Raw genomic sequence first — 144179 nt, 5'->3', positions numbered from 1 at the left:
CTCAGGTGCATTAGGGGTATATGTGCTCCAGAGTGGACATCAGTGGTTGAGTAAGTGTCTTTCTGTGTTTCTCTATAGCCGCCCACTCAGAACATGCCCATGAATCAAAGTGGCGCGACTCCTCAGCTCCCCCATGGTCACAGTATGCCCCCCGAGGGGCCGCCCGCCCCACACATGCAGAGCCAGATGAACGGACAGATACCAGGTAAATTCAGACACCAAACCTTTCCAGTGCACTCACTGTCAAACTCCCAGAAAGAAGCGTTTAATCAGCCTAAATTCAGAGAAGAACTGTGGCAACTTGTTTGGGAGTATCTTAGGACACACTACAGTACTGTGAAAAGTTTTAGACCGTTTTGAAAAATGCTATTTTACGCAAGTTTGTATGTTTTCAAAAGAAATTCCATGAATAGTTTTAGTAATAGTGTCATGAACAGTATCAATTAAATTCTATTATCCAGGCTACATTTTTGGGATTTCAACTTACGGTTTTGGTTTTCATGCAGTTTTAGAGTTCATATTATTAAGGGTGCTCAGATCAGGGTTTTCTGATCCGATTTCCAATCACTAGAAGCAATATTGTCTGATACGATCACTGATACGGATCACCGAAATAAATAAGCCAACTATTCTTGACAAAAATGTGTTTTAAGCATAAAAAAAGAGATGTGAAAGTATCATGAATGGACAAATCAATATATATATATTGGCATGCAACATCTTCCAATCCCTCTCTTAGAAGAGATCAGGATAAGCTTAGCGCTTAATAAATATAGCATTGAAATAAAAGTTAAATAATTAATAAAAATGAAAAAACAACAGTCCATCAGCAAAAAAATAATCAAATGTAAAACAACTGCAAAGTCTTCACTTTATAAATTAAATATAGATTAATCCTACTAAATCTATTAAAGAGCAGTGAGTGCTTTTCTCTGTCTTTTGTTATTTGATTAACATTAATGACACAGACGGCAGCAGGAATATTAGGCTGCTGTCACTTTAAGACCGAATGCACTAGGGCTGTCATGAGACGCTTATCTCACGAGACGAGATGAGACACGAGATTGGGTTCACGAGAGCGAGACAAGATTTTTGCACAGTATAAAAATCCTCAATGACAAAATTCATGACTGGAAAAATAGTCTGCAGGTGTATTTTGAAGTGTTTCAACTAATAATCTTGTAATGAATGTCATTTCAGTTCTACTTTGAGTATGAATTGTCAAATGCAGTGAAAACAACAGTTTACAAGCACTGTAGGTTTTGCCACAAACTCAATTGACTGGCTTTTCTCCTGTATGATTTCACTTGAGTCTCTTCAGACCTTACTGTACATTTCAGGCATGAAAACTCCTCACCTTTCGTCGAAATTCGCCGTTTTAAAACCAAAATAGGTCACCTACGTGATTTGTGCAGATCCGATGAGAAAATATTTATTGGGGGGGTCGTGGCCAGCATTTACCCACTATATCTCTATAGTTACCATAAACTTCGCAGCTTTAGAAAACCAATCATCATTCCTAATGCCGAAACCTGACAGCCAATCCTAGTCAGAGTAGGGCAGAATTGTTTTCAAAGTCTTTTACACCGCGAGTCTGACAACTGGGCACACTGCCGAACAAAGAACCGCACGTCGGAAAGCAAGGCTGAGGTAAGTTAGCTTACAATGTTAACTGTCCTGTCAGATACAGACAGCGATGTTGCCAATGTCATTATTTTTAATTTTGACATAGAAGAGGGCGGGATAATATCGCGAGCGGGCGCGGGCGCCGTGAGCGCTGAGCGAGCAGGAACGAGTAGCGAGTTGTCGTCGAAAAAGATGGATAACGCAAAAAAGCTGTCGGGTGCTAAAAATAGAAAAAGAAAGAGGGGAAAGGAGATGGCATGTCAACTGATGCGACAGCAGCTAAATAAGTGGATGGTGAAAGGCTACAGGTAGGATTTTGTTTTGTGTGACGTCCAGGCATGTAGGCTAATGCCATCGGGACTACCGGGAGATTCCCGGTGGGCCGGCGTGCTTTTTGGGCCGATACATCTCATACTTTTTTGTTTTGTTTTTTGTCTTAACGGCCCAAAAATCGTACATCGGCGGCCCATTCGTTTCATTTTGCTTAATTGGCGGCGCTGGGTTATTGTGTAATTAGTGTGTAATGCATTGGTCAAAAAAAAAAGTCAGCGTTAGTGTTTTTTCTGACACCCCATGAAACACATAGCCTAGATCAGCGGCCCATTGGTTATTTTCTTGCTTGACACTGGGCTAGCCCAATCACACTTCTAATGTGAAGTATAGAAATATTCTCTTTCAAGTATAGAAATTAGTACAAAACTAATTATGAAAGTTTCCTTTATTTTTCAGTGCATTTGTTTTACAATATGGCTATTACTATCATGGGATTAATATTATAACTATTATTATGTAGTAGTAATGTAGACAGACACTGTAACTAAAAGAGTTTTGAATTTTTCTTTGTTTAATTTGCACCAGATTGATGAATTTAACATTAAAAAGCACAACATTTTCTTACGGGGGAGCATGCCCCCGAACCCCCCTAGAGGGAACAGAGGTCCACTCACCACAGTGATCCAAAAATCCTGTGAGAAACATATATATATATATATATATATATATATATATATATATATATATATATATATATATATATATATATATATATATATATATATTAAAAAAAAGTTGATTGGATTGGATTTTTTTGATGCCGCATCCTTCTCACCTTTTTTACCCCTGACCTGTTTTCATGCCTGACATTTACTGTACAAGCTTCCAGAGCTTCTGGTTGAGGCTGTGTGTGACTTCATGATTAAACTAATTTCCACAAATTGAACATGGCAATAAAAACAGTGTAAATAACTAAATTAAATGTTTTCTCTTAGTCTTATTAAGTGCAAACAATAAAATTTAAATGCAACCATAATCAAAGTTCTATAATCAAATACTATAGCGCGCAGACTCTTTATAATTGTTGTGAAATTGCTGTTTTATTTTGCAGTTATAGTGTTAAGGTGGCGAGTTCGGAAAAAGGCTGTGTAGAGAGAAATGAGCGAGTGAGTTGGACTGGTGCGTTTGTGTACAGTTGTTCTTGCATTCTGATTAAAAGTTCAGAAACGGAGCCTCCCTTGTCTGTCGTTCTTCAGACATTACAGTACTCTCTCAATATTCAAAGTGCTATACGCAGAGTTACAACTACACAGTCCAGAGATAGGTTTGATTTTGGGAGACAGGCTATTGTATGCAGCCTAATTTGCGCGCATCAGGGAGCTTGTGTCTCACTTTTGGATTTGCGATTGAATGTACTCTGTGTAAAAGGAGCAGCGGTGCTGAGCGTGCATTTTACAAGATAAGACATTTATCAAACGCTCAGGCTCTGTTGCGCAACGAATCATCCGCCATCGTTGCGCGATCAGTGAACCGTGATTCCTGCTTCACTGTGTGCGACACGCGACTGCAACTCGTGCTGGATGAGCAGAGTAGATGTTTACAATAGTTTACAATGATTTTTATTTTTATAAAAACAGCAAAACTACAGTGAAGGTGGTGCCGCGGTGGGCGTCGTATTGTAATATGAATGTAGCGGTAGCATGTTCCATGCTAATTTGACCCTCTCGCTTCATCATGAAGAAATGATGAGACAGCTTTTCACTCAACGAGAAATCTCGTCTCATTTTAGTCTCGCGAGATCTCGTGGCACCCCTAAAATGCATGTGTAGGAGATACACAACTATACACAATACATAGTTGCATTTTTGAATTGCGATATATTGTGACACCCCTAGTCTCTTCATATAACCCCAGACTTGGTGATGGTAAGATCAGAATGTTTGAAAATCTAAAATTTAACTGGAACACTGAAGCAAAAGATATAAATAACCATCTTAAAAACAAGGGTTTTTGTGATGCATCTAATGTGTATGTATCTTCTTGTTGGTGGCTTTGAGTAATGTTCTTATGATTTTTGGATTGTTAAAGGGTTGTGTTTTGGTTGTATTTTCACATTAAATGTTATTAATCTCGGTCTGCTTCTGCAGGTCCGAACCACATGTCCATACAGGGCCCCGGACCCAACCAGACGCCCAGCATACCCAGTGGCACCATGAACATGCCGGCCAGCAGCCATGGCTCCATGGGGGCGTATAACCACGCAGTGCCCTCCTCACAGGGCTTGCAGTCACAGGGGCAAATGAACATGAGCCAGGGGCAGCCCATGGGTAATTACGGCCCTCGGCCCAACATGAACATGCAGCCCAATCAGGGTACATCTGCTCTCTAGTCACTGTCTTATGTAAAAAAAAAATATATATATAGATTTTAAATAATAATGTCAATCATCATTAAAAAAACTTTCACTTTTAAGTGTTTCGGCTTATTTTTTGCTCTAGGGCCCATAATGCACCAGCAGGCTCCTTCCCAACAGTACAACATGCCTCCTTCTGGTGGAGGTGGGCAGCATTACCAGGGGCAGCAGAACCCCATGGGCATGATGGGACAAGGCAATCACGTGATGGGGCAGAGGCCCATGCCCCCCTACAGGCCGCCACATCAAGGTATGCTCAGGTTGTTTTCTTTAAGTATCATGTGAAGGAGGTATTACTCATCATCGCCGGTTGTCTTTAAGAGGACCTATTATGCTTTTGTCCATGTTCAACTTTCTTTAGAGTATAATGTTGCTGTTTGAGCATCAAAAAGCTCTGCAAAGTTCCAAAGTCCCTCCAGCGGGAGTTATTCTCTTTACCAGTGACACTGTTTCTGAACTCCCTGAAACGCCTTCATCGTAGTCTTGAGTTTTCCTTCGGTAACGAACATGTTACAATATTCCTCGATTAAATAATTCATACGCAGAATAAAGGGGCGGGGCCTGGTTGAATTAGTTAGTAGTGTGTTGAAACTGGCGGTTATGGTAAGGGGCGGGACATTTCGCAAACGCTCGAAGTGCTTGGCCAATCACAACACACTGATCCAGCCGACCAATCAGAGCACATTGTGCTTTTCAGAAGGAGGGGCTTCATAGAGACAGGAACTAAACAGAGCGTTACTGACAGACTGGGAAGAGAGGAGCCGCAACAATGGGGAAAATAAGGTGTTTTTTGAACATTCAAGCACGAAAATCTGGACTTTGTTTTTGGGCTCTACTAGAACAGACTTCAAAAGAAGGGCACAATAGGTCCTCTTTAATGGTGTCTGTGTGTGTATTTTTAGGACCTCCTCAGCAATATGCTGGTCAAGAGGAATACTACACGGAGCAATACAGTCATGGAGGACAGGGAGCACCAGAGGGTAGGATGCATTGACTTGCAACCTGCTATTTTTTGTCCGTTTTAATGTTTGTCCTAATTTAGATCTGTAGTTAGTGCAGTAAATGTTTGTTTACTCAAAGGCGAATCTTGAAGTAGGGGGTTGAACGACTTTGAACGATTTTTTTAAGTCGACATTTATGTGATGAAAGTCGACTAGTCGCTGATGACGTCAGTAATGAACAGATAAGCCTGAACCTCGAGCTGCGACTGAACGCGGGTTGTCTTGTGTACAGCTATTGCATATTGAAACAGCGCTGCCTATAAGGTTATTGCTCCTACATAAGTTATAGCTCCTACACTATTATTTTGTCTATGGGTAGTTATATTTCTGTTTCTAAGCATTCATTGATAAATCACAGAACATCATTGACAGTAAGTTTCTGCGCTACTGAATATTTCTGTGCACGTGGTGTGTGAGCTACTGTCTGTATGTGTGTGCGTTACAGTGCAGCAGCGCATTAGTTTAGAACGGTGATTAACTTATGTGTACAATTAGCGGTTTAAAACGTGCATTCACCCGATCAGTTTTGAGAATTCAGGCGGTTATCAAACATATCTTGTGGAGCGCTTGGAGTATCCATATATTTTGTAATTTTAACTGTTGGAAATGGAGTGTAAAAGTGGGTGTCAAAGATTTCTTATCCTGCTGCGCCCTCTATAGGCCATGATCAGCGACTAGTTGACATCAAGCTTAAAGGGTCATGGCAGAGCATTAAAGTCGACAAGTCTATGCAACCCCAACCTTGAAAGCCCATCATCCTTGCTTTTTTAAAACCCGAGTTTTTCCACTCCAAAATCAAACCAAAGAAATAACAAATATATTTTGCTCAAAAGAAAGTTGAAATGTGCTTAAATATCATGAAAATCTTGTGTATACTAGGGCTGGGTTGACAAGATTGATGAATCGTTTTCAATCTTTTGATGAACTGATATTGATTCTTATATCCCAAGATCAATCTTTGATCTTCAGTTAAGATGAATGTGTCTGCCATCCAATAATTACAGTAAGCTTTGTGCTTTGTTGCTTTTGATAAAAAAAAACAAAAAAAAAACATAGCTTTTTGTGCACTTCCCTCCCCCCTCCCAGCCTGAATGTTGTAGTGTTGGAGGGTGAACAGTTGTACGTGATGTGCTGGAGTTCCTGGAAACACAGTTCATGTTGCTTAGCGGATAGCCTTCATAAAGTATTTGTTAATTGCCTGGTCTTTTTTTCTGTAGGAAATGCACAGTATGGTCAGCAGCAAGAGGCGTATCAGCAGGGTCCACCGCAGCAGCAGGGTTACCCACCGCAGCAGCAGTACACCGGACAGCAGGGATACCCCGGACAACAGCAGGCCTATGGTAGGAATGATATCATCACACAGGGTTCCCACGGGTCATGGAATTTCTGGAATGTCATGGAATTTTTAAAGGTCTATTCCAGACATTGAAAGTCAGGGAATTTTATATAGTTTTTGTCCAAATCGTGGAAAATCAGGGAATTTAGTTTGTTGCTTTAAATTTTAGTTTCCATTTATCAAAATGTAATTTTTCTAAACCGAATTTTTTTATCGCGCTGTTTCACACATCTTTCTACGGAGCCCCTGAGGGGACCTTTGCAAAAAAATAATAATACGGACTTTTCGCGTGCACACGCGTTACAATTTCCGGTTTGGTTATAGTGTCATTACTACAAATGTGGGAAAAGGGATGAGATGAGTGTGTGCTTGGAGCATGCCTCCAGAGATTTGTCTTCTTATAGGGAGGTTGTTTGTGGACTGTGCTTTACTGTAAGAAAAAAAGCATGAATATCACATAAATGAATATCAGGTCCCACATCATTGATTACATAATCCAAGAGTAGCCTATTTCTTTTCGTTTTGAATTGTTTCGTTTAAAGACATTCCAAGCTATCTTCAGATGTATTTCTCATGTATGTGAGGCATACACAGAGTTTCGGTTAATTTATGATGAGATGTGCTCCAATTCACGTGCAATGCAAGTGACCGCGGCGCGCCTCCATGATTATGTTGTCTGCTATATATTTGCTTCTCATTTATTAAATACATGCCTAAAATTAAGATACAATTTATACAAAACAAATTTACTTTAAAGAAAGGCTTTCTACAAAACAAAACAGCTCGGTGCTCCGCAAAACAGCAGCCTGTTTTGCCGTTCATTTTAGGTCATGGAAATTCATCTTTTTAGTCAGTGAAAGTCAGGGAAAAGTCAGGGAATTTGACATTTGGTTTAGAGTGGGAACCCTGATTAAGTCTGGGGTAGGGTCTTCTTGCTGGGTCTTAAACAAATGTCCTGCTTTTTTTCATTCACACAATAACATCCCTGAATGAACAAATCAAACTAAAGTAATTGAAATAGCTTAACACAAAAAAATGTGGTTTCCCGAAAACCAACTGAAAATGCAACTTGTAATGACTTCTACAGTCTCAAAATAAATAGAATGGTCCAAAAAGTTAAGAGAAGATCTGATTGGCCCTTACAAACAAACAAGGAACCGGAGACAAAAAGATGGCGGAGGAACTAAATCTCTCTAGAGAAACCGTTGGAAGCATAGTTTGCAAGTTCAAAGTTAAAGGAACAGTGGTTACACTACCTGGACGGGGCAGAAAAAGTCAGCTATCAACGGCTGCAAACAGATTTCTGAGAAGGCAAGTTTGGAAAATCCCTCGAGTGACTGCAAAAGACCTGCAGGAAGACTTGGTGGCAACAACAGGCACTGAGGTTTCAGCTTGCACAGTAAAGCTCGTACTAAACGCATGCCAAAACTCTTAAGATGTACACCACTACTGACCCAAAAGCACAAGAAAAGTCGGCTCCAATATGCTTATTCATATAAATAAGCCAAAAAAGTTTTGGGATTCTGTTCTGTGGAGCAAAGAAACAAAACTGGAACTTTTTGGCCCTATGGATCAGCGGTATGTCTGGAGGAAGAAGAATGAAGCATTTGCTGTAAAGAACACTCTGTCTACAGTTAATCATGGTGTTTGTGATGCTCTGGGGCTGCTTTATATCATCTGGCTCTGGAAACCTGCAGCGTGTGGAACAGGCATGGAAATTAACTTTTTTGTCCACCGGCCACTGTGGCTGGTGGATTTCAAAATCTACCAGCCACTCAATGTTTTTACCAGCCACTTTCTTATTTTTAACCGACAATGTTAAAAATGAAAATTCTGTCATCATATACTCACCCTCATGTTGTTTCAAACCTGTATGAATTTCTTTCTTCTGCTGAACAGAAAGGAAGATATTTAGAAGAATGTCAGTAACCAGACAGTTTCTGGTCTCATTGACTTCCATAGTAGGAAAAATATATACCATGGAAGTCAATGAGACCAGAAACTGTCTGGTTACTGACATTCTTCTAAATATCTTTCTTTCTGTTCAGCAGAAGAAAGAAATTCATACAGGTTTGAAACAATGAGGGTGAATATATGATGACAGAATTTTCATTTTAAAGTGGAGTATCCCTTTAAGCAGTTTATTTAATCTCAAGTCTCAATGAAATACTGACATTTTCTATTTCTCTCTTATACACTCTTTCTCTCTTATATATATATATATATATTTCTCTTTTTGACCTGGATGTGGCATTTGGATGATTCGTGGTATTTTATGGCTTCCAGTTTTACGTTTTTAGTCCCAACAATGAAACTATTAGGCCCTGTTTACACGAGAACGCTCTCGGGTGAAAACGTAAAAATATTTTATCAGATGTGCCTTTCGTTTAGACGGCGACGGCGTTTTTGGGGCTTAAAAACGCAAAAAAGTGAGAGTGTGACCCTTCAGAGTGGAAATCTTAAAAATGCTCCACCGTCGCGTTCGCGAATAGCGCGTCAGGCGCGAGTGATTTCAATGTTAAGTTAATGCAAAGATGTTTTCTCTGCAGACCTCTTAACCAGCTCGTAACGCCACAATTTATTTATTTTTTTTTTTTTTGAAAGTGTGCCTCCTCTAAAAGTGTCCGCCGTCTGTGTGAAACAGTATGCTATTTTTATTTACCCGCCACGGTGGCCGGTAGGTGAAGCGAGTTTACCCGCCACAACACAAAATCACCCGCATTTGGCTGGTGGCGGGTGCTAGTTTCCATCCCTGGTGTGGAAGGCAAGATGAAAAGAAAATAGAGTAGAATAGAAGTAGAGTGTCTAAAGTAGACCATTAAAATATTGCATTACCAATAACTAGTAAGTTGAACAAATCATGAAGGTCAGCAATATGCTTAATCTATATTTAGTTTACATGCCTGGTAAGAATGCGGAGTATAAACTTCAACATTCATTTATTCCCATCAATGAAAACACTTCCTTTTATACCAACAGGTCCGTCTCAGGGCGCTCCAAGTCAGTACCCGAACTACCCCCAGAGCCAAGGGCAGCAGTATTCAGCCTACAGACCACCACAGCCTGGACCACCACAGGGACAGCCGCAGCGCCCCTATGCGTTTGACCAGGTGAGGAACCTCTCACAACGCTCATGTAGTCAGAGCATTTTTCCTAAAAATATACACTTGAGGGCAGTAGCACCAGTGCCGCTAAGTTCTACAGATGGCACCAGCACCTGAGGAAAAATGTATCAAAGTTGGTTTAATCATAAAATTACTATTGTTTCGCGTTAAAAAGTACAATTACTAACAATATTACATGTTTTTTTGTTTTTTACTGAAAATGTAACGGTAAACCAGTGAGCTTGAATTGATATGCAGATAGAATTAACTTTTATTAACAATAGTAATGTACAAAAAACAACATTTTTAAATATTCAGCTTTTATGTACCATTGTTGCTCTATAGTATCATAATGAAGTGACTGACAGCTTCAGTGATTATAAAATGAGTGCTCTTTAATAGTTTTGAAGTTTTTGTGATCCTACTTTTTCTATATATTAAGGATTGAAAATGGCTAATAAGTGCTCCTCTGCTGCCATCTACTAGTTAGAGTGGGCATTTCATGTTTTTTTCTTTTTTTTTTTGATTGCCACAAAGTGTTAGTTTTCCTACATCTTTAAACTTTTTACTGTAACTAGTTCCTGTAAATGTAATGCGATCATTGAGATTTAGTTTGATTTCTAACATTATTCTCTCAACAGACATTTACATCGATAGTCGTTATAATTTATTTGATTTTGGTGTACTGTGGAGTGGGTAAAACTGTTTTTAATGGCAGGCTAACAGATACCGTTGACTCGCGCTAGCCTAGCACCAGAGAACTATGCAACTGGAAAGACTGGATGAAAAATGTTGAAAACTGTCTCCACTGATAAATAACACACAGGCTAACTTGGAAATGAGGTCCGATGTCCAAAATCCTGAACCACCCCTTTAATATCACATGGATATTTAGAGCTTTGAAGTGCTGGAAAAAGTGTGAAGCACTTGAAAGTTCTTGAAAAGTGCTTGAATTTTACTCTCAAATGGTTGTATTGAAATGAATAATGTAAAAAAAAAAACTTTCGACTATTTCTGCCACAATACCACAGTTACAGTTAGGTTTGCTACATTAAAGCCAAGGTGAATGTGATTTGTGGATTGAAAAGTCTTTAACTTGTTTGTTCGTGGTACAGTGTTTCTTCTGGTTTCCACGTCAGCTCTGTTTGATCTGATATCTGTGGTTTATAACAGAATTCTGGACTGAATTTAATGCTTCTCACTTGATCTCGCCGCAGTGTTATTCATTTTGCGGCAAATCCAAACACTTTCTCACTGGATCTCCCAGCGCTGTGTAGTAACAGTGTCGTGTGATCGAGATCAAACCTGTTCTTAGCTCAAACGAGTAGCGTGATTTTCATTCTGCTTTCGTTTCATTTGCCATTTTATGTTTCTCATATGCAACCCGAAATGGCAGCTCTCATCAGTTGGTCAACGTGGCAATCGTAGTCTGGAGCCCTGACTTGAGATATTTGTTTATAAATACCCTGTTTAAATGAGAATTTACAGTGTGACTAATCTGGTGGCATCATGTTCACTAATTTAGTCATTATTTCTAGTTCTCTTTTGAATCATTTTTGTACTCATCTGTGATGACAACAACTCCTTTTCAAACATTTGTTTCTCACTGTCTTGGAATCCTTAAATATTTTGGATTAATTGAATCGTCTCATTTATGTCTTCAAAAGAAAAAGAAATAGAAACTAATGTTTTCAAGTGTAACACATGACTCTTTTCAGTAGGGATGTCCCGATCCGATCCACGGCATCGGTATCGTGCCGATACTGGCCCAAAATGCTAGATCGGATATCGGAGGGGAGAAAAAAAATTACCCGATACCTATGATCGATACCCATTAGGGGTGTAACGGTACGTATTCGTACTGAACGTACGTTCGGTGCATGGATTTACACAGAGAATACACGGTATAAAAATAAATAAATCTCGCGTGCACATTAATTAATGTAATACGGAACTAACGTTACTGTTAGATACGCGCATATGCGGGTTCTTTAGGGACACCTAATCTGTAGCCCGCCTCGCTTCAAACGCTCACTTTATCATTATACGCGCGCGGTGCGTCCTATTCGCTTTGGACGCGCGGATGGATTCAAACTGTTCAAGCATCGAACTAGACGCGATAGACGCAAATTTGACGCTCTATTCGCGTTTTGGTGTGAACGCAGAAAAATGAACAGGCTGCGATGTCAAGATTGCAATGCTGGAATGTGTGTGTGTGTGTGTGTGTGTGTGTCAGAGAGAGAGAGGCTGGGCGCGATCAAACAGTGGAAACATAAAAACATACTCCGTCATTTTCATACAGGACATCATTAAAACTGCAAAAAGTGTTTAGCCTACTTATATTTGTGTAAAACACAACATTGTGCTTTTGTCAAACTGTAAACTCTTGTCAAACTGTAACTGACACACACACACACACACACAAACACACACACACACAGTTTTAAAGCAAAAATTATCTCATCTTTTGGACATTCATCATTGCATTGGTTTTCATTTCTTGTCCTAAATTAGAGCACTAATCTGTTTATTTTTAAGTTACACATTCTACATTGAATGAAAAAGAAAAGTTTTTAAAAGTAGTATTATTTTATACAGAAATACATTATAATTCAGATGAGAATAAAGTTAGAGTTAATTAAAATTTTAAGGAAACAAATATATTGATCTGAAATATAGCAAATTAATTTAAATTCATTCAGGTTGCCAAACATATCTCGAGGTCTTTTGAATAAAGGCTGGCAGTCTTTCATTTTCAACTGTTGTTGTGGACTATATACTGGAGAAGTATTTGTTCTCCATTTGAGTGAGATGTTTTTATGTGGCTAATTGAGCAAAGTGCTTCCATTATATTTTATTATTATTAGTATTAGTTCAAGAATAAAATAAAAATATCGGATTGATATCGGTATCGGCAAATAGCCAAAGCTGCGGCATCGGTATCGGTATCAGAAGTGAAAAAGTGGTATCGGGACATCCCTACTTTTCAGTAAAACAATGCCAATTGTCTTGCTAGCTGTGTTGCTTCACCTTGTGCCTTTCCTTACAGGGGCAGTATGGCAACTACCAGCAGTAGATGATGAGGATTTGACTTCCTGCCCTTGCGTCTCCCATTTAGAGCTGTGTGTGATCTGGTGAAGGGCTACTGCGCTCTCAAGATCTCTATACATCACCTATGAAGAGATGAATCTTCCCCGCTAATGTAGACTGAACTCTTCATTCGGCCACAAGCATTTGAACAAACTGAACAGTGATTTGCTCGATATCAGCACAGGTGATCTAATTGTGAAACGCCACAAAACTCAATTGACAAAAAAAGAGAAAACGTTCATATTTTCAGAATTTCCTGTCAACTCTTATGTGCATTTTTAGGTTTAACAGAGAAGCAATTTCATAGCAGCAATGCCTTAAGTGAAACAGCTGCCTTATTTACAGCAACTTACAAAATCAGTGAAAATACATAAACATACACACACAGCAATGTTCATAAGCTATGGAACGTGTTTTGTTTTTATAATAAAATTCATTGTGTGTTGTTGTTGTTTTCTTCTCCTCTCCCGCAAATGTCAGAGAAGCAATAATGCTGAGGTGCGAATGAAGGCTAGCGGAGAGGTGAAAATGGTTTTATATTTCAGGTTCAAAACTATGCTATGATGTATAAATGTATTTTATGCTTTATCAAATAGAGCTCAGATTGAGTCCAGGTGTTGAACAGTAGCTCAAAGTGTTGTCCCGTGTGCTTATTGACTGTATTGAATTTTTTTTTCTTGTTGTTTTTTTGTTTTTGGAGGTGGGATGTTCCATTTAAAATATGTATGTCTTGCTGAAATTTGATTAAAACGATCTGGTACTGTAGTGCTTTGTATTTAAGTCATGTTTGAATTATGGTGCAGGTTTTTTTTAGTTTTTTTTTATTAAGTGGACCTAAGAATCTCAATGAATTTGTCAAACTTGCTATCAAAGCAGCATTTGTCTTTTTAGGGTCTAGTATCTTGTAGGGTACCTGATTAGAGGTGGTTGCTAATGATGTTTTATCTTCAGTTAGCTTATAATTTGCATGTTTTTGCTTCTCCAGTTCAGTTTAAAGAGTGTGTAGAAGCTAAATCGAACATAATCAAGTATGGGCTACACACCTGTGAGATGTTAAAAAAAAAAAAAACATAGATAATGACTTAAACGCTGATATAATTGACATTTTACCGATATATAAAAATAGCACTTAATTCCAATGCAAACTGACATGCAAGTAAAACCAGAGAATATGCGCAGAGAGTAGTCCTGTAGCTCTTTAACTCTTATTGTTTCTTGAGTCTGAAGTGGATGTTGGTCAAGGAGAAGACATCAGAAAATGAGACGTTTCATAAATTATTCAGTAAAATAAATAATGTTGGCCGTTGCGCATAGACCCAATGAAATCAAAATGAGAGCTTTATTGGTTTTAGCCTTGTGGTTATCTATATGCACTCCTAAACAATAACAAAATTTGCATTTACAAGATAAATGCATAATTTGTTCTCTTTTCCACAAATAATGTTAAACATTTTTGACTTATTCTGAACTTCAAAATATCAGATTTTCTGTCCAATCAAATGCTCTCTTGAAGCTAAAGTGTCCCGCCCCCTACATTGTAAAATCGCCTTTCTGATGTTATTGCTGAGTGAGAGAAACCAGCAAGCAATGTGCATTGGATGAGAAGAAAATGTCTTGATTATACCTGCTAAATTATATATTCCACCTGCCTCTGACTAAAGCTAGTCACTTGTTTACTACACTGCTCAAAAAATTAAGGGATCACTTAAATCACACATTGGATCTCAATGAACAAAATATTCAAGTTGAACACCTTTACTTGTGTACATTGTGTAATTCGTTGAGAACAAAATTATGTGACAATGGTCAATTAAAGACCAAGACAAAATTAACACATTGAGGGCTGGTTTCTATAATCACACCAAAAATCTAAGTAAAAAAAAAAATCGAAATTACAGGCTGATCCACCTTGCATGAAGACATCATGACATCAAAGACATCAGTGAACTGTTGCTGGCTGATAAAACAGGCAGTATGCTAACACTTGCACTCTCTACCAATTTTATCAGGGGTGCTGAGTTCAGTGCACTTACATACACTTTGGCAGAAGGGACAGGGCTCCACTCCATCCCCATGTATATTCCACCAGTACTCCCACAGGGACGGACGATGTTGCAGGCTCACGCACCTGGTCAGAGTTTTCACTGGGCTCCGGCTCCAGACGATCATTGACTCAGACATCGCTCTGGTGCTGGCATCGTGGCATGCTCAGGCTCCTTGTCTGCGGTGGGCTCTGGCTATACGTCCCCTGGGGTGGAGGCAGCGGGTGCTGTGTGGACTGCAGTCGTGGGTGTGCTGGACTCCTCTCTCGCGCAGATGTTAAAGGGGGATCCATTATGAACTCCAAAATCGTGCCTTGAGGACCGTCTTGTGATGTGATTTTTTAATTAATCATAACATTTCTTTTTATTTTAGGATTAACAGTTATGTTCTTTTGAAACCTAAATGTCCCCAAACCTTGGGCCAAAGTCAGTGTGTCTCTGAATTATATCTGAATATAACAAAAGGGGAAATAAAACTTGACAGATGTCTAAATATAAACTCATGAATTTGAATAACAAGGTGAAGGAATCAAGAAATCAGGATTTTCTTTTACCTAGTAACAGAAGGGTTTGTTGAATTGTACATATGAGGAACCAATCATATTCTATAAAAACGGTTGTATTCTTTTTGCCGGTGGGATTCTCTCTAAAATTGGTCTCAGATCCTCCGCCCGTGATTAAAGCATATTCGAAGGCATTGTGGTGTTTGATTATTGATGCCCAGCAGGATAGACACTAGAGATCTTCTATTCTCAAGTTATACTGTTTAGTGGAGCAAGTTAGTGAAACACTAAAGACCTTATTCTCAAGTGATATTGTTCAAAAACGTTGAGACGTTGACCGACTCGAGGCCAGCTGTCAACTGTAGACGCAGTGCTAGAGTGTAAACGCTTGGATGTCGGCTGTAGACACCCCAGATAAACTTAAGTCAGGTGCGTAGGGGAAAATGACTACAGTCTAAAACACAGACAGGCTGTCTTCATCAAAATAGACACTGGAAGAGGTGTTAGTGATGCCAGGAGGGGGCGCTCATCCTGTGGTCTGTGTGGGTCCTAACGCCCCAGTAGAGTGATGGGGACACTATACTGTCAAAGAGCACCGTCCTTCGAATGAGATTTTAAACCGAGGTCCTGGCTCTCAGTGGTCATTAAAAATCCCATGGCACTTCTCGTAAAGAGTAGGGGTGTAACCCCGGTGTCCTGGCCACATTCCCTCCAATGGCCCTTGCCAATTACGGCCTCCTAATAATTCCCCTCCATTGAATTGGCTCTTTCACTCTCTGTCTCTCCTCTCTCCATCTATAGCTGGTGTGTGGTGAGCGCACTGGCGTCGTTGTGCTGTGGCTGCCGTCGCATCATCCAAGTGGATGCTCACACTGGTGGTGGTTGAGGAGAGATCCCCCTACATGATTATAAAGTGCTTTGGGTGTAGAGTAGTACATATGAAACGCACTATATAAATGCCTCCTTCATTCATTCATTCATTCATCAAAATAGACACAATGGTACAGATCCAAGAAGTCCTGTGTGCTCCTCGAGAGAGCGATCCCCCCGCGAGAGGCTACTGCCGCTAGATCCACATGTTAGGTCCGTTCTTCTGTCATGTACGGTTGTGGCAAAGATGGGAAAAGCTGGATATAATTGCTGTCAGCAATGATTTAATTAATTTCACACTCAAAAACAAAACACTCCGGGAAAAACATGATCTGAGCAACCGGTAAAATGCAAAGAGAACAAACAATGAACTGAATAAATTCAGGATTTAAATACAAAACAAAAAATCAATCAAATGAACTACAGGTGCAAATCATAATCAAATAAAAGAGAGCCATGGAAATTAACACACACAGAACTAAAATGTGCAAACTCATCCAAAACAATCACACAAACAGATCCCATCGTTACATGTATATTGTAAAATTCAAAGAGTTGTGTATGTACAATATACACTTATTTGAATTTTGAGACTGACAGAGACAGAAGCACAGAACAAAGCCAGACATACAAGTCTCCTCATGGCCGTCCAGTGTCGAGGTTACACATGGTCATGTTGGAAGACAACATCTGTATTGCCAACCCCTCCATGTTGCTGTTGTTTTTCATGTTGTTTTTTTGGTGTAGGATTTACAATGCAATGTCATTACCGTAGAAACCAGTGCAGATATTCCAGGAAACAAAAGAGTGCCACAGGACACACAAATTGAATCTGAACAGCTGAGATACACAATGGTGTGGACAGTCAATCATTTAGATCAGATTTCAATGAGATACATTTATAATCAGATTTGGACCAACAGTGTCTAAGTTAGAGGATATTTAATGTCTGCATTGTGATTAGAGGGTAAGAAACAGCAAAAATAAGACAGCAACCAAAAATAAAATCTCTGTGCACGAACTGTGCTGTCATAAAGATCAACAACACAGCTTCCGTTCATCTCACTCAATATTCAGACAATTATAATTCACAGCACCTCTCAGGGCAAGACTCAGAGGGAATGACTGCAATCATTGCTGGAAGGCAGAGCTCTCTTCTTTGTGTTTCTGTCTTTCTCTCTTTATGACAGAGGGTTGTGAGAGGAGTGAGGGGGAAATGCAGTTCTCTGCACACTTTAATTGGAGATGTGTCACACTAAATAAATAGTGTGAAAGCAACCAGCAACCAGAGGCTTGAACTGGTGGCCCAGGGGAAGCCAGCAGCTTTATTGGGCCGCAGCCACAGTGCCACGGGCCACAGAAGTGAGGCTACGGTAACACCAGCGGTTTACATATCTGCAATTGCCATAACCAGAACCTTTTTTTAACATGCTTATTTTACTTATTATTCTAACTATACATTTACATGGATACACTTATTATGTGCCGATGTGGGAGACATGGGCTTGAATGTCTACTCAGAAATAACATACTGTGTATGAATCCACACAAAAACTCCCTTAAACATTTAAACTTTATCATTGTATTCTAATCTGTTCCGTTTTTAACCTGTAAAACTGTACATTAACTGTATTCCAGTAATAGTGACTGATCTGTGGCATCATATCTGGTTCTGATATTATTGCTTTTGGTTTGTAACCAACATGTTCATATTTTAAAGTAAATGATCTAATCAATACTTTAAAATGTATCTCTACCCTGACTTTACTGTATCATAAAATTTACATTTTCTATTTTTATGCAATATAAATATGTAAATAAATATCTTAACGTATATCAATGTTTTTCAAAAAGCATCAAAACCTTCACCTTGAATCTTCTGTAACACAAGAATGCAGTAACTCTTCACTGAATTGAGTCAGTGTGTCCTGTAGGGGGAGTTAGAGAACTTCAAATAAACCGTCTATGACCATGTTTCATGGGTTTCACAAACCTGATAACAGCTCTGGAAAAATGTGTGACAATGACGGCTATCACATCTTATTACTATAGACACAAATGAGCAAGTTAACAGTGATTTTGACTTTAACTTGATTAAAATGCTGTGTTCATGGTGACAGAAAAATCAGCAATACGAAACATAATGCAAAGCCAAAGACGTTTTTTGCAAGTGTGTAAGTTATAGACTGACCAATTTGATTGCAAAATTGAATGTGAACTGTACACCAGTGATAGAGTGTTGCAAAGCAGCAAAGAAGACCATTTTTGAACTTTTGCTGAGTGCATGATCGTTAAGGCTTAGTACATTTATTATACATGATGTAGATTTTATGTAAGGTAGTGTTGACTCTCTCAATGTTATAGCAGCATTTTTGGTGCTTGATAAATAAGGAATTCAATCAATGCTTTTTAAACATTATATAAGTGTATTTGCTGTGAGTGTTTTATGGAGAGACAGAGCATGAGATTGAGTATTAGTTACAGTGTAGTAAAGATGGTGTCCTTGATGTGAATCTTTGAGCCAGAGGATGATGGGATGCGTTACTCTGGTGTGATGTCAGGATCTGATGTGTTGTGTGTTAGAGTAAGAGGATGTTACAACACCTATATATACACTGCACAGAACTTATAACAAATTATGCTAATCAGGTTACATGTAGCTAACATAGCATGACATTTTTGCAAAAATATTTGTTTAAAAAAAAATAATCTTGTATGAATCATCATAAGTCTGTTTCATTCAGCATAAATGTCACCTACAAGCTGCATTATGAGCTTCACTGAGTGCAAGTTGTGTTCAATATAGTATATCCCTTTTTTATCACAAATGTCATTTTTACCAATGCCATTTATTTGCATCAAATACCAATTTATAAAAGAAAACATTCGAAGGGCACATTTGAACGGAGGAAACATTTTTAATAACTCTGGTCTCATTTTACATTAATATTTTATTCAGTGACAGCCATGCGTGTATGTTTGCTATAATAAGTATGGATATTGGCCAAGAGCAAAGTTAAATATCAGTTTGAGATGCTTTTGTCCTTGAATGGAGCAGTGAGGGAACTCAGCGTGGAGTGTTGGTGAATCCTCTAAATAGCCCTCGGCAAAAGAAAGCCTGATTAACATGCCAAGAACCACTCCAGCTATCACTTACCAACTGTTTGTATTTATAGTTCCTGTCTGTGTGTGTTTGTGTGAAAAAGAGCTTGAGAATTTTTTGGCTTTTGATAGTGTGTTGTCCTGCTGTGTGTGTTGCAGTGGCTCAGTCCTCACAGCTCCCAGCGGACAGGAGGTGTGTATGTTTGTTCTAGAAAGAGCGCGGCTACATCTCACTCAAGGTCAAACAGTAATAAAGGTCAGGATTGGAGAAGAATGCTATCGACTGCTTTGCTATCCCAAAGGTAAAATGTTTGAATATTAGATAAACTTTTTTTTTTTATGTGAATTCATGTATTAAAGAAAAAAAATTAAAGCTTGTAGTTGAAAAAAATAATAAAATAATCCACATTGAATCCAAAATGGTTGACTTCTGTCAGTGAGTAAGGGCTCTTACAGAGTCAACGCATCGATACGCATAGGCGCCTGCAAGGCTACGCATCGCTATGCTTCAGCCACGTAGAAAAATGTGGCATCCCAGTTTTTGATACGCGACGCACCGTTGCATGCAATACTATGCATGGTTGGTGGGGGCGATACTGCAAGTATTGTACATTATTTCATATTTACAGAAGAAGAAGGTTTGAATACAATGGCGGGCGAAGAGGAAAAACTATGCAAGCTTGTGCGAATACGTCCGCATTTGTATAATAGTTCGTCTCAGTTACATGCAAATAAAATAGCGTTGGAAAATGCCTGGAGGGAGATTGCAACCGCAATGGGAAAAAGTGCAGATAAAGTGAAAGCGGACTGGAAAAGTGCCCATGAAAAATTCACACGGGCGCACAAGAAGTGGAAGGTGGCATGCAGAAGTGGTGCGGGGCAGCTCAGTTTCAGCTACCCCAAAATACTGACAGCTCTAAGCTGGTTGAGCGAGTTCGTGAAGCATAGGATTACCGAGTCAAATTTTTCAGTAGGCAAGAATAATCAACGTCGTATGTGTGTGAAGTCAGAGAGAGAGAGAAAGAGAGAGAGAGAGAGATTATTGTCCAATGTATAACAATATCAGTGGTGTTGATGAGTGTAGTATTGACCGTATGCGCCAACATCGATGTAGATAAACCGATAGTTCGCATCAGCAGCTGCCATAAGGATAATTGAAAAAAAACCTTTGTAGTTGTAGAAGTCACTGCCCGATCGTGGTGGTGCTCTGATGCGAACGTGCTTCCTGTCAATCGCCCCGAGACATAGGGGAAACTGCCACTGTCTCCAAAAGTCCTCCGCAATGTCCTGCCACTGACTTCGTGAAGGAAAGGCCATGAACTCCTGCTGAAGGGCATCCCAGATAGCACAACACATCTCTTCTACAATGCCCGCAACAGTGCTGGTGCCCATTTTATAGCTGGCCGCGAGTGGCTGCAGGCCGATGCCGGTTGAGAGGTACCTCAAAGTCACTGCAAGCCTTTGAGAAACTGAGATGGGGTTACGGTGATTTTGGTGAGTGTCCGGGAGAAAGCGGATGACTCGCGAAGGTAATTCGTCAAATTTTGGCGCCGACATCCTAAAATACTGAAAATGTTTCTCCTCGTCCAGCCTTCACATGGAAAGCACCAGAGTCACAAACTCCCCATCCTCTTGTTGTGTTTAGAGGGCGAACATACCACTGCCTATCTCTGCGCTGCCTATTTTGTTGCCGCCACCGACGACGTAAAATTAGCAATAGGATGCACTCCTCTTCAGTTGCCATTTTGATCTGAATATCACCCAGAATGTCACCTGCAAAGTCACCAGTGACTCTGCTACCCCCTGTTGCGTGAGTGGTGTATTGCATTTCACGTATCGCCCGCGTTGCTTGTGTCCGACGTGTAGACTATGAAAGGGAGCACGTCGCTCGCGTCGCTAGCGTCACTTGCTCGCGTTGACTCTGTAAGAGCCCTAAAACTGATTCTCCACTTTAGTCAGGGAACTACAGAGTTAGAGTTATGCCTAATGGCTGACAACTGATGTCTGTGCCAATATATATATATATATATATATAACCTCACCTATTTTGTAAACACTTCAAATAGAACCCATTTACTGCAGCAGTTTTGAACAGGTTCATGCAAATTTGTTACCGTTTCAATATACTGTAATTTTCACCCCAACCCTGATTGGATTGTGGATACAATAGCTCTGGCTTATAGTTCGCAGAATGTGGAGTGTCCTGAAGGTGTTCGAGCCTACTCTATTAGGGGATTGGTTCCTCATGGGCATGGGATGTCTATGGAGGACATTTTCTCAGCAGCAGGATGGGCTTCCCCAAACACTTTTGTCAGATTCAAAAATCTGGACGGTTCTTCACTAGCTTCTTGTATACTCTCGGTGCAAGAGAGCTATAGTTTTACGTTGTGTATCCCATATAAACTGCGTGTAATCTACAGTTATCTGTTTTCTTCTTAAGTATTGCCTTAGAACAGGGGTCTCCAAACTCAGTCCTGGAGGGCCACTGTCCTGCAGAGTTTAGCTCCAACCCCAATTAAACACACCTGAACCAGCTAATCAGTGTAGTAAGACTAATGCTGCGTCTCAGTTTAAGTCCTAAAAGTATGTACTCTTTTTGTTATGAAAAAGTACATACTTTTGAGTGTGTAGCAGAAGAGTAAACAAGCTTGGGACATACTATCACATCATATAACTGTGTCTTTAACGGTTGCGGTCTGTTGCTTAGTTACACGCATCCTTTCACAAAAACTGCCCTGTCAATCATCTTGTCAAAGATAAAAATCCTCCACATTTCATTCCAGAAGCACGTTGATCTGCAGTTGCGGGTCTTTCATGCGGAGACTCTCCTCATGCATAATGATGCATTTAAAAGTTAATGGCTAAACGGATCTTTATAAAAGTTCACATTGTTTTTGCAGATGAAATATAACACGGATAACATAAAATAAATATTTTTTTATCAGGTTAGACTTCGATTAGTCACTCAAACTGGTTAGTCATTTCGATTGGTCGCTCATATCTGCCATGTTTTGTAGTTTTTTAACACTGTGTTTGTAGTTCCTCCACCAAAGCTGCAATGGGTTGTGGGCAACATTAGCCGTTACAGTGAGCACGGATCCATACTTTGAAAATCTACCGGGAATTGTAGACCATACTCCATACTTTTGACATACTCTTTTCAACAAACTATGCTTTGGGACACACTTATTCTCACATACTATTTAGGATGAATAGTATGGACATTAAGATGCAGGGACTGTCTGGCTGGTTCAGGCATGTTTAAACCAGTAAGAACCCCTGCACCGCCCCATTCCACTGCCACCCCCTAGCTAGTCTCACATAGCCAGAGCTTCAGACTGACGGCAGAAGATCTGGACTCTATCGCAGCTTTTCTTGGCCAAGGATGGCCCAAGAGGACGTTTGACTGACATGTAACACAACCAATCACAGTTTGTTTCGTTCCGCGTCATGTTTAGGGACATGCCAATATAATGTTGATGTCCCTACAATAACAGACCGGCGTGCATCTAATAAATTATTCAAGAACGTTGTGCGAGTTTACTGCAACGGACTTCACATACTTCTGAAAATCCAGCGTTTTGTTGACCCTGGTGAGCGCTCATTGTCACGGTTGTTAAAACAACGGCTTTCTTCTTCCACACACGTCTCCAGGACATCCTGTAGAATTCAACCAATCGGATCGCGACTTCAAAACTCCTGAAGTGTTTCCAGAAAAGTGTGCTATATGCATCAGACGTCTGAGGCTGAGACCTGCTCTGTGACTGTGGACTGCTCTGCTGGTGACATGTTTTTGCCGCTTTTCTCTAATGCTGTTGCGGCAGCTGTGAGTCCCCTGAGATAGCATTGTTCATCTACGGTTGATATTGTGTTAGTGAACCGGGATTCACTGCTTCCTTTTCAATGTCACTGTAGAGGTGCCGCTTGAGCAGTGTTATTCAGATAACTTCAGATAAGTTAGATTAAGTTCAGAAATTCACCACTTCTGTCACTTGTAGTAGTCACACGCTTACAGCGGCTGTGTAGGCGCCATCCCCCTCCCCTCCTGGGTGCAGTGTTTTTTAATCAGGTCCCCTAGTGTGTAACAAGGGGCACCAGTGCTGCCAGTGCTTAGCCAACCCATTGAACACTGGTGTTCAACTAGGTCTGGTAGATATCATTGCTGTGTCCGTAGCACTGGAGGAGATGCTGTCAGTAGATATGTGATGTTATGCAACTTGTTAGCGTGTTATTTCCTACTGTGAGACACCTTGCTTAGAGCCATTAGCTCCACTTTTGCTGTAGCACCCATCACATAACACGCCGTGATTTGACACATTCCCCATTGCATTAGTTCTGATGCAACATTGAGAGACCAATATTGAAAGGGAATGTCTCCAGTTACTGTCGATAGGCAAAACACTATCTTTGTGTTCCAGGGACCAGTGTCCCAGCTGAAAGAATTTTCTCCACAGCTGGAGACATTGTTACAGCTCAAAGAAGTTGCCTTCTGCAAACAAATGACAGTTTCCAATGAGTTACTTTGAGCCTGCTGTTAGTCCAGTGTTAAGCCAGTATTAGTTTCCCTAAACTGTTTATAGACTTGCAGCCTCCATGCTACAGCTAATGTTTTGAGATTTAAAATGTATGTTTTATCTTAAATATAAAATAAACGAACCCTGTTTGAACAAGGCATGCGAATGTTGACTTTGAATCAAAATACTGGCTACTGAATGCATTTTGAGGAGTTTGAAGGAGTGAATCGAGCTGATACTTCTAAATCACAAAAACATCAACTGGAAGGTCTAATACTTAATTGGCCAATTGTATGCACTGATACTTAAGGACAAACTAACTTTATTCACCATCAAAGCAATACCATTGATAAGATTCCCTTACATAAGAGGGCCTCTCCATTTCTGTCAGCTAAAATTTCATCAATGAGGTAGTAACCAACACGTTGAGCAAAGGCATTATATAACCTTCTGTTTCGTCTTGGGCAGCGTCAGTAGTCCTTGTACTAAAAAGTATGGCAGTACCCGTTTCTGTGTAGACTACTGAGCACTGAACTCCAAAACTCCTCTCAACGATTTCCAATGCCACAGGATATTCTAGAGTCATTGTACGGAGCAACTATCTTCAGCACTCTAGACCTTAAGTCTGCATACTGGCAGGATGGAGTGGATGAAGACAGCTTCATTTGTCACCAGAAATGCTCAATTTGGATTTGTTCACCTTAATAGTAATTAATAGTACAGAACCTTGAATACAACCTTGAAAACTTATAGTACTTATACCGCCGTTCATCTTCTTTTTGGCATCAAAAAAACACAGCTGGATTTGGTACAGTGTTTTTGATGCCAAAAAGAAGATGAATGTTGGTACTATTATTGGTAGTCATTTTTGTATATACTCAAGATTGTAAATATGGTTTGTTAGCAGGTTAGCACCAAGCGTATGTTGATTATCTATTTGTTTGTGTGCAAAGTTTTGTGAGGAAACATCACAACTATTAGCAGGACCAAGACCAAAAGGATTAATTATCTTTATTCATCGATCCTTTTCATCGATTATTCATTGTGGATTGTTCATGGACCAATACAGGTTCATTATTACCGTACTTAAGAACTGTTTTGGCTTGCTGTTGGACCGTATTCCAACCTCTATGATCTATGAGTTCTGCTCACGGCTTGCACCGTATAATGTGGCCTTGTCCAGGAAGCTTGTGACAATCAAATCGACTTGCACCGCGCGTGTTACACCTGTTTAGGACTACAGTATGCACATGTGGCCTTACTTTACCCAGTCTTAGAGACTTGCGCTGCCCTGATCCGAACAGGGTGAGCCTTCTGAGGAAGATCGCAATGAGTCAGAGAAGGGTGGGGAAACCACTTTTCCGAGCACGCCGCCAGAAGCCACCCCGGTGGCATTCTGCACAGCAGGGGGTTTGTTTATTGCCGTCTGTCGTCAGGCTACTGCTCGTCTTGGCATTCAATGGCTGGTAGACAGACCGTGTCAAACATCTATCCACCTGGATGGTAATTTTTTTGCCCAAACATCCTCTTAGCCAAAGGTGGTGATTCCAGCATTTCAGAATTGCAACGTGACAAAGACCTGGGAAAAGACCTGGCATTGGTGGAACCTGGCAAGGTGGAACAGTCTTTGCCTGCATTCCTGGCCCTGCATTCCTGAATCCCAGAGACGAATCTGAGGTTAAACTCTGCAACACAACTGTCACACAAACAGCCAAGAGTATCAGCACAGATCTTGTACACGGCCTATAAACCCCAGGTACAAAGGGCCAGAGCACAGAATTCAGTTTTGCTTCTGTTGGCTTACGTGGCAGTTCTGGCTGCAGTGCTGGCTGACGGTAGCAGCGCAAAGATATCTGTGGTTGAACCTGTCTAGAAACATGGGTAAGGATTTCTGTATTTTCTTGACACACCTATGTCCCTAGACTGACTTTTCAGATCAGTTGTTGAAGCCATACAATCCCTCCTTGAGTCTAAGATACAAGGCTTTTATTTGACCCCAACCAACAGGCAGCTCGGCGGATCATCCTCATTACACTACAGGACAGAACACAGCATGGGCCAGGGCACGTCTCACTGTCATCGCTCCCCAGAGCCGCAGAGACCCCAAGGGCAAAGAAGAAGAAGCAGGGGTAGCGATAGGCTCGCCTCACAATGAAGTGGGGCTGTTGATAGCTTGCCCTGCCCCCGCTCCTTCAAAATTCATCTCACATCAAGCAAGGGATTTGTTCCACAAAGGACAAATAAACTGCCTACAATTTCACGAGTTCACACTTACATATAATTGAATGGGTAAGTTTAATGCGTATATGGCGTGCTGTCCGGAGGGAGGGCTCCGAGCTCGGAGTTCAGCCCGAACCCAGAGTACTCCCCCCGTATGTAAGTGTTTAGTACTAGAAGTGTGGAGAAGGGGTGGTGGAGGGATGCTGCAAAAAACTGTCAATGGAATGAGGTGAAACTGCTGAGTATTTATACCTCTCACCATTGATTGCTGAGTGCTTTCCACTTGTGTTAATTATCTGAACGTGCTCCTCCCGAACCTTGTTAATAAAACATCATTTCACGAGTTCACACTTACATATAATTGAATGGGTAAGTTTAATGCGTATATGGCGTGCTGTCCGGAGGGTGGGCTCCGAGCTCGGAGTTCAGCCCGAACCCAGAGTACTCCCCCCAAAGCTAAAGCAGAGGACAGCCGCCGGACTAAAGATCCCCCAAATGAGTGCCGAGTTGGCGGGCTGGTATCTCAAGAAGGCCTGGATGCTTGACCGGGAAGGCCCGTAATGGTGGCTCCCTGCACCGCTGACGTCCCCTGTTGGTCTGTAAACGGGGAGCGGTTGTAGTTTACAGAAACAGGAAGGTGGGTGCTTGCCTCTGAGATTCTCACACTGCGTCGCTGGAAGAAAAGAGAAAACATTAGTACTCTACTGGGAAAGTTCTCACTCCGTCCGCTGTGAGACCAATGCTCGCTGGACGGAAAGGAAAACAGGAAAATGAGTGCTTGCCCAGGAGATTTTCTCACACTGCATCATTGGATGAAAGAGAAAACGGAAGTGCTCCACTGGGAAAGTTCTCACTCCGTCCGCTGTGAGACCAATGCTCGCTGGACGGAAAGGAAACAGGAAAGTGAGTGCTTGCCCAGGAGATTCTCACACTGCATCATTGGATGAAAGAGAAAACGTAAGTGCTCCACTGGGAAAGTTCTCACTCCGTCCGCTGTGAGACCAATGCTCGCTGGATGGAAAGGAAACAGGAAAGTGAGTGCTTGCACGGGAGATTTTCTCACACTGCATCATTGGATGAAAGAGAAAACGTAAGTGCTCCACTGGGAAAGTTCTCACTCCATCCGCTGTGAGACCAATGCTCGCTGGACGGAAAGGAAACAGGAAAGTGAGTGCTTGCACGGGAGATTTTCTCACACTGCATCATTGGATGAAAGAGAAAACGTAAGTGCTCCACTGGGAAAGTTCTCACTCCGTCCGCTGTGAGACCAATGCTTGCTGGACAGAAAGAGGAGACAGTAAAGAAGAGAAAGAGGTTTTTTTTTTTTTTTTTTTTTTTTTCTACTCGATGATGATTTGGTGAGCTTTTTAAATATGGAACCGGTTGGTCCTGATGTAGCTTTGGAAAGCATCGGAGGACCATCTCCCAAGGGCTTGAATCTGCTGTTGGGAGAGGCCTTTTTGGGCTGCTGAAGTTGCTGCCCCGATGCGGAATGAGTGACTTGAAAAATTCTTGCTGGAACGCCTGCCTGTTGGAGAACGGATTTGAGGTGTTTCTGGAACCAAAAACGTGTCACAGGTTTTTTGGATTCATCTAAGAACAGGGGTTCCAGAGGAGATTTAGCCTGAGAACTTCTCCATTGCAGATATGCCAGAATTGACTGGTATGGTTGGATTTGCGAAGCGAGGTTAAAAATGTAGATGAAGTGACCTTTTTTGGTTTGGTCAGTCTTACTTTGTTTAATCAAGTATTATAGGAGACATCACTGCTGTGGCAGTGGAGACATTAGCCAGAGTAAAAGAGCTCCAGTGGGAGCATAGGAGACATCACTGCTGTGGCAGTGGAGACATTAGCCAGAGTAAAAGAGCTCCAGTGGGAGCATAGGAGACATCACTGCTGTGGCAGTGGAGAAGATTAGCCAGAGTAAAAGAGCTCCAGTGGGAGCATAGGAGACATCACTGCTGTGACAGTGGAGACATTAGCCAGAGTAAAATAGCTCCAGTGGGAGCATAGGAGACATCACTGCTGTGACAGTGGAGACATTAGCCAGAGTAAAAGAGCTCCAGTGGGAGGATAGGAGACATCACTGCTGTGACAGTGGAGACATTAGCCAGAGTAAAAGAGCTCCAGTGGGAGCATAGGAGACATCACTGCTGTGACAGTGGAGACATTAGCCAGAGTAAAAGAGCTCCAGTGGGAGCATAGGAGACATCACTGCTGTGACAGTGGAGACATTAGCCAGAGTAAAAGAGCTCCAGTGGGAGGATAGGAGACATCACTGCTGTGACAGTGGAGACATTAGCCAGAGTAAAAGAGCTCCAGTGGGAGCATAGGAGACATCACTGCTGTGACAGTGGAGACATTAGCCAGAGTAAAAGAGCTCCAGTGGGAGCATAGGAGACATCACTGCTGCGGCAGTGGAGACATTAGCCAGAGTAAAAGAGCTCCAGTGGGAGCATAGGAGACATCACTGCTGTGGCAGTGGAGACATTAGCCAGAGTAAAAGAGCTCCAGTGGGAGCATAGGAGACATCACTGCTGCGGCAGTGGAGACATTAGCCAGAGTAAAAGAGCTCCAGTGGGAGCATAGGAGACATCACTGCTGTGACAGTGGAGACATTAGCCAGAGTAAAAGAGCTCCAGTGGGAGCATAGGAGACATCACTGCTTCGGCAGTGGAGAAGATTAGCCAGAGTAAAAGAGCTCCAGTGGGAGCATAGGAGACATCACTGCTTCGGCAGTGGAGAAGATTAGCCAGAGAAACAGAGCTCTAGTGAGAGCGGAGGAGACATTACTGTTGCAATATTAGAGAAATTACCAGAGAAATTGAGCTCCTCCAGGACCAGAGGAGACATCACTGCTGCAGCAGTGAATAAACTTACCTGGAGAAACTGAGCTCCTGCGGTGTGCGGCTGAACAAAGGGAGGAGGAGAGTGGGGCTTAGCGGACCGACGCTCGTCTTCTTGTGCTTAGATCAAAGACGCGAGAAAAAGGAGGCGAGATGAAATGCACATTGAAGTTTAAATGACCGAGCAATGATAATAGTTTGCGTTTAGAACAATTTTGATTATCTGAAGTTTATTTAGTTAAGTACAAAAGAGACGGTTAATGGTAAAAGACGAAGCTTGCATAAATGTAGGCATCTTGTATTTATTTAACTGTGTTTCAATTAAGGATTACTAATCTCTTGGCATGAAACACATTGCTTGTATAGCTTTTTTTTTTTTTTTTTTTTTTTTTTACGAGATTTTGCAGATAAATTGCAGGACAGTGTTAACGATAGGTTCTTAATGATTCTGTGAACAATCTGCACGTAACGTGCGACCTACTGTATGACAGTAAATCATTTGTACGGAAACAATTTAAAACCTGCATTCCCCCGATCAAATTTGTATACAGATGGCATGACTGGCTCGTGACTCAAACAACTGAAGCAATGTCAAGCTCAACCAAGACAGACACGAAAAGGGGCCGAGCTGAGCACTCACTGAGTTGACCAGGCAAACGTTGAGTATGGACTGGCCGGAACTCAATCTGCGGCGCGGCACGGCGCGGCTTACTTTAGGGCCAGCTGTGGCGGCCTGGCGAAGGAGGAAGACCCTTTCCCTCGCGTGAAGAGGGCGGCATTGCCTTACTAACCATTTCTCTAATGGCGGGAATTGTTGTATGGACCGGTGTAGAGAAATACGCGGAAGGAGATCGCGGATGTTTCACCCGCGGTTATGATCCCTTTTGTTAAGCCTGACGCCCGCGATGTTGGTCAGAGGATTGCGGCAGAGGTTCTTCAAAGACGAGAGATTATTCATCAGACGGGAATTGCTTGATTCGGACCTGTTAGGACGATACTGTCTGGCTACATGCTGCAAAAAACTGTCAATGGAATGAGGTGAAACTGCTGAGTATTTATACCTCTCACCATTGATTGCTGAGTGCTTTCCACTTGTGTTAATTATCTGAACGTGCTCCTCCCGAACCTTGTTAATAAAACATCATGTGTTACCACAATCCAGAGCATGTTAGCGAAGTCAGTGGCGTCTTAAAGGGCACCTATTATGCAAAATTCACTTTTACATGGTGTTTGAACATAAATGTGTGTTGGCAATGTGTGTACACAACCACCCTATAATGATAAAAATCCACCCAGTGCTTTTTTAAAAAATCCCCATAAATCATAAGCACTGCCTCAGAACAAGCCGTTTTCAGATTCGGGGCAATGTGACGTACAAGGCCCGCCCACAACTGTTGACTGACACTGCAGTTTTAGCATAGACCCGCCCTGAGTGAGCTAAACACAGTCCGCCAGTGTTTCGACAACGGAGCAGCTTTAGACTAGCCTGGCAAGCCAGACCTACATCAAGATGTTAGGTCTGGAAGCTCACCATAGTCACGGCTCAATCCGAGGGGCGGGATAAACGGCTGTCTTTCAAATTCCCTCTGCACGCAATAGGACAGCGCTTCAACCAACCAGAGCGTTTTCCCAACAGGGGAGCTTAGTTGATAGATTCAACTTTTGCCATATCTGGCTGGCAAAACGACGAACACATCTTCCTTTTTTTAAGAATGACTTAAGTGCCGTTCTTTGCTCTTTTCTCAAAGAAAAACTTAACTCCAAGTCCTCCAGAGTCGCGGCCAAAGCCGATTCGAAAGACCGTTGTTCTCCATCAGCAGCCGCCATTCTTTGTTTTCAAGTAGCAGCAGCCAGGTAACCGTCGCAGCTCTGTCGTGTATGTTAAGCCCGCCCCCGCCTACTCTACACACAACGTGATTGGCCTGACCCAATCTGGGTTTTTGCAGCGAGAAGGTTTATTGAGAGTTGCTAGACTACCCTGGCTGCGAAATACATTTTGCTGCCGCTAGGGTGCGTCTAGATTTCTAGGCTAGCTTTAGACAAGATGTAAGAATGAACATAGCAGTCTTCATTTACTCTCATTGTCACCTTAAGGATGGATATGTACTGTTCGTGATCCAGCTTACAGTGTCCGGAGATAGGCCTAATGTTACTGGTCACTGATCACGGCAGAAATGAAAGTGAGAGCGCGCACTTTATGACAGCTCATCATGTCATTTTACGGATATAAAGTTTACCAGTTTATAAAGGACCCACTGAAAAGGTGTGAATATATTTGTTTACTGTTAGCTGTAATGAGTCTTTTGTGTAATTCGCTGAGTATGTTGATGATAATGAAAGGGAGAGAGAGACAGTTTATGGATAAGACTTTAATGTGCACTTCTTATACTGTGTTTATTTAGCTCTTACAGTGATTGTCTGTCGTAAAACTAACGCTTCATCTTTTGTGTGATGTACAATAAACTTTTGGCCATCATTCGGACGGGGTCCGCTACAACAGGCTTGTACTAATAGTGGATAAAAGCAGATGACTAATACGTTATTACCGTAATTAACCCAAACTATACCTGTTCCATCTCCATACAGCATATATTCTCTGGCTCTGTAGGCATTATTGTCCGATTCCGGGTCGAAATGAACACCGCTACTGAGAGTTTCTGTTCTGGTATTATCATTCCGTGAGATGAGATTGTCCTGACACTGAGCGCGAGCTCGTGATGCTCCGCCCTCTGTGCCGGCAGCAGCAGCTCATTTGCATTTAAAGGGATACTCACTAAAACGGTGCGTTTTTCTGAGCCCCAAAAAGTGACAATTTAAACATGCTGTAAAAAATGATCTGTTGGGTATTTTGAGCTAAAACTTTACATACAGACTCTGGGGACATCAGAGACTTATTTTACATCCTGTGAAAAGGGGCATAATAGTTGCCCTTTAAATATAAATGCTGGAGAGTGTGTTTGTGTGGGCGTGCATCGTCTACACTGGGCGTAGTTAGGCCTGGTCGTGGGTTTAATTGTTGCAACAGATGTAAATATTTATCGGAAGGCTTGGATGTAGCTAAGCCCAGCGTAGAGCTGACTCTCAACTTTTTTACGTCCAGCTGGAGCAACCGGCCCCTGAATTACTGGTCAAGGGAGTGGCGATGGATGTAATCTCGAGCCTCCAGGTGGGGACCACAGACATGTCTCTATCAGGATGGGGTGGCATACTGTGGGTACGAGCATAATGGGACGACTCTCAAGAGCCACCAGCATATACATTTAATATAACTTTTAGCGGTGTTCCAAGACCTAAAGCAGTTTCCTACATCAAGTTGAAATAAGTATGTTTTATTGAGATCGGACAACACCGCAGTGGTATCCTATATAAACAGGTAGGTGGAGACCGTGCTCTCTGTATCTCTGACTAGCCTACATGACCTTAATGTGGGCGTTCACTAAGGGCAACGCATGTCCCAGGAGGGATAGATCTGCTGTGTCTACTGCTATCTCCATTCAAGAGGGGAGAGAGCATTCCCAGGTAATTCAGATGATCTGGGCATGGTTTCGCAGGGCTGTCGCAGATCTATTTGCTTCGCAAGAAAACATGCACTGCAGGCAGTTTTTCTCGATCCGGGACTGAGAAGCGCCCAGTGGCCAAGCAGTCTTCTCAACACCTTCCCTCCTATCCACCTCATTTATCTGTTCCTGAGTCTGACTTATATCTGCCGGGTGTCCTTTTTTCTTAATGCTCGTTATGCTATAACATAATAATGTAGCTGACAATGAACTGTACGTTGGAACAAGTAAGCATGGATTCAAATAATCATCCTTGAGCACTGATACCAAAAAAACATACAAGTCTTTGCTTGAAATTGGGACCAGGATTTAGATACATCCAACATCGTAAGTGATTTCTGTTTGCAATGTGTCAAATTATGCTTTTACTGACAACAAACCCAACTTGCATACAATCTAAAATGTTGTATTTTAATATCCATGTGTTATGTCTTTCTATATGTATCTGCTTTACTTTGCATGTTGTTTTTTCCCTCTTCTCATACATTTAATTTACAGTCACTCACTATTAGCCCATTTGTTTCTGATGGTGAGTTCCACCCACATCTATTTGGTGTAGAGCAGGGTTCCTCAGATCTTGCCCTGGAGGGCCAATGCCCTGCAGAGTTTAGCTCCAACCCCGATCAAACACAACTGAGCAAGCTAATCAAGGTCTTCAGGATCACTTGAAAATCATAGGTCGATGAGTTTTATCAGGTTTTGAGCTAAACTCCGCAGGGCAGTGGTCCTCCGGGACCGGATTTGAGGAACCCTGGTGTAGAGGGTTTACAGTGTTAGATAGACTTTGCTTTGTTGATTCCTTTCCACTGGCACAGATTAAAAATCCCTCTTGTATATGTGTGGCTGTTCCTCTCTGAGAATCTAAGAGACAGAAAGGGAGAGCTAAAGGAAGAGGGATGAGGGCTGTATGTATGTCATTTAGTGAGAGGAGTTCCATTTTGGAAAAGGGAACTAAAGGGATGTAACTTTGCTGTCCGCTGGAGCCGTTGGTCCCTGGGTCTCTCATGTCAGACATACTGACAGCAGAGATGAGACCAGTGCAGAGATCATCCCTCACCAGTGAGGAATGTTCCAGTGAGACTATTTGACAGCACTGCTGAACTAGTTTCTCGAAGCAGGTCAAGGGATCTGGGACCGTCTCCATCTCCAGCTGCTTTAAACATAGTGAGAGTCCTCAAGATAACCAGCACTCCTTTACAGATGAAGGCCCAACCCACTAATAACCAGGTCCTAAGTATTACATCTGTCATAACTAAGTTTTTCTTTTTCACTTTGCTTTTGAGAGCTCAGTCTGTACATTATCATACAGCATAAAGTACAAACCTCACCTTTCCAAGCCATCATTATATTCTCTACCCATTTGATGGCTCCAAAAATGTTCTCTACTATTGTGAGCTTAGATAATGGATATTATCCATTCACCTTTTCTTTTCAAGTTAGTACACTTCTGAACATTCAGAATCATTGATCAAGTTTGTATTGTGATATACTAGTTTGATATATAGTTTAGGCAAACAACTAACTTAGCAAACAAATACCTTAGGCAAACATGCTACTTCTATAAATTAAGTTCAAAACGTAGATTCGGGTTAAAAGCCGAGCAGCAAGACAGCTCCATGAACTGAACTGAGTGTGTCATCGAGAGTGATCATGTGTCGTAAGAGAGACATTATCCATTTATCAATATGCATTCTTGTCTGTACTTCTGTTATTGTGGACTTGTGAAATGCCATCAGTTGCTGCACAAGTACGTTCCAATTCAAAGTTTACGTCTAGCCAAATACAGTTCAAGTCCCTGGATGTGTTCTTGCTCTGCCCCTTGTATCGAGGATGCATCAGGAAGTGACTAATGCCTGCAACAGAAGATTTCGGCAACCCTATAAGAGCATGGATCTAAACTTGGGTATGACACGTATGTAGACTGCATGATGATGAAACCTACTGAATCGTAGGCTACATTGCAAGTTAGTATAGAAGAATAAAACGTCATCACCGTGCGCTAGTGGTAAACAAACAGAGCAAGATGAAATGCACTTTGGCAATTGTGTTGTTTATGTGCGCTGAAAAAAAGGAGGAAGTGAAAGAGGAGAATATGTACGTGGTCACTGTAAGGGAAAAGAGGACAACTTGGCATGCCAATCTTGCAAATGGAGCTTGAGGAAAGTAGTTTTAAGTTTTAGTGCCATGACACATTGATCAATACACCATTTCATGTTACATTTTTATTTGCTAGTTAGTAGATGTAGGTCGTAGCAGCAAACACACTGTGAGATGATCATGCTAAATTTATGACACTGTCAAGCGGCAAGACTGTGACAACAGCCGTCTTTGAATCTTTCTCACTGTATGATGTAGGACCGCCGTTTAGGGGCCCTGAACACAGAAATCACCACAATTGGCCATCTTTTGTCTGGGACAGATCAAAATTGTACAATATATCAGGCATTATGCGGGATTGAGTGTCCCAAAATCAGGAGGAAAACAATTACATAATTTTCAAAATACTAAAACAGCTTTAAGAGTTTTTTAGGTCATAATGTTATTGTTTAAACTTCGACATGTGCAGTCGATTTATAAAGATTAAGCCAATTTTAAAATGTGCTTTGTTTTTGGAGACGTGAGGTCCAGGTGATTACCAAGCTTCATCTCACAGGTCCTTCCGACGTTTGCTGCTGGTTCTGATGTCACAAGATCACAAGAGATATCATTTTCAGTAAACGGAAAATCTTTGACTTTAATCTATTATTTTATATCATATTTAATATTATTATAATATACATACAGTGAAGATGATATATGCACATGTTGCCTGAACCACGTATTAATGTTTAATATATTTTTTACGAAAATGTGTTTTTGTTTTACATTTTATTTCTTTTTGACTCTAGGCCTACTATTTTATGATTACTGCACAATTTTTTAAATGACGGGGATTGCTCAACCACCCACAGCAAGCTAGAGTGTGATTTCAACAAAGGAGGGCCCACAGCAACAACCTGCAATGGGGCCCCGGATACCCTAGCTATTGGCCTGACTGTACTACTTATTTCACATTCTTCAGGGGTGTCCAGTCCGGCTCCTGGAGGGCCACTATCCTGCAGAGTTCAACTCCAACTCAACACACCTGAACCAGCTAATCAACGTCTTACTACGTATACTAGAAACTTCCAGACAGGTGTGTTGAGGCAAAATAGAGCTAAACTCTGCAGGACAGCGGCCCTTCAGGACCCCAGTAATACTGATCCTATTAAAATAGTCTCAAATGTTCTGACTATAGATAATTTTATAATCACACCATTTAAAAACTAACAAACTAACAGCAATCACAAAAACATGACTATGTCCTTTTACTCATTGTAAATGAGCAAAACAAAACTTCCACAGAAACACTGCTGAGGTGAATGGCTGAACATGTGCTGTGATGAAACAGGATATGAATGAGATGCTGCCAGACGCTGCTGTCATGCTCTGCCAAAAACCCGATCAAGGGCACAATGTCCCACCACCACCCTCCATCCACAGACCCGATCTGATCTGTGCTGATGAGCCGGTGTCCGCCTCGCTTCGCGGGACACCTCAGCCTGCACTGATCCAAATTGGATGGTTAAAAATATTAGCGGTCAGTCTTAACCAACACACTGGCAACATGGTGAAGTTGACAAATCATGAATATTTCAAAATAATGCATTCCAATAAATAAATAACTGGCCTGTTTTTGTGACAAAGAGCACCAAAGCATGCTAAACAGTGCTGTAGTATGAGAGTTATAGCATGAGGAGTTTGGCAGCGTTGAGCTGCTTAATGGCACAAACCCAATACGGCGCTGCTGTGGGTGGTGGCATGTATGTATTATATATATGTATATAAAAACAGAGCAAATATTGGGTAAATGCAATTTGTTAAAGGTGTCCTATTATGCCCTTTTATGAAGTCTTGATTTAGTTTTTGGGGTGTGCTAGTGTGACCAGAGCGTTATTTTCAGTATAATTAAATCCAGATAACACTGACTACGCCACCCTGGGATTTGCACCCAAGGAAATACAAGGAGGAACACAGGTTCGGTGGTGCAATGAAGACAGAGATGTGTTGTCCAATTCATCAAATGAATAGTTTTATTAAAAAATAAATAAATAAACTAGAATGATCTTAATCATGATATAAATCACAATCACAAAATGAAATAAAATACTATACCTTCCCCACCAAAAGAGATATATATATATATATATATATATATATATATATCAAAAATAGTTAATTTACCAAAAAGAAGAAAACTGCAAGGCTAAAGCTTACCTTAGCAGTGGCAAACTAGCTTGAAGAAATTGTGCTCTCAACCACACATGTGTGCACAGCAAACAATAGGAAGAGGTGCTCAAACCCCCCCCCCCCCCCCCCCCCAGCGCACTCAGCCTTGGCTCAAACTAGGGAAAAAGAAATTTAGTGGGTCCGGTACAAATACAAAATAATCAAATCATTCACATAAGAAACAAAATATAATGATTGACAGAGTCAGTTGGTACATGAATAACACGTCCTACCTCGCTGGCAAACCCCCCAGATTACTCAACAAGAGTGACTGTTAAGGCCCGTTCACACCAAGGACGATAACTATAAAGATAACGATAAAGATATAATTCTAAAAATCGTTCTCCATATTAAAGAATAACAGAGTTCACACCACAAGGCTATAACGATAAAGATGTGAGGAACGATATCGTTGGGATCACTTTCAGAACGATTTTTTCCAGCTGTCGAACGATAAAACACTGACAGCCAATCAGAATCCATTCTAATTTAAAGGTCTCGCGCATTTAAAATGGATCTGGATCATCCGGGGGCGCGCGTGCTTAGAATAAAAAGACCGTTATCGGTCGTTGGTGTGGACGCATATAGTTATCTTTATCGTTATCTTTATAGTTATCGTCCTTGGTGTGAACGGGCCTTTAGATGGACGCACTACAAACTGGAAGATGGACGCACCACATACGGCCCAAGTTACGCTGATCAAACCAAAACTTCAATACAGAAATAACCAAATGAAAACAATCATAATATAATTTCAAAACAGGAAAAATAACCCAAGTTATGCAGTGCGACCTGCAGTTAGCCACCACGTGATACGCGGGAGACTGCAAAACAAAACATAATAATCAAAGAAATGCTCCAATCAAGGGATATAAAGCAATCACTAACTCATACATATCCTATGAAAATCACGCATATCAAGGTGTTAGAATGCAATCACGAATGTTCTGCTAAAAACACACAATAACAAACATTAAATTAGACTACAGAAACAAAACAGAAACAACACAATGCGATAGCCTACCTACCTAAAAGCTTTCAGTGAGCACTCAACGCAACTCCCATTTGTTGTAGTTCTTGAAAAGCGGATACTGTTAAATAAAATATCTCCCTTTGGAGAGGACTTTGAGCTTTGTAACCTTGAAGGTTTTTTTATGTTCAAACAGCAACATTACACACTTGATTATGGTAACACTTTACAAAATGGTTTAATTTGCAAACATTAGTTATTTAAATTAGTTAAAATGAACTAACGATGAACAATACTTCTAACATGAGCATTCATTTTTATTAACTAATATTAACAAAGGTAAATTAATGCTGGAAAATACATTGCTTGTCCATAGTTCATGCATTAAATAATGTTAACAAAAGATACCTTATTATAAAGTGTTACCATGATTACATATCCGAATATATGAACATCCGTGACAAGACTTGCCAGTTTCAGGCCATTAAAGAAAGTTTTCACATTTCACATAATAAACATGGCAATGAAAAGTTTCTATGCTGCTAACTACACCAAACTATGTGGAAGAATACAAGTGCTGTTCCTAATGAAAGTTGGAGAAGCCTGTGAGGGTTTGGAGCACTGTTTGTTTGTGTTTGTGAGAAACGGCTGGGGGCTGCAGGTATAAAAGAGTCTCAGATACGGGGAGAGAGTTTGACAGCGTGTTGGGACCATGCACACAGCTCACATTCAATTGAAAGACAACAGAGACCTCTTGACAGAACGGAACCACATACAAAAAATGTTTACATCCTGCAAACACTATGATTGCAACAAAAAAGCAAATCATATCAATCTTGCGTCTTTTGATCACACTTTGCTTGTGCTTTTGTCAGATGGTAAGTGGGGAATTTACTTGGGGGTGATTCCAAATATTTAGAGAGAATTCTCAACGTGAGAAAAGGCTTTATAAATATAGTGAACATGATAAATAACACAAAGTATGCAGGTCACAACATGAGAGTACTTGCAACTACAACTGAGGGCCCGTGCTCATCGCACAGTCCCAGTGCTCTAGAAAACAATATCTAGTCTAGTTCCAATAAATATCCTAAAGGATAAACCAGTCTGGGTGCTGTGTTCTGTGCTGAAGAGTTGTTGGGCACGATTCAAGCTTTGTTTAGGTCATGAACTGAGCTATTTTACACTTTCTTTTTTTTTTTTTTTTTGCTGCTTCGTGGTCTTGGGGACCCAAACCATTGCATTTTTTATGTCTATATGCCAGTTCTTTAAAATTCATTTAAAGGGTTAGTTCACCCAAAAATGAAAATTCTGTCAGTAATTACTCACCCTCATGTTGTTCCAACCCCGTAAGACTTTCGTTCATCTTCGGAACACAAATTAAGATATTTTTGATGAAATCTGAGAGCTGGATCACTCCTCCTGTGGGCTTATGGACACCTTAACTTGCTGGCCCAGAAAATGTATTAAAGGACAAGTTCGGTATTTTACACTTAAAGCCCTGTTTACAGATCGTATCTGATGAAATAGGACGGGTAAGATTAAAATTTGGACACATGCTGCTGTCCCGAGAATTTTAGGTTTATTTTGCTTTCCCCCCCACCCCCACAATGGATGTCTATGTGCACTCGAACATTCATTCCTAAAACACATTAAACTTTCATTTACTAAGACGTGAAACTCACCGAGTGGTCAGGGGTGTTCACTGGTATGTTCACTCAAAAATCGCTGAAAATGGTGCATTCCAACAGGTTTTATCGTAGTTTTTGTCCAACTCCATTGACTTGTATTGAAAGAGCTGTGTGAGGTACGGTATTACTCCGCCGCTTCTTCTTCTGCTTCTTCTGTGTATTCAATGAAATGCCAGTGGTTTGCTTGCAATTGGCAAAGGTGCATTATCGCCACCAACTGGGCTGGAGTGTCTATTATTCAAGCTCTCAACGGAAGAATCTACGGGTGTGAGACGTTTGGAAAAATAGATCCACAGTTTTACAACGAATGGTAAAACACCTGTTGGAATGCATCTTTTTCAGCGATTTTTGAGTGAACATACTAGTGAACACCCCTGACCACTCGGTGAGTTTCACGTCTTTGTAAACGAAAGTTTAATGTGTTTTAGGAATGAATGTTCGAGTGCACATAGACATCCATTGTGGGGGTGGGGGGAAAGCGAAATAAACCTAAAATTCTCGGAACAGCAGCATGTGTCCAAATTTTAATCTTACCCGTTCTATTTCATCAGATACGATCTGTAAACAGGGCTTTAAGTGTAAAATACCGAACTTGTCCTTTAAAGACATTGTTAATATAGTCCAAGCGGACTATAGTTTATAAAGCGACGAGAATACTTTTTGTGCGCAAAAACAAACAAAAATAATGACTTTATTCCACTGTTCATTTCCTTTTCTCTGGACCTCGAGGTTTTTAACATAGTGTAATAGCGTAGCGCGTCTGTGTTTTATGTCACCACGTAGGCTCATTATTGGGCGACTCTGGTCATGTGTGATACGTGGTGACGTGAAACACAGATGCGCTACGCTATTACACTATGTTAAAAAACCTCGAGCGCACAAAAAGTATTCTCGTCGCTTTATAAATTTAAGATTGAGCCACTGGAGTCACTTGGACTATATTACCAATGTCTTTAATACATTTTCTGGGCCAGCAAGTTAAGGTGTCCATAAGCCTACAGGAGGAGTGATCCAGCTCTCAGATTTCATCAAAAATATCTTAATTTGTGTTCCGAAGATGAACGAAAGTCTTACGGGGTTGGAACAACATGAGGGTGAGTAATTACTGACAGAATTTTCATTTTTGGGTGAACTAACCCTTTAAATGCATTTTAATTAAAAATATAGCTGCAAGCAGCAATTAACAGGGTTCAAGCACTTTAAGGCCTTTAAACACAAGCTTAAAAAGCTATTATGTTTTATTTAGCAAGCCTGTAACCTAGATCATAGATGGAAAAGAACATTTACAGCCAAAACAGGCAATTTATAAGGAAATATATGATTTAAAGCTTTTTAACAGTTATTGAGGTTGAGCCAAAAACCTAGGACTAGTTTGCGAAAGTAGGTTTTTGAAATAATCTCCAATGTTTAAGGAACGGTTCCATTGACAGTGGTTGCTCAGAATGAGGAGTTCTACCATGCAGAATGAATGTTGTGGGCATGTGCGAAAAATTGCGTGATATACAATCGTTTAAGCACATGAAAAATGTGTAGGTGCTCCCCCTATGTGGCCGATTTCTTTCTAATTTCTCACAGGCCTCTAGTGCCGTGCGTCAAACAGGCCCAGCGAGTTTCATTCCGATCGGCCTCTGGTAACCATGTCTGACAGACACTCGAACTTCATTGGCCAACGACGGCCATGTTTTTCAAAATATTCGAATGTCCTTGAAGACAATCATGACACCTTGGAAAAAGACACTGCGTGGCAGTTTTCAAGTCAATCTGACTGGTTGTTGAAGTATTACTCGACAGAATCAGAGGTGGATCAGAACATCTTTACTGGGGATTCACATGTTCAATACAATATACATTTCCTGCACACGCACACAGCGTATTACATACACACATATTACGTATCACAACAGTTGTTACGTAGCTATTTTTTTATTATTATTTTTATTTTATAGCGCCACCAAGTGGCCAGTCGCTGCGTTCTTTTTCACGCAACCACATACGGAGCCCGCACAGACTAACGTAGGGCTAGCTGTAACACACTTGTTTTAAATACTTCCACACATGCCAGCACGACGAAACTTATTTACTAGTTATCCATATCAACACTACCTAGAGAAATTGCACCAAAAATCTGAAATCCTTGGAAGATATCACTGAACATTTAACCATAGCAAAAGTAAATTTCTTCTAATGTAAATTTTTCATCTCTGTTTTTTGTGTTTATTTAAAATTAGACAAATATGATGTTATTTTAATCTTATATCTGTTATTTACCAGTTGAGATAGTTCTTTAATGCTCCGCTAACTAGTAGAAGACACTAACCAAATGTGGTCTTTAGGAACTACTATCAGGCTCTTTACAGCTCTGAATATTTAGAGAGTGCGGCAGAGAGACAAAAAAATTTCCTGGATGCTCTGGACTTTGGGTCAATGGATTTGGGCTTCATGGTATCCTTTGAAGATAACCTAAAGTCTGAGGAGCTGTCAGTATGAAAGGTGGGAAGACCCCAGGGCCAGATGGCATACCAATAGAGTTATATAAAATGTTCCATCGTAAATTAATTCATCCTCTCTTGGAAATGTACCAGGAATCACTTGAACATGGGGCTTTGCCTCCCTCTTTGAATACTGTGGTGATCACTCTGTTGTTAAAACCTGGCAAGTCACCAAATGATTGTTTCATGCAGACCAATTTCTCTCCTGAATAATGACTTAAAGATTCTTTGCAAAGCGCTAGCGAAGAGACTAGAAATACATTTGCCCAAGCTTGTTCATATTGATCAAAACGGCTTTGTTTGGGGGAGGCATGGTTTCTATAATATTCGTAGAGTACTTAATATATTACATGAGAAATGTAATACTCGCGATAATGCACTTCAGTCATTAGACGCTGAAAAAGTGTTTGACAGAATTGAGCGGCAGTACCTGTTCAGAACTATGGAAAGGACGGGGTTTGGGGATACGCTTATGAAATGGGTCTGGATCATGTATGCTAACCCTTTAGCTGAGATATTAACAAATGGAATAACATCTGCCCCTTTCACACTCTACAAGGGTACACGCCAGGGCTGCCCGCTCTCTCCCTTGCTTTCCATCCTAGAAATGAAACCACTGGCTATGGCAATTCGTAATCATGCACATATTTCAGGTATTACAACTGGATCCGTAAGAACATCGTATTTCATTGAACGTAGAGGATATAATTATATTCTCTTCCAATCTTAAAAAAGTATATCCCAGCATTGCTAAATTAGATTGAGACATTTGGAGAATTCTCAGAGTATAAAATTAATAATTCTAATTCTATGTTGCTATTCCTCCACAAAGCAGAAAGACTTCTCCCCCAGTTCAGTCACCCTTTACAATCTCACAAGAAGGTTTTACTTATCTTGGGATCCAAATTACACTGACTGTCAGATTCGCCAATTGACCTGTTGAACAGATGGACAAAACTTCCTATCTCATTGATTGGCCGTGCTAATATATAAAAAAAGTCAATCTTACCCAAATTTTTATATATTTTCTAATCCACCCCCCTTCCCGCCACATTCTTATTTTTTTTTGTCCTAATGAAAAAAAACTTTTACAAACTTAATTTGGAACAAGAAGCGCCCTCGTCTCAGGGTCTCCTTGCTTTACTTGCCTTGTGTTAGAGGGGTGTTAAACCTACCAAACCTAAAATGCGACTACTGGGCAGCTCAAATTAGAGCGGCAATGTTTTATTTTGAGAAGGATTATCCTCCGACCTGGGTCTCTATAGGGGCTCACTCTATCCCAATTCCTTTGAATTTATATTTGTATTCAACAGATACTAAAAAGTTATTCAACTGTACTAAAAACCCGTATAGTATAAATACTATAGCAGTTTTGGTTTGAGGCTCCATACTCACCTTTGGGAATTACCACATCTCTCACCCTTTTCACCAGTTTTTGGTAAGATTTGGAATTCTGCAAAAGCACTTTTTTTTTATATTTGCAATTACGTAGCTTCATTATATCACACTTAACTGTTTGAAAGGTAGAGGTCAGATTTCTGTGCTATATAAACAGTATGAAGCCAAATCTAAAGAATCATTTAATGATAGACTTCAAGCATGGCGATCTGACCTGCAGGCTGATATAACCGAGGAAGAGTGGTAAATAACATGCTTGAAAGCCCAAACTCAGACAGTGATTCTCCAGTTAAGTTAAATCACTTCAACCCAAATATTCCTGATGTATGTTTCAAGTGTAAACAAGAAAAGGGAACTTTATTCCACTGTAAGAATTTAGAAATTAGGAGATGCCGGACAGTCTGGTTGAAGAGTGACCAGACCCTGAGAGGACAAAGGACCTCTCTGGAAATGAACATTTGAACTCCTCCTCGTGCACTATTGAGACGAAAATCTCACCTCAGAGTCATCCTAATCTACATCTCTTTCTCTCATCCCCCTCTCCTTCTCCCCCAATGCGAAGATCACCAAGGAATCGCCCAGAGACTGTGTTACCCAAGAAAATATGGTTTAATGAGAATGATTAACGTGGAGTATTATACATATGTCTCAGGGTGACTGGTACAAATGTCTCATTTCCAAATAAGTAAAACAAAAGGTAATAAGGTTTTTAAGAGTTTAGGAATAACTGACAACCAAAGGTTCAAAAGGTTTCACCACTTCACGCTTGAACCCCTAAAAAAAGAATAATTTTTTTTTATAAAACAGCAAACAAGTTGGGAAAATGATTGAACAAATACAAAAAGCATATGCTAAGTATAAAACAACAGCATAACCTAAAAAGTGTTTATATGTTACTTAACCGGGAAGCTTGGAAAGCACAAGAAAACACATTCTAGGAATTTGTGTAAAACCAGCCAATCACATTAGATCTTATACTAAATAGAGAAAGTGCTTTCAAGTTTTGTGTAAAATAATAAATGTAAATGTAAATATAAAATATGCATCAGATGTTAGTAGGCAGTCAGTGGCATAACATCGTTTCAGTTTAATGTCTTTGCATGCTGAAAATTCCTAACACAAATTTGTTCCATAAAACTGTGTTTGGTAACCCAGTGGAGTAGTAGTAGTAGTAGTAGTAGTTTATTAATCCCAGTTGGGAAATTAACTGGGGATCAATAAACTACTACTACTCCATTGGGAGGAGGCACAACCCTTTCGATTTGAAATGTAATATTCAGCTGAAATATGTAAAATGGTTATGTATTTGAATGGCTATATCTGCATGTACATTTCTCACAGAGCCAGGTCTATTGAGTGTTGTCTACCAGAAGGGGGACCAATCCTCCTTCATAAGACGCGACAGAAGTCCAGGGCTCCGGATCCAGCGACTCCGGGATCCACACGCCAGATCTTGCCGACTTCCCGCGGATTTTAATCATGCCTCTCTGTCAGTGTTTGAGAGCAGCAGGCTGACAATGATTTCCTCCGTGATTACGCACAGGGCGCGTCCCCGCGGGGATGGGGCCCCCTCTGGAGCCGTCCTCATGGCTTTGGGGGCCTCGCTTCCATTTTCCATTATTATGTGGACTACCGGAGCGACAGCGCAGAGCGAGACCTCGCAGGTTGGTGATGAGGAGGGAGCTCGCATGTTCCTCTCTGACTCTCTCTCTCTCATTTTTTTTATTTAAAAAACCCCACAACAGACTCAGTTCTGATTCTCAGATGAAATGAGAAATTTGACAGCCTCAATTAGTCTTTAGTTCGTGCCATTGTGAGGAAATTAGTATTTCTTTTACTCGTTTTTCGCTTTATTAGTTTTTTTCCCCGACCATTTACAGCGCGTTTGAGGTCTGTCGTGCGCACTTATAACAGATTAAATAAAGCATGTGTAAGATATTAGAAGATGGATATGACATTTTAACTCTTCAGCTGTTTAAACAGATAGGCTACAACAGGAATTGACCAACAGCACTGTGATTTTTACCTCAGTGTGCAGTAATCTGGTGTTAGACTGATAGAGCTTTATGATCATATTGGAGATATAGATCTAGATGTGTGATCTTCGGCGGGTTTCTGTAGGATGTCGCGTCGCAAACAAGCCAAACCAAGAGCTCTGAAAGGTAAGTGAACCTCCTCCTGTATAACGGGCTTTCAGGAAAGGAAAATAGGGTGTCAAACAGCTTCCCACGGTATATGCATGTGCTATACAACACCGTTATTTCCACAGGCAGCGCGCGTGAACGCAAACGTTTCAATGCGCGAGATTTCATGAACAACTATAAAAGCCAAAGGTTTGCGTTATGAACTACTTCATGTATCTGAGTGGCTATTTACAAAGGTCAGAATGAATTGGCAACGGAAAGTAGAATGCCATTCTGCTCTGTGTTTTATGTCTGTGGGTTTCATTGCATATGTGTAAGTGATGACATATGATATGGATGTTAAATTGGCATGCAAGTTTGGAGTGACGCATCACGTGACTGGAGCTTACCATGAAAGTGGGCGATAACCAGTAGGATAAATATCACGACACATCGATTGACCATTACAACATGGACTTGATAATTACCCAGCCAGAGACTTTACCAATGATGATATTCTTTATATGTCGCAATGGATTTAATAACTTATGCTTGACAACAAAATCACACACAATGGGGTGAATTCATTTATTATTATTATTATTATTATTTTAATTATAATAATAGTTATGTCATATATTTCTCTGTTATTTCAGACAGGTATTCTGTTTTATTAAATTATTTTGACATTTTGAATGAGCACTATAAAGTAATGCTGTCTATGTTATAATTCCACAAAGGAGTCAGAAACAAACTTGCTGGTACGTTAGAACCACTTTATATCAAGTGTCTTTAACTTCTAGGGTAAGATGAGGTAACATGATAAGATAGTCTCTGGGAAATGGTGATCTAAGTTGAATATCAAAGTTTAGTGTCTATTTGAAGAGTTCAGATGTAAAAGCCTCTAAGTGCCATCTGAAATTTTCTTCTAGAATGATCATTTTTATAAAGCTTGTATATTAATTTCACTTAAATGACAATTAATAGGTCATTTGCATTGCCATTTAAGTGAAATTACTGAACTTAAATATACGAGCGTGATAAAAATGACCATTCTAGAAGAAAATTTCAGTTTTATTATTATTGTCAGAACTGCACAGAAGGCCCTGAGTTACTTGCTGTTTCTAGTGTTATTGTATTAAATTGTAAACTTATTGTAATTCATGGGGTTATTATTGAATAATTCCATGAGTTAGCCTAGATGCACATTTCATCTTCGCTATTCATTAAAATCTATAGGCTCATCGAGTGAAATGAATCAATTTGAAATAACAGTGATGCTATTATGACATATCTCTTTAATTCACATATGGGCAATTAAACATGTATATATTCACATCCTTGTAAACAAGTCACAGAATAAATTCACCTTTTAAGATGAATCTCTTTGACCTGGATTCTGCTTTGTCTGTCATCGGTTAGGTTCAGCTTTTCAACGCAATTGACAAAAAACAAATTTAAATAGAATTTAATTATTTAAATAGTCAATTTAATAGTAAATGCACATTATTCGTAATGGGGGATTCTTCCCTCATCTTACCCCGCTCACAGTTAATGATAATTGGTTAGAGTTTATTTTAAGCGTCAGTATTACAGTGTATTTATACATTTAAGGACTGAGTAATAATGTTTAACTACATGTACTTAGGGTTAGGATTAGGGTTTGGTTTAGGTATAGTTGCATGTAATTTTGTATACTTTATAGTTATTTCTACAGTAACTACATGTAACGTGTACCAATGGCACTGTAAAATAAAGTGTTGCGTAATAATTTTATACAAATCTTGTTTACATCTTTTTATGCTGTAAATGCATCTACTTCTGTAACTAACCACAGCTGTAATTCATTTCTGTAATGCCATCTATAATTACAGTACGATATTATCAATACTGCTACCCCTTAACTCTACTCATACCATTAAACCTGTCCTAACCTGACCCCAATCCTCCTCAATAACAGCACAAGTGTTTTCAACACTATAAGTTCACACTGTACTCTATATTTTTACGGAACTAGTTAAAGACACCTAATATTAAGTGGGGCCTTGTTTATTGGTACAATACAGCTGTAATTGCATGCTGTTTTTTTAATAGTACAATGTAAAAACATGTATGTACATAATAAGTGCATTGTATCAAATGATTAATTTAAATGTTAGTACATACTAGTAGTTCAAGACACATAATATAAAGTGATGAATTCTTATGAATATCAGGTACTTGAATTTAGTTGATTTTTTGATTTTCCTTTTTGCAACTATACACACACACATTTGACATTTAGCATTTTTATCCAAAACAACTTTGCATTTTCAATATCTACATTTTATCAATACATTCATTCCTTGGTAATTTCACGCAGTGTGTTGGTGTTGCTAGTGCCATGCTCTGCTGTTTGAGCTGTAAGAAACACTTATTCCGACTTCTTACTTACACTGTTCACACTGTAAACGCTCTGGCACTGGATGAGTGAAGTGTGTGTGTGTGTGTGATGGAGGAGAATATGTAGAGGTGATGGAGGTCAGTGGGCACTGAGTGTGAAATCTTCTGTCATGGAGACTGAAGGTGGATTAAATACAATACGAGTTGTGTGTTTGATCTTGGGGGGAGAGAATTCATACATACATTTTTTTTTTTGTTTTTTTTTTTTTTGCAAAAGGCCATTTTAATATATAATGTGCTGGACAAGGGTGACAGCGTTATTACTTAAGGGAATAAATGTCCACAGGCCAAAGACATACATCATCCGCTCGTATGCAAACACTTTCTCCTCTCATGCTGACATTTACTCAGAGCTGCCCATCTGCATTACACACACACACACACACACACACACACACACACACACACACACACACACACACACAACACATGCCCACACACACACACACACACACACACACACTCACGCATGCTCACGTACGCTCACACACACACACGCTCACACACGCTTGCTCACACACGCACACACCCTCACACGCACACACACTCACACTCAACTCGCTTACTCACATGCACACACACACACACACACACACACACACACACACACACACACACACACACACACACACACACACACACACACACACACACACACACACACTGTCTTCCGCTGTGTTTTGCAGTATTCTCTGTGTCTGTGAGACAGGGCTCCTGATGGCCATAAACGAGAGTGCCTTTATTTCTGTACATTAGTTGGATGCTTGTTCAGGAGCATTTTATATAAAATACCAGCTCTACTATTTTTCACAAATCATGCAAATATTTTGACTGTATTCGATTACTGATCTGTAGCTTTCTGGCTGATAAATGGACATCATTTGTAATCTTTTCAGAAATCTCTGAACATCTTAAGTGTTCGGCTGTTGTACATGGCCATGTCTTACTAATAAATTATGTTGTGCATGCATTGTGTACACAAGGGATAATCCGCGGCTAAGTGTGTATTACACGGTTTTAGAAAGAACCACCTGACGCAAAGTGCATTAAAGTCGTGTAATGCACAGCTAGCCATGGATTATCCTGTTTATACCATGATTACTGGCCAACACTGACAAGTTAAAGCTGACATTGATGTTTGCAGTGCAAAATGTGACTTTTATATTGACAGTTATTTTTGTCAGCTTTGACTCATGAGATCTAACAATCTGTACCCTTTAAATCTGGCACAGAGACAAGTATAGTGCGCTAAGATTACTTTTATTTGAGTTATAAAGTTTATTTAAATCATTTATCGAGAGAGAGAGCGAGGTGCATGTGTGAATTACCTGCGTCTGTGCAGCGTCTCTTGTTTGTGTGATATGCAATAAACAACCAAGAGCTGAGTCAATGTGCGTCTTTATTTTCCATACTCCATCATGAACTGCCCGCGAACCGGGACCAACGCCACAACAGGATACACACCATATATGACATTTCACCGTAACATCTCTCTCTACTAACATTGAAGCTGTGAGTTTAATTTCTTCAAAAACAGCCGTTACACCTCGTTGCTGAGAAATATAATCTAGGAATTCAGTAGCTAAGATAATTAATAATAATATGTTTTTGTGTATGCACTGCACAATTTCCCATCTCTGTGTGCGAGTGTGTGTGTGTGTGTGTGTGTGTGTGTGTGTGTGCGCTTCAATAAAAGCAGCACATTAATATAGAACAGTGATTAAACTGACTAGAACTCAACGTACCCCTTCCAGCCAACCAGAATCGAGGCATTTTATTTATTTGCAATGTCTAACTTACATACTTCAATTTTGAATTGTGTGTACATTTCTTTGCCATTTGCCATTGGAAAATACAACAGCCAATGGTATTGAAGGCATTCCAGTTGACAAACATAGCGAATGTTCATAGATGTAGTTTTACTGTTAGTGGTCCGTGATGAAGTGCTCATTAACTTTTGATGTCACATAAAAATATGATGATTATCATTATCATTAGGAAGCATAACAAGTCATTAAACAGTGGTATCACTGTCCTTGTTGTGTCTTAAGAGTAATGACTTTCTGCTTAACTTCAATGGTCATTTGCAGTGTAAAATAAAATGGAAAATATGATCACATTTTACTTCGTAACTTTAAACGATGATGGTCTCGCTTTATAGCTGTGTTGTGCTTTTGTGCCCCTCCTCACACATTTATAAATCTGAAAAATGTATACTATGAGATTAAGATATTGATGTATTTTTTCTTCCTTCAGTGAAAATAAATCACACACATTTATGGATCATATATATTTTAAAAGGGTTTCCGCGGGGTCTTAAAAAGTCTTAAAAAATCTAAAATTCTGAACTTTAAATTTAAGGCCTTAAAAAGTCTTAAAAATGGCCAGATTTTCATCCTAGGTCTTAAATTTCATTTAGTTTACCCTCGTTCATTTCCAGAAACGCTGGCGCAGAAAGTTATTACAAAGTAGCAAAAAAGTATGGAGTTGTAGCCTACAAAGCGGAGCTCTAGATCAGGGGGTCTCCAACACGTCGCTCGCGTGCTCCAGTCGCGTGGCTTGATATGAGCTAGCTCGCCAGAGGCCGTTCACATATCGCGTCTTTTGCGCGCTCAAGTTTGTTCAAATGTAGGCGCGCGGCAAGCACGCTCATAATTGAAGCGACGCAATTGAAGACGCAACGAGATGAAAAATATCTAAACTTTTCAGAATGCCGCAAACGCACCGCAGGTCATGTGACAGGAACCAACCAATCACCCCTTTCCATAACAACATTGAAAGCTCAGTCAACATGAAGGATGGGGGTGCACCCAAACACTACTAATAAATATAAGCTAATGTGTAAATGTCAGTAATTTATCTTTTTTGACTCATTCTTTTTATAAAAAATTATTTAAAGGCTGAAATATGAGGTTTATCTTTGTATAAAACCTTTTTTGTCAAAACTTTATTTGAACTTGTACATGTTTGTAGACTTTTAAAATCTGGCCATCATTTTTAATGGTATTTTAATGTTTACGTAAACAAAAAGTGCATATTGATGCTAATCAATTTGTTATTTACTGTTTTTCGACATAAAACTTGTTGAATTGACTTCATTCTGTAGTATTAGTACTTTTTGAACAGGATTCTGTGATAACGTGATAATTTTGGTCACTTTAAACATCTCATCAACTATGATCAACTAAAATCAACAATAATTGTGTTTTTACAGTATAATATGCAAAAATACAATTTTCTATTAAAAAAATATCTACCTCTCCCTCTCTCTCACACACACACATCAGATAATCCTAGATAGATAGAAAGAAAGATAGATAGATACTCTAATGATACCGAGGTAACTATCTATCTAACTTGGATAATGTGTCGTGTAGGTCTTAAATTTCAATCTTTATGGTCTTAAAATGTCTTAAAAAGGTCTTAAATTTGACTTACTGAAACCTGCAGAAACCCTGTTTAAGAACAGTACTTTGTCAAGAAGACTCTTTTAATTTCTTGCAAATGCGCATTTTATTTCCCACAGTCTTATAGAAGTACGTTGTAAGTATAAAGTAAAACGTTTTTATAGAAGCAGTTGGGTAAGTGTTTTTTGGGTCAGTATCTCCTAATATATTCAGAAATACAGTAAAAATGCAATTCACACACACAATGACTTGAATACATCACAAATCAAAAATATCTGTCCTAAAATCATAACAAAATAACTATTTAAAGAAAATTCTTGTCAAGAAAACATAAGAAATTTGGTGTAATCATTTATTATTATTTCTTAGATAAAACATTTTAACAACGACTGCTTCACTGCTTATTGATATTTGAAAAAAAGTTTTGTTCACAAGTCAATCTCTGAAAAATGTAAAGAATTCTTAAAATACTTTCCCTAATGCATTTGTGGTAGAACGTAAGAATGCCAAACTACTATAGAATAATTATTGCACAATATCTTTTCCACTATAAAGGCTACCTGAAGTACGTCTAAAAGTGCAATACAAACAATGACCACGTTTACACAGCAGCAAAATACTGTGGTCTTGTATGTGAGTCCTTAATACAGTGACGTTCACACACAGTTCAGATATTTACAGGAGTGAACCGCATTCTATAACCAAACACACGTACATTTTCAGGAGGTTTCATGAGGTTTCGGATGAAGTCGCAGCTCGATTTGACTCTTGTCGTGTCAAAAGTGATACGACTCCTCTCACTTTGGTCACTGTCGCTATGGTTACTAGTAAGAGAACACATGCTTGACTCATGTTGCACATTCATACAGACAGTATTCGAGACGCTACTGTAATTTTGCTGTTTGAACAGGACATTTCGAGACTCACACCTGGTAGTAAATGTTGTAAATCCCAAAAACTGACCGTAGCCAATATGTCTATAAGTAGAGATCATTATTTAAAAAATGCATTCTAGTACAAATGAACAATTACTTATGGTTTTACACTGCATTTTTGTTCAATATCCCAAGGCTTACTTGGGAATTATGTAGCTTAAAAAAGCCTTCAGGTGTTAGTCGTGAAGAGTCAGTGTGAGAACATAAAAGCCTCATTACACGTCTAGAAGTAATGATAAACTGCATTTTATAATACAGTTTGTGCTGCTGGGTTTACATGTAGGGCTGGGCGATATGGCCAAAAGAAAATATCACAAATTTTTTTTTATATCAGTCGATATCGATAATTATCACAATAAAAGTCAAATCTTTATTTCTTTCAAGTTTCAAGTCTAAACACTTGCCAAACTGGTGAACATTTCACAAATCTGAGGGAGAACATTCAAACATTTGTCATTTTCCTTAACAAAATAAATATCTTTATTGGACAATTAATTTCTTAGTTTCTGCATGTGCTAATTTTTATTTGGTAAAATGTAATATTCTGACTGTTTGAGTTTTATTAAACTTAACCATTGGTCATCCAGTATCATGCATTTAGATCATGATAACCTCACTATCATGGCAAAATGTAACTTTATGGTTTCTATGGTATTTGTATGAAAAACAGTAGCCTAAATACATTATTAAATACTGTAATTATATTCCATCAGTCCTTTAATACATCGTCTACATTAATAATATAATACAATTCAATATGTATATCCCACATTTCATGGTGCAGTTAATATAGGCAAACATTACAGTAAATCCATGGTAAATGATGGGAATTTGTAGACGAAAAAGCCTTCTGACTGTATCGTTGCGCACAATGTTTCTGCTGTTTGTCAGCGCTGTTTCATCTGCCTTTAAACTGGTTTAAATCACTGAGACATTTGTGTAAAGGCATCGGCTCCGTTTATATACTGTCTATGATCGGCTCTCGTGAGCTCGCGCAGCGCCGCTTTTTGGACTTTGAGCTGAAACGGTCCGTGTGGCGCGCGGTTCAAATGAGTTTTGTTCCTCTTTTGGCGCATAAACATTATCAAACTTTTATCGAACTCTTGATATCGTTTTATCGAGAAAAATTATATCGCGATAATTATCGTTATCGTTTTATCGCCCAACCCTATTTACATGGGTCAGGTCTAGAAGGTTTTGTCACAGTCTAGGCAGAAAGGAGTAATTCGTCACTTTCTTACATGGATAAAACGGTGTTCACATTTAGGTGAAATTAAGGGCACACTATGTAACTGACAGAGGTTCACTATGTATGGCAGAGGTTAGTTGTAGAATGAGTGAGAAAGGTTGACATGGAGCCGCTAAATCTCCAACCTCCGGAGAATCACTCGTTTAAAACAAACGCCGAACAGAGGAAAGTCTGCTGGAGAAAAGAGAATGAGACAGAGCTATTAAAGAATAAAGTAGAAGTTCTACTAGCCAGTAAAGGGCCGGTAACTTAAAAATATAGTAGCCAAATTGTCCGGTGAGTGAAAAAGTTAATTTCAATCCCTGACCGTGTCTATTAATTGGTAAAGTTACAGTAATTCAAGCTTGTCAGCTTGAGATCCTTTCCATCTAAGCTGGTAATATCTGTTAAAGGGTTAGTTCACCCAAAAATGAAAATTATGTCATTAATGACTCACCCTCATGTCGTTCCAAGCCCGTAAGATCTCCGTTCATCTTCGGAACACAGTTTAAGATATTTTAGATTTTGTTCGAGAGCTTTCTGTTCCTCCATTGAAAGTCAATGGACGGCATACTGTTCACGTCCAGAAAGGCAATACAGACATCATCAAAGTAGTCCATGTGACATCAGTGGCTTAATCTTAAGTTTATCAAGCGATGAGAATACTTTTTGTGCGCAAAAAGTAAACAAAAATATGACTTTATGCCACTATTCATTTCCTTCTCTCAGTGCCTCGAGTGAGTTCGCGTAGTGTAGCGCGTCTGTGTTGTACGTCACACGCATCACACATGACCAGCGTCGGCCAATAGTGAGCCTATGTGTGACGTACAACACAGACGATTATACGGCTGACATTCGGACCCTGAAGTAAGTCACGTCGTGACCTTCCAGGTCGTGGATTTGGGTTGCTGGGCGCCAGCATGTCCCGAACAACAACTCAGTCAATCTCCAATAATGCAGTTGTTCCTTAACCTGTAACCAAGAAGACTAACACACACACACCGACACACAGCTTTTCCAAGGTTGGATTTGGCCAGGCTCTAACTATAAACAGGAGAGTCCTGTCAAAACATCATGATAATGCATTCTTTCTCTCAAGGAGAGCTACACTTCAGTCTGACGGGAAAGGAAGGCTTTAACAAAGAAATGGTCCCTTAAACTATAGACTTCAATGACCCTTATATGTTTTAACACGTGAAGACCTTTCTCAAACACAAAACAAGTCCCTATTTCATTTCTGGAAGCCTAAATAAGCAAGCACTGTTACTGCATTCATACATTAAATACAGACATTAGAGAATACATGAAAATAACATTTCAGTAATCACACTGGTAACTTCTATAACAAAGTAAAATCTCCAGAGAAGTCATTCGATATTTAGAAGGAAACATATTGATTAATAACTTGATTATAATCACTCATTACATTATACATTGAAGCAGCAGTGGATTCCAGAATCCTCCCCCTTCAAGAGCGTCTCCAAAACACATGATCGTGTACAGTAGAGTCTGCAAAGAGTCACACGACGAGAGACGGCGTTAAACTACCTCAAGTCTGAAAGCACATAACATTACAATAATAATGAACAAACAACTTAAAGAGCAGTGACCTCGAAACGTGGACATAGAAATGTATAAATCTGAGTCACAAACCGCTCTCAGTATAACGCCACGGGTTTCCATCTCTTCCTGATTACAGTAGTTATGTCGTGAAAGCAGCGTAAGCTGGTTGTTTTGGGTGAGGAGGAACTGTAAGAGGCGGCTGCTGTTTCGTTTGCGGTACTCTGTGACTAACGTCTGTCTAATTCACAGCATGAAACACGCTCATGATGTGTGATATCTGCGTGGAGGTATGGAAACACATATCGACAGGCAGGTAGGCATCGTATCGTTGCTTTTGTATGCAATGACTGGATGAACATTTTATGGTCCTACGCCTTCCACAGACAAATATATATATATATATATATATATATATATATATATATATATATATATATATATATATATATATATATATATATATATATATATATATATATATACACACACATATAAATACTTTTAAGGTGATGATACACAGGGCAACTTTTTGAGCAATGTTGCTGGGCAATCTTGCCAAGCGATTGTTGCTTGGCCACTTTCCCATTGAAAATGGGCAATACATTTCTATCTGGATAATTTAGATTGGTCATGGGCCCTGTGTCTCATCTGGTTGCCCGTTGATGGCAACATTGCCCAGCAACATTGCTCAAAAAGTTGCCCTGTGTATCATCACCTTTAGACCACTTAACTTAGTGATTGCTCTCAGGGTGTGAAGAGACTTTGAACCAGCATAACAAAACAATTACTGGAACAAATCACCTACCCTGCCTTTAATACTTAAAGATCAGGGATGCAAAGGTAGTTTGAAATAAGACTGAGCTAAAGAGCATGAATATAATTCCATCAGCTCTCCTGTCTGTCGGTCTGAAATACACTGCCAGACTCTTCAGTATAACTCCACTGGCGACTCAATGAAATTATATTTTTGCATTTAGATGATCTTGGTTTTGGATCATTTGGCTGATGCATCTTTGTGCTTGACCAGAAAGCCTTCCTTTTGCTTCTATTGTGTGTAATGGAGGACTTTTTGTTCTGCACTGTCAGTCAGTGCCAGCGAGCAGCGGGGAGGTCCCGTCAGGCGTCCCGTTCCTCTGTGCCAGGGAATGAAAGTGCAGATAGTGGAGGTATAATGGAGACCGCAGGGGTAGAGCTGAAGTCTCCTTGCAGAAAGCTTCATTTCTCATGAAGCAGGTGGGAGTCTTTGTTCTCCTCCTGCTCATAAAATCCATTTAGTTCTGTACACCTGGCATACAGAAGGAACATTTTCTGTTTAATGGGTAGAGAATGAGGCTGTAATGAAGTGGCAGTCACATTTTGCAGCACAAACTGTGTGGATGGAAGACTTTGGTACCTGTAAAAAGCACTTTATTGGCATTTAAAGACGTTGTTTTTGGTCTTTTAGTGTAGGTTACATATTCGCTGGAAAGTTGCCATTTGTACAAGGAGTTGTTTTTAGAAATCATATCAAACAAACATACTGTAACCATCATAGACATTGGGGAAGCACCAGAGGGGGTTGCGTCCTCATCAATATTAATGGTCAACAAATATGGATTTTTTCTGCTTTCTGTTATGGGCTTTAAAGGACATCAGCTAATAGTCAAATTCTCGTTCTCTGTGACAGAAGAGCACCAGAGCCATAGGCAGACTGCTATTTTAAACGGTAATGCTTTATTCTGTTCTTTAAGCATTGAAAACTCTGTATTTGTAAAATATATGTGGTGAGGGATTTACATACAGATGGAGGTTTGATATAAAGTAGAAAAGTAGAATAAAAGAGAAGTTTAAAACATCTAAATCAGCTGATATAAAAGTAAGTGGCGTGTTTAACTGTCGGAGAACTTCCGTAACACTTTAAAGCAATATGAACTACATGGTTCCATTTAAGGCAAAATAGTCAGTAAACTAATTGCTGGTTAAAATAATTGTGCTGTTTTAAATGCTAATAGTGCAGATAACACACACTCCATTGTTGCTGTATGATTGTTTAAGGTCTAGAAACGTGACATTTTTATAACATTTCTCTCACAAAGCTGTCCAATTCTAGGTCATGGGTGTCCAAACTAGGTCCTGCTGGGCCGCTGTCCTGCATAGTTTAGTCCTGCAGAGTCTGGTCTACAATTATGGCATCTTTTTATGGCAGCAAACAATAAATGTTCCAATGTCGCATTAGGGTTTTCCCCTTTTCAGGCTTCAACAAACTCCAAACAGAGGAGAGTCTGCTGGAAAAAAGGGAAATGTGACAGAGCCCGTAATAAAACAAGAATCAACATCGGCTTGGCTTTTTTGGAGATGGCGAGAACAAAGATTTGAAATATGTATGAGTGTATAGTGTATAAGTGGTTATATCTCTTAAGCCTATTAGTGAATGTTCAAGTGTAGCTTCTTGAGTGTGGAGTAAACTAATTTATTCCTCAAAGATCTCTCTTTATCCCAGTTTGCATATTATTTATCTTAAACAGAATGCAAGATGAGAGTGAATGTGTTCCATATTGTCATATCTACCAAATTCCAGTAGTCTGTACCAATTACAGTGAAATTTCATAATATCTATTCCAATACCACAGCAAAAATGTATTTGCTGTTAAACACACTCCATTTAACTTTAACTATAAATAATTAATAATTAAATTAATAGTTATAAAGAGCCTTTTAACATTTTTCAATTAAATACACTTTGCTTCAAAAAAAGACCAGTAAATCAGAAAATGAAGAAAACAAAAAACTAATTGGAAGCAATAGACAAAAAAGCACTGTAATGTTCAAAGTACATTCACTTTAGATCTAAATTAGATAGATTAAAGCTACAAGAACAGTGTGTCATGTTGTGTTTCAGGCAGGAGGATGAAGACAGACAGATCAAGTTCAGTACACTCAAAGTTTCATCTTAATAATAACCTAGGTAGGCAAACAGGCGATAGCAAACACAACTTAACATAGCAGTGATCGGACAGGGAATGAAGGCAAGTGCACAACTTTAAGTTACAAACTCAAACGAGATGATTAATAGAACACAGCTGGTACAAATGAACTAATAATGGTGAGCATGGTAACGAAGGAGTGGCGGGAAAATTGAACAAAGGAAAACGTGACTAATGAAAACAAACTGAACATAATAGTGACACAGTGAGTGTTTTTTTCCCCTTTCTTATTAGTTCTGTTTAAATATTTTTAACAACTTAATTGACATTTACACTTCAAGAGTTTTTTGAAGCGTGTATCCGCGTGTTTTTTTCCCTTTTCAGTTGAAAATGCGAGAATGAAGCTAGCAGCAACAGTTGTTAAATGTTAGCCTGACTACGTACTTCCGCTCAATTTCAGTTCGCTTCTGTACTCTGTAGTCTGAGATAGCGACCATTTTCCCCATTTTCCTCCGGCCTGAAAACAGCCGGCCAATCAACGAACAGAGGGCGGGCTGAGAGCCGTGACGTAGACGCTGATTGTACCGTGGATGCGTAGATTTACTTCACATAATCTGCAAGTCGTTCACAGCCATGTTCACTCCGGTATTTCGCTCGATGGTTTTGTTTTCGCATCATACATGTGTTTACAGTGAAAGTTAAATGCGGCTGAGCATGCGCATAGCACACGCCATAACTAAACGTTATGTGATTGGCTTACGGGTAACCAATAATTTTAAACTTCAGACAAGTTCCCCCCCGCGAGAAAGAAAACACTTTTCAATTATACCATGCCAGACTCTGTCTACGAAGCAAAGCGAAGTAGCAGAGTTTGGTATTACCAGGCTAGTTAAATGTATCAGCATTTTACTGAATTTTAATGCAATGAATTGATCTAGCACATAAAGTTTAGATATAAGAATCCAGCACTTTTAGAAACGTCTCCCAGAGATCATCACTTTTCAAATATCCATTATGAGGACACATCATGGCTTAATGTGTCCCTGCTCTTATTTTTTTTATTCAATTATTCTTTGTATATGTGTGCTATGAAAGCCAACCCAGATGGATAATGTATTTGTGAATCTGATTTGCACATGGTGGTGCAGCAGAGATCTTTGTGCTGGCATATGGATGTGAGGTGTGGTGCTTGAGTAGATGAATGCCTCCTGTCATGATGGTGGCGTTCAGCGGCGCTGAGCAGTATTCAGGTCATGACTGAGTCCAGAGGATCTGCTGCTTCATTTGTCTCATGTAAAGGTCAGCTCTCATGTGTGTTTATTTTAAAGCTCATATGGATGATGGTACCTGGAGCCTGTCAACCGTTAGCGAGCCATGTAGTGCTGGTGTGCAGACATAAATACAGTACAACGGACGATGAAGGTGTCTGATATTCCAAACTGATATTTCATGTTTTAGAGTTGTTTCTTTCAAACATTCACTCTCATCTGAGAGATTTTAGAAAACCGTTCTGACCTTACGTTCACATGCCCCTTGCAGAAAATGCATGCTAATAATTTTAACGAAATAAGAGGGATCATAAAAATGTCATGCTATTTTGTTTAGTACTGTCCTGAATAAGCTGTTTCACAGATGTTTACATACTGTGTTGTCCACAAGACAAAAAAATAACTGAATTTACACAAATCAACAAATGTTGCAAAAGTTTACACCCCCTAGCTCTTAATGCATTGTGTTGCCATTATGATCCCTGTAATTTTGTTAAAATTATAAAGGTAAGGCAATAAAGGAGAAATTTACAGAAATAACTAACTAACTAACTAACTTTGGGCTTAAAGCTATTAGAATTGTAGATTAATAATATTTTTGGTTTATGAAACGCTATGCAGTTTCAGAAAAAAATTGAATCAAAGTTTCCCTACATGACATGCTTTTTAATGTGTCGTCCTCGCTGGAGATTTGTATACACAGTATGTATGTCAGTACAGTTTAACATGGATAGTGCGCACGTACTTTAAAGTCACCATGAAATCAAACTGGACAATTCCATTCTTTATGAAATATTGCAGTGTTTATTCTAAAAGATTTATCCACGCACAAATATTTTGTTAAATTCATGTTCCTGGTAATCATGAATCAGAATAACTTCCCCTCCCTCTTGCAGCATCTCTTCTCTTCTCTGATGATGAGGGCAGGACAACCTGTCAATCACATGAGATCAGCCAATAGCAAACCACAACCATCCAATCAATTCCTCATGTCAAAATCAAGCCCCGCCCTACAATTTACTCAGATATACATCACAAAAGACTATCACAACTTTCGTTTCATGCTGACTTTAAAAACAGTTATGTTATTATTGCTGTCCTGATGTGTGAAACTTTCTGTAATGCCATGTTTTCCCTCACATTTACTACCAAAGCGAAGGAAATGTTATCAAAGTGAAGAAACCAACAGAAACAAATCACGGAGGGAGACGGCAGCATCATTAACTGGCTCTACACAGTATTGTGTGTCTTCATAAATGAACAAAACAGATAAATTATGGATAGAAAAGTAAAGTATGCCATTCTTCTCACAAAAAGTGTTCATTAATGTTCAGTTGCTGTGCAATATCGTAATCCATGACCTGATTCTGCTCCATCAGGTCGCATGCTTTAATTTATACGTGGCAGTCGAGCAATGGACGTTGTTCATGTCATCTGTGGAAACTTATATATAAAAAAAAAATAGTGTGAAAAGTAATTTCCTCTAGTAATCCTAGCATTGGAAGAACAAGTCCTCCGGTGCTGCACCAGCTGCCATTGAGCTGACTGAGGAAAAATGTAAAGCGTACATGGAGTCTGGTGATAATGTGCAATAAGCAACAGTATATGTGTGAACTGTCTCTAAAGTAACGCTGCTGTATGTTGAGCTGCTGGGATCAGTGTCTTCAGCCGTCTCATTACAACCATTTCTCTCGCTGTCTCTCTATCTTACTCTTATAAAACTGTATTTTTTTACTGCTCTGGCCCTTGCTATTCTTTGGATGAGAATATGAGTCGAGGAGTGCATTAGACTGAGTGTGTGTGTGTGTGTGTGTGTGTGTTAGAGAGAAAGAAGATTGATATACAGAATGATCTTGTGCTGCTGGATGAATTAGAGAAAGGAGGGAAAAGAGAAATCACTTCAATTCATGGCCTTTGCTGTATTGATAAAGCTGCATGCACTTTTCAAGATCTGTCTGTTCACAAATAGGCTATTTCTTAGGAATATATATTTGCATTTTATATTTTCTTGGAAAGATGGGCCCCTTGTTTATCAGACTGTATGACCGGTGAATAAATGGCATTACCAGTGACAGTCAACGGTTTCTCCTATGGTCAGGACAGTGTCAGGTGAGACAGTGCTGTGCTTTAGAAACAATGAAGGTTTCAGAGTGAGACTTTATGGCATGCTATACAAGGAGAACCAAGGAGATTGTTTAAATACTTTATGATGTTTTCCTGAGCTGTTCAGTAATGCTCTCTTTCTACAGTGCTTTGTGTGGCGGCTCGTGTGTATTCCAGGAGAGCGGTCAAATCCTCAAGCGCTGGGTTATTGATCTGTCTCACTGCAGTGCACATCCATGGCAGCATCTCCGGAGAATTCACTCGCACAACGATTGTTAATGTTCAATCTCAAAATAACAGCTATAGGTGCAGCTCATCTCTCAGTGAGTTCATTCACGGATCGCTTCTCCTCGAAATGAACTGTTATGTAGTGTAAACTTCCTTAGTCTGATGATGCAACGTGATTATATATGTATTTTACATAAAATATGGTTCTACCACATGCACATTTACTTGCATATACTTGCACACTAAAACGTACAATATTGATGTATGACACAATCTAAAATGTCAATCGTTTACATGTGAAAACTTTACAGATGCAGAAATGTTTACAAATCACTGATGGGACTAATCGGTTGACTTCTGGTTTCAAAGTAGCCTAGAAATCTAGACGCACCCTAGCGGCAGCAAAATGTATTTTGCAGCCAGGGCAGTCTAGCAACTCTCCATTGACTTTCGAGCTGCAAAAACCTAAATTGGGTCAGGCCAATCACGTCGTGTGTAGAGTAGGCGGGGCGGGCTTAACATGACGACAGAGTTGCGATGGTTCCCTGCCACTTGAAAACAAAGAATGACGGCGGCTGCTGGTGAACATCTTTCGAATCGGCTTTGTCCGCGACTCTGGAGGACTTGGAGTTAGGTTTTTCTTTGAGAAAAGAGCAAAGAACGGCACTGAAGTCATTCTTAAAAAAAGGAAGATGTGTTCGTAGTTTTGCCGCCCAGATATGGCAAAAGTTGAATCTATCAACTAGCTCCGCTGTTGGGAAAACGCTCTGGTTGGTTGAAGCGCTGTCCTATTGCGTGCAGAGGGAATCTGAAAGACAGCCGTTTATCCCGCCCCTCGGATAACACAGTCTCACCCCCAAACGTCACATACTGACGCGTCTTGACCAAACGGCAATATACGACGAAAAGGGTACCCCTAAAACGTCCGTATGTGACTATTCGGGTTATGGGTAGGTTTAGGTATGCGTTAGGGTACCGCTAAGAGGCGCTGCTGGTGCGCTTATGTCTTCGTCTCATATGGACGTTTTAGGGGTACCCTTTTCGTCGTATATTGCCGTTTGGTCAAGACGTGTCAGTATGTGACGTTTTGGGGTGAGACCGGGCTGCCTCGGATTGAGCACTGCCAATGGTGAGTTGCCAGACCCAACATCTTGATGTAGGTCTGGCTTGCCATTCTATAGTTTCAAAGCATTACATAATTTGAAAACCCTTTAAAATCTTAAAATTAATTGAATTTCTGTAATCATTATTTATCATGTATTTTGTTAGTTTTCTGAAAGCTGTAACTAAAAAAAACAAGCATAAAATACACCTCAAACGCAGCATAAAATGACAATAAAAGTAATCCATTTTATTGTGCTGTAATCCAATTTTTTTTTTGCAGAATCCAAATGATTGCTTTATGTAAGTAACAAATCCAAATACCGGTCTTTATTTACTAATTGTAACCATCAAATCTCACACTAATTATTATTTTATTTTTTAACTATATATGCATATAAATTAACCAGTTTGCAAAGAAAACCTGATGAGATGTCTGCAGAAATACTTGTCTTTCCTCTTTCTGGATGTTGGTTTAGAGTAAGTAACAGCTGTCATATGAGGAAATAAATGCAAAATTAAACACCATCTCTCAAGAAGTCTATGAAATCACACCACATGTTACTTCTTTGTTCTTAGTTGTGCTTTGACACAATGATCCATTAGATCATGCCACATATTTGGAGAATAGACTCTGATTTTATCAGGTCTGGTGGAGAATGCGTCACATCTGGGAACCAATAGTAGAAAAAAAAAACATTGAATCTAATAAAGATCAGGGCTTAAAAAACAAAACAAAACCATTGCTTCTTTCTGAGCTGAATCAGTATTTTACTTTTACCATTATGAAAACTTTTTCTAAATGATTTTTGCCTATACTTCACTTAAATATAACTTTATAATAAGAGCTTGTGACTAAACCTCGTGATTCCAGCGGATCCTCAAACTGTCAGAATAAACATTTTGTACCGTCTTTGCTTCTTTGCAGTGCAAGGATATAGAAAGAACTGGTTGTTTGAATAAATACAGTGTTGTCTTTACTCAAAAAACACAATGTTTGTAATGGCTAATGTTTTATGTGTTTGAGGAGCAGAGAAGAGATTCTAGCCGAGAAGAGATTGCCGTCTAGTCATAGCCAATACATCCTGCACTTCATCTTTCATAAGTTATAAGATTATATGCTTTTGGCCAAATGTATTAAAAGACAGGAAAAACTGAGCACCCACATAGCTACCGTTAATGACTGATAAAACACGAATCTCCAACATTCACTGGTAAAAAACCTCTTAACTCATGTTGAGCTTGATTTTGGTAAATTGTTAAAAAAAAATGATACATGCGAACCTTACATAAAGCCACAGTACTAACTTTGACCACATGGTGTTTAATTATTTTAAAAATACAGGGTTTTTATTTTTTTCAATTTCCTCAGTAGTAGCGGTTTTTCACTAACCTCCAATTTTCACTGGTTTCAAAACACACACACCACGCTGGATATTATCTGCAATTTTCCCTTGAATGTAAAAAGCTTTAACAGTTGGTCACATATCCTCGGGAAAAAATCCTGAGATCCAAAAGCTAATGCAGTGACTTTGACAACTGAGTGCGGGCATTTCACGCTGGATGTGTCAACGTCACATTTGCAGAGGCCGTACTATTTGAATTACTTATTGATTGACTGCCAAATGAAAATATTAAACAGAATGATAAAACATCGTTATTAAACGTTTAATCGTTTAATAATTCAGTTCAAAATGATTAAACGTGATTTAGTTTTTGTTTATGTTCCTGTTAAAACTTTATAATCTCCTTTGTGCTAGTGCATACATATAGCCTACAAGGGAAAAATAACCAACAACCAAATGTTGAATTAAACGTAAACACAGCTTTTCCGCATATATCCTGGCGATTGTAATCATAGAATATACTTACCGCTTTTCACTCAATTTCTGCAAATCAGTTTTTGTGAATGAATGACTGTCTCTCGTCTCCCGTTGCTCTAGTCTTCATCAACACGCGCTTGCACCTCCTGTTGGTGAGGATGACTTACAGCAGGTGGAGATTATGAATTGCATTTCCAGGATGTGCAATGTTGAATTTTCTGTCGAACCCCTGAATTTGTGCAAGTGAATTAATGGACTGAAAATTTTAAATTATAAGTTGTATTTTTAAATAGACTGAATTTTTTGGAAGTGAAGTCTGGAAGGCGAATAATGATTATTGAATTTTTAATAATGAAAGTGTGTGTGTGAAATGTTTTGAATTGAAATATTCACAGCTTAAATATACAACTATGTTGAATTTCAGCCCCTAAAAATGCAAGCACTGATAATACAATGCATTTAAATACATGCAAGCAAGCTTTTTTTGTTACTTTCAAATACATTTTCCTTCCATATCAAAACTAGTAAGTTCGACCTGCTGTGAGTGACCAGGCAAATCTGTTTGGCAGCCATTTACTGGCTGACGCTAGACTGTGCAAATTTGTGTTCCTAAGATTCCCACATGCCAGGCAATTTTTCTAAAATGAGCAGTTATCTGAGGACAAAATGGAGCCCATAAGTTCATCTGAGAACAGTCAGTGGTTTCTCCATTATAGACAAAGCTTTGAGGTACTTGAAATAGGTACGTACATTGAAGTTCCTTGAGTGCAATAAGTAATCACAGAATAATGTCGAGGAACAGGGATATTCGCATCAGGGTCCTGATCACTCTTGTTTATTTTGCAGCTGATAGTACATTATGTCTTAAGTAATCTATATGGTGTATTCAATAGGGGACCATGTCCTGCAGAGTTTATTTCCAACCATGCTCTTAGAGCTTAAATCTAATGGCAGCCAATCAAACACCAGCTTTGTGAACACCTCTTCCTCAATGCATTACGTCCATTTAACAAGAATGCATTGTTGTTTTCAAAGGCCAATCCATGACAATTTGTCTGCCACAGTGTTTCTGGTAGATAAAATTACCTTCAATTGCCTGGCGGCAAGTGTTAATTTCCCACCCTGGTCCTACTGAAAAAGAAATCAATGTTGTTGTTTTTTTGATAATAAAAAGTAATGCAAATTATCAATACAATTACTGCTTGAGCAAAAAGATCTCTATTATCTCTATCTTCTGGAATAATGTGAGAACAGATCTTAAGCTAGGGGTCACCACTGATGACCATCTTTGGTGTGCTTGACCTCTCAGATCCAGACGCTGTTGCTGAGATTGAGTCGAAGGATGAAGGAGATCTGAGGAGCCAGATCTGTCCCGAGGAGGAGGAAGAGGAGGAGGAAGAGCAGGTGTTTGAGCCCCTGAGCACACTCACGCCACACAAGACTCATCAGTGCCACCTCACAGGTAAAGAGGGACCACAGGACATCTTTAAATTAGACACACACCATCACTTTAGGCTCTTTACAATGCTAATAATAATGATAAGAGAGAGGGATAACAGACAAAAATGTATGCAGCTGCACAAAAGTACAAAATAATTGCACAAGCTCCTTCAGAAGTGAACTGCATTGTGAACCACACTCAGATCACCTCTAGCTTGCTTTAAAATGGTCAGAATGTCTTTGAAACATTGACTTCGCTAGCTAATAGTGTTGTGCGTAGCTAAACATACAAATATCTTTCTGTTTTATAATTTGAATGCTGATTCATTGAGAAATACCTTGACATTTGAGCATTGAGCCCATGTGTAGGCATTAGTTGTAGATCCGTTCAAAAAAGAAACAGGAAAGTGCACATGATTGAGTTAAACACTATGTTGTGGATGACACTCAGGACTGACTCGTGTCTGCCATGTTCAGATGCAGCCGATGTTGCTTCACTATTACTGCTTTTTCTCTAGGTTGGAGATTAGGTTTCTATAAGTCAGTACTTCTACATAATTGATTTGGCTGTATTTGATCAGCGACTTCAGAGCGGCCCCTCATTAAAAATCCCTGTGTCTCTGACAAATACATCTTAATTGTCCAATACTTGAGATGGTGGTTTAAATGAGTTCCCTGTGGAGGCCAAAGAGAAGAATGTAGTAGTCATTTGGGAACGTTGCGTATCTGAAAACCAGTTTAGACGTAACTCAGTGTGAACGATTAAATACGTTTTTGCTTCTGATGGGTCTGATATTACAGCCGGGGCTTGCATTCACTGTTTTTATAACATTTTCACAGATTAAATTCAGCAGAAAAGGCTTGAACACAGTCATTAAGTTTCAGCCTGATTTACTGTAAGCCATGCAAACCTTAAAGTGTAACCCACTTTATGTTGTTGCAGTGTCGGGAGTATACAAGTGCGTGCAGAATTATTAGGCACGTTATTCAGGCACATTTTACCAATTCCAAACCACATTAATCTTAATAACTATTACTCATTTTGTATTTAATCATTTATAGGTGATATAAACTTGTTCATGAAGGCTGGAAATGAAAAACGCCTTAAATTCAGGTGTGCAGAATTATTAGGCACATTTTCTTCTACAGATAAAATAAGCCAAAAAAGAGATTTAACTCAGACTGAAATGTCAAAAATTATTAAATGCCCATGAGAAGGATGCAATACTAATGCAATACTAGAAATTGCAGTTAAGGCATGACCATTGGACAGTGAAATGCTCATTGGGTCAGCAGGGTCAGACAAATACAGGTGGAGAAGAAGAGACACATGTTAACGGCAAAATAATTAAGAATTAAGGGGAAGAATTAAGTGTGGAACCCTTTAGTCTCCATCTGAGTTAACACTTCCTATATATATGGGACTGATATGTCTCACAGTGTAATTGAATGAATTATTATGTGTTAAACAACAAATACTTTTCCTAGCAAGAGGTTTTATCAAGAGGTCAAGGTTTGGCTGGTTTGCTTGGTTTAGTTAGCGCAGCTAGCACAATACATGCAGTGACTACACCATTCATTCATGGGCAAAAAAGCATCTTTCTCCTGTGTTGACTAGTGGAGGTCTTGAGACTGTGCTCGTTCTGGTGCTACTGTCAGCCAATCGGCACTGTCATGATGTCATTTAGCTGCGGCTGTTGGTTATCAGACACATGACGTTAGTGGCTCAAGTGATTGGCTCAAACCTGATCGCCCATGAGAACAGATGGAAGCAAGCAGGTTGTGTATTTCTGGGAAGGCCGGAGCCAGGTGAGATGATTACAAATGCTGGTCCCACTTTATATTAAGTGGCGTTAAGTACTATGTACTTGCATCAAAAAATAAGTACAATGTACTTATTGTGTTCATGTTGTATTGTAAAACACTTTTGCTGCTATTGAGGTGTGATACGGGTAAGGTTAGGGACAGGTGTGGTGGATTGGGTAGGTTTAAGGTGCAAGGGAAGGGTCAACTGTGATATTACAAATGTAATTACATAAATTAATTACAGCTGCAATTACATGCAGGAATTTTAAAAATGTAAGTACAATGTAAAAACATGTAGTTACACAATAAGTACATTGTATCAAATTATTAATTTCAATGTAAGTACATAGTACTTAAAGCCACTTAATATAAAGTGGGACCCAAATGCTAACCAACAGCTTTCTCCAGGTATTACAGACCCAGAAAAAATACAATACAATATTTGTTGCATTCCTCATATCTCAGGTAGTATATACAGTCAAACCAAAAAGTATTCAGACACCAGATATCATTTTTGATATTTTTTTACTAGTGTGTGCAGGACATTATAGTTAATTTATGTAAGTGAGGATAGCAAAATAAAGTAAACTCTGGCATATAATACCCACAAATTCTTCATACAATGACTACCAGTCAAATTTATTTAAAAAAAATTACTTTATTCGGATGTTTGTTACCAAACATTATTCAGACACTTTGACCTGACCATGTTTTCTTAAGTGTTTTTCCTTTAATTGCTAATTAACCTTTTTACACACAGACTGAACAAAATGAAGCATTGCTTGGTAATTGTTTGAGCTAAACTGGTATTATCTAATTGTGTAGTTAAATTTAACAGCTGACAGATATTCAACATAATTCATTTGTGAGACAGTCTAACAGAAGGACGGACAAAACCAGTGAAATATCAACTGATCTGATAACTCTGAGTTCTTGTCATGTTTTATTACCATTTTCTGAACTACAGCGAATAAACTGTGATAATGTGAGAAATGTTGAAGGTGTCTGAATAAATGTTGGTTTGGCTGTATTTGATATACAGTGGTGCAGGGAACACTAACTAAGGGTGTGTGAAACGATTTTCCAACATAAAACGGAGAGTCTGTAAGAGATGTCACGTGTCACCTGGATCAATGGCTGCCGTCGTCTCGGCCCGGTCCAGAGCAGCTTTAACACCTCTCTGTGCACTTAAGCCATGACCACTGCAGTGCGTTGTGGGAATGGGCCGATGGATCCACCCGTGTCCCTGATGTGATTGGACTATTGATCGTGCTAATGCAGAACTGCAGAGAGAGAGAGAAAGAGAGAGAGACAGCTATAGGAATGTCTCCCACAGGACCTGCTGTCTTCCACAGGAACGGGAAGGGAAGAATATCCGCACCCACCCAGCATTCCTCAAACTAACCCCCATCCCAAGCGCTGCGTCCCCTGGGAGTGTGTTTTTCTGCCGGGGTAGAATGGTATAACGCTCCCCAGAGGGGGATGGGGGAGGCATGTTTACCTCTCAAAGCTCTCAGCGTCGGTGGGGTTCTGGCTCCGGCCCGGCTGAGGATTGAGTTTCTGCGGAAGGTTTCTGCATCCTGACGGTTCAGTCCTCAGGGACGCTGGAAATGCAACAGCTGTCCATAAACGCTCAGAGATACAGCTCCTCAAGGTCAACATAGGCATTTGACAGATAGACACGCGTATCCAGATAAACAAAGAATGTTTTTTTTATTAATTTATATGTACAGTATAAACTGGATTGATCATATGCTGTGTCCACGCCATGTTGTGATTGACCGTTCGCAAAGACCCGCCCCCTTTAGTTACTGTTGCTATGTCTGACAAGCCATGCCGCTCTCACGCCACATCATGTTTTTTACGCAGTGAAAAAGTTTCAACTATCAAATTTGGCCATTTTTTTAAAAGAAATTTAAACAATAAATATGACCCTGGATCACAAAACCAGTCTTATGTTGCACGGGTATATTTGTGGAAATAGCCGACAAAACATTGTATGGGTCAAAATTATAGATTTTTCTTTTATGCCAAAAATCATTAGGATATTAAGTAAAGATCATGTTCCATGAAGATATTTAGTAAATTTCCCACCTTAAATACATAAAACATTTATTTTTGTGAATGGATGCAGCACTATCGCCAATAGAAATAGACAACTTTAAAGGCGATTTTCTCAATGTTTCAATTTTCCTGTACCCTCAGATTCCAGAATTTCAAATAGTTGTATCTCGGCCAATTATTGCCCTATCCTAACAAACCATACATCAATAGAAAGATTATGTATTCAGCGTTCAGATGATGTATAAATCTCAATTTTTAAAAAATTACACATAAGACTGGTTTTGTGGTCCAGGGTCACAAATACGGTTTTGTTGCTCTTTAATGTGTCTGACAGATCGCTGTTAAAGCTGCTCGTGAACCGATCATCTCTTCCTTCTAGTTAATTTATAGCATTAAACAAACATGAATGGACATCAGAAGGTATGTTGTTTCAACTGTGGAAAGACGGGAGTACACTCCATTTTTCAAGTTCAAGTCCACCGGCGTTAATCTACTAACTCTCCTGCTTTGTCGGGCAAAAATGGCAGATTCGGCGGATGGCTGATTATGATTCGTCAGATCGCCTGTCAATCAAACTCCCTGCGAAGGGTGAATTACTGTATACGAGATGACAACATGTGACGTTCTTCTCGGAGTTGTTCATGATCTCGGACTCGGAATTATGTGCGTCTATGGCAGCGCTATCAACACCAATATGAATCTGCAGTGGTCACATGGGACAAGCCGGAGCTCTCAGAAAATTCAGAGTTGAATTACGAGTTCTATGAGGACGTGAACACTTTCTACAAGCCAGAATCTCGTAATTACGGCAATTACGACATGGAGTGGCCGCACATGTAGAATTATAAACTGCCAGCGGGCAGTGAAGCCACCGGAAGTTTTCCAGCGGCCATATTGCTATTCCCAACTGACGGAGGGCATTACAGATTGACAGCCAAAAAATTTATCTAAAAATCAACTGATTTGCAGCTTATCAGGTTTTATGATATTTGTATCTTAATTAATTGTTACTTTTATATGTTATGTGTAATGTTTATGTTTTTTTCAGGCAGGATAATAAATATATACGTGTGTCTACAGCACACTGATGGCACAAATATATTTCTTTATGTATGCAATTATGCAGAAATGATTAAATATGAACATATATCTGGGAAACAATGGCCGTTAAAACGTTACAGGTTAAAACAAATTTTATGGCTTTTACTAGTTTGCATTATTTATTATTTAACCATCATTTAACTGCTTCAAAATGCACTTTTTAACAAAATTATTGTTAAATCAATGAATATGAACATAGCATGGGAAATTCCTGACTTTAAATAACCATTTACATGCTTAATTTGCATTGTTAGAATTTACAGGGAGACTTAAGATACAAAAATAGTCAATCGTTTGTGTTTTCTCATTAAAACCAGAGGATTTTCTATTAATTCAGTAAAATGTGTGAGAATATGACATCTTGAGCAATCCAGTTGTCTTTTACAGATCAGTGGATTAGACCTAGATTAAACTAAGGTTATTCTTCCATTCTACATTTTTTAACTCAACATTGTTTAAAAAATAATCAGAAATACATTTCAAAAATAATAAATAAACTGCCTTAGTCCCACTGAAGTGCCTTGAAACGCGCAGCTTTATTCAGTGTGTTGACGTAATTTCCACTGAAACAGGAAGACAGGGCGGGGCATATTGAGCAGCTTTTTTTTTTAATTAGCCAATAGCGTTTGATTTATATCGCAGCTCGACCAGAGCCGTTGAGCTCCGTAAAGACGCATCTGACAGCTTATGACAGCCACAGTGTAATAGTTTCCCCTTTTAGATTTAATATGAAACTGTTACTACAGCATGTGTTGTTTGAAATGTGTAATTTATGTTGGTGCAAGACACCAGTGTTATCTCTTCTACTCAACAGTGCTGTTCTAATGCAGAGTCTGTCTAACCGTTTCTCCTCCTAATCTCATCCATTGCTATAAAATACAGCATTTTGTGTAGAATTCAAATGGGTCCGAAATGTTTTGTGGTCTGCGTCGACTTGAACAAATGATCCGCCCTGTGTTCTCGTGTCTCTAGACCGGAACAGACTGAGTGCACGTTGTGGTGGTTCGCGTGAAACTAATGCTGCGTTTCAGACGAGGTTGGACGTGGGATTATCCCAAATAAAATGTCCCACTTTAGACCTCAGTGAGTTCCAGGCAATCAGACGTCACGTTCAAATGATGACCGCATGATGTCGCCACGACACATTGAGAGCATATCGTGTTTTTCTGTCAATTATGGCAGAAACCGAATAAAGACAACACAAAATCGCTTTGAAAACAGCTGACGAAAAGCAAAAGCGAAGGTATTATTATATTTATTTAATGTCTAATGTTAAAGTTTGTTTTTACGTTTATACTCATAGGAAGCAGCCGATATCTTGGAAGTGAAATCAAATGGCGCATCTCGCTGGGGTTCGGGGTGATCGATGTACCCCGGTTTCAAAGGCCGAATATCCGACTTTAAGTGGCACTCCACGTTATTTCCAAGAACAAGGTGGGAAAAATCCAATTTCCAAGCTGTCTGGAACGCAGCATTAAGCGTTGTAACATAATTATCATCATCAGGAGGGTCCGCGGATGTGTGTGCAGCCCAATTTTTGCACAATGCGCATGTGCGACTGACTTTAGCGCTTGAAAACAAAGTCAACTAGTCCACTTTTCCGCGCTTAAAGGATACTCAAAGTATAGTTCTTTGGCCGTGAATGTGTCTTTCTGCACGAGACGGAGCGTTGAGACGGAATGTTGAGATAAAAGAGTCCACTAGGTGTGTTACGCAGTTGTCAAAAAAGAGTGTGGAAAGAGCGATACAAAACAACACAAATCAGCAGATCATTCTCCATCACTTTTGTTTCACCTGCATATCACTGGTGTTTCTGACGCCACAGATCAGATCAACGTGTGATTGTCAACGAGTGGATCTCTGAGCTGGAGTGAGTGAGTGGAGGCGGGGCTCATTTGCACGTTCATTGAACCACATATACTAAATGAGGCAAGAATGTCGAGTTACATTCAAGCTATTTTAAGGCATGAAGAAATTTATTTTCATGGATAAAACGTTTAAGTAAGTAATTTCAGTTCTTGTTCTAAACTTTGCATGGATCAGTAAGTGACTTGACTTAGTGCTGCCCTCTGATGTCTGGTAGAGTATAGAAAATAAATTGTACGGAGTGGAAAGTGGAAAACGAAGTACACCCGGGCCTTTAGTAGGCACTATTTTCTCTTCACTGCACTCCTTCTATTGTCTTTTGAAAACGAGCATTTCAAGTCTAATACAGAGAAAGTAAGGTTTAGGAGTCTGATGACCCCACAGGCTGAGGATCCATTTGCAAGGTTTATCGATAAAAGTTATGGGGTGGCATATGAAGTACTCAAATCTTGTCCTTGAATTACAGTGCAAACACTCCAACATTACTCCAGTAAAAGTGCGAGTACTCCTTTTACATGTCTACTTTTTGATGTACTAAAGGCACTGATCTTTAAGGGCTATACTTTGTTTAAATCAATTGATATGCCCCTTCATTGTGCTTAAAATGCCTGTTTAAAAAGAGAGGAGTCTAATGTCACAGACAGACAGAGAGTGTAATAGATGAGAGCTCAGTCTGACATTATGAGTCGTCAGATAACCAGCACTAAGGAAGATCAGTGGATGCACACATTAAATATGCATGACTGCAATGGCAAATATTTTGTTAGCAAAATATTTCATATTTTATTAAAAGATTTTAATATCAAATCCATTAAAGTTTGCATGCATGTTGGTGACAACAAACTGTATAAAAAGTGTTAACACGTATAAGACTACGAATAAATTAAAACGTTGTATTATTTCACTTTAAAACTGCCACGGCAGCAAAGAAGATGCACCAGGCACTCATTTGTTTGCTTATTAGTGATTTATTTATGCTATATTTACAGTTGTGCACCTTAAAGGGATAGTTCACCATACAAATATCTGTATTTTTCCATCGCCACAGATACAGATGCAGTAAGGGTGCAACGTTTAATTTGTTTTCTTGATGCATCTATTACCAATGCATATGCATCGATCTTGAAACTTGGATTTTTGAATCATGAACCATTTGTTAAAAATCGAATGAATTGCGATTTGAAATGCTTAAATTATTATAGACAGGACAGGAGCCCTCACAGCTCTCTCTCTCTCACTCTTTTATGGGATTGCTCTTGTTCTCCAGTCGGTCCGTAGCTCTCATCGACACCTTTTCTGAGCGGCTCATGTTTGATCTCTCCTCAGGACTCACAGGAGCAGATGACATCTCTCTGACAATACCGCTATAGTCTCAGGTCAAACCGCTCAAACTGATAAAGCTACTCGTGATGATTTCATGCATCATTGTCTTCAGAAAAAACACTGTCCGTAATAATTTCAGAAACATAATTTCTGTCATGACAGGTTGGGGAATGCAATCGCCACTGCTAGTGTTGTATAAGTGTCACAAATTGATGAACTATTCATTAATAAATTCACCAGTTCAACATTTCCAGAGTACTGCAGTTATCTTGTGCTTGGCAGTGTTAGTTGTGGTATCTGTAGCGTGTGCCACAGTCTCAGTGTTCAGTGCAGCCCATGTTAAAGCCAAAGTGTCATTAGATATTCAAAGCAGCTCCAGTCTCAGGAGACATATCTATTCCTCTTCCCCTCTCTCTCCGGAGCTTCACACGGCACATCCCATCCTGCTCCATATAAACTATTCATTGAGCTTTGTCTACCATCCATAGCTCTTCTCTGATAAAGAATAAAGAATATAATAAAGAGAAACAGGTGAGCTATCTTTCTGTCGGTCTTTCTGGACTCAAGCCAATGGCTAACGAATTCTTACTCTGCTTTCCATTGGCTGCAACATAGATGTTTTGAACATTCAGACAACATTTAGAAATAACATTTTCAGCAAAATGTTCTTTGAACATTATTTTTATTTTATTTTTTATTTTGTCAGCTGGGATATTATTACATTCATGGGGAAAAGCAGATCCCAAGACAATGTCAGTTATTTTTTTTTTACACTGTGAGAGCAGAATTAAAACAAAAACACAAACAATGAGAGAGGTTCTTGTGAAATAAATGGAACATTAAAACCACATAATCCAATTTTAATGTATGTTCCAAACAGAGAACCGATCCTGAGCTTTAGTTTAGGTACTAAAGGTTTTTGAGACTTAACTCACAGACTGATTGTTCACATTATAATCATCTGGATTGAATCACTTTCAAAGTACTACATTTGAAGAAGAATGTATGCCTTAAGGATTATTAAAGTATGTTCTGTAAGTATGCAAATGTGTGGTACTATGAATACTACTATATTTGTTTGTTTTTTACCATTAAACTTTTTTTTTTTTGGACCATGGTAAAAACCCTGACTGAATGCTCATCAGATCAGAGTTTACTGTTTAGTAGTTTATGCAGCAGATCTTAAATATTTAATTAGTGATATACGAATTACCAAGCAAGGTCATGTATCGGGAAAGACAAAGTAATAAAAAAAGAAAGAAAGAAATCATCCTGGCCTTCATTGAAAACATTCAGGTCTTAAGCCTGGAAATCCTGCCTTATGCAACCCATTCTTTTTAGCAGGCATTTATTGCTTCAGAACACAAATCCTCGGCTAAAGCAACCCGTTCTTGATCCAGAAACCTTCACGCATGTCTGCAAATGCACAGCCTATACTCAACATCGTTGTGGAATAATTCCTCGTCCCAGATTTTTGTGCTCTCTCTGTGTTTGCTTGCACGGTTGGAAGCCGTATTAAGTATTAAATGTTTATAAGTCTGTGTCTAGTCAAGGGGAGGCTGGTTTGCTCTCTCTCCCCGTTTGGCACGCGACTGCAGATGTAGAAAACAACTGAAAAATCCAGGCTAATGCAAAAGAATGATTGCCACAGAAAAAGTGGGATGAACATTCACTTTCTCGGGTTTCTCCAGAAGCGGAAGTCCACATAGTTGAGTAAACTTCTACTGTTGTGAAAGAGAGACGACAAGCAAATATAATTGCTGTTATTCCCATTTACTCCAATAGCAGAATAAAAAAATTGCATTTTTTTTTCACGACTTTCCAAAAGAGGTAAAAAACATTGAGAGATTGAATACGTTGTATTAGAAAAACCCTTGCAGCAGCGCTCATTTTTTTTTTGTAATTTACTGACAAGGCAATATAACAAAGTATAGTGTTATAAATGTTTTTAAAAAAGTGATGTTGATAACTGTGGAAAGTAGGGGTGTAACGATATTCAAACCGGACCGAAAAACCGCGATACAACAGCCACGGTTCGAACCGCGATACTCTCATGTCGAACTGAACGCGCCCCGCCCCCTGCTGCCCCGGCCCAACTCTCACATCACTTTGTCACAAAAATATTTTTTTTCTTCCTTGACATTTGATTAAATAGTTATTAATGAGTACACTTTTAACAACTAATAAGAGCTGTAGTTTTACTAAATATTATTATAATATTATTTACTAAATAAAGTGCATGTCAAGTGATTTGGGTGATCGATCATGCTCGGGAGTTTACATACGCACTTCAGGATGGCAACTCCGCGGCATATTGAGATTGAAGACCCTCCGGTCACAACCACTGACTGATACAACAGCAACAGCAGCAGCAGTGCTTATCACGACACTTGAGAATGATCACCGACACCGACACATATCACAGCTTTTTTTAATCATCGTTTTGAGACAAATCATTGTTTGTTTTGCGAACATAATCCTCTGCCGTCTCGTCGCTTCCGCTTCAAGCCGGACTCGTCTCGCCGCTCTCGCGCTAACGGTAATTCCTTTTCACTGTCCACGTTTTGATTTCGGCAAATCAATTTTGGCGAATGCAAACAATGTGATTATTGTTCAACATTCCAGCCACGCAAGAAAACATGTGATCTACCTGAGCGAATAATATGCTCACAAAACATTTCTGATTATTATTAATGTTTAAAACTGTTTTGTTTTTTTGCCCCAGGATTCTTTGAAGAATGTATAAAGATCTTAAGAGATTTATTTGAAATAGAAAGCTTGTGTAACACTATAAATGTACTGTCACTTTTGATTAATGTAAAGCATCCTTGCTGAATAAAAGTAGTCAATTACTTTCTTTAATTTCTTTCCCAAAAAAAAATCTTACTAACCTCAAACTTTTGAACTGTAGGCCTATGTATAATGTTAAAAAAGCTTTCTATTTTAGATAAATGCTGTTATTTTGAATGGTGGTTTGTTTGTAATGTGACATTTTGTTTGTATGACATTACAATTATTTTTGGAATTAAATTGTAACCTACATAAATAGGTTAAGCAATACAAATGTGTTTGTCTGATAACCTTTTAAACATACTTAACTGTCTGCAGACACTGAAATGATGTACATTGTGCGATACAGTACAAATATTTTGAGGGTCCCTTGTTTTCCTATAAAGAACCATGATTGTCCCGCATTTGACTTTTCTGAAGTTGGCAACCCTACTCAGGTGTGCAGTTTATTTCTGACTAGTCAGTGGAGGCATTTATTTCATTTTAGTTAACTCAGGTGTGCTAACTGCTCTAAAGAAAACGTGAAGCCACTGTATAAAGTTAAGTTAATAAAGTTAAAGTTAATAAGTTAAATTATTTTTGTTGTTGTTTTTATTAAGTTAAAAGCTAATCTAGTGTTATTATTGCTGGTTCCCTGCCATGAACCCTGCCCCCACAGCAAACAGAACCGAACCGAACCGAACCGTGGCTCCAAAACCGTGATATGAACCGAACCGTGGCATTGGTGTATCGTTACACCCCTAGTGGAAAGGCATCAATACAGTCTGTGAAAAGGGTCCATAGAGAATCATCTACACCAGGTTGTACACTGTAAAATGTAATATTGATTCAGTTGAGATATCTAGGTACGGTAAGCATTTAGCTATAGCTAGCAGGAGTTATTTGGCTGCATAAGAAAAACAGCACAACGTTAGGAACAAGAAAATCCTGCAGCTTGTCTGGTCCTCATCACCCTGCCTGCGATTATTCTGCAGTAGCCGAATGTTTGTTCTGCCATACTTCAATTTTAGGGACTATATTTTCTTGTGCAAATATGTTAATGCATTTTCCTAATTAATTATAACACACACACACACACACACACGCACACATGCACAAATTATACATAGTAATACTTTATAAATGTAAAAAGGCACTCAAGACCACGCTATATTGTACTGTGCAGATTGTGCCTAGCGATGCCCTTTAGCCATGACTATATTTTAAATGTAGCATGACTTCTCACTGACATTACTACTTAAACTGTCCAAAATGAATCCTGGCCTCTTTGTCTAAAAGGCAAAAGTGCATACTGATGGCCAACTTTCCAAATCTCAGTTGTCATCATATACTTTTTTAAGGACCTTGTTCAAAACATTGCTGACAAAATGAAGCTGATTGCTTCAGTGATCCCAGAGTTTGAACCATTTTAATCTTTCATTTCTTTTGTGTGTGAGTGCACAAAAATAATTGATGACAGTCATTGTGGATCTATCAAATTTCATAATAAGTTTTTCATATATTAAGTTAGGGTTATACTTTATTTCGATGGTCCACTTTCGACATTCAACCAATTGTAAGTAAGTTTGCTACTACACGTCAATTTATTCTACTAACCTTAACCTAACAGTCTACTAAAGGCTGGAGTACACTATACAACTTTTGCCCCGATTTGCGATCTAGATGAGTCTGCAGTAGTTGCCGAATGTCTGCGCCGGTCTGCAGATTTTGTGAGTTCGGAGTTGACAGAATTCACAGAAAATCACGTAGTGTATGATGGGCACAGACTCTTTTTTACGAGATTGGGTAAAGACAAAAAGAAGGAAACATGTGATCCATGATCTGGATGTGCTTGATAAGTGATTGTGTTGAGATACTAGGATACAGCTACTGGATGGAGCCGCGAGAATGCATGAAAATAAATGTGTTAGAAAACGCCGAATCTGCCGTTTGTTTAGTAATTGTTTGCAGCAGTTTCAGTATTCATACAGTGGGGTTAACGCAGCTCACTTCCCTCCCGGGTCGAAAAATATGGAAATCCTTATAAATATGTAAAAATCTCTGAAGAATGCGTCACGTTTTTATGTTGAGCGTAGTGTATGATCCTCAGTCATGTAATGTATGATGCCCAACTTTTCTGTCAAACCATTTAAAAAGTTGGCAAGTTTATGATGGCTGCTGTTTGAAATCTGTTCAGATTTTGAAAGTTGTGTAGTGAATTCCAGCCTTAAGATAAACCATGGAAAAAAGAAGGAGAAGAACATTTGAAAACCTTTGCAAAGCCATATACAGAGGGAAAAATCTGACCAAACTGCTTGTTTCTTGACATTTAGTCTCTGTAATGATGGGTAAAGTAACCTGAGGGAAGCATCGCACTGCAGTCAATTGGGCCCAGAAAACCCAAGTAAACCCTTCGCCTGAGGATGGCCAGAGGTCAACTCCACACGAGAGCTCACTGCCACACCTCTACCTCTCCCGATACACTGTCGGTTTAAATTCAGCGTATGTCTCTCACCGGACGCTGGAGGAATGACTGATGGTGCAGATCTCCAGAGAGTATTGACCTGAGAGTGATTGTGAGGAACACATTGGTTTAGATTGGCTACTCATGACTGTTTTAGGCCAGGTGTGTTTGATTCATAATTACATAAGAAACAATTAAAAAGAGCAGTGAAATGCAAAAACATTTATTTTCACTCACACACCATTGGATGGATTTTTATGTCCATTATCTGAGTATTGCTGCTGCTGTTTCCCCATTTGTTAACACACATCTGTCACAGTTTCGGCCTCTCTCTACACTGGCCTGTTCAGTATTCCAATCTCGTCCTCCGTTGAGTGATTTTGCTCAGACACGTCGAGCTCTAGGTAAAGGGTCTCTAGAGAGCGCGCTCTCAACCCCTGGGTCGCCGCATCATGAATACATTATGATCCCCCCCCCCCCTTCCATTCGGTTGCCACGACAGCACTTTCTGAGCCAGCGGCCGATGAAGATGGCGTCACTGCCGCTGCCTCACTTCTGATCATTTTAACCAGCGTTTGCATGTCGTCTTCTGGTCAGGAAAGGAAACGCTGTGATGCGTCTACGTTCCTTCCTTCAAAAGACCTGCTTTGTTTACAATCTGCTCTTCATTGTCCTTTCTTTCAGCATATGTATAAAACATGACGCCTCAGGTAGAGGAGGTTGTCCTGTAAATGGCCAGCATGTGCACGCTCCGAACACTTCACTGAGCAATCTGTCAGCATGTCAGCAACACATGTTTTGTAAAAAGCTTCCAGTGGGAGCCAGGGGAAAAGATCGCTCCTGCCAGACCAGAGAGGAAATGCTCCCCCCGCCTCCCTCCCTCCCTCCCTCATTGTGGTGGGTTTTCTAATGCTCGTATGTTCAGCCTAGAGCCGTCTCTCTCCTCCTCCCCTGAACTTCAGAAATTTGAACTGCCAGACCCTTGGGGGACTTCCAGCTCTTTCCTTTTTCTTCTTTTTCTGCTACTTCTTCCTCTCTCGCTCAGATGAAATGGTGGAGCTATATTGTAGCCGGTCCCCAAGCGGTCTTCTCTAATACCTGAGTTTCTATAGAAACTGGAAATTACCGGCAGGATCCTTCTGGGACTGTTTTATCCGCAGCAGGATGAGGGAGGCCAGACCGGCGGGGAGGTGAACACACGGCTGAAATGAAGGAACGTCTGAATGACGGGGGCCACGGGGCTTCGTCTCGTCTGTGGGTCTTCACGTGAAGGGCTCTTGTTTAATAAACTTTCAGCACGGCATCATGGGGGTAGACAGCTCCACAAATACCCGTGTGTGTGTTTCCTTTTGTCTGAGCGGCAGCTTTATGTGTGTTTCTGCAAATTTGATTTTTCAGACTGCCTTTTTTTCCACTGCGACTGCCTTCTCCACCCCCTCTCCCATGTCCTCTGCCTCTTAGTATGCTGTTGGTTTTTTTTCAATCTGTTTACTTCCCTGTTCTTTTCCTCTCTCACCTCAGCGATGTTGTTCTGCAGTGCATGTCTGGATCACCACTCCCGCTGCTGTATTTAACAAAAGTTGTATTATTAGGCTGTTCTGGTTCATGCACTGAGGCTTTACTTTTGTCACTTTTGTCAGAACATCAAGTTTATTTTTCGTATCATAGCTGCGGGATACACATATCAAATCATGAAAAACAGAAATAAAACAAAGACCTACAGTGAACCAGGGATGGGTAACTTCGGTCATGGAGGGCCACTGTCCTGTTTAGTTCCATCCCAAATCTAACACATCTGCCTGTAATTTTCAAGCAATCCTGAAGACATGTAGGTTAGATTTTTCAGGAGTGATTAATTCGGGATGGAGCTGAACTCTGCAGGACAGTGGCCCTCCAGGAACCGAAGCTGGCCATCCCTGACCTAGACCAATTTCTAAGACAGGATTCCTCAAATCAAGCCCTGGAAGGCCAGTGCTCTACAGACTTCAACCCCTGATCTAACCCACCTACCTGTAATTTCCGAGGTTCTCTGAAGACCTTGATTAGCTTGTTCAGGTGTAATTGATTACGCTGTAGGACATTTGTCCAAGATCCAGACCGAGGGCTGGTAGTCGAGGAACTAGTCTATTTTAATGAACTAAAATTGATAACATGCTACACTTAATGTCGCATTCATTTCATACACTGATATGTTTGTAATGGTGAAGATAATGTGTCTACCTATGGATGAGGTCGTGTGTATGTAGTTTTTAGGACTGTCTTGTCTGAGACCCAGATCCAAAAGGTTTTAAGTGCAAGACCATAAGTCCTCTGGTGGAAAATTGGGTTCAGTTGGGTCCAACTCTAATCTTCTCTCATTCCATAAAGAGGATACTAATGTCCTGCAAAACTATTTGGGGTTTGTAAATAAGTAGATAGCAAGCAGATCAAAATCTTGGTCATTGTGAGTTTTTAGAGCATGATCTAGACCTCACTTCAGGTCCAACATATATTAAATATGTTTGTCTATTGCAGCCAACAACCTCATTCAGTGTAAGTCCTGCTTTATGCAAAGCATATCTGAAAATCTTAAGTTGGCATCACACATGGGTTCAAGGAGTGGAAAGTTTGAAGATTGTAGTTACTGGTGTTTTTCCCCCTCATGCAGTTATAAAGAATAGGGACTCTAGCATTCGCAGAACCTGATTTCGCCAAGTACAACATTTTCCTGGATCAACATCTTTGTTGATCCTGGATCAACATTTAATTCAATCAATCAGATATGAGGGACAAGTTTACAGTTTATGTCAAGTTTCGGCTTTAAACCAGGGTTTGGTGCTTCTACGCCAGTGTTATTCACCTATCATTTCCCTCTGATTCTAGGGATAAGTCATGGGTAGGGTGAGGTTTAGGGATACGGTATCTCACAGTAGTACACGCACACTCAAAAAAATGATTTTAGCTCTTTGTTCAATTTCATTAATTAAAATGAGCATATACAACACAACCCTTCATAGAAATGATTCCAGCTTAATTTCATTAAATGTAATCAATGTAATTTTTAAAACATTTGGTTTACCAAATTTTTTTTATTTGAGTCAACATGAATATTTTTCGTTCGTCTTAACCGGATGTCACTCAAAAAAGAATTTTGGCCTCTTGTTAAAATAATTAATTCCAATAAGCAGAAGTAACATGATTGTTTAATATTGTCACAACTTAATTTAATTGTGTTCAATCAACCTAATTCATTTGTGTGAAAACTACATGAATCATTGTTGTTGACATCTAACTGGGCAGTGGATCTGTAGTTCCCAGCATGCTTTGCAAGGGACTGCATTTAGAGGGTCAATTTAGGGGAAAAGTGTTATTTTATGTGTTTTTCAGTAAATGGAAAGTGGTTGTTAGTTAATGTTAGTGTTTAATGTTCAGTTATGTTAGAAACTTAGAGGACTTTCTGTAATGTTTTTGAATTTTGTGGTTACCATTATGCAGAAGAGTGGCGACTGTGTTTAGGCTGTGGGCTCAGTATTACACTATATCTGCATTAATCCTCGTGCTCAGACTGTGGGCACTCCGTATACACTGTGTAAACTGCACTCACAGACCTGCACAAGTAATAATTCAATTGAACATTAGTAGTGTCTACCATTAGATGTGCCCGCAGAGTCAAACTAACTAAAATCATAATATTGGTTATTTCAGGTAGGACAAAAACTAAATGTAGTTAACCTGACAAAACTTTATCTAGCAGGAATGACTAAATTAATTTAAATTCATACAACAAGATTACAACAAATTATTTCAAACTAATTCGATTTTGTTGGAAAAATGTAATTCAATTTCGTGGAAAACCTTTCCTTAATTTAATTAAGTTCGTTCAACAGATTATTTTTTTGAGTGCACTAAACTGTATATGTGTCTTTGAATAGTGGTCATGGGTGTAAATGAGGTTAAAGTCAATATGCACCATAGGTTTTGTTTTCATTGTTCTATCTCTGTCTGTACTTGTGTCTCTCTTCTGTAGTGAGGAATAAGGGAGGGTGAGATGAATATGACTGGAGAAACAGAGATGTTTGTTCATCTGGAGCGGATTACAGTATGTGCAGTTAAAAAGACCAAAGCAGAACGTCAGTGTGTGCGAGTCTGGTTTGCTCCACATTGTTGGGACTGAATGTCCTCGCAAGGATAATAAAACCTGAAATCAGCTCGGTTATTGGGAGCAGCCAACGGTCCCCTTGAGCAAAACGGCTTAATAAACATACTAAATAATGTCTTGATGAAAATGTAAGTATACAGCAAGGTTTTTCTAAGGCTTAGGTTTTGTGTGTAGAGGTAAGGTTAGAGGACAGAAAATATCATTAGCTTACTATCAAAACAAAAGTCAATGGACATTTCCCACCATGTTTTGAAGAAAAAAAAAAGATAGAAGAACACTTAAAGTGTGACTTTGCCAGTTTTCAACCCGCTTTGTTTTGTTACAATGTTGGTACATGTGTAAATAAACTATGATTACTGAATACTGAATTACGTGAAATAAGGTTTATTCGTCAGCATTATCCGCCGGATGACGCAATATTTCTACTGCATATCTTTGTTTTAAATTACCTGAAAATATTGTGATGTTAGCTTGAGAAAGACAACATACTGTTATTTGATTTAAACTAGTTGGATTTGATTTAAAAAGTGGAGCTTGTGAAGCATACTACTTCTTCTTAATATTTTTCTGGACAGAACAGTCCTTCGCTGTTTGTCGTCCACCCATGGATGAGGTTCAGAACCTTCAAACTACTACTAACTTTTTAATCAGTCTTTATCAGGCCAGCATTAAAGATTGTTCACAAACTTTACTCATGCATGTACTTTTAGGATTTCAAGTACACAATCAACACAAAAAGTTTCAACAGGCGACAAATAAACTGATAAAATAATAGTTTCTGCTTTTTAACATTTCTTGACAATTATTACAAAATAACAATAACAATACATACAATAAATACAGTAGCAATATTTAGTGTATGTTTTATTTTACTGGTACTCAACTATTATTCAACTACTTTATTATTTTTAATAATCACAGATCATTAGTCATCAAATGCTCAGTAAACACTGCATGTGGCATTATGGTCAGCTTTAGTGTACTGAACTCTGGCACTGCCTCCCTGGTGTTTGTGTGAGCTTGGACGAGATGTTTTGCCCACCTTTACCCAAATCTAATCATTAATGAATGCAGTGTGTGTGTGTGTGTGTGTGTGTGTGTGTGTGTGTGTGTGTGTGTGTGTGTGTGTGTGTGTGTGTGTGTGTGTTCAGGCTTGGCAGTATGTCAGTGCATCTTCACACTGATGGGGAATTCATCCTGACATTTCAGACAGGAGTGCATGAAAAACACGCTTTTCACTTGACACTTTTTCTTTTTTTTCTCCCTCCTCTCCTCATGTTTTTTTCTTGCGTGCAAACATGTTCTGCTGTTGTTTCACCTGTGACGTGTGAACCTGGAACGAGTATTAAGTATTAATCTAAATAATCAGATCCCGGGTGAAGGGTCAGCCTACTGTGCTGAATTTTATTGGTTTGTTTGTTTGTTTTAAACTAGACTTTCCCAGACTAGCCATGATGTCTCCTGCCTCCTGATACTATTTGTCTTTCCATTTTTGCAGTTCTGTGCATTATGCACTTGACATTTATTTTCAGTAACACTTTACAGTGTCCAGTGTCCTGTTACATGTAGTTACCATAGAAATTACTACAAAATATGCATAATTACAAGAAACCAACTCTAAACCAAACCCTATTCATGTAGTAAGTGCATGGAGTTAATTATTATTACTCAATACTTAAATGTATATTTACACTGTAACAAGGACACCTTTAATTAAAGTCTTTTCGGTTACACTTTATTTTAAGGTGTCATTGTTACACTGTAATTATATTTAAGTACTGAGTAATATTAATTAACTACATGTACTTACTGTAGGGTTAGGGTGGGATTAGTTTTCGGTTGAGGGTTAGTTACATGTAATTATGCATCGTTTACTGTTATTACTATGGTAAGTACATGTAACATATGTAACAAGGACACTCAAATAAAGTGTTACTGTCTTTTCATAAATAAACCCTTTTCTTTCTCATCTAATGAAAGAGTTGGTAAGATGTAAGCAGCTAAATATTAATGTTTGACCGTGTGATATACATATTTAACAACCTACAGTAATATCCTGTGATGCAAAATATTTTTATTTTTAATTTTTTTTTGTGCAAATTTTGCCATTTTGAATAAGGTTACACTTTATTTTAAGGTGACATACTTACATTGTAAATACTCAAATAAGTACTGGGCAATGTTAATTGACTACATGTACTATAGAGTTACGGTTAGGATTTGGTTTAGGGTTAGTTACCTGTAATTATGCATAATTTACTGTTATTACTATAGTAAGAATGTTGGAAATGTAGTAACTAGGGTTGGGAATTGTAAGAAATTTTCCGGTTCTGGTTCCGTCTAAAGATCCCTGTTGTGATTCCGGTTCCATTGAAACTATTAAAAAAAAAATAGCGGTAAGGAATAGGGTTGGGTATCGTTTCAATTTGAATGATTCCGATTCTTAACGATTCCTAATTTAGATTCCAATAAGGTAAAAAAAAAAGTCTATCATTCACTTTTATTTTAAGTCTTATTGCAAAATATTTAATTGTAGCTGAATATCATGAACAAAAATCAACAGGCTAAAGAACACTTACACAAGAAACGTTTGCCTGGGGTTTAAAAATACCATAGAAAAACAACTAGCCTAATTTAAATTTCAAGCATTGTTAGGACAAGTTAACACTCAGTAATTAAAAAAGAACAAATAAATTAGCATTCGCTACAAATAAATACTACTGAACAAATATTCGATTGAAATAGTGTTTTAAGATTTTCAGGTATTCAGGTACAGAAACTGTAATCAAATGTAAAATAACACTGCACTTTATAAATAAAATTTACATTACAAATATAGTTACAAAGTTATTCAGTCGAGAACGAGTGAGTTTTCTCTTTGTCTTTTGTTGTTTGATTAGTGTTATTATAGAGACAGGGGATATTAGGCTGCTGTCACTTTAAGAGTTGCACGGATCCATTCAAGCGTTTTTTTCTATGCTGCGTGCATCTGTGACAGTATAGGTTTAAAATCACATTAAAAACACTTTTTTTGTGCTCACGTTTTGGATGTGTGCAGCACAGAAAATGAATGATTTAAATCACATTAAAATGCACACAGGAACCGATAAACAGAATTGAAATGCGCGTTTCTTATCGAGTTAACGGTTCTTGGAAATTTGGAACCGGGTCTAAAATTTACTCGGTTATCAATACCCATCCCGAGTAGTAACATGTAACTATGTCACCTTAAAGTAAAATAAAGGTTACCAAAAAACATACGCTACAGTATCATTTACATGACTTTCTATTTGCAAATAGATGTATAGAATATATTACTTGACAATCTTAAGGTCTTTTTTCTTCCCTATTGAGTCATAAATCCAAGTGAAAGAAGAAGAATAAATGTAGGGCGGGGCTTGATTTTGTCTGTGGGAATTGATTGGATGGTGGTGGTTTGCTATTGGTGGATCTCATGTGAGTGACAGGTTACCCCGCCCACGTCATCAGAGAAGAGAAGAGGGAGGGGAAGTTATTCTGATTCAAGATTACCAGGAACATGAATTTGAAAAAAAGGATAAATAATTGATTGTATATACTGTAATATTCCATACCATATCCTAAATTAAGATCTTAATTTATATCCAAGGCCCTTTTTTAAAACAAGCATGCAAATTGTTGAATATTTGGTAGAACGTAAGTATTTGTCTTTCCAAAAAAAAAAAAAAAAAAAAATGAAATAAAATAAAAACGTACGGACACTGGGACAACGAACCCCTTTAGAGCTACTCCTGATACCAATAAACGTTGTCACAAACTGTTTGCCATTTTGAAGTTGTGGAAACAAGACATGCTGGGAAATGTGTCTGGTGTGAAACAGACATATGAACTGCTATGAGCAGTTGGAGTTTGTTTGGCTCATCCATCTGCTTTTTCTTGGCCGCCTGTATTGGTTGTAGCCGAGCACACACTGGTGTATGTGGCACTCGCTCTCTCAGGGTGGGGAACCAGTGAAGCGGGCCGGGCTGGGCTGGGCCGGGCTGGGCTCTGCTGGGGGACAGATTGCCCTCCCCCCGGTGGGCCGCAGGGGACAGAGACCCAGCCAAGGCCCCGGGCAGAGCCTTCCTGTTTGCTCACTCATACCTGACCTGCTCAGCAGCACTTCACTCCCCGAGCGCTTCACGCTGAGATGAGCCCGAGGACCAGCTGAATAATGGAGCGAAGAGCTGATACAAACACCCTGATCAACCGCGCTAACCTAAGCTGAAAATATTCGCTTTTCCATCACGATTGTCCTATTATCGATCATCATTGAAAATCTCTGCAATCAGCTTTTTTTAAAAATATGTCTCCTTTATTGAAGGAATCCAGACGCGTTCTGATCAATATCGGGTCTCGGCAGTCTCTTTGTCTCGATCGATGTTTTCTCGCACAGTAAATCTGGAGAACAGAAGGAGAGGCTGTCCTAGTTTTCATGTCCCAATCTTTCATTTGTCTCCGTCTTTCTGGGTGTCCACCTGTGCTGTGTGATTTCTGGGACACTGACCAAGTGTTAGTGCGGGTAAATGTGGACGAGCCCGTTGACGCGCTGCTGCTCTGCTGTGGTGGACAGAAGCTGTGTGTGTCAGACGCGTGCTCGGATCTCACAGGGCCCTCGTCAACAACAGGAGCGCTCAGCTGGGTTGATCGTGGACTTACTTAAAGTGTACTTCAAATCTTAAAAGTTTGTTTTAAAAATGTTTTTACTTGTAGATCATATAAAAATAACGACACTGAAGTGTACTTTAGGAGAGTGCACTTTAATGAACTTCTAGAAAGTGTGTTTTATAATAATGCCAAATTAAAGTTTTGCTTTGTTTTAATGATCTTTTGTTGTGTTTTAAAGAACACTTATTTTGACTAACATTCTAAAGTATGTGATTTTTGAACTGTAGTTTTATTTGATAATACAAGAATGATAACCATAACGATAACTGTATCCACACCTGCGGCCGATATCGTGCTGTTTATTATAAGCGTACTTCAGTTTTGTCGTCTGTCGCTTTAAAGCCGAACTCGGCAACTCTAGCGAACTCTAGTCACTTCTTCGCTGATTTTCCCTTTTGTTGTCGCATGTTTTCCCCACGAGCTCCCCCTACAGCTGTGGGGGGGCGTATATTTCACAACACGGTCGTAAAAAACTCACTTGCGGCGGCCTCCTCCCCCTCTCTACCGCTGCTCATGTGCGTTTGTTTTGATCGGAGCAAGCCAACTGTATCGCGTGGAGCTATGTCTACCGAGGTGGGTAATCTGGTAATACATCATACATGCGTGTGTGTTTATGTTGAATTGCCGTAAAGCAATTTGTGTTTCGCGCTCGTTCTCGTTCTCGCTTTCGCTTCTCACGAGACTTCCAATTTCTATCTTGCCGGGACGGTAGTGAACAAGTTGCAAGGTTGGTTTTCCGCCTGGGAACGCTGGGGGGAGCGGGGAAAGTCACCAATATCACCAGAACAGGCTGTTTAACCATCCAAATGATTTCTAGACAGTTTTATTAAGTTAAAAAAGCTACCAAGTTCTCCTTTAAATGCTCGAGCTCTTAAAGCAGGAAGGATTCTGATTGGCTGTCAATGTTTTTATTGTTCATCAGCTGGAAAAAAAAATCGTTCTGAAAATGATTCCAACGATATTGTTTCTCAGTGCCGTTATTGTTATAGTTGTGCTGTGGACTCTGCTGTTTTTTTTATATATTTAGAATGATTTTTAGAGCTATATCTTAAACGTTATCGTTATAGTTATTGTCCTTGGTGTGAACGGGCCTTTACAGCTGTATAATGACAAATATATTGAAATACATGACATACAAGTTTCAATATAAATGGCATTAAAGTAATTTTAGTTTACCATAAATGCTTGTTAGTAGATTAATTCTTGCAGTGACATATGAGTCATACTGGATCTTCTCATATGCAGATATCAATACTGGATGAGTGTAATTTTGTAAAATAAATTTTCTGAAGGTTATTGCGTATTGTCATGCCAATTCGTATCAGTGTGTGCATTTAATATGAACTATGGCTACAGTGCTTTACAATGACCCAAAGCCTCCAACACTTCATCCCTGCTATCATATTCAGGTCTCGTAACAATGGTAGAAAATATATCCAAAACTACTTTTCTAGTGATATTTGGCTAGATTATGTTTTTCTCAGCGGTCCGGGAATTTAGGTCAGCATGATGCAATCACAGCTGAAGAGTCAGTAACTGGCCTCCTGAACAAGATTAAACATCTTAGCCATCGCCTGTTGGAAATTATGATGGATGAAGACTCTAGCTGATCTACAAGTGAAATTCATCAATGCATTCCTATGTCACGCAAGGAAAGGAGCCTTCAAATGTTGAAGCGTCACAGTGAAAGTAATATTCCAGCTTAAATTCAGTTTAAAGAACTAAGGCACTGGCGAACTCAGTGTGAAGCACACACTCATTCAGATGAGGCACAACCAAACTTCATTGGCATTAGTATTATAAACAACAACGATAAGAATAAGTGATGTCAATTTTTGGAAGTTCCTGTAATTGTTTCTCACTTAACTTAAAATATTAACTTTAAATGTTAATATCACAAGATGCCTGTGTAAGTCTGCTAATAACATGCACTTTCAGGGTGTTTTCACACTTGGCATGTTTGGTTGGATTAAAGTGAACTCTGGTGTGATTTCTGTGTTAGTGCGGTTCATTTGAATAAGTATGAACGCTGCCATCTGACCCCTGGTGCCACCAAACAAGTGGAACGAGACGCTGAAAAGATGAGTCTCTGTCCGCTTCCAAACATGCTTCAGATGGTTCAGATGGCAGCGTTCACACTTGTTGAAATGAACCGCACTAACAGAGCAATCGCACCAGGGTTCGGTTTAATACAACCAAACATGCCAAGTGTGGACACACCCTAAATTGTTTCTTTTTTTTTTGGTCCGGATCAAATGAACCAAGTGAACTGAACTGCAAGTGTGAATATACACTTAACTCTCTCCTCTCCAAACATTGATTGTTTCCAGGTGTCCGTGTTTTCACTGTTATACGGTAGGGGGCGCTATGACGCATCTTGCGAAAGAGTACTGAATCTCCTGATCTAAACACATGCGAAGAAGACGCAAGAAACAAACAATCTCATATGTAATCAGATGCATATGTAAAATAATGTGATCATCAACATTAAACAGCATATAAATCAAAACTGCCTAAAGTTACTGAATAAAAATGTCGACCCAGGACGAGCTTTAGGACTGTGAAGCTTTGGAGGTGTTGATGGACTCGATCTACTCCATCTGTGTTTTGATCATCGTCCGATCGAGACGGTCTTTGACAAAAACGTGATTTTCTCAGTTTTTTGCTCAAAATGTTACTTTTTATGAAACCCACATTCGAGTGTTGATAAAAAAGAATGCATAAAGTTCGAATAAAAGTTTTTTTTTTTTTTTTTTTTTTTTTAAGCAGAGGCTCTGTTCTTTCTTTTGATATATTGCAATATTAATACAACAAAATATTCTGGGGGCCCATGAAAATTTTTGTAAAAATTATCAAAAACGCTGGCAGTGGCTGGCAACTTTTTTTCAAAAATGCTGGCGGGGAAAGAGTTAATTGCCTATGTATACTTAGAACTGATATTTTCCTTTATTTTTTTTATTTTTTTTTTGCATGTTAAGCTTCAGTTTTGATGCGAACATAAACCTTATTCATAGTGAAATGTTCCTACCTGACTTCACAGTGAGCGCTTATGCTGTGTTTCATGTCAGACACCTCTAGACTGAGTCATTGAGTGTCATTGGTGACACAGCTTTTGCTTCTGCTTTAAGGTCAAGCCTAAATAAATTGGGTTATTGATGCTTCCGACTTGGGAGATGTCCGATCATCATTTTGAATTTTGTCATGGCAGCTGGGTTGGCAAAATAAATTTTAGGGGAGGTCAGTGCGACCACAGGCAGCCCATCTGGATACTTCCCATGTTGAAAGTATTGCCTGAACACCTACACATTATACATTCTAGCCTGAGACTGGTGACACCTACCCATTTGAGTGCATTTAATTCTACATATCTTTTGCATGATGCCTGCTACAAAGAAGGAAGCTTTTTTTTGCCTATAGATCTGGACAGATTTAAGAAAGCTCAAATAATGCATAGTTTAAACATGAATCATTTGTGTAAACACTTTCATTCCTGAGAAGGACTAGCATTTTTCCATTGTTTTCACAAACTGTTCATTATCACCCTTACAGCTCATCACATCTTCCTCTGAACTAAGAGATTTCCCTTTAAACATGTGTTCATGTAATTTCTTCCTGTCTGCTTCCTTTAAAGTGACCACACCAGTGGGCCGTTAGTTAGCAACGTACGGTGCTTTCAGGACATATTCACTCAGCTAAACCTTCAAATGTCAACAGAAGGAACTCTTATTTTTCCCCTAAGGAACGCAATAAATCTGAAGTATTCAGGTGATTCAGCACCTTTTTATGTAGTTGTTTTCCAGCAATAAATAATAACCAAACTTCAGTTATAATGATTCTTTACAGATCTACATCTTTATAGAAGCCATTAAAATGGAAAAACATTAAAAAACACACAAAAAATATATACTTTTGGCCAAATTTTTAAAAAATACTATAATTTGTTACATTCAAATATTAGTTTTTCTCAACTTATTAATGTTTTAGTTCCTTAAATTTAACCTTAAACTTAACCTTATACATACACTAAATTAACTATATATAAAAGTAAAATTTGTACTTAAGATTAAACCAAAAACATTTTGTTTGTTGGTGTTTAATTTAGTTTACTTATTATAAATAAAGACAGTAATAAGAAAGACCTTAATGTTTCAGTGTAATAGGGACCTTAAATGGAGCAACAGTAGTTATACTTAACTATTAAAATGCATTATTCCATTTCCAAGCACTCAAAAAGCTGATGTTAAAAGTGTTTCCAGCTGTGCAGAGCAGAAAAATGGGTTACTTGAAGAGCTACATGCACTGTATGCTCAAATCCTAAATCCCTAACAAAATCAAATCCTGCACCAACGTCAGCCCATGCGATGGAGGTCTTCCTCTCTAGAGTGGCAGGATGTTGGACGAGTGATGCTCAGGAAGGCTTTGGCAGGCCAACAAAGACAGACCCTCTGCTGTAGGGTGTAGGTTTTCAGGACCAGCATCCCCTTTGGCAGGCACACAGAGACCACTGCCATGAGCCGGGGATGAGGACCCATGAGACTCTGGCTTTTATTTACTCAGGCGGCTAGCGTCCTGCACATTTCTCGTCTGAGTGAAGTAAGGGTAAAAACAAGACAAGAGAGAGAGACAAAAACATGCTTTCTTTTGCCCTGACTCTGATCCCATCAGTCAGTGTTCACACTCTTGCTCATGGACACTAGACAATCCTGACATTGACATGTTAAAGTGTGTTAAATCACAGTTGGCTTGCTGATCGGAAGTACATTATTATATATTTTATTGCATTATGGGGCACCATTTGTGTTAGCATTGTGACTGAGCATTGGTGATACTTTTTTAGACCTAAACTGTGCAATAGAAAAGGGATAATTATTCAGATTGTGTATCTTGGGCTGAGCTGTGTAAAGCTGTGTGTTTAGAGGAACAGCAGGTCAACCTCTATTGTTATCTGTTTCCTGAAGATAGGCTGTCATGGCTTGAGTGCTCATAAATGCATGTTACCCTGGCAGAACCTGAGGTAAAAACAATGGAAGAGACATGAATATGCGAGTAGGTTGCTTGAAGATGTCTCATAAATCCTAGCCATTTCCCCTTGTTTTTTCCATTTCCCAGCAAAGCCTCATTGCCAATTCACTCCATTATTTAAGAAGGGATGTGGAAAAATTTACCAGTTTATGGTTTGTATGAAGAACTAGTTAGTTCCCTTTAAGTCGGTCACTCTCATGTCAGGTCAGTGAACCGACGAATTGATATCCCAATTCGTCGGTTTACCCTATGTGACGTCTCCATTCCCTCCTTCAGGGAACGAGGTTTACATGCATAACCGAGACATTTTAAAGAAGGCCTGTATAATTAGGTTGCATACGTCCACCAGCTCCTGATCAGACATATTTGTTTGGGATATACGGACACTAAGCAAAGCCCTTCAAATAGTGTAATTAATAGGTAATAAACTATGTCATAACTTTTGTCCTTGGGGTGATTCTCGCTCTGCGTGCAAAAGTTCATTACTGTTAGGTTATAAATATGGTGATTGCACAACATCCAACAGTTTGAGACTTTTTTTGTACTGCAACTATTTTAAAGTGGTCATTTTTCTGTTCTGACAGACACCTGGGAGTGTGGGCACCACACTATAACAAATCAGCACCGGAACATATCAAGTCCAAAAAAGAAAAAGAAAAAAGAAGCAATGCTTTGCATTGGATGTACTTACTTTTTCAGAGCAATGTAATAATGTGAACACTTCTCACATCAGACAATTTCAAGGGTGACAGTGATTGTCTGGAAGTTTATTGTTGAATGCAAATAATCTGCACAAAAGTGGTGCTTTGGTGGCTATGGTGGATGATTTAAATTGGATGAATTTGGGAGACAAAACCTTTCGGTTTTAGTCCTTTCCTGTGCTGACTATTAGCATAAATAAATTACAACATGCTATCAGTGTGCCAAAATGCTCGCAAAGAGGTGACGATTACTTATTTGAAAATTGCATCTCACTTTAAATTCGTTTCATATACAACTATTAAACTCAGTAGTTCACCTCACTGTCATTCAACAACCGACTGGTCGATTAGTCGACCAACTTGGAATTTCCTTATATTGGAGGAAATTTTACTTGTTTGCTGTGTCTGGTCATCTTTTGAATGATTGCAAACTCTGTTGGGTATACACTTCAAGTATATAACTACAACACATTACAGCCACTCGCGCACAGAACAAATTATATAAAATTAAAAACATGACTGTACTTCGTGTTAGTCACATTTATTTTCATAATGCACATCATGATACATAGTTTCAAAGCATATGTAGATAAAATATTGCATATAAAAAAGAACAGCTTAAGCAGTGCATATATATTTTTTGACATGCATTTTAACACATTTCTGTCAGGACCACTATCATCAAATATGATTGACAATTAGCATACAGTTTGAATTGGCGGTATGGTTCCATTCTGGGCGAGAACTCCCTGTGCATCCATGCAGCCTAGCATGGATAAAAGCAGGGAGAGCAGTAATAACCCCCCTTACGGTAAACGGAACACAACCAACATGAATGTGTGCAGATATCATTAATTCAAGATTTTAAAGAACAACATAATTTGAGAATTTATTCTGATTCAAGGATACTCAGAATGCCAAATCCTGACTGACGAGAGGAGGAGCTGGGGATGGAGGAGGGTAATTAGCTCCTGAGAAACGCGATAGCTGCTGATAATTCTGAAGGAGCTTATATATTTATACAGTGATAGGCGTCGCATTCCTATAGGTAGATGTGGATCAGCTGAGAGTAAGCTGATGCGAGCTTGACTAACGTGACCTGCCAGAACTGACGCTATGCTTGATAAGTCTATGTTATCGAGGGGCACTTAAATCATGGTAGCATATCATCAGGAAACAGATAGAATTGCCTCTAGACAACTGGAGTGATAAAGGCTGGGGTCTGTGAATTGTCAGCAAAATTAAAAGAAGTAATTTTCTATAACATATTATTGTAACTTTCCTAAAACAAGTCCTTGGCTAATGTATAATACCTCCTACCAGAGATTAGCAATACTTGCAAATATTATTGGAATACATGGCGTAATGGACCTTGCTTTTCATCTAACTTGACCATAAAAAATAAAAAAATATAATTTTGAAAGGAGAGATTTCTCACAAATGCCATTTTGTTAGAAGACAGACATCCTTGTTGCATCTGTATACCACAAAACAGTAAAAAGTTAACATAATCTGTCTTGTCTTTTGACAGATGGAACTGATATAGAAGATGACCCATCCTGCTCTTGGCCTGCATCCTCGCCGTCTAGTAAAGACCACACATCTCCAGGCCATGTCGATGACTATGAATATGGTGAGGATGAAGGAGGTGCCAACCTACCCTACCCATGCCAGTTTTGTGCAAAATCCTTCAGTCGCCTGAGTTTCCTTAAGTGCCACGAACAAAGTCACAGAGATAAACTTCCCTTCAGCTGCACATACTGCAGTCGCTTGTTCAAGCACAAGCGCAGCCGTGACCGACACATCAAGCTTCACACTGGTGACAAAAAGTACCACTGCGGAGACTGTGACTCCGCTTTCTCACGCAGTGATCATCTAAAGATCCATATGAAAACACACGCTGCCAACAAGCCCCACAAATGCCCAGTGTGCCGCCGTGGGTTCTTGTCCACCAACTCGCTCCATGGGCACATGCAGGTGCATGAACGTGGGAAGGATGGAGTGAAAGGATTGTCTCCTCAAGAATGGAGGTTAAAAGAGACACGCAAATGCAGCCGCTGTGAGGAGGGTTTCGACATGCCTGAAGAACTGCAGAAGCACATTGCAGAAAGCCACCCAGAGTGCTCTTCTCCTGTAGGAGGGAGTCTAGAACCTGGTCTGCAGTGCATTTATTGCCACGAGCCGTTCAGTGATGAAGGAAAGCTTCTTAGCCACATCGACCAGGTGCATGGGAGAGACCAGAAGAGCAACACATGCACTGTGTGCTTTGAGAACTTCTCCACTGTAGAAGAGCTGTACACTCACATGGATATTCACCAAATACCAGAGTCCAGCAATAGCCCCTCCGTGTTGCCAGTAGGTTATACTTCTGTTTCAAGTACTACCCCAGACTCTAACCTTTCTGTTGACAGTTTGTCCATGATGGAGACCGTTTCCACAGTCCCCAAGACACGTGGGAGAAGAAAGAGGGCCACTCATAATGACGTGTATAGGCGATCTGCCAAACAGCCAAAAATTGAATACAGCTGCATTTACTGCAACAAACAAGTTTTCTCAAGCCTCGCTGTACTGCAGATTCATCTTAAAACAAAGCATGTTGACAAGCCAGAGCAGGCGCATACTTGCCAATTTTGCTTGGAGATCCTTCCATCCCTTTGCAATTTGAACGAACACCTGAAACAGATCCACAATGCCGAGGATCCCTCAGGTGTACTTGCTAACCTGTCTGATGGCCTGCTACAGTGCAATTTCTGCCCAGAGGTGCTTGGAGATCTTAATGCTCTGCAAGAGCACATACGGCACTCACATGGCTTTCCTAGTCCAGTAGCCAAAGAAAGCAATGCATTCTTTTGCCCCAAGTGCTTTATGGGATTTTTAACTGAGGCCACTCTAGAGGAACATGTCAGACAGACCCATTGTGACTCTGGAAGCTTGCAATTTGACTCTCCTCTAGCCGTCACTCCAAAAGATCCTGTTGTGGAGATCTATTCTTGCTCTTACTGTACCAACTCCCCCATTTTTAACAGTGTTCTGAAGCTTAACAAACACATAAAGGAGAACCACAAGAACATCCCTCTTGCACTGAATTATATCAACAATGGGAGAAGATCTCTGCGAGTCCTCAGCCCCTCATCCCCAGTGTCTGTAGAGCAGGCCTCACTATTCAAACAGAACAGCACTTCCTTATGTTCAAGTGAGTTCATTTGTAACCAGTGTGGGGCTAAGTACACCAGCTTAGACCTTTTCCAGACACACCTAAAGACCCACCTTGATGGTGTCGTGCCACAGCTTACCTGTCCACAGTGCAACAAGGACTTTCCTAACCAGGAGTCTCTGCTTAAACACGTGACTGTTCATTTCACCATCATGTCTACATACTACATCTGTGAGAGCTGTGACAAGCAATTCACATCCGTTGATGACTTGCAGAAACATCTCTTGGATATGCACACCTTCATGTTTTTTCGCTGTACTCTCTGCCAGGAGGTGTTTGACTCTAAAGTGTCAACTCAACTCCATCTTGCAGTGAAGCACAGTAATGAGAAGAAGGTATACCGATGCACTTCTTGCAACTGGGATTTCAGGCATGAGGCTGACCTTCAATTGCATGTCAAACATAGTCACCTTGAAAATCAGGGCTGCTCACACCGTTGCATTTTTTGTGGTGAGTCCTTTGGCACAGAAGTAGAGCTGCAGTGTCATATTACCACCCATAGCAAGAAATACAATTGTCACTTTTGCTGCAAAGCCTTCCATGCTGTTTATCTGCTAGAACGTCACCTTCGTGAAAAGCATTGTGTGTTTGAGGGAAAGACCCAGAACTGCAGCACCAATGGATCCATGTCAGGTAGCGGTGATTCAGTTGCCAAAGATGATGGAGACTTCCAGGGCTTTCTGACCAACAGCCATGGAGGAACTGGTGCAGGGGAGTCTCGCAACAGTCATGATGGCAGCGAAGAAGACTTTGATACCTCAGAGGTCATGTATAGCTGTGACATCTGTGGTGCATCCTATACCATGGAGTCCCTCCTAACCAATCACCAATTTCGTGACCATAACATTCGCCCAGGAGAGAGTGCTATGCACAAGAGAAAGGCAGAAATGATCAAGGGAAACCACAAATGCAATGTCTGCTCTAGAACCTTCTTCTCGGAGGGAGGACTTCGGGAGCACATGCAAACACACATAGGGCCTGTCAAACACTACATGTGTCCCATTTGTGGAGAACGCTTCCCTTCACTACTTACTCTGACAGAACACAAGGTCACTCACAGCAAAAGCCTGGACACTGGAAGCTGCCGGATTTGTAAATTACCTCTGCAGAGTGAGGACGACTTCCTCGAGCATTGTCAGATGCATCCAGATTTGCGTAACTCTTTGACTGGTTTCCGCTGTGTTGTCTGCATGCAGACTGTCACCTCAACCCTAGAACTCAAGATCCATGGCACCTTTCACATGCAGAAGACTGGACCAGCATCTACAAATCACCAAACTGCATGTTCAGCTGCCACACAACTTCAACACAGTCAAAGCCAGAAAGTCTTCAAGTGTGCTGCATGTCTCAAAGAGTTCTACTCTAAGCAGGACTTGGTGAAACTTGACATTAATGGTTTGACGTATGGCCTGTGCACGTTATGTGTCAATGCTGCTGGTAGCAAGAGCTCAACTGTAAATGGAGGGAAACAGTTGCATCATGGGTCTCAAACGTCAACGGGTCCTGCTGCTGGATGGACCCAAGGGGAGAGCCTTAGCCCTGGTCCTGTGAAGAGAAAGACTCTCTCTTCTTCTTCCTCGTCTTCATCAGTATCACCCTCAATTTCCAAGACCCGTTGTTCCAGCTGCAATGTTAAATTCGAGTCAGAGGCGGAGCTTCAGGCACACCTGCAGACAGTACACAAAGACCAAACACCAGAGGGTGCTCATTTCAGGACTCCCGAGGGCTCCCCCATGTCACGAGTTAGCCCCACCCAAAGTGACGAGGTAAGGTGTGCCTCACAGTAAACCTACATTCAGTATATTTGCCATCAATACAATAGTGATAATTATTGTTTTTAAAGATTTATTGTATAGTACCATTTATTTAATTAAAGAGAAGTGGGAAAAACAACAACAAATATTTTTTATGCATACAAAAGACATGTATTTGCTTGTTTAAACATTATTGTCCAACACTATTCATCTTTATTTGATGTTTCTTTTTTTCCCACTGTTCAGAAGAAGACTTACCAGTGCATCAAGTGTCAAATGGTCTTTTACAGTAAATGGGACATTCAGGTCCATGTTGCCAATCATATGCTAGGTAAGACTTAATTTCAATTGGATCTGTAACAACTGGCTAAAGATATTTCAATGTCAATTTTGGGTATGTGACCCCAACGTGACCCCTCTTTCCTTTATTTCCATTTGGTTCAGATTCTTTTTATTTATTTATTACACCTTAATGATATTACTTGAAAACCCACTGAAATATATCTATTGTTAAACAATTTCAAAGAGAACAAAGTTTCAGTGTGAAATGTATTTCAGGATTATCTCTGTGGCTATCTTCTCTCTTGCTCTTTATTCGTTACTCTTAATTGTTCCTATTCATGATTTAAGGGGTTTTGTGGAAAATGAATGTTTTAACTGAATTGCCTCTCTGCTTGAAATAAGCATTTTCCATTTTTCTCAATAGATATTGAAGCTTTTCATTTTCAGTTGGTTCTGCAGAAGCGCATTCTGTTGCAGTCTCACATCAAGTGTGTGTAAATCTGGACTGTAATTCCCTCTCAACCAGCATGTGCCAAAACTGCAAAGGGAAAAACAAAAGCCTGATTTGAGAAGCTTTAAATACCTTTTCCCTTGAAAAAAGAGCATAATTCCTCCTGTTAATGGCCATCTGTAAAGATGAGGTGAAACGGGGGCCGTGGGGTCATCTGCGCTCAGCTGTCAGTGCTATTAGCGTATGTAATGGAGCAGGCGCTGCTCTTCAGGGTGTTGTTTCTAAGCACATGTCCCTGTTTTATTGCCATCGATAACTCAATATGTAGAGAATTGGAGGCTGTTAAACATGAGCACAAAAGCCTTGTAGGTCCTTGTAACCTGGCCTTGTGGTTTGTAAATATAGAAAAGTGTGCTTTCTTTTGTGCATATTTGATTTACAGTCATTAATATTGCTGATTTCCACAGAGATATCTTTCAGAAAGCAATCAGATCTCACACCGATAAGGCAAGGAGGTGGAGGTAGGTGTGAACTGAATGTTAGGGATTGGTCTTGGCCACAGGAGCCCTGAGGTGCCTGCAGATAGGAACTCACAGCTTGAATGGCCCAAATCCATATTTGCTGTTCGGTTGGTTTGTCTGTTGTTGAAGATGTAGAAAAGCTTCAGCGCCACAGATAACTTGACTTTCATTCAGAGACCACTTGCATTATCAACCCCCCCTCTAGCCAAGAACATTTGATTTTTCACCATAATTGTCACCAGCATATTTCTGATGATGCGAGATGAGGCAAAAGGAAAGATGGCAAATTTCCATCATCCTCTAAAGCTTTTTTTTTTTGTCAAGTTGGTTGACCACCTTCTCAAGGACAGTCACACATGGGCGTCCTGCATGTGGCATGAGGTGGGGGTGGCTGATTACAGTGGCTGCAAACACATCCAGCCTTGTGTCGTTCCATTGCACGATGGGGAGTGAGTGACCCGGGCAGCCCAGCCAGGGTAGGGTGGATGAAGTGGATGGCAGAGACCAGTTGGTGAAGGCTTGGAGCAGTGCATGATGCACATTTGTTGTCCAGCAGGCCACTCTGTGTGAGGCAGCAATGTGGGCTGATGTCATGCTGAAAGGAGAGAGGAGAAAATCTTGTGAAAAAAGAGGAATGAAGTGGATAAACCAAGCAGGGGAGAGACATTATTGCAGTGTGCAGCATGTTTTATTAGATGAGTTATTTTTAAATGGATGTTTAAATGGATCATGTAGATTGATACATGTTTTTTAAATGTCAGTCAGATTAAAGAAGACTGTGCATTTCTTGACAATATTTCTTATTTTGTTGGCTTTTCCATGGTAACGGTTTCAGTATGGCAATGCCCAACGAAAACTGTAACGGATGTGGATAAATGGGACAAATGGTTTGCATTCTAGGATGATTCAAGCAACTTGAAATTACAGATGAACTGAATATCAATATCAAACTATTTTACATTGAAGAAGGGGAATGTGAAATGTGCAAGAATAGAAATATACAAGACTCTCTGCTGCATTGACTTGTAATGGATTATTATGGCCATAATCAATGTACAGCAGATTTGTTTGTTTGTTTAATGTGTTTGTTTATTTAAGATTAGATAACATTTTCAAACTTAAATTTTCAAAAGACAAATCTAGACCATAATGATTAAATTGCATTTTTACATTTTTGCATGTTACAAAGTCAAGTCAAGAGCACAAAAGTGAGGTTAGTATGTGGAGAGTACTTCCTATGGACTTACCTGATGGGAAGTACTACATAGGGCCACAGCGAGTGGTGACAGAGCGAGGCTCCGTCCAGGGAAGGACACAGGGTTCACTAACAGGGAACCCGGACAGTAGAAGAATACATTCTGTATATGGGATCACCATTAGGGAATCAGCACATATGGAGCACAAAGCCTACGTACAAGGGCTCACCTGAAAAGGGGCATACCACAAGTAATGGGCCTGCTAACAAATTTCTCCACCAAACTCAACCACTGATGAGTGCTTGGAGGTAGGAAAAGGCATCCTGGGTTCACCAGACATGGGGAACTCACAAGGACAAAAAAGTGCACATTATCGACTCAGAGAGGGGAAAGGCACAAAACCCAAGCGATACACCCAACAAGTTGTCTGAGTTTATACCTGTCAGTACCCATGACTCGCTAAGAATCTGAATCTACTCAGATCGTCTAAAGCTCTGTGTGCGGTCCAGGTATATGTGCAAGATGTGCACCGGGTACAACAGAGATAGGTCTGGGTCTTTCTCATCAGGAGGGATCGCTTGCAAGTTCACCACATGATCCCTGAAAGGAGTTGTGGGCCGGGGCTCTCAGGACCACGTGAGAGTCAGCCAGATCAAACTCTAGGCACTCCTCACTAATGGAGAGGGCTTGCAGGTCCCCAGCTCTTTTGATGGAGGTAAAAGCAGTCAGGAAGGCAGTCTTCATGGAGCATCTTCAGGGCACTGAGCTAAACTGACCAAGCACCAAGGAGAGATCCCAAGAGGGGATGAGGCGCAATCTCTGCGGATTTAACCTCCATACAGGAACCTAATAATTTGGTTGACACCTGCCACCCACAGTGTTGTGGTTGCTTCTATTGCAATCATGTACACATCAAGGGTAGAAGAAGACAAGTGCTTCTCTAGGCCTTCTTGGAGGAAGGAAAGCACTGACCCAAAACCACATCTCCATGGGTCTTTACCTCGGGAAGAAAACCATGTAGCGAAAAGGAGCCACTTCAAGACAATAAGCACATCTAATAGAGGGGGCTCTTGTCTGAGCAGATCCAAGATCCAAGTCTGGTTGGGCCAGTATAGAACTTGTTCTTCTTCCTCCCTGATCTTGCACAGTGTATGATAAGGCCCACTGAGGTAAACACATACTTAAACAGGACCCGGGCCAGCTATGTCCCAGTGCATCCCTGCCGAGGGGGGCCTTGATCAGGGTATACCACAGAGGACAGTGGGAGGATTCCTGGAAAGCAAACAGGTTTGCCTGTGCTTCTCCGATTCGACTCCAGATCAGATGGACCACCTGAGGATGGAGTTTCCACACTCCACGAAGCATAACCTGTTGTGAGAGCAAGTCCGCTGCTTGATTGAGGTCACCCGGGACATGAGTGGCTTTGAGTGAGTTCAGGCAAGTTGAGACATGCGAAGAGAGCAGATTCCGCCCTTGCAATTTATATACACCACTGTCGCTGTGTTTTCCATCCAGATCAACACGTGCCTGCCCTTACTCCCACCCATAGAAATGCAAGGTCTGTCCAAGGGCTGAAAGTGCGGTGACAGATCAAGTTGTGATGTGTGCCAAGGTGCCATGCCCATCTCGGGACTCGAGCATGAAGCCAGTGCTGAAACGGTCTTGTATGCATTAAACTGAGTGACGTTACAAAAAGCTGAGGATGCCATATGCCCCAGGAGCCTCTGAAAAATATTTGAAATAAACCGCTGTCTTGTGCTTGAATTCGACACAACGTGGAAGTGACTGACTGATAGGGAACAATATTATAATGATAGACAATAACATAATTATTAAATTGTCAAAACAAGAAACATTTACAACATTAAAAACACATGTTCAGAGACAAGGTGCAGGCATCTGTGTCTAACACACCTCTGTATGCAAAGCAGAATTCTGAATATTTCTATGCTAGTGTCACCAGACTTTGTATGAGAGGCCAGGACCATAATTTAGTTCAGTAATTATGCACCAAAATATTTACAAAATCATAGACAAAATCAAGCCCCACCCTACATTTGTTCTTGTTCCAGGAGCCGTTTAACTTGTATAGGTCACAACAGAGAAGAAGAGACTATCTCAACTTTAGTTTCACACAGACTTTGATGACTGTTTCTTAGAACACTTAAGTACACATTTAAAAAGTGCACTCTGTAATGTTAAATTAAAAGAATAATTTAAAAGAATATTTTGTCGTGCTTTAAAGAAGTACACCTACTCTGATGTGTACTGTAGTGTGTTATTCGATATTGCATTTTAAGTTCATGTAATTTAAATACATGACATACAAATTTCAATAGAAATGACTTTGAAGTATATTTTAGTTTACCATAAATGCTTGTCAGTACATTCAGCAGTACACTTTAACCATATCTCAAAGACAATATAATTGTGAAATTATAAATAAAGATGTACTTTTTCCTGCTTGGTCAAAATGTTAATTCAATAACTGCATATATTAATTTGAACTATAATACATGTAGTTGCAATTAACATTCAAGTTTGCTAAAACATTAATTCCAGTTCACACCTAAATATATTATTTTAAAGTGTATATTATTCCCGTAATAGGGGCTCTTTTTTAAAAAGTATGCTAAAGTGCACTACTTGTTCAAAAGGGCATTCAGCAACTGTTCCTCATGACTTGAATGGTATGAATTCTGTATGTTTAGGGGTCTCTGTGTTTGTTGCATTTGTGGAGCCTGGCTCAGTTTGGTTTCTCTTGGTTTTCTTATTGCTTTGGCCCCCTGTGGTCTGCTGGTGAACAGGATGCTGATTAGTGAGACTCTCATTGAAGTCCTTCATCATGCCCTCTGGCTGCAGTCATGGAACCCTGTGGAATGTTCCAGAGAGTTCTAATAGGATTCAGGTGCTTCAAACCAGTGGCCCCATGCCAGATCTTTCCTAACTCCCAGCACCACCGTTTATATCTGTCCTGCCCAAAAGATCTGAATACCTTATGGAGATTTATATTTAGATATACTATAATGATTATTGAAGCAGTAGCCTTTAGTATGATTGTCTTATGCTAATGTTATTGATGTAAAATAATTTGTATGTGTATGCAAATTTTTTTTCCGCTGAGGTTAGTTGACATCTGTAGGTGTGGTTGCTTGTAACACTACAGAAAACATTGATATTTAAAATTTTGTACATAAGTTTATTTTGCTAATCAAATAATTTGTATTTAAACCCCATCAATCCCTTACCCCAACTACTCTTTTTATTTTAAAGTCTGCAGGAATTGGGAAGTTGTGATAGTCTTTTATTCCCTATTGTGACGTACTATATCCGAGTGAAATGGCTTCTGGATGAAATGTAGGGTGGGACTTGATTTTATCTTTCGGGAATTGATTGAAAGGCATGAATTTGGGCTTTGCTTACTATATGGAGGCAAATCTGAATGTCAGTTTGTAGTGAGTTGTGGAGGATATTTAGTCTCCCAGACAAACGTCATGAAGAGAACAGATGCCGTTTCTGGTTAAAGATTACGAGGCCATATAAATAAAATAATAATAATAATAATAATAATAATAATAATAATAATGATGATGATGATAATATTAATGTGCACAGATACATAATTTATAATAAGCACTGCAACATTCTGTTAAATAAATAAATAAGAATTGTCTATTTTAATTTCATGGTAACTAAGTATTTTCGTTCAACAAGATATAAAGATGTATACAGTAGATATACACGGATATATGAACTGTACCAAAAAGAGAATTCATAAGGACAAAATACAGCAATTCCAAAAATGAGGGTTTATAAATGATGAGAGAATTTTCTTTTTCGTTGGCATATCCCTTTAATTTCTCAGGAGACAAAAATTTTAGGGAAGAGCATGAAATAATAAAAAATGTAAAGGTGAAAAATGAAGGTAAATATAAATTAAACTGTCAGTAATTATTTTTTTATTTAGCATAATTTCCAAATAAATGTTGTCAAATTTAGCTAAAACTGCATGTGAAAATATACTTGAATTGTAAGCCTTCATAAAATGATTGCTAGGGTAATTAATTTTAGTTAAAAATGTTTATAATGTAATTTACATCACCATCATTTCCACCATAGAATGCTATTGACATAATCAAACATCATATAAGATGCAATGGAAATTATACTGATTGGAAATAATGTCAAAATTCTGTCAAACTGTGTTTTGACAAATGTGAGTTTGGTTTAGAGCCTGAAGTGCCTATAGTTGAAGAAACACACAGAAACAGAATATTATATGCAGTGGCTCCATTGACTAGCTCTGTTGCTGGTGTTCAAATGCCCTTGAAAGAGGAACATGAGCATTTCATTGCCCACACAACCCCCCCCCCCCCCCACACACACACACACACACACACACACACACACACACACACACACACACACACACACACCTTGAGACTCAAACCTTAAACACTCTGTTTCTCTGATTCATTTTTTATGTTTCTAATTACTAATTAACTTGAGAGATTTCTAATGTAGTCCTCCTTCAGTGAGGTGCGTGGAGGGCAGCAGATCATTAGCTTCAATAATGAATGTGGACAGGGCAGATAATGGCCTGTGATGTACCCACACTGACAGCAGTCTTCACAAGACAAAGGCTTGAGCCAAATACAGTGAGACTGACACAAAAAGACCTGGAAACGTTGGTTGCTCAGATGCTTTATATGTTGATGTTAAAGGCTGATCAAATGTGTTTAAAAAAGAAATAATTTTAGCATATTTAGACATTAGTTGTTATTATTATTATTATTATTATTATTATAAGTCATTGTCTTAGGACCTTAAAACATAAATAAATCAAATGTACTAACTGAATTGAATTGAAATGGATTACTGAGTTTAATTGTCAGTTTGGCTGAACCTGGGTTGTTCTTTAAAGAGATGTTGTCAAAGCATCATGTCTGTCAGCTCAAACCAGTCCAACTAATCATTAACCTGCCATGATTTTTATCTCATCTTTAATGATATTTCTCACTTGCCATCTATTAACGAAATCTTTACTTTGGCCTGAACTACATGAGATCATTACATGCTTTAAATAAAGATTTTAAAGGGATAGTTCACCCAAATATGAAAAATTACCCCATGATTTACTCAACCTTAAGCCACCCTAGGTGTATATGACATTCTTCTTTCTGACGAATACAATCAGAGTTCCAAGCTTTATAATTGCAGTGAATGGGAGCCCAAATTTTGAAGCCCAAAAAAGTGCATCAATCCATCATAAACGTAATGCATACGGCTCCAGGGGGTTAATAAAGGCCTTCTGAAGTGAAGCCATGCGTTTGTGTAAGAAAAATATCCATATTTAAAACTATATCGACTAAAATAACTAGCTTCCGGCAGACATTATTTCCCCATTCGTGTACTTTCCCCAGAACAAAACATAACTCTGGAAAAAGTGTGTGTTCATTTGGGAAATCATTTAGAACTTTAAGTCATTTTCAAGGTTCACCAGCGTGGCATGCTCAGCATTTCCCGTCATTAAGAGCATGAAGTGTTAATTGCAGTTTGATCTCATTAGTGATTAGAGTCATTTTCTGAACTTCTCTGATGAAGACTCCTCTTCTCTTCTTAATGGCAACGTTTCCTGCCAGTGTCTGCTAACTCTGACGACTTTGGGGAAAGATGCTTACGCTGTAATGATCACTATCATTAAGAAGTATGAAGGTGCCAAGCGTTGGTGACCCAGCTGTTCATTAAAGCAGAGGTTTTTTTTCGTAGCCGGAGCCTGAGGACCCACCCATGAGCAGACCTCCACCTGCGCATCTCCATCTCTGTCCACACCACATCATTGACCTCCACACAAGTCCTGTTAATGTCTGTCTGTAGGTTGTTGGTTCAACTAAGTGGAATTTCATTTTGTTCATGTTATAGTATCAACATCATCATTTATTCTTACGAAACATCATTTATTTGAATTTATTACATGGCTTGGTTGAATTCTAATGTCGAATGCTGTTATTTCTTGATAACAGACCGCTGCGAAGTATAACACACCGTTGCCATGAAAAACAGAGCGTTGCTATGGACGAAGGATTCTAACCGTAGAGACGGAACGGACTATTTTCTTTAGCAGAAGCAATACAATCATTTTTAAATCAATAAAATCCTTTTTAAATCAATATTTTGTGTCAAATTATTGATTTATTTGGTGGGTAGCCATGTAATAAGCGGGATAATGTAGAGCGAGGCGGTTGTTATAGCGAATACAACCCCTTCAGGCTGATTCAAGCTCCCTCCGCTTCGCCTGTCGGGGTTGTATTCGCTATAGCCGCCTCGCTCTACATTATCCCTTACATGTTATTTGGATGTGAATGGAAATATTTGCCCTTGCAACTCTGCTCTAGTGTTTTACTATGAAACAGAAAGATCTGGGGCCTCATTTATAAACGTTGCGTACGCACAAAAGAAAGCGTACGCCGCTCTCTACGCAATAATTGGTATTTATAAAAAGCAAACTTGACGGGAAAATGTGCGGTCCTTTACGCAAACTCTGACCCAGGCGTACGCACAAAAACGGGTGAAATGAGAAATGGCGACACCGTCGGCAGATGGAAGAAACACGTGAAAGTGTGTGAAAAACTGTAGACCGTTGTGTAAAAAAAATGGCAATACTGCCTCATAAATAACATGAAGACTTTACAAAGCAAGTCTTACAATTAACAGCCTACACAAACACCCGTTTGATCGATCTGCAGTGTAAAACAAACAAAATCAAACGAAGATTACAACAGAAATGCAAATTAAGACATATTTGCAAAAAGGAAAGTGAAATATGTTCTGCAATAATATTGGCATGTTATGCAATTCATCCTCATAACACATCTGTAGCTTGTCAGATGCAATCAAATGGATGGTAATAAAATGCCATGATGCCATCACAATGCGTAATGACGCACAATGGCTGATCTTGCGCTCTTAGAAGATGTTTCTTGGTTTTCTGTTTGCCATGATTTTGCAATCGATGAATATTAACTTGTGGGCGTTTCACGGACTATTCATGGACAACTATGGGCATGACATGAAGCCACAAAAGCTACGCTACATTTAGAATTGATTGTGATTTATTAAGGGAAAACTGCATAGGATGTGCGTGCGCACGGTTTTATAAATCCAAATATGTCTGTGCGTACGCACATCCTATGTTTCATCCATACGGCACCTCTGACGCAAATCCTACGCAAAGTTTTATAAATGAGGCCCCTGTACTTTTACTTATACATTATTATTGTCAAACTTCAAATCATCTGTTGTGAGCAAAGTTTCTGTTATTATGAATTGTAGTTAGTTGAATATCTGGCTTGACATTCTCGCATTCAGTCTGTGCTTTTCTTTTTAACATTTACATTTACATTACATTTATGAATTTGGCAGATGCTTTTATCCAAAGTGAGTTACACTGCATTCACAATATAGATTTCGGTCCAGACATTCCCTGGGAATTGAACCCATGACCTCGCCGATGTTAACACTTTGCTCTACTGTTTGAGCTATAAGAACACCTCATTAACAAATAGGGCCCTATCGTACACCTGCCGCAATGCAGCGCCAAGCGCGATGCAAATGTTTTTTGCTAGTTTCAGTCAGACGCAGTTATCATTTTCACGTCCTGCGCCACGTTGTTTAAATAGCAAATGCATTTGCGCCCATTGGCTGCTGGTCTGAAAACGAGGTGTGTTCTGGCGCATTGTTGGCGGGTTGCTATTTTGAGGAAACAGAAATAGACTGCGCCATTGACCAACTGAAACCTGGTCTATGGTGCAATATTTTTTTTTATATTTAATGAGCACATTAGTAATGTGCTCCTATAGGCGGGTCAACAACGCACATACACTCTGCTTACACACAGGGGCACACAGCAGCACACAAACATGCCAAATATTTAAAATAAAAGGATTACAATGTAAAATATTATTATTGTTTACATAAAGATATGGTGGAATCCGGCTTGTCCTGTAGATGGTCTGCTTGCGCACTTTTACCTTGCGCACGAGCAGATCTGTTTGCCCTCTGGAGACGCGTTCGGGCTTTCCACTATCAAATTCCATGATGTAAATAGTGAATCTGCCATGGCGTGAACGCAACTGGCATTTAAATTGAATGGGAGATGAGACTCTGATTGGTTTAATGCACGTAAATCCCAAAACACACCCATTACTCATTAAGAGAATAGGAACAACCCTTTTAGACCATGCGCCGGGAGCACCGACCATTTTTCCCGTCGTTAAACTAGCAAAAGTGGATTCGGACACGCCTTAAGTAAACTTGCGCCCTGCGCTTTAGACCATGCGCTTAGATCGTTAAAATAGGGCCCATAATGTCGTTAAAAATATTTGTACAAACTTATCTTGTGACCCCTGCATTCTTTTATTCTGTGCTTCGTTTAGGTATTTTCAAATGGAAGAACACATCTTATGTGAACACCTTTTTAAAAAAAGCGTGTAATTGACAAATCAAGTAGTCTTTTAGTCAACTGGCTATCTGAAAATGTGTCGTTCTCACGTCTGTCATAAGAGGAAAATAACTCTTATTATCACTCCACAGCCTCTGCCTTTTCGTACCAAAGCAAGTTTGTTGCATTCTTAAGGCCCTTTCACACCAATAACGTTAAAAGATTAAAGATATAGTTTTAAAAATTGTTTAAAATATAAAAGAATAGCAGAGTTCACGCCACAACTATAACGATAACAGCACCAAGAAATTTTATTGTTGGAATCACTTTCAGAATTTTTTTTCCAGCGGAAGAACTAACAGATGACAAACAGAACGATATTGTGCATTAGTGTGGATGTTAATATGGTTATCGTTATAGTTATCGTGCTTTGTGTGAACAGATATGCATATCTAGGCATGCATTTCTTAAAACAATAACAACATTTTTACTAAAAACTCTCAAATAAGTATTTCTTGACTTATTGAAGTTGAATCGTGATCCATATAAAATACAACACAAGTAAATGTTCTCTGGAAGGTTTTCCTTCCACGGGCCAGACCATGTGTCACCTTTCAGATAAAACATAAACATCCTTGTACACGTAATAAAAGCTGATTAAAGATTAAATTATAAAAGATTCAATTATCATTCAGCAAAAGATGATGAGAAAATATGTCCATTTAAGAGGGGATCATAAATGATATTGTAATGTTGTGCGTGTTTGTCGTATTACTTGGTTTCAATGCCTGTCTTTCTCCACTTCAAATTGAGGTTCTAATAAACCTGTGCGGCTTATTTTGCTATAATGGCCGTCTCACTTATCCCTTACATACCCGTCATGCATATATAAGGCTTGCTATTGGATTCATCTCTCCTGTGCATCTGAGACCATGGGTCCTGACGTGGCCACAGCCTTCCGGTTGTTTGCCAGCTCTTGTGTCTGTGTGGAATTGAGGTTGTATGAAAGCAGTTCGGCGGCGGCGTCCCAAGCTGCCCGTTTGCTTGCCTTCATCAGCATTCCACCGATGAGAGTAATTAAAGCTCAAATTAATTCTGCTGTAAGCAGACGAGCCGCTGAATAACTGATATTGGAGGCGCGATGATGAATGCACCACATCAAGGGTGAAGCCCTGGAGACACTGCAGAAAAAAGACATCTCCTTTGTCTGCTCTCATTTTTACTCTGGCTCAGTTCCATAACCTAGTGAGCTGACTTACTGCCTACATGGGCACCTGCCTTTTCAGGCCGCATATTACCTGAGATGAAACCTCAGATTTGAAACACTCTATAGGTAGCAGCAATGATAGTGAAAAGAACTGTAAACAGTGCCCTAATGTGACTTGGCATTGACTCTACTGTAGGGATGGAACGGCATTCTTCCAAATGATATATCTAACATGTCGGTCCAAAATCTGCCATTTGGCTGAGATCTAGTGCCTGCAAAGGCCTTAGCATATGACCCAATGGACCCAACCCATGCCAACAAAATTCACCCACTGCATAACAAAGCCACCAGATCCCCAATTTTTCATTTAATTCGTCATTGTGCATACGTATATATATGGCCAATCTCAATATCCAATCTAGTTGGAGGCACCTTACCCTCTTCTGCTGGATAACTGCAGCCAGATGGAGGAGTTTGATTAAACAGCAGTGGAAGACCAAATGTTCTGTTGGATCCAGAGTCAGGCTGTGAGAGAGATCGTGTGGGGGGTGCTGGGTGGGAGTCTGAAATGGCCTTCTGGTGTGAGCGGGCCAGCGCTCTTTCCAGAAAGAGGCAGCCGCTGGGGTGCAGTAATGTAGAAGCCCTTTTCCAACAACCAGCTGGGCCTTTTAGGAGCTGCTATCCCCGCAGCAGACACCCAGCAGCCTCTGAGCAGCTTGACTTCACCATATGTGGAGGTTTTTTAACGCTCCACCTGGTTTCCCGGGAGGAAGTTGAGCCGCTAGGATGCCAGGAGCAGGTGAAATGCTCTTAATGTAGCCAACAATTTTAGAGAACGGCTCGATGCAGATGACCTTGGAGCCTGTGCCCAGACTGCAGGAACACGGTCACTTTTAACCGGAAACTTCATATCCAGATCTGTTGTACTTTCCCACACTTAAAACACTGGACATACGAGTGGAAAACAGGGACAATGCCCACGTGGTATCCCTGCCCCCGTCACCACACTTAACAGCGTTCGATCTCCCAGGAGCTGAAGTGGGAATTCTAATTAGACTCCATATTAGAAAAGGCTCAACCAAGGATGTTCTTTCTTCATCATTTAAAGAAGTTCAATCTGCAACAGGAGCTGCTTTAATGGTTTTACTCAACTTCCATTGAGTTTGTCCTGTACTCTTCAACAACTGTCTGGTTTTGGACAAAAGAATGCTACAACAGACAGTCATGATTGCTGAGAGAATGACTAGTGACCCTCAGCCCACTCTCTAGGACTTGTGCTGTACACTACCAGAATAAGGAAACAAGCAGAGAAATAAATGTACGAATCCCACGCACTAAGGCCCTCCGCCAAACGCTATAACGTCTCCAGGAGTCTAAGTAGGAGCTTAGTTTGCTGCTCATTGGATTGGCAACAGATATTCTACAGGAGAACTCAAACAAGCTCATCTACTTCAGCGCTCCCACTTCAGTGCCATGCATATTGTGTTTGGCTTTTAGGTTGATCTACAATGAAATCCATGGTTCAATGTGTACTGTTCCTCGATGGTAACTTGGAATAGAAATTAGTGAATAGAATTACTTGTAAGAATACTGATTAGTTAGACAACGTGAACCATCTTTCCATGTCTGCTACATGTACCACACTTAAAAAAGATACCACACTTTAAATGTATTTCTGGTCACTAGTGTGGGCTTGTTAGTGCACAGCACTATAAAGTATTTCTGTCTGTTTGAATGAGTGCTGTGAGTGAGGTGTCAGAGACAAGCATTCTCTCTGTGTCTTGAAGCACTTCTGTTCATGCTCAGATGGGCAGAATGAGAAATAGCTGTCTCCTGTTCATTTCACACGTAGAGCACTGTTTTTATGGCACAAATAACAAAACATTGATATGGAATTGTTGTGTTATGGTCTGAACGTCGGTGGAATGACACCGGACACATCACAAAGGTTCAGACAAATAGAGGTTATGCGCATGACGTCACCGTCGGCCGGAGTGACTGCGGTTACGCCCACTGAGTGGCAAAAACACAGCATTTGTTTTCAGCGTGAATGCCGCGATAAACACACATCTAAAACAGGAAAGAGATTTGAGATTGACTGTACAACTAGATTTGACAAGAGATCGAAGGTATTTTTACAGACTGCTGAAAGCTACAGATCAGAGAAATAAATGGATTGCTGCTATTCATAGAAACAACTGGATCCAGGCAGAGAAACGTGGAGTTGCAGTTTTCATTTTTGTTTCAATATACTGAATTTAGGGGTAAAATCATACCCTATATATTGTATTGTTATATATTGTATTGACAACTCATCAATTAAATATTTACCATCGTATATTCTGCCTAATTGGATGTTTTTAAATAAACACTGACAAAAAACTATACAAGTTTTAGGAATGGACGATATGATGATATAACATTGATATGAGTGATCACCCGGATTTAGACCTACCTTTGTTGTATTTATATAAAGCGTTCACAGGCAAATTTGTTATATGCATTTCCCTGGTGTCGAAATCAGGCTCATATACGTAAATGTCAGGAAACACAATTCCTGGCTGCATGTCAATATCCATGGATCACTGGATCTTTGGTAAGTTGTAAGGAACACTATATTGAGTCCAACCGTTAGTTTAAACTGATAATCGTTTGTTTTACTCGTGTATTCGCAGTTTCCCCTTTTAAATCCAGACACACATCAGCTCTTGTGCCACTCAGTCCGGCTGAGGGGGCGTGATCCGGCGGGACAGTGACGTCAATGCATTCCCTCTATTCCAACTCACTCGGAGCTGACAAAAAGTCCTCAAACTATTTTGATCAATTTTTAAGAAGATATAGGCTGATATATATTTGGATCTGGTCCAAAGTGGCTAAATGGCATGTATCTTGTGAGCACAATGTCCAAACTGCACAAAACGTGGTACAGATGGAGAACAGGACTTTCTGAGTACACATGCTAAATTTTATGGATCTCCAATTGTAGGGGCAGTAATAACTGAAGAAAAACTTTTAAATTATGTTAACATTTGCCATAAATAAAACGGTATCAAAAAGTACTGTTGTTTAAATATTTGAATGACAATTAGGGTTATTTTTCCTATATGTGGGTTATATTCACATCCAAACACTTCAGGGTTTAGAAAAAACAACAACTGGCAATCACATTTTACACCTCAGCAGCAGAACAATTGATTAAAAAGAAATAGGAATGTCTCATTTATAACTAAGCGTTAACTGGTGACTAATTGCGTGTGTCCGAGGGCTGTGTGACAGAATCAGCATGAAGTGTACAGTTTGCAGGACTGTGTTATTTGAAATGTCTTCCACTTCCCAGACTCTGGTGAAATTCTGTCTGCTGAAAGAAGAAACAGTGTAGTTTGTATGTAAAGGCTGTCTTCCCCCATTGCAAGGCTGCGTGAGTTCAGCGCTTTGACCTCTGTGCGGTTTGTGTTGGTATGTTTTTTTTCTTTCGCGTGGTCTTCTTGACAGGTCTGGCAGCAGATCACAGCTGGTTTTCTACTGGCAGGAGTCGAGGGAAGCTGATTTCCTCCAAAGCAAACAGTCATCTGAGAGCTGAGGCTTTTCACTGGACAAGGAGCACATGTGGAAAACGGGTGACTTTAAAGTGGAAAATGGAGCTATTCACACAATCATCTTTATGAACCGAGCAATTGCATGGGAGTCCTGTTTGTGCAGCTGTTGCCCCCATTGCATTAGATGTTTTGTGGCTTGTTCCTCTCACAGTGCCTACATTACTCACCCTCAGCCAACATGACTCCCAGAAGAGCCGAGCTGTGTCACATTTGGGCATACCGATCACGTGTACTCTTCACATACCCCATTACCTGGTATATATACCAGGCTAATATGCCCTGACTCCAGCCAGGGGGCCAGAGAGGGCTTTTCCCCTTGAGATGAGAGCGCAGCCACAGTCACATCCAGCGGGAGTGAGTTGCTGAAGGCTTTCTTCTGCGCCTGTGTGTGTATAATTGCAAGTGTAGATGGAGCGTCTGTCAGTTTTGTGATTGTGAGGTGCAGACAGCAGCCCGAGGGTTCCCTCCATCAGCGCGTCGCCTCACACATCAATACAAACACACACACAACACATTCTCCCACAAGGGCGCCTACCCTCAAAATCCCCCGCTAATGGAAGCCACTGCAGTTTTCAGTCAGGTTTTCATGCACAGCTCCGTGTAAATGTGATGCCAACAGACATTTCCTTCATGAAGAAAGAGAGTTCATTATAGTACAAAATTGAATTCATTACAGTTGTTTTACAACATAGTGCTTTGTTGTATTTGATTCAGGCTAAAGCCCATAGTATACTTCGGGGTTTTTTGGCGCATACACTAGTATGCATACAGTTGAATGTGTAGCCTTTCAAAGTACACTCCAATTGATAGTTTGCCCAGACGCAGGCGGTCGACATACGTGCTCTAGAAAGTTTCATCTTTGGCCAGGATCTGTGCTATTTTTTCCAGAAGTCAAAAATGTCTGTATTATTTTAAACTAAAGTTGTGGCTCTCTCATAACCCTCACGCAAGCGCTTGTCAGTGCGGGTGTCTGTTGTTGTTGCTGTCTCCTGTATTGTGTTGTTGTTCCATCTCTTTGGTTTCATTTTCTGCTGTAAAACAACAGTCTGGGCCAGTGTCGTCACCTTGTGGAACAACTGATCAGTGCAAAACAAACAAAGTGCTTGGTTTCAAAAATCTGTCGGTGTATGTACTATTATGGTGATGAAATTTGCATCACTCTTACTGTACATGAACCGCCTCGTACACGTAAAAAATATATTTTACAGCCGACGTATACTTTTGGCATTTACATTATTCTTTTTTTTTGTATGTATTTTTTTAACTTTTTCCCAGCCATTGACAGAATATTCTGGCTTTCCGTGTTTACACTGTTATACAGCAGGGGGCGCTGTTACACATCTTCTAAAAGAGTACAGAATCTCCTGATCAAAACACAGGTGAAGAAGAAGCAGAAACAAACTATATTATATGTAATCAGATGCATATGTAAAATAACGCCATCATCAACATTAAACAGCATATAAATCAAAACTGCGTAACGTTACTGAATGAAATATCGACCCAGGACGAGCTTTAGGAATGTGAAGCTTTGGGGTGTTGATGGACTCGATCTACTCCATCTGTGTTTTGATCATCGTCCTGAATCTGAAAACGAGATTTTCTTAGCTTAAGCTAAGTGTTGATAAAAAAAATAAAAAAATGCATGAAGCTAGAATAAAATGTTCGAAAATGAATAAAGTTTTTAAAGCATGATATTTGTCAACTGATTTTATTTTACTGGTAACAGCCCTAGAGTGCCTTATTATTCTTATAGAATTTATTGATTAAATGTAAGAATTTGACACATGATGGAACATACTTTTAAAAAGGTTAGAAAAAATGCCCGTGGAAATCAATTTAAGAGACAAATATCCCCCCTTAATGGAAAAGTTAGTTTCTTTCGCTGTCGATTGTTGTTTTAGGAAGTTACTTTAAAAATGCACTTGTCTCAAAAATCACGACAGGTGCTGTTTGAATGGGCATGATGCTTCTGTGTGAGGATTTGTTTGATTTAATCCTGAATAATTCCAATTGATGATTTAGCATAGGAGGTGTGATCAATCAGTATATAAGAGCAGCATCTTTGAGATGCGTTATATTTTCAAGCATTTAAAATGCCACATGTAGACTTCAGTGAAATGTGCGCTGGTTTCTCTCGGCATTCTGATGATGAGCAAGTCTCATCAACAATAAACACAAGCTCCGTCCAGCACATTTACATTAAATGAGATTAATAGTGAATAATTTCACGTGTTTGTGCTTCTGTGTCAAAATGATCTGTTATTAGATCTGTTTAAGATGGGATTTCTGTTAATGTGTGCCAGGATATTTTAGAAATCCCAACTGTACGATGTTATACGGACATGTCCAGGATAAATATAAGAGTGTGTATGATCACCCAATATACAGTTAGGGTGATATTAAATGACTTAAACCATGATATAAGATTTTGGCCATGTTGTCCATCTCTAAGTCATTCATTTCCTGTGTGACTTGCAAAGGCTTGCGTTTGGTTTGGTCACACCTCAAGGTGTCGCTGTGGCCTCAAAGCTTCAGCACTGCCGCTCTGAGCTCCACTGCTATGTCTGAGGTAAAACACGCCCCCCTCATTAGCATACCGACAAAGACATGTAGAAATAGATAAATGTGGAAATTAAAAAAAATATAAATAAATAAATGTGTAAATAATTGAATATAGAAATAAATAAATGAAAAAAATACAAAAACACAAATAAATAATAATAAATACTCATTTATTTTAGTTTTTGACATTTCTTTATTTATGTATATATTTATGTATTTTAGTTTTTTACATTTCTTCACATATTTATGTATTTATTTCTTATTTTGTCAGATTTGGAATTCCATACAGAACACTGTACTGTTATATTAAATATTTCCATTACAACATCACTTTATCTTACTTACTGGATAATTTGTCTAACATAAAACGCTGTTTATTATCTGTGCCTCTTTGAATAAGGTGCTCATCTGTGGCCACATCTCTGACTACATTACAATTCCACTTCATCACATATTTAAGAATTGATAAATAATTGAGCTAGTATGAGCAGGGAGAAATTGTCTTTGGGCGATTACATTTATAAATGGTAATTCAAATCAGTTATTTAATTTGATAACATTTTTTGTTGTCGATGTTTCATCATTCGGGTAATTGTTTTGTTGAAACGTGCACGGAAAATGGAGAAGAACTTCTCTTTTTACTAATTTAAATGAATAAGCCTTGCACAAGAAACAATCAGTCATCCAGGATGTATCACATTATGGCATATAATGCTTGTCATACATGGCTGCTTCAGATCTCTGTATCTCGCTGGTTGTTCTATAGCAGGACAGGATCCGACGCGAGCGGTTTGATATATCCGGCGTGTAATCTCACAGGACCTGCTCCTCCGTGCAGTCTCATTCATTTGGCATGCTGCACAACAATCTGATTTGTTTGCTAATTGTGTCCTGTTCTTTATCTGATTGGTGCTCTTGCCTCTTTTGAATTGTGAAACTATGGCAACAGGCATCAGTGGGGCGGCTACAGGAGCGCACGAGCCGAAGCAGATCTGCTGTGTGGTTCACATGTAGAAGAGATATCATTGAAATCCTTCATAGATTGGCTCTGAAACATCCAGATCTCTTCAAACGCTTATGCTTTTGTCCCAGTGGCTTTTATTGACCGTGTTTGATGCAGGGCTGATGTCAATTCTGCAGGCATCTGTCTTTCGTTCGCTCTGTAATTATATACAAATGTCTTCTCATTTTTTCAGCAATTTATTCTTGATCTCAATGAAAATGTAAGAATAGAGAGAGAGGAAGGGCGGTGTGGAGGAAGTGTGAATCTGCTGTGCGAGGCAAGATATCGTCCCGCGTTGATTCATCACGTCTCCCTGCTGGATTGTGAAGGGCCGTCTAATGAAGTTCAGCCCGTCAGAATGAAGGGACTAATTCTGATTTAGCTGAGCTAATGAACTTCCTCTCTCCTGGTGTGAGCGGCTCACGGGGCGGCCGACACACTGACGGAGAGACGCTGCGAGACCACGAAAGAAAGAGCGTGTAAAATGCTTAAATGCTGTTGCTGAGAGGTATTAAAATGAAACGTGTGTCTGCTGAAATTATGCTAATGCTTGACTTCAGGTTTATCTGCTTAATATTTTTCAAATAAAGTCTTACATTTTGGAACAAAAGCATCTTTTACAAAAAGATTTTTAAATCTTCATGAACCCGTCACATTGGCCACAAACACTGCAGAGTGAGAACTGTATTTAACCCTCATCCTGCCCTCGCACTTTGTAAAGTATCTTTCCCTTCGGGTCAAAATGACCCGAAGGCCAAAAATTATACTTTTTTTTTTTTTTTTTCTCAGAAAGCTTATTTTATTTCATTTTGATTTTTTTTTTTTTTTTTTACCTTTAAATTACTAGATTTGATCAATAAATAAATAGTAATTTAAGCACATTCCTCAAAATAACTTACAATTTCATGCATAATCCTTTTAATTCAGCTCAAAATATCTTACATTGGGTGTCATTGCGGACCGCTTGTGGAAAAATAATAATATAACATGATATTTCATGACTCTTTCCACTAGATGGCCTTATATCTCTATATGTAGCAAATGAGCTGTTCCTCTGGGTCCTAAAGTCAGTTTCTCTTCAGTATACATTCAGATTAGGGGTGTCGCAATATACCGGTGTTGACGGTAATCGTGATATTCAAAGCATGAAATATCGACATCGTGTTAATTTAGAGTGTGACAATATACCGGTATTGGCGATAACCACAATGTTTAAAATGAATAGGACTCTTATGATAACATGATACGTAAATACTCCAGCGCCAGTGCCTGGTTGACCTCTCAGGTGGATGTATTGCACCCGCGGACACCTGTCAAATAAGAAGACGACACAGCGCTCGCCCGCGCCCACGCAGCTAGAGTGAAAAACTCTGTCCACAACCGAAAAAAGTATATTTTGATATTCTCAATTCATTCAGTTAACGGACGCTCTGAGGTAAAGTGTTCAGATCACAGACTCAGCAACTATTGTATTTAATTGTACAGTACAATCATAACATTGTACAGACATTATCTTAATTTGATAATGTCCTTAAACATAAGAATATTGCTGGCCATAAACTGAGAAAGTGCGCGTCCGGTGTGCGATACCTCGAATTGTCCTACACGTGACGTGGCAGAATGTGTAGCCATCAACCTTTTTACCCATCTCCGTGTCCTTCATCCTGCAGATTACGCCACTTTACAGAGAGTAAATTGCTATTATTTTACTAGTCATGGAATGGGAAACGTGACATTAACCTATTAACAGGGGGTGTGTTCATATATTTAATAAAGGGTGATTATTAAGAACCCCGTTTTCTTTACTCGTCTTATTTTTGTATTTGCACTTGATTCTTTTTGTTCAAATCTGCTCTCTGCATGACTTTATTGGCGCCGGCGCCAGTGACTAACAGTCAACTTGTTCAACAGTCGACAATCACATTGTTTTTCCTCAGTAGCATGAAAATCCTCTTTTGTTATTACATTATATTCATGTAATTCATGAACAATATTACAACTACTCTACATTAGTAGTATGCTTATGACTGCACATTTACAGCACCTGACTTTATTTCTCAGAATTCGCAATTGTGTTTTATAAAGTCAGAATTGCGAGATATAAACTTATAACTTTATAACACACAGTTACGAGCAGTGTTGGGGAAGTTACTTTTAAAAAGTAGTGTTTGCTCGTTACTCGTTACTTTTTAAAAAAAGTAATCCGTTACTTTACTTAGTTACCCCATTTGGAAAGTAACTTTTTACGTTACTCGTTACTATTACGTTACTTTTATGTTGACATAACAGGTCATTATTTTGTGCTCTTTATTATAAAAAATAGTATCAATTTCGAAAGAAAAAAAGTCCTTCTCATTGGCGCTGCTGTGTGCGGCAACTTTTATTCTCAGCCGGCTCTGCATCATGGGGTAGAGTGCGACACTCCGCGATGAGCAGCGCGCCCGCACCACTTCTCTCCGCTCCGCTCTCCCTATCCACCGAACTTTAAATTTCGGCAACAGCCAATAAAGCGCTCCTGCTCTCTAACACCGGTGCTAATCGCGTCTTGATAGCATAGGACAAAATGATATAGAAGACATAAGCTTAGTTTTCAGACATACGACTCACTCTAAGGGAGTAGGAGAAAAAAAAGATTTTGAGAAAAAAAATATATATTTTGTTTAAAAGTACACATATTCAAGCTTTCTATATATTTCTCAGGTCTGTGAGACAAGTATAGCTTATCTGAGTTTCGGTTCATTTACAGTATGGAGACGAGCTCCAGTTCACGCGCTGGTGCCGTCATGATTATTTTGCATGCCATATTTACTTATTTATTAAATTCAGGCAATTAATTGGTTGGTAAAACATTGATTAAAATTAAGATACAATTAATACACAACGAAATTCGTTTTAAAGAAAGTCTTTCTACAAAAACAAACTTAATAAAGTGGTCTAAATCATGTCTGCCCACTCCATTTATCTCCCGATATATTGCACAAAATTATGATCTTACTCATGCTTTTCACTTTTCGTATAATCAACATAGATTAAATTATTTATTTATTTATTTTATTTAAACATAAATATGAAACTAAATAGTTTTCTTTAATTTACTTCGTATTAAATTCAGGCAATTGATTGATAAAACATTGATTAAAATTAAGATACAATTAATACAAAACGAAATTCACTTTAAATACAGGTTTTCTACAAAAACAAACTTAATAAAGTGCTCAAAATCATGTCTCCACACAAAATTATTTTATTTAATTTAATTTAAATAAATATGAAACTAAATCGTTTTCTTCAGTTCTCGACAGTTCTCTTCTCTTAAGCGCGCAGCTGAGGCAGTGTCGCTGTCAAATATATCCATGTGAAAAGTAACGTTGCGCCGAATTGAAAAACGAACTACGTTTCGTTATTTGTTGTAACGCGTTACACTACTTTTTACCCGAAAAAGTAGTTACGTTACTGTAACGCGTTACTTTGTAACGCGTTACACACAACACTGGTTACGAGTATATATCTCGCAATTCGGACTTTATAACACACAATTGTGACTTTATATCATGCACTTCTGATTAAAAAGTCAGAATTGCGAGATAAAAAGTCGCAATTACCTTTTTTTATTTTTTATTCTTTGGCGTAAACAAGCTTCCTCCACTAAAGCATGACACATTTTCCATGTTATCTCCATGAATGAAAATGAGAAATGTAGATCTTCTTTAAAGTTAATTTTACTGCACAAATGTAGTGTAAAAAAATAATAATAGTGTTTAAAAATATATATATATATATATCTGTATTCTTCTCTTTCTTTAATGAATGAATTAATATTACTTCTAAATATTAATTAATATTAGCTGGTCATTAAAAAATTATTAGAAATTAATTCATTATCCAGAGATTGACTTGATAGTGTAGAACCTACTCTATTGGTCATGTATACAAACTATATATATATATATATATATATATATATATATATATATATATATATATATATATATATATATATATATATATATATATATATATATATATATATATATATATATATAATTTTATTTTTATTTTTTATCATGCCCTCATTTAGGGCTGAGCCCCATCTAATATTGAAAACCTACTATCGCCCCTTCATATATATAATTTGAGAATAACCTTTAATAACCTACAAGAATTTGAGAAGCACCCTTGTTGATTTTCTTCTGAAACCCGTCCTGATTTGAATATGGCAGTGAATCACATTAATAAATTAATAATGATCTCCTGGAAAAATGAACATTCTGTATGAATGCAACTAAAGATGTTTTTTCTCCCTTTGTCTTCATTAGACACGAGATGTCAGATTTGCACGCAGGTCACATGCAGAAACGCTACAGCGAGTATATACACGTGTCTGTGTGTGTTTTTGCCAATCTGTGAATCTACAGCTCAAACCCATCATTAATCATAAACGTTTGATTTGATACATTTCCCTTATAACCTCCTACATTATTTTCAGCATTAAATGAATAAAGACACGGCAGTCCCACATGAGCTGCTGAACTCATCAGGGAAATCACACACACACACACACACACACACACAAGAGGAGGAGTCAGTGTTCAATTCCCAGGGCTTTAATCACTGTTAATTTGGCTCATTATGTATGAATAGATGCACAACTCCCCCTAGTGAGCTGTTCTCAGGTCAGTATCTGCTGCAGCTTCACATCTCTGTTGCAGATCAGCAATCTCACAATCCACTGTGACAGAAATTTTTATTTATATCTCAAATAAATGCGGTTCTTCAAAAATTGTTCAGCAATCTTTTTTTTTCTGCTTAAAATGGAGCTTTGCCATCACAGGAAGTGTTACATTTTAAAATATACCACTGTAGAAAACAGTTATTTTATTGATTTTATTTATTTGTTTGCTTGCTTGTTTACAGTTATTTTAATGATCCGATATTCATGATCACGTCATTTAGATAAAAAAAAAAAAAAAATGCAGTCTTTGTGAACGTAAGAATCTTCTTTTTTCCGACATAAAAAATCTTACTCATTCCAATCATAAGGGGCTTTCGCACCGGAGGAGCCTTTTCGTAGTTCCTAGAACTAATGGCGGAAGTACTCAGATTTTGGCATGTTCTGGCAGGAACTGGGAATGATTTAAGGTCTAGGAACTCCTCTTGGAGGAACTAATTTAGCTCCTACTTCAGAGTCGGTCTAAACCAGCACTATAGGAACTACCAGTGACGTTAGTGTACACTGATTGGCCGAACGCACGCAAGACACCAGCACCCGCCATTAAAAAAAAAAAGCTGTGTAAACACAGATTATAGCCTATATATTTAGTCCAGATACTAACTCTACGAACATGGAAAACAGTGATAGACGGGCCTCTTAACCTTTCGGAGAAAAGGAGAAAATCCAACGCACCTTTGAGGGGACCAAGCCAAACATGATTATGTATTTCTGCTCAGCTAGCGACACTGGACATCAACCACATGTCAACCATACTGTCTACTTCCTATGTATATCAGTTCTTAGTTCAGTATTAGACAGGACTGTTAGACAGATCGTAAACTAATGAACACGGAGAATGGGAGCGATGTGTGCTCAGCCTCTGGCGTTCTCAGCGCCGTCAAAATAAAAGTCACAACAAGCGCTGCTTACGTCACTTCTGAGTTCCTACTGGCAGTGCGAATTCAACCAGGAAAATGTTCCTAAGGGAACCATTAGTTCTCAGGGAACCATCCTGGTGGCTATTTCCTAGAAACTACTCGGTGTGGAAGCCCCTATAGTGTATTGTGTTGTTCTTCCTATCTGTGATGTAGATAGTAAGATCCACTGGTTATCACCACCAACCATGAGTACCTCAAACCATCATATTCTTCTGTCCAGAATTGCATCTGAAGCACGACTGATGTAAAGATGCTCCTCTTGATCAGACTTTTCTAAGTGATCAGACTTGCCTGGCAGATTATATAATGGGCAATAAAAGCAAGTAGAGTTACACTGATATAGAGACCAGAATATCAAGACTTGGAGTTGGGCGCGATGACTTGGAAAGGTCATGCAGACAATGTTACAATCACCTAGCAATGCCAATCACCCAGAACGCCCTAGCATTGTGACGCTGCAAGCACAGATGTAAAATGAACTGGTAGTTGTGTGTGGACTGCTGTAGTGGTGTTTGAGGATCCTGTCACAGTTGACGCTGTGCTGAATGCCATCTGTGGCCACCTGTGCTAACGACTCCTCTGGGGGTTCGGCGGGCAGCAGATGTTCCCATAAGGCACGTTCCCCTGGAGTCACATCTGCTCACACAGACCTGCAAGTTCAGGCCACCTCTGATATCCTTCAGAAAAGCAACTCCACTATATACGCACATGCAATACTTAATGGCACATATAACACAGCTTAAAAATGCTTTGCTTTGTAGATCTTTTTTTTTTTTTATTGCACTGATAAAATGTGTAGAAAAGTTGTAAGAAAATTACCAGTACCTTTTCTATTTACTTATATTTCCTTCAACACTAAGGGTACATTTGCACGACAATAACTAAAACCGCGGTATTATTCATGCTAGGCCAGTAGTTGACGATGTCACTTTGTAAAGAACCGCTACGCGCCTATAGACCGAACACGTAATACACATGCGCATGACGTCACCGTTTTCACCGATTCGTGTTTTTGTTGTTTACATGGTAAGACGATAGCGGTATCGTTTTCAAAAACCAGCACTTTGAAACACGTTTTCAAACGTTTGTGTTTTCAGGCCCCCAAAACACTGTTGTCATGTAAATCAATGGCCAAAACGGTTTTCCATTTTTATTTGAAAATAATAAATGTAAATGGCCCCTAAAACACAATTCAATTCAATGCGCAATTTAAAACATGGGTAAAAAATGTGCAAAATAAAATTTCCAAAACCGGAAAATTCCTTTATTCCTAATTATTTTGCTGACTTTTTAGCTTATGTTCCCTTGACAAACAATACTACATTATATTTTTTGTTAAAAATTAAAATAAATTGTTTTCATGTTGTTGTGCGCTGATCTATATCTTATTGTTGATTTGAAATACTTATACTGTACTACTTTATTTGGTCGTGATGAAACTAGTGAAGTAGTGGAATGTTTCTAAATTGGCACAATAAAAAAAAATATATAAATTTAAATGAAATGTATATCTGAATTTTTTTATATATTTTTAATCTGTTCAGAATCATTTGTTAAGGTTTTAGGAGCAATTCCATATAGAACACATAATAATAATTTAGTTTGTTGGGGTTCATCAATAAATATTAATTTAATTCAAGAAGAAAATTTACATTTCTATTTATTTGAGCCATTTTTTATGATGGTACAGAGTTGTTGTCAGGTATATGTTCAGTTTTTTTGTGTTTTAGGGTATGTTTACATGACAACAATGTAGGCTATTAAAAACTGAAATGTTTTCCATTTTTGAAAAGTACAGATGACAACGTTGTCAGAACAATCCCCTTTCACACAGATCCACAAAAATGACTAAAAACGCTGTATTCTGTTGCCAGGCCAGAAGATGGCGATGTCACTTTGTAAAGAAACACTACGCTCCTATAGACTGAACACGTAATACGCATGCGCATGATGTCACCGTTTTCACAGATTCGTGTTTTTGTTGTTTACATGGAGACAATAACTGTATCGTTTTCAAAAACTTGCGCTTTGAAACGCTTTTTTTAAAGTTAGCGTTCTCAGGCCCCAAACACGGTTGTTTTGTAAATGAATGGTCAAAACACATGAAAAGTTTTCTGTTTTTAGTTGAAAACGGTGACATGCAAAGTTTTGTTTTTCGTCCGTCTGTTTGCCTTGTTAGTTTCGTTGGTTACTGATTATGTTACGCACCTGTTTCAGTTTCTGTTGATTACTCCACGTGTATTTAAGCCTTCAGTTCTCACAGTTCTTTTTTCAGTGTCGTCTAAGTTTGACGTGGTTTTGTTTTATATTTCCTGAGTTCCTAGTACGTGTTCCTTGTTGGATTTATTATTAAAGACTGTTTGTTTCTTGGAAGTGTCTTTAGCGTCATGCGATTATTGCAACCACTCGTGACAGTTGTCTTGTTTATTATTTGAGCTATTGTATGTCAACAAATCAATTGAGAAAAAGTATTTGGTAGAACATAACATGTACCATACATTTATGTATATATATTTTTTAATTTTCTACAAATCTTACTCTGCCCATGCAAGTCTTTGTTTAAAATCTTTGTAAATTATCAAAGTGCCATGAACTCTTATAAAATTAAAGATAACGCACATGGATATTTAAGTCATGAGCATCTGATGGCTTCAGTGTCTCATGTTCTTGACATTGTGTTTCTGTGCAAAAAAAATAACATGATTCACTACATAAGAATTTAAGAACGCTTAAAATAAATCATATAATCTGACATTTCCAGTGACACGGGTTGTGTTTGTGTTTTTCTGTCTTTTCCCAGAGGAAGGTCTCATTCATGAATGTAAACTATGCAGTCAAACCTTCGACTCTCCGGCAAAACTGCAGTGTCACCTCATCGAGCACAGCTTTGAGGGGATGGGCGGCACGTTCAAGTGTCCTGTCTGCTTCACAGGTAATTTTTTTTTTTATATATATTTGTGTGTCTATATGTCAGTGCAGAGTAAAATCAAAACCCTGATTGGGAGGTACATAAAGCATATAACTTAAAACCTTCAGCTGCATCTTATACAACCACACTTCTGCCACCACATTAACATGCTTCATTTGTCTTCCTCTCTCTTTCCCTGGTACTCTCATTCTTATTGACTTGATCTACAGGGTTTTTTCTCTTTTTTTTCATTTTGGCTTTATTTCGAGTTGGCGCCTGACAGACAGGTCCCAGATCTCCTTCCGCACTCATATTGATCATGCAGCAGAGAGAGAGAGAGAGAGAGAGAGAAAGAAAAGCAAGCAGCTTGGCATCTGCACTGCAGAAATCATGGCAAACATGAGATTAAGACCCTAATACGTTTAAGTTTAAAAACGCATCTTTTTCTTCTTGCAAAGATGACAGAAAATTTACTCGCATTTGCTGTCCACTGGCAAAACATGAGAGCTGTTTTAGTGTTTTAGACCAAACATATAATGGTGAGTGAGCGCGACCTGGACGCTTCAGTGAATGCTGAGATATTTTGCTAAATAAAATGATCCTGTCAGAAGAATTGTGATAACTTTATGTCTGTTCCGTCTGTATCATCTCTGTGAGCTTTCATGAGGTTTTACGCATGCTCAGTAAGGTGAATTTGGCGTTTTCAGAAACTTTTGGAAAATGATTGAAAACGCTAGTGTGGACGGAGAGCGTTTTGAAATGAAAACGCTGTTTCAAATGTATCCATTTTAATGTAGATGTAGCCTTAATGCATACATGCATAACATAAACGCTAATCTAGGGGTGTTTTTCCACTAGAGCTTTATTTGGCATGGACCCGAGCATGTTTGACATCAGAGTTTGAATCATTAGATTTGTGCAAAAGCTTGACAACAGTTGCCTGGGGTTCAGTTTATGCGGACTTCAGTTTGGTTTGCAATTGGTATGAAAGCAATCCAGCCTCAGTTGCAGAAGTGAACTGCTATTGTTAGTGGCCTTCAGCAATCGGATCATATTGTTCACATCTCTTGCAACTCTCAACGTGCACAGAAATGGCATTTAGAGCAGATAGATGCGAGTATGGTTCTGTGCAAAGATCTCCTTCTGCATGGTTATTTATCTACAGTGGTAAACAGATGCTGCTAGCACTCTCAGGAGCCGCTTTTCCATCACCCTTCAAATTGCGCAAATTGAAAATACGGTTTGAAAATAAGGTTTTTACGCTCACATGAGGTGGTTTTTCAGGCAATTCGACAAAGGAATATTTTGCGAAACAGCAATGGAAACAATTTTTCACATTCACAGGTAACATGACATACATAACAGTCGATCATTCTTTAAAGATGGCGCGGCGTGTTTGTACAGAGGACGAGAGTTCATTATTAAACTCCTAAAAGACAAAAGTATTATGAGAATACTGGATTCTAAACAACAAAGAAATGCCACAATTTATCAAGAGCTTGAAGCAGATATAAGGGAGAAACACCCAGAAACTCCTCATATGTGCCGCTCCAAGTATAAAGGTCTTTCCTTGCCATTAATGCTTGAAAACACGCCAACGTCTCCTATTAAAAATAATGGCTAGTTGCTGGTATATATGTAAACCTACCAACGTCCGTTGCCATGATTTTTGGAATGATTATCGCGAGAGGAAAGAAATTATGTTTTAGTCGCATAACATCGGTTAATGGAAACGCCGTTATTTCGCAATAGTTTTTTTATCGACATTTTGAAAATATCCCAAAAGTTTTGTGCAAATCTGTAATGGAAACGCAGCTATTGTTGACACCAACGTACTGTGGTTCAGAGTCAAATATAATGTGAAGACAGACCTTCAGGGTCTACGGGTGCAACCGAAACAATCAAATCTAGTGTGAAAACAGCCTCCGACTCCAGCTAAAACATTTATGCTCACCAATTCCACTGGTACTGTCTGGCCTCTACAGGGACAAATAATAATCGCAAGTAATAGGATTTCAATTCACCAGTGGGAAATCTGGAATTATATACATTTTTATTTCATTATTTCAACATGACTAGTTTTAATAGAACAGGTTTGTTTCGGGACGGTAGACGGAGAGAGTGGATGCAGAAACGAAGGAATGCGGATGGGGAAGGACAGGCGCTGCGTGATCATGCAAAGCGAGGGAGGATGAGAGAGGAGAGAGGGGGAAGAAGGTAAAAGAGGAGTTGAGGAGCCATCCAGAGGCAGCGGAGACATGTCAGAAGTGTCGCTCTCTCGGGATGATTTGACAGCTATGTGAAGTCAGGCAGCCCGCAGCTGAAAGTAGCTCCATTTACCCTGGAGGAAGCTGAGCGCAGAACAAACACTCTGCGTGCCACTTATGAGCTTTTGTCTCACTTTACACAACAAAACATTCCAGTTTTACACTCAATTGTGTGCACAATGATGCTGCTTGGCTTCGGAAATATAGGCCCATTAATATAGATAAATAAATAAATAAATAAATATCTTGTGGTTATAGTTAATTGTCTTGTACATTGTTTTTCCAGACGAATGTGGCTGAAAAACACATTTAATACAAATGACACAAAATAACAACAATTAAAAAGTAAAATAATATTATTTAACCTTACTTTTTACCAAATAATTAATCGGTTTCTTAATATTGAGTCAATTCATATGAAAGTCTCATGATACTGGTTCCTATGTAATTAATTTAGCCAATCATAACAGTTACCGTTTACTGACAAACCTTAAAAACTGATTGTTTTAGACAGAGGGTCAGAATGAGGGTTGAAAATGGTAGTTTTTCCACATAAATTAGAACAGTTCTTACACTGTTAGTTCACGTTAACTATTGCATTATCTAATGTTATTACATGGCTCTGTGGAATACTTGATTCTGATTGGTCAATAGCGCCCGAAGCGCTAAACTCTTTCTAGGAAACTTTTTTCTTCGTGGAAGTTTTGCTTTCGGTGAGCTAATAAACTATTAAAACTCATTCAAATCAATATTTTGTGTACAGTTATTTAATTATGCCATGCAGTATCGTGGACTCGCTTTCTCGTTTCATACAAACGCAGCTGCTGCCATTTTCCAACGATGGTTTTGTACACTGTTGGATTTATAGGATAACAAACAGGTACGATTTTAAAACCGTTTCATCTCAAATCAATATCTCTTATCTCCATAATTATTTATGTGGTGAAATTATGTGTAATAAGTGGTATGACTAAACCGTATCTCTTACATGTCCGTCTAGTTTGAACTGAAACTGCTCTCACCGCGGAAGCTTTGCGTTTAAAGACCTAATCAAATATTTCAACTCAAGTCAATATTTCTTGGCTAATTATTTACTTATGTGGCAAGCAGCCGTGTAATAAGCGGGATAATGTCCATCCAGCCGGTTGTTATCGCTGAATAAACCCCTTCAGGGTGAAGCAAGACCTGATCCTGATCACCCTGTCGAGGGTTATTCTGAGATAACAACCGGCTGGATGTACATTATCCCTTATCTCCACATGGTTGAAAACAAATCACATCCATCTTTTTCTCTATAAATCGTTCTCTATTATCACTTATTTGAGCTCGTGTTCAGGATGTTAAACCCACAGATGCACATCCAGATCTTGTTACCAGAGTAAGTTGAATTTTAGAAATTTTAGTAAGTTTAGAAAACACAGGTTCTCATTGACCCTAATAAAGCTAATTTGGGTCTAAATCCAAAATCCAGTGCAGTGGCATGAAGGCAAAAGTTGTTTATCCCTTGTAAGAAATTCAAATGAAGACCAGAACTCACTCTTTACCTCAGAGACACGACTAGCCACCCTTAAACATATGGGTCTCTAAAAACAAACAGCATGTTTGAAGTAGTCCTGTGAGAATAACTGCATACTCGCACACTCAAACACACACTTATTCAGCAGCTCTATGGCTTAATTAAAGGCACTATGTGTTTTAAGTGCCATTTCAAAGATTAGATGTGACTGAAATCAGGCTACGCATAAATAAAGAGTCTGCATGAATATTAATATTGTCAATATAATTAGCACTGTTGACTAATAGAGTCCGTGTTTTTGCACGTAGAACGGACTGCCGTTCCTGTGCTTGTTTATTTTGCCGCGTGTCCCTACAGTGGCTCTAAATAAAGCACATCATTATTCCTCACTGTTCACTATGACTCAAAGCACCGGACTGACCATTACCCAGAGCCAGCCAAATCACGGATGGGGAACCAAAGCCGTGCTACATTTGCAGAGTGTTTCGATGCACGTGGAGTCGGTTCTCCCATGATGCAAAGGACTGGAAACATTTGGGTTTCCCAACATCTTGATTCACTTAGTTGTGACAATTCTTCTTTCATATGCTGCCAAACTGTAAGATCTGTGCTAGGAAAACAGCACATGTGTCTTTCCTCATCTGAACCGAGTCATTTTATGGGGGGAAAAAAGAGAGAAAAAGAGGAGAAAATTAATTCCAGGTCTGATTCACTTAAATAGACATTAAGGCATTTTACACCTTGTGTTTCAATCCATCTCTTTTGCCCATTTTCGACCACTTCTATCCTGATTTCTTTGAGGTGTAATGTATGGATTTTTTCAAATCTTTGGATCTAATGGATGAAATAATTTACATATATAATTAAGAAATTCACACATGAACGGCCCGGAGACAACGGAAAAACACACGGAGAGCATCAGCTTTAGTTTCTGCTCTGACAGACACAAGACCAGTCGAACGCTGTCAGTGTGTGTTAGATATCAGGAATGGTGAGAGAACATTGTGCTTGGTACGTTTCTCACCTTTAAACCAAACTTGGGTCTCCAGCCGACAAAGTTTAAATCCCGTCTGGCTAGAGCTCTTCCCATAATGTTACTCATTCGGTCAGTAGACGGAGAGAAGACGGTGTTTAGTGGCTGTTTGAACACATTCGATCACATGAGCGTTTACACTACGAAAGCAATCCGGTTAAATGTGTTTTCAACTACAGTACATCTGGATGTGGAGGAAAGTGGACAAACTCAAAACCTCTTAAACCCCGTTTACACCTGTATTTAGCGTCGTCCACTTGTGATCCGATCGACCAAAACACATCTTAATACCAGCTGTAAACAGTGTCTACAGTTTTACCAACTTTATAATATTCAAAAAGATTCACTTTGCCTTCTGAAAAGATAGTTTTATTGTTTGTACATGGCTAGTCAAAGTAAACCCCTACTCATTCTTTATTTCCACATTTTTGTCCACATGTTTATTAACATTTTTAATGAACAAATTAACAAATTTGTGATTCTTCAAAGTCGCCACCCTTTGTCTAGTTTCCAGCTGTTCTCGCTCTGTTCATTCTCTCAACCAACTTCATGAGGTGCATCATGGGATGTTTTACAAACAGTACTGACATTGTTTAAATACATGCTGGACAGTTTTTGTCTGTTTTCTTCACTATCTGCTCCAAGTCAACTCTAAAAGAAATAAATCACTGACATTTTTTGTTTTGTTCTTGCATATACAGGACTATTCAGAAGTTTGGGGTCAATACGTTTCCTGAAAACTTTTATTAAAATTTGAATACACTGTTACAAAAATTCTGTTTCACTTAAATGCTGCTCTTTTAAACTTTACATTTATCAAATAATCCTAAAAACAACCCCAAAAATACCATCGTTTCCACAAAAATAGGCAATAGCCTGCCTTGTTGGCAGAGGTTATTTACACTAACTCCGCCCACCACTGTCTGATTGGGCCAGACAAAATTAAAAGAAAAAGAAAACCCGTGGAGAGTAAGGCGTTAGGTTTTGACTTGACCGGCCAGAGTTTAAATCTGCACTTTTCCCGACACATATCAGCTTGAAAAAGTAATTTATTTTGAATAAAAATGAAGAAAATATTTGAAAAATTTAAATAAAGTGTCTAACTGGTATTAATAGTGGGAATAAAGGTGCACATAGTGTATGTTAGTATTAGCACTTACTATAAATACCATCTAACAACTATTTACACTGCTATTTCATATAAATAGTATTTAACGCTATTTGCACACTAGTGCAAATTATTGAAAAAAAAAATATTTGCACTGTGACTAAACATTCAGCACAATTGTTTTCAACCTTGATTATAATCAGAAATGTTTCCTGAGCAGCAAATCATCATATTAGAATCATGTGACACTGAAGACTGGAGTAATGATGCTGACAATTCAGCTTTGATCACATGAAGAAATTACATTTAAATATACTTAAAATAATTCACAGTATTACTATTTTATTTTTTTTGCAAATAAATGCATCCTTGGTGAGCAGAAGATACTTTTAAAAATCTTACCGACCCCAAGCTTTTATATAGGCACAATTTGTATGTTTCAAATTTCAAGAAATTAAGCATAAGTCTTTACAGCAAAAGGTTTTAAAATGCATAACTGACAGTGTTTCTGGAAAGATTTGCAGTTCACACGTGTGTTGTGTCCCGTTGCAGTGTTCGTGCAGGCGTGTAAACTGCAGCAGCACATCTTCACCGCACACGGGCAGGAGGACAAGATCTACGACTGCTCACAGTGCCCGCTGAAGTTCTTCTTCCAAACCGAGCTTCAGGTGAGATGATCTGAGGAGAGCACTGATGACCATGATCACATGACCAGCCTCTGCCACACTCCTTTTTCTGGCTTGTATAAATAAATCATGCTTATAACAGGATGCTTCTGCAATGGCATCATTAACCAATAAACTTTGAATGATCCATGTCAGTAAAATGCCCAATACCACTGTCGTATCAGCCAGTGAAACGTGAGCAGAAACAAAAAACCAAAGCAACATTGGGTGTGACGTCATGACATAACTTTTACTGTAATATAGCATTTTCAGCTCAGATGATTGGCTCAAATCACTGACAGCAGAACTGAGCTCATGACCATAAGCAAGTGCCATTGAGCAACTGTATGATCCAGACATTATAGACCGCTGAAGTTTTCTCCGCTTGTGGCTTTGACTTTAATTACTTTATTAGCTAATGAACTAATGATTGTGTTTGTAATGTATACACTTCTAAAAAAACGCATGTATAGTTTCATAATCTATAGAGGGATGGGAAACTGATTTTGTGGACCCATTTGCCTTCCACAATTAGTTCAAACAAGAGGATTTACACCATGTTGGTTGTAGGTTTAGACTGAGGTTCGTGTGACCCCATGGCATTGAAACACCTCTCTGAGAGTTTGGTCTGAGCTGTGGATCTCTCTGAGAGGATTCATAACTTAGTTTCGTGATGAATACCTTTTTTTAGTGGCTGGAGCTCTCCTGGGAAATATACTAGATATGGCTTGTTATTAATATAATACATTTTATATGATCTCATACATGTGCAATTTCAATGTTGTCTATACGCGTTGGGCATTGTGTGCATTGATGTAACAGGCAACTAACACTAAACCAGACCAAACCTAAACAAATATTAAATAAACGTTAATTAATATTACTCTATACTTACTTGTGTAATTACACTGTAACACGGACTCCCAAGTTGGAATAAAATGAAAATCACCCTATCTATTTTCTAAATGTGCATTATAGATCTTACTGTGAACAATTCATCCATGCATGTTTAATTTTTTTTTTTTACCTCATAATTTTTAATCACAATGTCATAACTATATCTTCCTGTGAAAACAACAGACTTCTCTCTGGTGACGAAAAATAGTTTATCACATCGCCACATTTGCAAGCCTCCATCTTCGGAAATTTCACTAATATATTAAGCATGGTTTTCATTTCAGAAATCTGTTCATCTTAAGCTAGACTGCTCCCCTGTAACAGGTTTCTGATGTGTCAAGAGATTATGGAGAACTTACATAAACAGAAGTATGAATTCAAACAAGAGGGTTTATTTGTTGGTTTACTTGCTGTCAGAATTGTACCTATTTTTTCTGTCCTTCTGAAAGTGAAGTTTGTTTTATATGGGCTCTAGTTTTCTGAGTCCTTGACACAGCAGTCGTCTCAGCTCAGTCGGAGAGGTCAGAGGTCATCAGGAGGGATGGACACAGTGATGTTTTATTTATTTGTGTAGAGCTGAAGATGAAGGGCTGTGTCTTTCCCCTACCAAGCTCCTTAGGCTCAGTGAGGAGTCCTACTGACCTGACCTGCCAAGAGCACAATGGGAAAAACTCAATCTGTTCAGCTCTTAAAGCAGCAAACACCTCACTTTACACCCTTATTCACACAATAACACACACACCTAAATACAAATATGAATGTTACTTATTTAAAGGGTTAGTTCACCCAAGAATGCAAATTCTGTCAGTAATCACTTACCCTCATGTTGTTCCAACCCCGTAAGACTTTCGTTCATCTTCGGGACACAAATTAAGATATTTTTGATGAAATCTGAGAGCTGGATCACTCCTCCATCGGCTTCTATGGGATCGAAACTTGCAAACCCAGAAAGTTAGTAAAGACATAGTGAAAATAGTCAAAGTGACTACAGTGGCTCAACCTGAAGTTTATCAAGCGATGAGAATAATTCACGTAGTGTTTTAGCGCAGCACTTCTGTGTTGTACATCACACGCATCACACACATGACCAGCGTCGGCCAATAGTGAGCCTTCGTGTGACGTACAACACAGACGCGCTGCGCTAAAACACTACGTGAATTAATTCAGGACCACACAGAATAAAATGAATAGGTGAATAAAGTTGTTATTTTTGTTGGTTTTTTTGCGCACAAAAAGTATTCTCGTTGCTTGATAAACTTGTAGTCACTTGGACTATTTTAAAAATGTCTTTAATAACTTTTCTGGGCCGGCAAGTTTCGATCCCATAGAAGCCTATGGAGGAGTGAGACAGCTCTCAGATTTCATCAAAAATATCTTAATTTGTGTCCCGAAGATGAACAAAAGTCTTAGGGGGCTGGAACAACATGAGGGAGAGTAATTACTGACAGAATTTTCATTTTGGGGTGAACTAACCCTTTAATGCATGTGCTTATCATTTTCCAACAGTTTTGCCTAAAGTCCTGAGCCTCTTTCGATTCCATAGTTGCATGTTTCAAGGTCAACTATAGCAATTTGAATGGTTTTGCTGGTCAGTAGGGTTAAGGTTATGGAGTCTGCTGATATGGAAATATTTGCTTATAAAATTAGGTATATCTCATGATTGGACCCTTTACTTGCACATACTGTCTTCTCCACAATTTCATCAGCATTTTTGAGTTACAGCTGCCATGATTGAAAAGGAAATGTTAAATATGTTAAATTATGGTCTGCTTTCTGGTGGTACATCCAAATAATTTTTTTTTAATTGTTTATCAGGCTGTCAGCCCCTATGCAGGAGAGGTAATATAACAACATTAATTGCGAAGGCACTGATTGATTGATTGATTGATTGATTGATTGATTGATTGGTTAATTGATTGATTGGTAGGGCAAAATCTATTAGTTTACATAGAAAGGCATTATGTTTGCACTGAGAATATGTAAATATGACAGTGTATTTTAGTCCAATCAGTGACTGGTTAAACTGGATAGCAAGTGGTTAATGAATAATATGCAGGCATTTACACTGAAATACTAAGGAGCAATTGTTTACTTAATTTCCAAACCAATTAATGGAGCAAATCCTCCGACTAATTCATGACAGCCATTTCCCATTTCCCTGAATGTGTTTTTTATCATCAACATGCACAGTGGACTAAACAACTAACCCAGTTTTCTAACCATAGTTTCCTATCACACAGACTGTTGACATCAACTCTGAATTTCTATCGTACAGTTCACAGTGAAGCACAACAACAAGAAGAAGAAGAAGAAGAAAAGCTTTAGAGTTCAGTTTTAAGATTGCTCGGCTGTTTCTAAATTATTTGTACACAAAAGTGTAATGAAAGCTCCGATATTACCCATGAGTGACACACATGGATGCAGGTAGATCAGATACAGACAGCAACGAACTCCGGCGTCCTGTGAGAGTATGCGGTGTGTTTGTTCCCGCCTCTGGCTGGGTCTGATGTGTGTATGCAAACACATCGTCTTGAGACGGTGACAAACCCTCGCTGCAGCCCATCAGCGAGCTCATTCTCTGCTCATCACCACTGGGAGACGTTCAATCCAAACAAACACTTTTGATCTCTGACACACTTCTGCTTCCTGTAAACTTCCTGTGAACTTTTTACTAGCAATTTTTACTAATGCGAATTAAAAGATACTTTGCTTCAGCATTGTCAAGATGCACGCTGTTGTGAAAATGTTTCATTGCAAGCCGTTTATAAGAATCATTGTACTGATGGCATTATTGAGGAGAATGAATCTTGCTCAAACTGTAATATCTCTTGCAGTGGGACTTAGTAAAGCCCATCTAAACCAGCATTTTCAAATTGTAGCCCATTTATAGTTATTGTGCGTGCAGCTTTCATCAGCTAGTATTAATTAAGATTTGGGACATTTGTACATTTATGACGAATTGTGTCACCACACCGGTCAAAAAGGCAATGATGAAGTAGTGTTCATGCGCTGATGCATTCATCTTTATCGTGTGATAAAGGAGGAATTAGAAAACTAGTTGAAAAGAAAAGGAGAAAAAGCTATTATTTCTAAGATTTCCAGGAAACATACACTGCACTGCTGTTCATTATTTAACATTTTATGACATAAACACTATGAAACAACTCACAATCTACTGTAATGTATCACAGAAGAGCATCATTTACATTACTTTCAAACGGATCTTGGGTAAGTGATACCAGTGTTACAAATTTATCCCAGCTCTCTTCCATCTGACCTGTTTAGGGAAGCAATAAAAGTTGCACTGTGAGGGCATCAACTACCAAGCGCAGACAGTGTCGCAACATAGTGTCGGACCAGATCCGGCCCACTTCTGGTGCATGTGGAATCCACGTGTACCAGATGTGGGCCGGATCTGGGCCGACACTATGTTGATGTCTGGGGTTTTTCACAGTGTGGTGAAGTGTTCACAAGCTACAGAAAGAAACTTGTAGCCCGAGCCAATGACACAGCAGACTTCAATGAGCAGGATGTTCAGTACAGTAAGATATGGCAGCATTTTGCACACCGGAAAAATTCTGCTCACCAACTCCAAGCCTAATCACCTCCCAGAGAGGTTTTCATCTACTCCTGAGAGCTCCTTTCCTGTCCTCACACAGAATATATCAAAGTTGACATCTTCAGCCTTTCCCAGTGTGTCATCAAGTTTGTCAGACCTGAATGTCCCTACTGTCATCATAGTTGACCAGAAAATTGCTAAAATAACAAACTGCACGTAACAAATTGAATGTGTATGCCCTGAAGGTTCAGTAAGTCGTTTTTAGCGGTGGAACGGATCACAAAATTCACGGTTTGGGTAATTAGCGTTTTCTAGCCACGGATCGAATCATTTTTCGGATCAGCAAAAAAAAAAATATATATATGGGGTGGGGGAGGGGGGTAACTTTGCTTTACATTTATTACTTAAAGCTCACTTGAAGTTTTTCGATAGCTACTACATAAAAAAACTACTAGTCTTTTACTAGTTATTTAAAACAAGTGAACAGTCAGTAGTAAAATAAGAACAAATACACAAATTACAAGCAGAGATGAATACTAAATAACAAAGTTACAAAGTCTAACAGTAGTATTCAGGTACAGAAATTAATAATTAAGCCTAATGTAAAATAACTCTATTTGTTCACTGTATAGATTAAATATAGCTTCATCTTTGTTAAAGCTGTATTTTGTTGTTTTATTAATATTAATGACACAGACAACAGTACAATATTAGGTGTGTTTCTTTCTCAACTGTTCACATATGACATAACCGAGAGAATACTTGTCGAGACGGCCATTTAGACGGGTATTTTGACAATATTGTGTTTGTGTCCGTTCAAGGTCAAGGAAACGCGAAAGAGGAATCAATTCTATATTTGAGCACTGTCTGAAACGTGCCCTTCTCTCTCACTCTCTCACTCTCTCTCTCTCTCTCTCTCTCTCTCTCTCTCTCTCTCTCTCTCTCATATTTTTCATATTTTATTTATCATTTATATACATCCAAATGACAAACTTTCACTCTATGATGGGTAGTTACTCCGCAAATCACATGCGTGCCGAACAGTGGGGCTTGGTCTGTACGGATCACTGTGATGCGATTCGCTCCACCCCTAGTTGCTTTGGATATTTGCTTCTAAATTAATATAGATGTAGTAGTTCTTTGTAGCCTGTGCAGAATGATTGTAATAGTGCTTAACGATTGCTAGGTGGCCTAATGAAATTGTGACAAAATTAGCAGTTATCAAGGTTACAGTATAATCAGTATATAAGGAAGGGTAGAGAGAGTGATTTTTACTAACCAAATCTGACCCATTGTGGAACATCTAAGAGATACCATCTGCATTACTGTTAGCTTGGTGTTTCACTGTATAATGGTAGTCTTGGTGTTAAAAAACACTGAATTGCCCTGGCATTCGGATCCTGGTTTGTTCTCAAGGGCTGGCTTCTCACAGCACGTCAGTGTTCGAGAGCTCTTTTAGTTAGTCATTACAGACCCAGGTGGAGGTGTTGAATTTTGAGAACATGATGATGAAGCTGAACAAAGGCCTCCGGGACTCTTCGATGGCCTCTAGTTGCATTATTCTGCTCACCTCCTCAGTTGTCTGTCCGAAAAGCCAACTGGGCCGCTGTCTTATAACCACCCCAATCAGCATACACACAGAGTCTGACTGGGGATCTCAAAGAACACTTTTCTGAATTTGCTGACCAGATGGCTTAGATTCCTTTTTACTTTCTAATTGGAATCCCTTCTCTGGCAAAGAAAAGAAACACCTCTCTGGTGATGTTTTGCAAATTGGGTTTGCAGAGAGGAACCGCCTCAGGGTGTATCTGGTGGGGTAAGCAGTGGATGCAATGGAAAATTAGGGCACTTCTTGGCATTCAGGAAGGGAATGAGTCTGGACTGGTGCTCTGTACTCATGATGCTCTGTCAATTTATTTGGTTTTCCAGTGACAGAGTGTTTAGGGATTTGATGGGGTCCAGGCATGGGTATTGCGGAAGTTGAGCAGCATAGCGTCCTTGTGCCCAGACAGCAAAATAGTGTCGGCACAGATTCGGCCAGATTGGCTGGATCTGGGCCGACACTATATTGCTGTCTGGGGGGATTCCCACTATTGTTGGATGCTCTGATGGGCTGTCGCCTCTCTGACATTGGCTGAATCCGTAATCGCCCCCTAAACCCTCATTCACTATTTCCTACGTTAGTCCACTAATACTGTTCACTTGAAGAGGTGAATGAAAACGAGTGAGCGAATTCAGACAGCTGTTGAGCGTACATCGGTTGTACACTCGTTATTGCGGTGCAATGTGGGATTGAATAAGTTTACTCACTATGGTTTTGGACAACACTACAAATGGCTGTCCCCTCAAAACGCCCTAGTTGAGGGTATAGGGGGCGATTTCGGATTCAGACATTGTCTTATTTGGGAAGATTTGGATCCTCTTCACAGCATCTCTAGTGTGCATTGTCTCCACCAGCTCCACTGCTTCAAACAGCCAGCCAGAGTTTGAGGAATTTTTCATCCCTATTGCTTTCTGCTGGGCCCAGGGCAGCAATGTGAAGGAGTTTGTTAATGACCACCGTCTCGCCGACCTGGACCTGTTGGGTTGACCGGAAAAACAACCAGCATTGTGCCAAGTGGGCTGTCTGAATATGGATGGAATCACTCAAAAACAGTGGATCGCACCAACCAGCGAAAGTCCCACCTGGGTCACCCAGACAGCAACATAGTGTCGGCCCAGATCCGACCCACATTTGGTATGCGCGGAATCCACATATACCAGGTGTGGCCCGGATCTGGGCCGACACTGTGTTGCTGTCTGGGTCAATATTTCCCATCATAGTTGTCTGTAACACTAGGAGGGAGAGAAGAGTGTCCACATCATGCTACTCTGTGAGAATCATAAAATGAATTCCAGTGATGTCCTGCTAATCTCCTGAGGCTTTTGCTGTTCCATAAGCTCCCTTCCTTGATGAAAGATATTGCCTTCAGGTGTTTCCGACTCATTGTCTCTGTTCTGCTGCTAGAGGTCAGAGAAATATACTCTGGTCAAGGTCAGGCACTTTGATTAAACCACTGTAGATTTGTCACATTTTAATAATGTTCGAACAAATGTAAAAACAAAAGCAATAAAAACAGTTGTATTTCTTTTTTCTTCTGTCAATTTCAGAATCCCTTTTGGAGATATTTTGATTTTGTCAAACAAGAGCAATCTTGTATTTTTCAAAATCAAAACATAATTGTGCAGAATCAGTGTGTTGATATATATGTTCATACGATCCCAGTGTGGAAACGTTCTCATCTGTGCAGGATGCTTTAGGATGAATTGAGAATCGGTTACAATGTTTATTAACTAGTATGTTTTCTTTTTCAGAATCACAGTCTGAGTCTGCACAGCAGCTAACAACAGAAATGCCTGATGGAGAATCAAGACCCCACCGTGACTAATAAATATATGGATATTTCTTTTTGCGTTGCACTTGCCAGTCAAACAAAACAATTATAAAGGAAAATGAAGACTGAGGGTAGGAGGGTAGGTGTTTGATTTTCAGTGTTTAATATCCAACCAACCTATTTGTAAGTAAAACTTCATCTTTTACCTTTCCTTTTCTTGTAAAGAGTCTTGATTTTTATTGTTAAAAAAAAAAGAATAAATGTGTTTGAACACTACAAAAGAAACAAATCGTCAACCAGATTCCGCTAATATGAGGACAAACTTGGGCTCACAAACCAAAATGATATCAGGAAAAAACTGAGCCTTCATCACTAGCCCAGCCTGCCTATGTCTGATGCCACACGCCTCATGTGACCAGAACACCATGCTCAAATGTCAAATTTTTAAATGGCATAAAATATAAAGAATCATATGTTAAATATATGCAAAATCAGAACAAGACATAAGCAGCAGTATTCCATTCCTAATGATCTTCTCTTGATCCCGAGGACATCACTCAGAGTTAGAGAAACTGCTGTCCATCCATGTTGACTTATGACTTGTATATTTATGTTATTAATGTTTACTGCTTGCTAAAGTCTGGATGTATCTGGAATTTTTTCTTTCTATAAGAAAGGAACTTATTCTCTGTTGTCTCTGTTTGTCTCATTGGGATAGGCTACACAAATGCTGTCAGGAGCATGTCAACGGCTGACTGATGTGTATTGCCCTGCTCTTACTGTATCAATGCTGTCTAATATGTACAGTATATACCAGTTTTACATCAAATGAAATTGACATGCACTTTTGCAACCCTCCATACTTTAATGGATGTTCTTGTTTTGAGCTGACTACACACTTGATAAGTGTCAGCTGGACATTTTATTATGTGTCATGACATGTCAATTAAAAAAAGGTATAAAAAAATATTAACTGGGACGATTTTGTTGGACCTTTTTGTGTTCTCATGTGATGAAAACATTAAAATTGTATGAAGATATGGATGTACTGTGCTTTTCCAAAGATGTTTTATTATTGTGTTCTTTGTGCTTGTTTGTAAATATTATTTTTCCAAACATCATCATATGGAATGAAAGAAATATAACCCTGTGATATAAATACAACCCTGTTGCCAACATTACGGACAATAGGGCTGGGAAAAATAATGCCTGAATTTCTGTGATTGGCTTTTTAATGCATTTTATAAAACGGTTAGTTTACTAGGTGGCATGACAAAAGCTGAGTGGATTCAAGACAACACGTAATGAAAAAAATACCGTGCAGTAACACCACGGTGACTGGTGTGATGAAAAGGGTTGCAGCAAAGATTTTGAACAAATCACCAAGACGGAGCTCGACCCACTTCAGCAGTAATGTAGCGTCACGTGTGGGGTCTGAACAGATATCTGAATGATCCACCTTTGTGTTTGTCCTGGTGTATAATAAGAGACGAATTCACCTCATCAAATAATGTTTTTGCTGGAGTCATAAAGACAATGAGAAGAGAGGGCCTTGATAAAATGGAGCATCACACACCGATTTCTGCTAAAGATTTCAGCACCATTAAACTGTCTGATGCGCTTAATCTCAACAAACCTGAAGGACTTGAACACAAAGTCTGGTTTGACGTGCAGTTACATTTCAGACGTAGATGAAGAGGGGGAACCGATAACTCGTGCCAGACTCATTCTGCATTTTAACCAACGAAAATGGTCTCAAGTATGTCACAACCCAGACAGCAATATAGTGCCACATCTGGGCCGTGTGGAATCCACATGTACCCGATGTGGGTCGGATCTGGGCCGACACTTTGTTACTCTCTGTGAATAAGTTTTAATGAAGAGACAAAAAAACACAAGGACTCACATGAGAGAAATAAGAAAAGCAGACGTGCCTTCATGTTCCAACAAACCGGGAACCAGCTTTGTCCTGTTGCTTCTCTAGAAAAGTACTTGTCTCTTCTGCCATCAAACCCCCCTGCTTTTTAGCTTCACCCCAAAAGGCAAAACCTCTCTAAATGTGTTTGGTACGTAGATCACGCAGTGACACATACATCATGTTAGCTTAATATAATTTACATGATTATATTGGCTGTGTTTAATCTTAGTGATTTTTTTCTTGTTTTGACTGTTGCAGGGACACTAGAGAGCCTGTAGGTGTGAATTACCCTGCAACAACGGTGCAGAGAATTTGAAAGCAGCAGGCACCTCCAAGATTTACACAAATCACTGCCTTCGCAGTACCATGGTGCAGAGACTGTCCAATGTAGGTCTCAAATTGAAAGAAATTATGCCTGTGAGTGGACATTAATGTAAAAGTTCACTACAGAGCTACCCGAGGCCAAACTTAAATCAAAGAAAGCTCTGGAATGACATTCTTGCTGCAACTGAAAACCCTGCTGAGCCTCAACTAAAGACAATCGCATCGATTATTTGTTTTGGTTTCTTTGTATGTATGGATTCCTTGGGTTGTTATCAACATCTGGTGAAAATTTCATGTCAATAGCACCTTTGGAAATATATTTACTGAGACAAATGGTGACGTGTTCAATACTTATTTCCCCCGTTGTAACAGAATAGATGGACAACCAACGTTTTCTCATGCTGAGAGATAAGCAGCTTTATTTGTGTGAGGAAATATCACATATTGTGTCAAATCTAACTTGAATTCCACATTATTTGTCTGTTTTCATTATCAAGCTTAAGGAAATCAAGTTTTAGAGACCAACACAGGTATACTATATGGACAAAAGTATTGGGACATGCCTCTAAATTCTTGAACTGGAATTACCAACTAGCTACAGTTACTAACCAAAAGTTAGTTAGGGGTAATTAGTCTTACTTTTCGAAATCAAATTAGACCAATGTACGTTTTTATGTAACTGACTCAAAAGTTATGAGCAGTCTTAAAGAAGTAAAAAACTTGTAAGACTAGTCTTAGCAGTTTATGCAACCGGTACCAGGTGTTTCATTCTGACCCGTTGCCACAACTGTATAAAATAAAGCCATGCAGTCTGCATTTACAAAAGTGTATGCCTCATCTGTGGAGATGTCATAGCAGTAGCAAAGAGTCACAAT

The 144179-nt window shown here is 39.3% G+C and overlaps 2 protein-coding genes across 6 annotated transcripts in view; both read left to right on the top strand.

The window, feature by feature from the left end:
- Positions 1-13608, top strand: part of ss18 (SS18 subunit of BAF chromatin remodeling complex) — a 21928-nt gene extending 8320 nt beyond the window's left edge. The window contains exons 4-10 of one of the 4 annotated variants that reach the window (XM_081375368.1): positions 79-205; positions 4047-4226; positions 4398-4562; positions 5215-5292; positions 6531-6653; positions 9629-9759; positions 12803-13608. In XM_081375368.1, the coding sequence (XP_081231494.1) occupies positions 79-205; positions 4047-4226; positions 4398-4562; positions 5215-5292; positions 6531-6653; positions 9629-9759; positions 12803-12829 (831 nt within the window). In that variant the 3' untranslated portion in view covers positions 12830-13608. Of the gene's footprint in view, positions 1-78; positions 206-4046; positions 4272-4397; positions 4563-5214; positions 5293-6530; positions 6654-9628; positions 9760-12802 lie in introns of all 4 variants that reach the window. The other 3 variants (XM_081375367.1, XM_081375369.1, XM_081375370.1) reach the window with 3 other exon arrangements.
- Positions 13609-45000: 31392 nt separating this feature from the next.
- On the top strand, positions 45001-142274 carry LOC308696636 (zinc finger protein 521). Of its 2 annotated transcripts, none has more exons than XM_081375515.1 (7): positions 45001-45515; positions 65787-65939; positions 95389-98837; positions 99072-99156; positions 126536-126667; positions 133120-133235; positions 141043-142274. In XM_081375515.1, the coding sequence occupies exons 1-7, from the start codon at positions 45476-45478 to the stop codon at positions 141070-141072; spliced, it is 4005 nt and encodes a 1334-aa protein (XP_081231641.1). In that variant the 5' UTR covers positions 45001-45475; the 3' UTR covers positions 141073-142274. The 2 variants fall into 2 exon arrangements, with proteins under 2 accessions (XP_081231641.1, XP_081231642.1); XM_081375516.1 differs by having other exon boundaries at positions 45430-45515; positions 99075-99156; positions 141043-142260.
- Positions 142275-144179: the final 1905 nt, after the last annotated feature.

This window comes from Scardinius erythrophthalmus, assembly GCF_964197995.2.
Source record: "Scardinius erythrophthalmus genome assembly, chromosome: 9".
Taxonomy (NCBI): domain Eukaryota; kingdom Metazoa; phylum Chordata; class Actinopteri; order Cypriniformes; family Leuciscidae; genus Scardinius; species Scardinius erythrophthalmus.
This window is presented reverse-complemented; position numbering and strand designations above follow the sequence as displayed.

Bases quoted from the DNA above. Each gene is read 5' to 3' on its own strand.
- LOC308696636 (XM_081375515.1), top strand. From the start codon at position 45,476: ATGTCGCGTCGCAAACAAGCCAAACCAAGAGCTCTGAAAG. The intron at 98,838-99,071 runs GTAAGGTGTGCC...CCCACTGTTCAG, and splicing joins GCCCCACCCAAAGTGACGAG to AAGAAGACTTACCAGTGCAT. The intron at 126,668-133,119 runs GTAATTTTTTTT...GTCCCGTTGCAG, and splicing joins GTGTCCTGTCTGCTTCACAG to TGTTCGTGCAGGCGTGTAAA.